At 41.2% G+C, this 110,819-nt stretch overlaps 3 protein-coding genes across 8 annotated transcripts; 1 reads left to right on the forward strand and 2 right to left on the reverse strand.

Moving 5' to 3' along the window:
- Positions 1-5,466: 5,466 nt before the first annotated feature.
- Positions 5,467-43,048, reverse strand: GTF2H1 (general transcription factor IIH subunit 1). The gene is made up of 15 exons (XM_028117685.2): positions 42,613-43,048; positions 34,779-34,947; positions 31,465-31,657; positions 30,556-30,718; positions 29,111-29,204; positions 27,511-27,660; positions 27,305-27,384; positions 21,937-22,064; positions 21,741-21,828; positions 17,868-17,956; positions 17,385-17,502; positions 13,025-13,115; positions 12,433-12,548; positions 10,763-10,855; positions 5,467-6,566 (listed from the first exon to the last, which is right to left on the reverse strand). Exons 2-15 carry the CDS (start codon positions 34,930-34,932, stop codon positions 6,480-6,482), a joined length of 1,644 nt encoding a protein of 547 aa, XP_027973486.1. The 5' UTR covers positions 34,933-34,947; positions 42,613-43,048; the 3' UTR covers positions 5,467-6,479.
- Positions 43,049-43,134: 86 nt separating this feature from the next.
- On the forward strand, positions 43,135-89,853 carry HPS5 (HPS5 biogenesis of lysosomal organelles complex 2 subunit 2). 4 transcript variants are annotated; one of them, XM_028117683.2, is made up of 23 exons: positions 43,135-43,159; positions 49,046-49,209; positions 56,419-56,529; positions 56,697-56,761; positions 57,452-57,644; positions 59,226-59,359; positions 63,148-63,360; positions 63,652-63,723; positions 68,371-68,459; positions 71,274-71,452; positions 71,907-72,065; positions 72,645-72,831; positions 73,513-73,636; positions 74,805-74,954; positions 76,305-76,382; positions 76,890-77,467; positions 79,836-79,956; positions 80,132-80,287; positions 81,029-81,148; positions 82,643-82,756; positions 84,046-84,152; positions 86,660-86,930; positions 88,958-89,853. In XM_028117683.2, the coding sequence occupies exons 2-23, from the start codon at positions 49,102-49,104 to the stop codon at positions 89,016-89,018; spliced, it is 3,390 nt and encodes a 1,129-aa protein (XP_027973484.1). In that variant the 5' UTR covers positions 43,135-43,159; positions 49,046-49,101; the 3' UTR covers positions 89,019-89,853. The 4 variants fall into 4 exon arrangements, with proteins under 4 accessions (XP_027973484.1, XP_027973481.1, XP_027973482.1 ...); XM_028117680.2 differs by lacking the exon at positions 43,135-43,159 and adding an exon at positions 43,178-43,440; XM_028117681.1 differs by lacking the exon at positions 43,135-43,159 and adding an exon at positions 43,457-43,936.
- Positions 89,854-99,764: 9,911 nt separating this feature from the next.
- LOC148162625 (serum amyloid A protein-like) lies at positions 99,765-103,125 on the reverse strand. 3 transcript variants are annotated; one of them, XM_088017531.1, is made up of 3 exons: positions 103,035-103,125; positions 100,311-100,449; positions 99,765-99,828 (listed from the first exon to the last, which is right to left on the reverse strand). In XM_088017531.1, exons 1-3 carry the CDS (start codon positions 103,123-103,125, stop codon positions 99,765-99,767), a joined length of 294 nt encoding a protein of 97 aa, XP_087873657.1. The 3 variants fall into 3 exon arrangements, with proteins under 3 accessions (XP_087873657.1, XP_087873658.1, XP_087873656.1); XM_088017532.1 differs by lacking the exon at positions 99,765-99,828 and adding an exon at positions 99,882-99,933; XM_088017530.1 differs by lacking the exon at positions 99,765-99,828 and adding an exon at positions 99,882-100,044.
- Positions 103,126-110,819: the final 7,694 nt, after the last annotated feature.

Genomic DNA, 110,819 nt, shown 5'->3' on the forward strand with positions numbered 1-110,819 from the left:
ATCTGTCGATGTAAATGTTCTTGGTGATAAGGATCTGATTGTACACGTAAGGTCCAAGCAATTTTTATATTCAGGCCAGCCTGTTCTTATGGATAACCAGGTGCCAGAAACAGTACACTAATGGACAGGACCAAAATTTACAAAAATCTGGCTTACAGAAATAGGACCATAAATGGATTCTCTAAGGAGATGAGACCCATTATCAAGGTTTATCTTAAAGGTCATGAATGTATGCACAGACATCTCTTGCCACAAAAGCTCAGGTTGTAGATTAGAAAATAATTTTTTTTTTTAGATTTATTTATTCTAGAGAGAGAGAGTACACACGTACACACGGGAGGGGAAGGGGCAGAGGGAGGAGAGAGAGACTCTCAAGCAGACTGCACTGAGCGTAGAGCTCAAATAGGGCTCGATCTCACAACCCCGAGATCATGACCTGAGCCTAAATCAGGAGTCGGACGCTTAAGCAACTGAGTCACCCAGGTGCCCCTTGGTGCATTTTCTTATGGGCATTTCTCTATGTACTCAAAATTAATTTTTTGGGGGGGGGCACCTGGGTGTGACTTTGGTTCAGGTGACTTTGGCTCAGGTCATGATTTTAGGGTCCTGAGATCAAGCCCTGTGTTGGGCTCCCTGCTCAGTGTGGAGTCTTTCTTGTTTCTCTGCCCCCTCTACCCTGCCCGTGCTGTCAAATAAATGAAATCTTAAAAAAAAAAAGAAAGAGGGATGCCTGGGTGGTCCAGTCGGTTAAGCGTCTACCTTTGGCTCAGGTCATGATCCCAGGGTCTTGGGATCGAGCCCTACACTGGGGTCCCTGCTCAGCAGAGAGTCTGCTTCTCCCTCACCCTCTCCTCCTGTTCATGCTGTCAAATAAATAAATAAAATATTGAAAAAAAAAAAAAAGAACATGCACCAAGCATTACCTCAGCAGAGTGAGATTTGGTGGTAAGGGTGCAGAACCCCCTTCTATTTTATATACTTCAATACTATTCAACCCTAAATAATTATACTTTCATAATAATTTTTAAAATGGACACCAATGGTAATGATCTTATAGGTCATTCACTTTTCACAGCTCTGTTCACCACAGTTAGCTACTAGAATCAGAGAAATAAATCTGAGTAATAAAGGACTTTGAACTCTAACACCTAGTGAACCTGAATTTGACACTTGATAAGAGGGTAAGTCCAGTGAGGTTAAATGCAGACATTTTGGTAATTATAACTAGTGTATAGCTGAATCTTGTTTTTTAATCCAATCTGACAAAATCTTTGTCTTTTTTAAAAATTTTTATTATTATTATTTTTCCCTAGGCAAAGAACTTTATTAACCTTGTTTCAAACTTTATTCCCAGGTTTCTTCAGCTTAATTAGCTGCAAAGAATGAATTGTGTATAAGCAAAAACTGAAAAGAGCTGCAGTGTCCAAGGGGCTTGGGCTTAAAAATAATAGAGATCTAGATTTTATTGGATCCATGAACAAAATTTTATTTTATTTATTTATTTATTTATTTATTTATTTATTTATTTATTTATTTATTTATTAAAGATTTTATTTATTTAATTGACACAGAGAGAGAGACAGCGAGAGAGGGAACACAAGCAGGGGGAGGGTCAGAGGGAGAAGCAGGCTTCCCGCGGAGCAGGGAGCCCGATGCGGGGCTCGATCCCAGGACCCTGAGATCATGACCTGAGCTGAAGGCAGTCGCTTAACCAACTGAGCCACCCAGGCGCCCCATGAACAAAATTTTAAAAAGCAGTCATAATACAAAATAGCAGCTTCCAGTAACTTCTTCAAGTTTTATCTTCTTCAGAAGTTGACTCAATTCAGTTTGCTTCATTCTTGGAAGCTTCATCAAAATTCTCCACAAGATCTAGAACTTCATCATCACCCTCTCTGGTAGCAAGTGGCGCTTTTCCATCCACAGATTGTTTGGGCAGAGCTTCAGCCAGTCTCCTTAAACTAGTCAGACCGCCTGCACCGAGTTGGTTTAGGATACTGGGTAACATTTCTGTCAGCTGCTTTGTCTCAGCGTGGCCTGAATGGTGAAAGCGTTCACGGCCAGCGATGCCTGAACTTCCGTGTTGTTAAAGTGGATCACTGGTCCTTGGTTTGTGAACATATTCACTTCTTCAATACCACAGATTTTGCTTACCCCTAACTTCTTTAAAGAGAACTGAAGTTTTTTATCATCTGCTGTAGCCGTTCTATGAACCTTCTTTCGGTGAGCAGTTCCTTTACCACTGGTGCACACTTGTCCTTGCAGTTCGGCAAGTTTCTCCTGGCTCATGATAGTTTCTTTCATCTTGTTGGAGCGGAAATGGGACCGTGCAGGGGAATAGGGTTGGCGCTCAGGGGTTCTCGGGCAGACCAGCTGAGATTAGGTGCACGCACGTGGGGACCCAAGACAGCAGCCAAAATCTTTGTCTTTTAAAGTGCTGTTTACATTTAATGTAATTGCTTATAGGTTGGGTTTAAGTACTATTGTGCTATTTGTTTACTTCTGTGACTACAGAAAAGTGAAATTTAAATTTAAGCCAGGATTTATCTTCGACTTCAGTCTATTCCTAGTATCAGTCATCCCAATAAACAGAGCAAGTTGCTAGGTGGCCAGAGAGAGTGTTTCTCACGTTGTACTCTTAATGTATTATTGGGGGGGGGGCAGTGAGGAGCTGGATCTGAGGCTCCACCTCAACATGTGCAATTCCACGTTTGTCGCGTGTATTAGGAACTCTATGAAAGTCGATGGAAACAGGATCCTTTGGTTTCAAAGCTGGAATTCTAAAGTCTTTTCAGTGACTTAATATCCCCAAGCAAGAACACAGACTGCAAACTGAGGCTGACTACCCCAGAGCCAGGTTCTAGGCAATGCCCCAACTCTGGACAGTTTAAGAGCTAAAAATAACTAAGATTCCCTTGGCCTCAGGAACTGGGAGAACAGCTGAGTCTTCAAGAAGCTAAACTGGGAAAGGGCAGAGGTAACACACTGAGGAATCCCGTGCAAGTCTTGACACTGGAAACAGCATATCTAAGTTTAAAACAGGCAGCTTTCCATCCCAGGGCCATTGCTGGCTCCAGATGGTATATATACTGACTGGAAATCACTTTCTGGATTAAACTCCCACCCCCAACCCCAGAGGAGTAGGCTATACCTTTCTATCACGAGTACAGATGTAAAAGCATTCTTTAGTTCTCCAGACTGAAGTGGGCATCACAACGTAGCTGTTCATTTTGTAGTGTTTAAGTCCAAAGCAGACTAGCACTACTTTCTGCTTCTTTCCAGGAGAAACTCATTCTCCTAAGGCAGGATGCGTGTTTTTCTTTTTCTTTTCAGATTTTACTTGGCAGAGAGAGACACAGCGAGGGAGGGAACACAAGCAGGGGGAGTGGGAGAGGGAGAAGCAGGCTTCCCACCTGAGCAGGGAGCCCGCTTCAGGGTTTGATCCCAGGACCCGGGGCTCATGACCCGAGCCAAAGGCAGAGGCTTAATGACTGAACCACCCAGGTGCCCCGAGGATGTGCTTTTGTTATTACGTTCTGCAGTCCTCTGGGCTAATGGGACCCATTAGGCAGACTAACTCTATACTGTGATTTGATATAAAAGCAAAACAGAATAGAATCAGATAGGAATAAAAGGGCAGTCAAAAGAAAAACTAGCTGGGGCACCTGGGTAGCTGTCAGGTAAGCATCTGCCTTCCACTCAGGTCATGATTCTGGGATCAATCACATCAGGCTCCCTGCTCAGCAGGGAGTCTGCTTCTCCCTCTCCCTCTGCCTACTTGTGTTTGTTCTCTCTATCTCAATCTCTCATATAAACAAATAAAATCTTAAAAAAAAAGAGAGAAAAACTAGCCAATGGAGGTGTGAGTTGGGGAATAAAAGCTTCCAACTTCACAAGGATCTTACCCTAAGGGACTGCAAAGCTTAGCAGTTTGGGGTAAATCCCAGCTCTGCCACTTACTGGCTATGTGAATCTGGGTAAATCACTTAACATCTAAACCATTTCTAATTTAAAGACAGTAAAACAATCTGTTGAACCTACCCACTTCACTGGTTATTGTGAGAATGAATGAAGTTAGATAGAGCCGGAAAGGGGCTATCGTTTTCCACAATGGGAAGGTAGGAAAGTAACAGGCCTAAACGGCAGCCAAAGTTCACTTTAAAAAGACTCCAAGGATCAAATACTTTAAATACAAGCTAGACATGAAATTGAGAGCTATTTCAGGTGAATTCACCTTCTTAAATCCTTCATTTCCCGTGAGGCTTGGTCACATACCTTAAGAATGTCTTTACTCATCCCCTCCTATTTACCAGAACTCCACTTTAATTTGGACCTAGTTTATTATTAACCTACCTGGATTATTCCAAAAGCCTTTTATGGGTTTGGCCTTCCTAATTGCCAGACTTTTTATCAAAAACAACCAACCAACCAACCCTCATAAAACAACTTCCTCAAAATTTTCTCTGACATAACCCATGCCTAAAGGGTAAGGTCTGAATTTCTTACCTTGGCATACAAAGCCATTCTCAACCTGAATTACACTGATTTTCTCACTTACTTGTCATTCCCAACTCTCCAATCTAACACACTGGGGTCTTTTTCCAAGCCCTCACACCTTCATCAGGCTTCTCCCTCTTCAACCTTCAAGGCTTAGCTAAAATATTACCTCTTTAGTAAAGCCTACCCAGTTCCCCAAAATGGTTTCTTTCTTCAGTATCCATGACATTGATCACTTAATTTTTAACAGAGCACTTATTTACACCTGCCTTTCCCAACAGATATACTCTTCTACCTACTCCATTGCTACTGCTTGGAGTAGCTGTGGTGGTAAGACACTTGAAAGGCACTTTGTACAACAGTAAGGTGTAAGAGGTTACACTATTACTCTACTGATCTGAAGGAGAAATGGGAAGCCCCTTTTCTTTTTACCAGTTCAAAGTCCTGTTGAACTTTGAACTGGTAAAAGTTCAAAGTTTTGGCTTGTTGTAGCCGTTATATGAAAGATGATCAGCGTTTTCAGTTATGCAATCAATCAGTCACAAGGATGGAAGGTACAGCATATGCAATATAGTCAATGGTACAGATGGTGACAGGTGGCAGCTACACTTGTGATGAGCATGGCATAACATGCAGAGCTGTCGAATCACTATGTTGTACACCTGAAACGCAGATAACATTGTACGTCAACTGTACTTCAATAAAAAAATTTTAAGATAAAAAGGAAAGACAACCAGCTTGTACAATGGCTTTAAAAAAGAATGAGTGGCCCACCCAAGTAAATATAACACATGAGAAACCACAAGATGTCTTAACAGTTAAGAGTATATATAAAAAGTTTTACTTTTTTCTGTAATTTGTAACGTAAGACATCTATAAAGTTTTAGATAAACAGTGAATTTGATCCTGTTAGGACCAAAATATGGCATAATTCCAGAAACAAGAAGGTATCTTTTTTTTGTTTTTCTATTTAGTCTTTTCAGTCACTATGCAATGATTATTGACTCGCCAAGGACAGTAATAGTCAGATACTGGAGAAAAGGAGATATGAGAAACATCTTTTATTTTTTTCTAAAGAGGTGAAAATAAGTAAGATTTCTTGTATTTTTCACTCGTAAGATTTTTTAAACTCTTAAAAATGCAATTTCCTCTTGTCAAAGCACATGCCATCTTAAAAAAAAACTTAGCAATGTACATTTGCACTCAAAGAAAAACATGCAGCGCCATTGTCTTCTGACAAAATTCTGCATAAAAAAACCCCACGCAACTTTCTGCAAATATGTTCCCTCTTAATCATTTAGGGACTCCAAACCACAAACATTCAGTGCAACATTTATTGTTTCTTATTTCCGTAGGAAACACAGGACCAATGATGTCTTCTGACTATAACTGTTTCCTGATGGTTGAGCAACAGTCTCCTTCTGCTTTACTTTAAAGTACTCTCTTAACTTGCTGATGTAAGGTACAACTAGAATTCAGTACAGCTTGAGGATCCAAGTGGAGGATGGAGGAGAAATACTTAAGGTGTACCCTGTGCCATACACTTAGGAAAAAAATTTATAAAGAAAAAAAAACAGCTCAGATTTTATCAATGCACCCTTTTAAAAAGTTTTTTTTTTAATTTCTGAAAGCAGCTTAATGTGAATCAAAAGCAGTTCCTGAGTAACTGCAGTAAACAGTGTCTCTTTAAAATATATATGTGTATATGTATATATGTGTATATATACGTATACATATATATATCTGCAACTTAGCTCATTTTGGTTCTGCCTTAATTTACCTCCCCAGCTTTGAGTTTAGTCACAGTTCCTTTCCTTTCAGTTCACAATGTGCAAGTACAACAGCATCAGCTCCGAGAGTTGGCATGGGGCAGATGTTTGTCACTTCTGGGTGATCATTGGCATGTCTCAGGCCAGGTTTCCAGAGTCACTGCAGGTCACAGTTCTCCTAATTTCACAAAGCCTGCGAGAGCCATAGATACTTCACGTTTTCTTCATCAGTCGCCGCGACTGCCACTTGTGGAGCTTGTTGTAGGCCGTCTGCAGCATCTCTTCTATGTGACTTACCAACTGAAAAACAGAGCCAGACACTTATGCAGTAACTGGGCAAAGGCTGGGGAAGCTAATGCTTCTGATCCAGATCTGGCACATACTTCAGAGTGCAGTTTCCAAGCTCAGTTGTATTACCCCAGTGAGGCAACCTGTAAGCCCTCTGTGCAAGTATTTTCAGACACAATTTGTGTAAAAGGTAAGAGATGGGGGGATAGAGGCTGGAAATTTGCCTGCTCTGTCTGGGCTGTAGTGTCTTCCCTGTCATTAACCAGTAATAGGACAACACGGAAGTTGAAACTGGGCTCTAGGCCTCAGTTTCTTCTGTCAAACGAAGGAGGTGTACTAAACTGATGATTTCTAGATTTAAACATTAGTCTGTCAACTAAGGCCAGGATGGTGGCATCAACATTTTATAGAACTTGTGAAAAAATGCCTTACTCTCCTGAAAATTCTGATGTAGCAGGTCTGGGATGAGATCTGGAATCTCTGATGTTCAAAAGCTCCTGTAGCTAATTCTGCTGCATAGCCAATCTTGTGAAGCACTTTCCTAAGTTTTTATTTTATTACTTTTTAAATTTATTTATTTGACAGAGAGACACAGCAAGAGATGGAACACAAGCAGGGGGAGTGGGAAAGGGAGAAGCAGGCTTCCCGCGGAGCAGGGAGCCCGATGTGGGGCTCGATCCCAGGACCCTGGGACCATGACCTGAGCTGAAGGCAGATGCTTAACAACTGAGCCATCCAGGCGCCCCCTCCCGCCCTTTTTTTTTAAAAGATTTTATTTAGCAGTTTCCTAAGTTTTTAATGGTGTTTTCCAGCTCCAATGTTACGGAATTTCAAATTTAACTCAGTAGATTAAAGAAAATCTAAATGGTGTTAATGCTTCACATAAGTACTGTCATACCTTAGGTAAGGACTACATATCTTGAGTAGCAAAGGATTTACCCTTGTCATGGATATAACTAGCAGTCAACAGGAACACACTGATCTAAGTTGCTAATGACTCCTAAAGGAGAATGTCTTCAAAATATGTTTCTTTGGAGCTGGACAGTGTTTATGTGGTTGAAGTACAGTCTTGTAAAGTCTGCAAGTCAGTTCTGGCAGGAAGTCCTAAATCCTTTTAGCATGTCAATGAATTAGATCCAACCTGAGATAGAATTAAAAAAACAAAATAAAACACTCTCATTTACCCCATCTGTAATCATTATCGGGGGATGGGGTATTATGTTATTTAGTTCTGTCTGCAAAGTATATAAAATTCATTTATTTTGCTTGATGGGCACAGTGGTTCCATAGTGCCAATTAGAAGAAATGAATGCCATATCCTCGTGTGAGGTTGTACAGGCATATCTTGTTTTATTATGCAACATTTTATAGTGCTTTTCAGTGTATTTTTTTTTTTTTTTTTTACAAACTGAAGGTTTGTGACAACACTGCACTGATCAAGTCTATCAGTGCCATTTTCTCAGCAGCATTTGCTCATTCTGTGTCACATTTTGGTAATTCCTGCAACATTTTAAACTTTTTCATTATTGTATTGTTATGGTCACCTGTAACCAGTGTGACTTTGATGTTTCTGCAATTGTTCTGGGGCACCACAAACCATGCCTGTAAGATGGTGAATTTAATCAATAACTGTGTGTTCTGACTGCTCCACTGACTGGCTGTTCCCCCATCTCTCCCTCTCCTGAGGACTCCCCATTCGCTGACACACAATACTGAAACTAGGCCAATTAATAACCCTACAATGGTCTTTAAGTGTTCAAGTGAAAGGAAGAGTCACACAACTCGCACTTTAAATCAAAAGCTAGACATGATTAAGCTTAGTGAGGAAGGTGTGTTGAAAGCTGAGACAGGCTGAAAGCTAAGCTTCCCTGTGCCAGTTAGCCAAGTTGTGAATGCAAAGGAAAAGTTCTTGAAAAAAACTGTTATTCCAGTGAACATATAATGAATGGTAAGAAAGCAAAACAGCCTTATTACTGACAGGAAGTTTTAGTGGTCTGGATAGAAGCTCACATCAGCCACAACATTCCCTTTAGCCAAAGACTAATGTAGAGGAAGGCCCTAACTCTCTTCAGTTCTATGAAGGTTGAGAGAAGTGAAGAAGCTGCAGAAGAAAAGTCCGAAGCCAGCAGAAGTTGAATCATGAGGTTTAAGAAAAGAAGCAGTCTCCATAATAGAAAAGTACAAGGTGAAGCAGCAAGTGCTGATGTATAAGGTGGCGAGTTATCCAGAAGATCTAGCTAAGTTAATTAATGAAGGCAGTAGCTACACTAACCAACAGCTTTTCAATATAGACAAAACAGCCTTCTATTGGAAGATGCCATCTAGGACTTTCATAGCTAGAGAGAAGTCAATGCTAGGCTTCAAAACTTCAAAGGACAGGCTGATTCCCTTATTATGAGTTAATGCAGTTGGTGACTAAGTTTTAGCCAATGCTCACTTACCATTCAATTATCCTAAGGCTGTTAAGAATTATGCTAAGTCTCTTTGGCCTGTGCTCTATAAATGGAACAAAGCCTGGATGAGATAGCACATCTGTTTATAACATGGTTTAGTGAATATTAAGCCCACTATTGAGACCTACTCAGAAAGATTCCTTTCAAAATATTACTGCTCACTGACAATGCACCTGTTCACCGAAGAGCTCTGATGGGGACGTACAAGATGAATGTTGTTTTCATGCCTGCTAACCCAACATTCATTCTGTAGCCCATGAGTTAAGGAGTAATTTTGACTTCTAAGTCTTATTATTTAAGAAATACAATTCTCCTAAGGCTACAGATGCCATAGATAAGGATTCCTCTGAGGAATCTAGGCAAAGTAAAATGAAAACCTTCTGGAAAGGATTCACCATTCTAGGTGCCATTAAGAATATTCGTGATTCATGGGAAGAGGTCAAAATATCAACATTAATAGGAATTTGGAAGAAGCTGATTCCAACCATCATGGTTAATTTTGAATGGTTCAAGACTTCAGTGGAGGAAGCACGTGGCCCCAGAATCCTTTTTACCACAGTGCTCCAGGCAGTTGCAATCAAGAAGGCACATGAACTGAAACCCATGTGTTGTCCTTGCTCTCATGTAGGAAGGTACTTCAAGCTTCTTTCCTGATTGTTAAGTACTACTGTTATATTTTGAGAAAAACCACTTAGCACATTTAGGGAATAAACACCAAAAACCTTACTGATGAAGAACTTTCAGCTTTCAATTGGAGAACTCCCCCTTTTGAGTAACCTACTTATTGAAGTACTAAATCCTAAATTTGTGTATACTCTTCCTTCCCTGTCATCTCAGAGAGGGCTGCATAACAGATATGAAAAATGATCTCAAATCTCAAGTTGTTGCTCTAACCTTGCATTAAAAACAATGTTAAAAGTCCTGGGCACAAAGTGACACTTTCCACTCACTACCTCACCCACAGCCCTGCCCTGCTGTAAGCCATCAGGGAAGCTGAAGGCAGACCATTAGGAAGCAACTATAAGGTTTACTGTTACAGAGTAGCAATTCTGCCTTTCTTTGCAGGGTTAGGTTTGTGCTTGCTCCTCAGGTTTTCCAAAATAGTAATTCTTTAGGAACATACACATAGGTTCTAAATCTATAAAATAAAGTGTGGAGATGATTGGGGCACCTGGCTGGCTCAGCTGGTAGAGCATGCAACTCGATGTGGGGCTGAGTTCAAGCCCCACCATGGAGACAGTGTTTTAAGTAAACAAATAAATTATTATAAATGCTGGGGTTAGTTGTGGCCTTGAAGAGTGTGAAGGAGGGGTAGACAACTTGACAGGGAATACTTATGGGTCCTGGTTTTGTTCCACTTTTTATGATGGTTTGTGGGTAAGTACTTGTTTTATTGTTTTAAAAAGTGTTAGGTATTTTATACACTCTTCTGAATGTATGATACATTTTGCATTTAAAAAATAGTACTCTTGAGGGGCACCTGGCTGGCTTAGTTGGAAGAGCATGCCACTCTTGATCTCGGGTCATGTGTAGGAACTCCACACTCGGTGCACAGATTATCAAAAAAAAAAAAACAAAACAAAAAAAAACAAAACCCAAACAAAAGACCTAAAAAAAAAAAAATCATACTCTGAGCAACAGAAAAAAAAATAAAACCCCCAAATGTCATCTACTCATTCATATGGAAACAAAGTTAATTTCATCCTTTTCAACACAGAGAAAGAAAATCAGGCCAAAATCACATTGTTGCCTTACATTTGTGCTTAAATACTGTCTCCGGATTTTTTCTTGGAATGGGCAGAGCTTCGTAACTTGAAATCGTTCCAAATTACTTTTCATTTTTACTACCTACAAAAAATGACAGAAATAATAAATTACAGAGACATTCCAAAGAACCTACAGGGAGCAAGAGAAAAACACACATAGGAAGGTTATTTTTTTTTTTTTTACTAGATTAATTGGTTTCAGGCAGAGAAGCAAGATCTACCACCACTCAGTGATTCATGAGCACTTTGGTTCATAATTCATATCCTTCTCAATATTTTTTGTGTATGTATATAAATGCATTTATTATATGGTTTTAAAATTTCACTTACCGTGAACATCTTTCAGTCATTAAATACTCGCCTAAATCATCATTTAAAAGTGGATGCACTGTATTTCAATGTATGCACTGTATTTCAATGTATGCACAGCAAATTTTTTTTTTTTAAAGATTTTTATTTATTTATTTGACAGAGAGATAGCGAGAGCAGGAACACAAGCAGGGGGAGTGGGAGAGGGAGAAGCAGGCTTCCCTCTGAGCAGGGGACCCTGTGACCATGACCTGAGCCGAAGGCAGACGCTTAATGACTGAGCCACCCAGGTGCTCCGCAAATGCTTCTTAATTAAACCTCTTCTGGTAGGCCACTTCCACATTTTCTTTCAGAGACAGTGGTAGAGGAACATCTAGGTTAAATTCCTAAACATTGAATTTCTGGGTCAAAGCATTTTTTAAAAAGGAAGTATGAGTAATGGAAGAGAGGACTCTTAGCAACCCGGTCATCACCGATAATTTTAAATTTTCTGTTCTTTTAAAAACCATAGATTTAAAAAATGCTCTTTCACTGTAGCTTTAAAAATAATTTATTTGAATACTAGTGAGTATGAAAATTTCCTTAGCTTTACTGAGCCAGCTTCATTCTTTAGTGAGGTGCCTGCTAAAAGTCTATTATTTTTAATGGGGTATTTAACCTTTTCTCTTGTGGTTTAAAAGAGCAATCTATATAGTTAAACTATTACTATCAATACTATATTTTCCCATTTATCAACACTCCTTTAATTGGTTAAAAAGGTTTTAGTGTTAAACAGCTAGTGCTAGATTTGTTATCAATCTCAGTTTGAATTTCATTACCTCTAAAAAATATACCAAGTAAATAATTTTACTGATGTAATTTTTCTGGGTCTCTGTTTTTAATTGCTCCAAGTGGCTTACACCTAGACAAAAGTTTTAAGATGTACAATCATTAAGTTATAGAACTGGTCTGGATATCAAGTTTCTTCATCTATAAAATGAGTTTCAATATCTACTCCATTAAGATGCTGTAGGCTTGGGCGCCTGGGTGGCTCAGTCAGTTAAGCGACTGCATTTGGCTCAGGTCATGATCCTGGAGTCCCGGGATCAAGTCCCATATCGGGCGCCCTGCTCGGCAAGGAGTCTGCTTCTCCCTCTGACCCTCCCCGCTCTCATGCTCTCGCTCTCTCAAATAAATAAAAAATAAAAAATCTTAGAAAAAAAAAGATGCTGGAGGCTTAAATTAACGTATGCAAGTAGCTATCCGAGTGTTTAGCACATGGTAAACACTCAATACAATTTTTTAATTTCAAAATAACAGTTCAAAGTCACACTACCACAGAGCTGGCTGTGTTTGGAAATCAATTCTGACCTTTTCTTCTAGGAATGGCGTATTAACGGGAAAGCAGGACCAGAAGTGCCGTAGAAGTTCCCCAACAGCCACATAAAGATGTTTCAATTCAGACTGAATATCATTTGGCACCATCTCTGCAGAAGAAAGAATTGGATAAAAGTTATTTTCACGTATGTACAATCTCTGAAAGAACAACCACTCACAGAATAAACCTGAACATGTGCACTTTGCCAATGCCAAACCAGGATGTGCTATCCTGAGATAAGTTAATGATTTTGTGACTAACAGATCTTAATTTAAATTTAAATTCCCTGGGATTCTGGAACAATTTTCAAGTTTCCCTTTATTCTAAGAGATCGGAAAGTAAAAAAGAAAGTAAAAAACGACAAAGTATTTTAGTATGGTATAGGGAGACTAATGACGTACCACTGTTTGTAATATTAAGATCATTATGAAACCTAAGCTCTTGTCTAAATAGATCTCAGGATCTATGTGCATAAAAACAGAAGTTCCAGAAATGCTCCAAAAAAACCCCAACCTAATTACTTTAGCATTCCTCCCAACTAGCTCTTTAGAGCTTATGTAAGTGAGAAAGTGGCCTCGCACATACGGTTTATGGCTTGCTGAGCGGCCCCCTGCATAAGTGCTCCTCCGGGTGACAGTGTTGTGATCGTACTACTGGCAGCACTACTTGAGAGAACCTGGAAAATGAAGACACACAAAGTGGTTTTCCTCTTCCTGCCATCTTTCTTACTTCATATTTCAGTTTTACAGCGTACAGCTTTATTCCTGTATCACAATACATAATTTGTAGCAGCCAGAGTGAATGATTTCAGTGCGCACAGAAACAGAATACCTACCAGTCTTTCAGCAATACTAGGCAAGTCTCTAGATCTCAAAACTCACACTTTTGCCTAGTAAAGCCCTTTCTTAAGCACCAACTCAATTTGTGAACTCCTACCACTGAAGGTAAAACTGAGTTTAAGAAAACAAGTAAAACAACATGTTAACAACATGTACACTTCCTGGCAGTTAGCAAAAAAAAAAAAAAAAAACCCACCCCAACAGAGCAGAAATAGATCATTTGTCATTTTTCCAAGGAAGTGAATATACTTAGCCAAAAGGGGAAAAAAATACTCCCCACTAGATCAGTATCAACAGTTAGGAAAATAATTGACCTATCTATTCAGTGACTGCCTAACAAGTGCCAGGCACTGTGGTTATAGAGGAACAAATCATTTGGTGAATAGCTCAAGTGCAGGGTTAGTATGTCTATGGCTTTTCAATGATGTTTTTATAAGCAGAAATCCATGCGTATATGAACTGGATGAAAACAAATTTTTTTTTTTTTTTAAAGATTTTATTTATTTGAAAGAGAGAGAGAGAGCATGAGAAGGGGTTGGGTCAGAGGGAGAAGCAGACTCTCCGCTAAGCAGGGAGCCCGATGCAGGACTCGATCCTGGGACTCCAGGATCATGACCTGAGCCGAAGGCAGTCACTTAACCAATTGAGCCACCCAGGCACCCGAAAACAAATTTTCAACTTGGTGTAAGAGTACAGGACATGACAACCATGAGTCAAGGGAACATGAGAACTCATGCTATTCCTATTTCCCTTTGTCAGAAATGTTATGATGTGTCAGAACCAGAAGCTTCAATGATTGCTGAGTTTGCTGACTAGCCACGGGTTGCACTCAGGTATACACACCCAAGGACAGATAACTTCTTGAGCCTTCCTGTCTTAATTCATGCGTCTCAGATATGAAATCATTTTTGGGATGCAGAGTAGGAGTGGGGAAGAATTTAAATATCTAAGATTGAACACAGCTTAAAAAAGTAAGGATGGTCTACTTGGGCCCAAGGGGCAGATGTTGGACAATTATATTCCAGAAGGAAATAGTAGTCAAATAATCCCAAATTTATTCTGTGCGCATATATATACATATGTGTATTTCTCAGCTCTGCCTGTGGAAGGGACAATAACACCAGCAGCAAATGATACCCCAAAAGAAATGAGTACACTGCACCCAGGTCTTGGTTTCTTTCTTTTTTTTTTTTTAAGGATTTATTCATTCTACACAGAGAGAGAGAATCTGAGGCAGACTCTGTGCTGAGTGTAGAGCCTGATGCGGGGCTCGATCTCACAACTCTGACACCATGACACCAACCAAAATCAAGAGGGGGATGCTTAACCAACTGAGCCACCCAGGCACCCCCAGATCTTGGTTTCTAAATCTACCCAGCACTAAAGAAGATTCTGTGGCTGGGGCAGGGAAAGCATAAGATGAACCCAGAACATCTATCTCACTGTTCCATAAAGTAAGGTACTCAAAAATTGATGAAGCCATTGTCAGAAAGATACAGAAGCCAGCCTGTGGGGCCTGGGAAGGGTCTAATTGCAAAGACGCATGGGTACATTTCTGGGGGTGACAAAACTGCTTTTTTACTTGATTATGTTAGTGGTTACACAACTGTGTATGTTTATTAAAATTTGCAGACTAAAAAAAGGTACATTTTACGGTATGTAAATCATACCTTGGTTTAACAAAAAAACAGCAACAGTTCATAACCCACAGAATAATGTAAGAACCCATGAATCCATTCTGATATAAATAAATACGTAAGAAGGAAAGGGAAGCTCTTCGTCTTAGCAAAGTGTCAAATGACAAATGTAGGAGGGATGATGGAATTAGAAAATCACCACTTGGGGCACCTGGGTGGCTCAGTCGGTTGGGCATCCGACTCTTGACTTCAGCTCAGGTCATGCTCTCTGGGTCATGAGATCAAGCCCTGTGTCAGGCTCTGTGCTCCGTGTGGAGCCTGCTTAAGATTCTCTCCCTCTGCCCCTCCCACTGCTTGTGCACTCGCTCGCCCTCCTGAAAAAAATAAATAGATAACCATTTAACCACCACTACAGTAGTAACTGTTTTTGGTAAGAATCACCACTGGATTCTAGAAAAACTAATGGAAAAAAGTTTGATAAGAAATATTAACATAGTCTTTTTTTTTTTAAGATTTTATTTGTTTGACAGAGAGAAACACAGCAAGAGAGGGAACACAAGCAGGGGGAGTGGGAGAGGGAGAAGCAGGCTTCCCCCTGAGCGGGGAACCCAATGTGGGGCTCGATCCCAGGACCTTGGAATCATGACCCGAGCCAAAGGCAGACGCCCCATGACCGAGCCACCCAGGTGCCCGAATATTTACAGAGTCTTAAAGTATCTCTCAAGATAACTCATTACAAAGGGAAAAACAGTAACTTTTTGGTGGAGAAACTAGGTAGATACTACCTTACCCAAGTGATCAGAAGTTAGGAAAAATAAATATGTGCCTCCTGATATGATACACTGAGGGACACCTCACTGTGGTATTCCTGCCAAAAACGCATAACGTGAATCTAATCATGAGGAAACATTAGAGAAACTCAAATTGAGGGCATTTTACAAAAAACTGGCTTTTACTCAAATACCAAGATCATGAAAAACAAAGAAAGGTTGAAAAATGATCCCATCTGAAAGGAAACTAAACAGACATGAGAACTAAATGCAACTTATGAACCTGACTTGGATGCTGGACCAAAAAGAGTTTAATTTGCTGTTAAGGGACACCGGTGGTACAACTGGTAAAATTTTTTAAGATCTAAAGGTTGAATAATAATGCTATCAATGTTAACTTATCATTTCTGTAATTATATTGTGTTATTTATGAGAGTATCTGTTTTAGGAAATACAAACTGAAATACCTCAGAATTTCTACTCTCAAAATGGGCCAGAAAACTTTTTTTTCCAACTTTCTATAAATCTGAGATTACTTCAAAACAAAAAGTAAAAAATAAGTTACAAATATGTGACAAGCACTACAAGACATGTATGAACTCTGCCTCAGGGTTTACAAAAACAGACACGCCTCCCGCCCCAAACTTGTTACTGGGCATGCTGAGGATTGCTTTACAGAGACAATGAAATTTGACTGAGTTTTGGATAATTATTAGGTCCTCAGGGGCAGAAACAGGCTAAGAGCATTCTAAGAAGAGAGAAAGCATGAGCTTTCTCTGTTTTCTAGGTAGTTTAGTGTTTTAGGCTGGAGAGAAGACTCCTGATTATGCGTGGAAGGGAATGGTGAAGATATGGCTGGGATTGAAACTGGAGATGTGGATTAGGGCCAGACTGTAAAGGCGCTGGCTCACCAGACAAAGGCATTCAATTACTATTGCAATGAAAGGGGGCAGTAAAAATTTTGTTTTAAAACAGTTTTAAGCTGCAGGGTGATAAGATTAAATTTATGTTTTTAGAAAGCTAACTTGTAGTGGTATTGTGGAAAACTGATCACGTTTGCCTAAACCAAGGAGTCAAGAAATACTGAAGAACAGACAGAACTTCTTGATCAATTTAAGTATGAATAAGAGAGATGCCTGGGTGGCTCAGTCAGCCAAACGTCTGCCTTTGGCTCAGGTCATGATCCCAGGGTCCTGGGATCGAGCCCCGCATCAGGCTCCCTGCTCAGTGGGGAGCCTGCTTCTCCCTCTGCCTGCTGCTCTCCCTGCTTGTGCTCTCTCTCTGACAAATAAATAAATAAAATCTTAAAAAAAAAATAAGTATGAATAAGAACAAGGAAAAATAAAAACTAGACAATAAGCTCAATTTTATATATTCTAGTCTGAGGTCATGCAGAATATCTAGACAGTGATGTCCAAGTTTTTTGGAAATCTGGGAAATTTTCCCAGTAACACCGTGTAGGAAAAAAACTAGCAATCACAAAATTCATCTATTTTTCATTATCATCTTAACTTTAGATACTTCTGTAATATGCCAAGTATCTTTTTTTCCCTACCTCTTGATTTCTTTTTTCAATTTACTTGCAGAAATGTGTCTTTAAACCCAATTAAAACAGCTTATATAGTTCAATTTGGTTGTGCTCATAAACTGAGGAAAGAACTACGGGAATTCTGGGTTTCGAACAGTACGAGTCACCTACCTGAGTTAATTTAGGTGTATAAGCTTCCATTTCCTGCCTAATACTTTGAAAAGAATTAATAATGTCCTGACTTGTTGCATACTGTAGTGACTGGATTGGAGTTGGACCGTGATAATACCTGAAGATTAGCAAAGAAGGAAGAAATTACTAACCACACAGAATAAACATTTGTCCTTCAAATATTTTAGCAGTCTCCATGTCCCCAGAGCAAAAAATAATAATATATTTAAACAGATTTGAGTAAAATAACTTAATTCCTATATGGGCAATAAGAAAATAGCACAGAGAACCACATTTTTATCTTGTCTTTGATCATTTAAGCATCCTTTTCTGAAATGCAAAGTAAATTTTCAAGGAAAAAAGATACTGTATCTTATGGTAACAAAGGGATTTAAAACTCGAGTGCTATCCTTGCAGAACATACTCTGCAGTGATTTGTGTTATGTAACTGTTGGGCCTCAAGTTAATACTGACCAAACTTACCTATCTGACTTCTTGAGGTTTAGTGCAATTGTTTTTATGGAATTATTTTTTCCCAAGTCTTCATATTCAATGGACTCTTGTAACTTTGCCTGTAATCATCAACACAACACTTTTTATGGTAAGTTTTTCTTACAAAAGGAATGAACATTATTGAAAAAGTACAAGTCTGCAGAGGGTAAATAAAATATGAAGCCTTCCCACCATGAACTTCCATTCCTAGAAAGGACTACTCTACAACTGGCTGAGCTCATTTTCTCACCAACCACTTACAGAGTACCTGTTTTCCTACACTCTGACCATCTTAAGTATTACTGAACTTCTAGTTTTTAATAGTCTGGCGGGTGAAAATGGTGTATTTTACTTTCTTCCACCAAATAAGTAGGACTAATTTATTATATGTCTTGCAAATACTTTTTCTTCTCATTTGGTGGTGTTTGGTTTTAATTATTCTCTTACTGCTTATTCTTCTGTGGACTAATCATTTGCTTAAGTCTTTGATCCACTTAGTATTTATTTTGGAATAAGGAACCTGATTTTCTTTTTACTAATCAGTCCACCCAACACCATTTGTAGAATAATCTGTTGTTTCCCATGGATTCTGAAATACCATGTTTATCATGTTTATTTAATTCATGTATTTGGGTTTATTTCTGTACTCTTTATTTTGGTTTTACTAACCTGTTTTCTCCTGTGCTAGTAAAAGACTACTAAATTTCTACAGCCTATGTTAATTATAAAAGACATAAGAAAGCACTCTATTTGCTTTGGCCATTTGTGAAAATAATTCTACAATATTTCGTCCCTTATGTAGCTATGAAATTCATCTGGTCAATCCTCATCTGTAGCTACCAAGAAGAGTAGGATCAAAACATTTTGGTTATTAAGTATCTCTCAAAAAAGATCAACTTGAAAACTTAGTATTCAAATTGCCCCTATTTGGACAGTTTGACTAATCCCCTTGTAGTATAGGAAAAGATCTGACCACAGCACAATATTCAGAGTAACACATTAATCAGTCTCCCACTTTAGACTCAGACGAATTTTTTTTTTTACTTTTTCTCCACCTTTCTACCAACTTCAAGGCATACCGAATCATCTTCATTACTTTTCACGTAAGATCAAGTTCATTTCTATCCCTGCTGTTCCTTACCTAAGTCATGTCCCTAACCTAACCTCCCCCGATAACCCAAATCCTATACTTCTGCCAAGGCCTCATTCGGTGACCTGACTCTCATACCTAACTGGAAACTCCATAAAAGAACTCAATATTATTACCTCTGAATCTCTTATTCTATAAAACCCTTCTGCAGAACATACATCCAACTATTTCAAACTACTGATTTGAAAGAATGTCTAGTCAGCATTTATTACTCAACACTGTGAAAATTCACACAAACCATGATTTTTGACAACTCCTTAATGACCAAGAATCAAATGTACTTAGTGCCACAGTATTGCAAAGAAAAGCATCATTTCCTAGATTTCATCTTAAACTCCTCTGTAATTTTCATTTTAGTTTCACTTTTCTTAGAAAAAAAATATTTATTCAACCCATAAATATTTTTTATTTTTTATTTTTTTTTAAAGATTTTATTTTTTGACAGAGAGAGACACAGTGAGAGAGGGAACACAAGCAGGGGGAGTGGGAGAGGGACAGAGAGAAGCAGGCTTCCCGCTGAGCAGGGAGCCCAATGCGAGGCTCCATCCCAGGACCCTGGGATCATGACCTGAGCCGAAGGCAGGCGCTTAACGACTGAGCCACCCAGGCGCCCCAACCCATAAATATTTCTTAAAGGAGTGCACTTGTGATATGTAAGTACTGCATCACTAAGTTGTAGGGGCTCCTGGGTGGCTCAGTCAGTTAAGTGGCCGCCTCTGGCTCAGGTAGTGATCTTGGCCTTTCTCTCTTAAATAAATTAATAAAATCTTTAAAAAAAAAAAAAACTGTACACTTGAAAACTAATATTGCACCACACGCTAACTACCTGGAATTTAAATAAAAACTTAAAAAGAAAACAAACCTTATTGGCTTTGTTAAAAAATTTTTACTCATTTGAGAGAGAGTGAGAAAGAGAAAGCGAGAACATGAGAAAGGGGAAGGTTCAGAGGGACAGGGAGAAGCAGACACCCCGCTGAGTGAGGAGCCCAATGTGGGGCTCAAACCCAGGACCCCAGGATCATAACTTGAGCTGAAGGCAGACGCTTAACTGACTGAGCCACCCAGGTTCCCCTGGCTTTGTTAATTTTAAAAGTATGTATGTGGGGCGCCTGTGACACAGCGAGAGAGGGAACACAAGCAGAGGGAGTGGGAGGAGAGGGAGAAGCAGGCTTCCCGCGGAACAGGAAGCCCGATGCAGGGCTTGATCCCAGGACCCTGGGATCATGACGTGAGCCGAAGGAAGATGCCCAACAACTGAGCCACCCAGGTGCCCTAAATAAATAAAATCTTAAAAAAATAAAAAATAAAAAGGAGTATATGCGCCTGTAGAAACATTAAGTTACTGGAAAATGAACTGAAGTGTAAGACTTATCTTAAAGATAACCATTTAGCATATTCTTTTGAAGCTGTTTTTAAAAAAGTTCATAAGCATTTTTTTACATGTGAAATTGTGTCACGTAGTTTGTCCTGTGAACTTTTCATTTATTTAATTCACGAATTTTTATTTTCTTTGATTCCTACTATAAATAACACAATTACTATACTTCAAGCTTTATTCTGAAAAACTTTTGATTGTGTCTTCCCTATAGACACTAAACTGAGGATAAGAACTCTTATTAATCATTTTTGTTTCCCACCTCATATTTTCAACAACTCAAGAATGGTTTCTTGGATTTATTTATTTTAAAGAAGACTTTATTTGAGAGAGAGAGAGAGCACAAGGGTGGGGTGAAGAAGCAGACTCCCCACTGAGCAGGGAAGCCTGATGTGGGGCTCATGATCCCGGGAGATCATGACCTGAGCCTAAGGCAGACATGCAACCGACTGAGCCACCTGGGTGCCCGATTTCTTGAATTTAATTTTTTATGAACTAAACTACTGTTATGGTATATATGAACTCTTTTTAATTATGTCATTAATCCTTTTCCAGTTATTCACAGCTGCATCAATCTCCATTGTATGGACATACCACAGATATTATTACTAGAATGTTTGCTATTTTATTATAATACCGTAATGAGTATTTGTACCTAAATACCTGCACATCTTTTCCTTTTTAAATAACTGTCCAAAATGAAATGCCGTCCCAAAAATGGAATTAAGGGCATAGACCTTTAAAATTTTAATACATATTGCTTGATTGCCCTCTAAGAAAACTTTATTGTATTTATTTTTATAACTGGGGAGGAACTTGAAAAAACAAGAGGTAGAGTAGCTTAGTAAAGTTGTAAGGAAAGAAATATGGAAGTAGATAATTCTGTCCATATTCCCCCACAGCCCCAAATGATTTCTTCGAAATTTAATAAGAACACATTTCTAACTCTCAAATGCTAGGTTTAATATGAGGCCCCAATCCTATCTTTTAAAATCATATACACAAACCTTTAGTTTTTCTTCCTGTCATCCTGCCTTTGTTGAATACTCTTGCCCAGAACACAAACTGTATGTCAATATGTGTGTATGTGTACATGTGAAGGAAAAAAAGAGAACAAAACCAATAAGAACAGTTAATAGACAGGAGTGCATGGAAAGCTGGCTGGCAAGTTAAAACCAAGATTCTTTAAAACGTTCTACAATTTACGCCAAATGCTTACTGTCTTGGTCAGACAAACAGAGTCATTTGAAGTAATCAAGGATTAACATAAAATTCTAGCAGTTATACAAGGTATCTGGAGAAACCTGAGCTCTAAACCTTCTGAACTTTTTACCCATACCCTTTTGACTGCTGGCTGGAAGCAATCTGCATCTCCAGAATTTCCATCGATGCTGCTGGGCTCACCATTTTGTTCATTTTGTGCTTCTCTTAAAACAAAGGGGGAAAATGTTAAAAACCACAAGCAGAACAACCACACAATTCCATCTGGCTACCTTGAAAAGCCTAGTTATTACACCTTTGCATGTATACTTAACTGTTTCCTGAGACCTGCTGCCAGGACCATGGCACTGTGATGGTTAAACCTCTTGATGATGGCAGCATTACTATTCTCCTTTATGGATTTAGAATTAGAAGTAGATGGCATGGAAGAAATGCCATAGCCCTGTGAGAAACAATTGGAAGATTAAAAATCAAAATAAATTTCTGGTTTTCTTATCCATTATGAGAGACATGCTTAGCTGAAAAAATTCTCTGCATGATGGGCCTATATTAATTCTGAGCATTACTCAATTTTTACAGATAAATATTTAAAAAGTTACATACACATAAAAAATACAATATGCCCCTTCTGCCATCACAAAAATAATCTTAAACTGTGCATTTTGGGGTGCCTCAGTGGCTCAAGTCATGATCCCAGGACCATTGGGATTGAGCCCCACATCGGCTTCCCTGCTTAGCAAGGAGTCTGCTTTTCTCTCTCCTTCTGCCCCACCCCACCACTTGTGCTCTTTCTTCCTCTCTCAAATAAATAAAATCTTAAAAAAAAAAAACCTTAAACCATGCATTTTTAAAAAAAATATTTTAAGTCATCTCTACACCCAATGTGGGGCTCAAACTTAACAACCCTGAGATCAAGAGTTGCATGCTCTAGACTGAATCAGCCAGGTGCCCCGAACCGTGAATTTTTTTAAAGAGCAGTTTTGGATATAGTTAGCAAAATATTAAATGAAGAAACAGAATACAGTGGGGAAAAAAGCATGAACTTTGGAGGCACATAAATATGGATTCAAATTCTGGCTTTGTAACTTTTTAAATATTAGTCTAAGCAAGGGTAGTCAACTTTTCCAAGCTCTGTAAAAAGAGGTATTGGAGAAACAGATATTTTCAAACACGTACTGAGTTTGTACTAGGCCTTATAGACAGAAAGTTGTTAAGACTTTGTGCTAAAGGGGACGCCTGGGTGGCTTAGTCGGTTAAGCGTCTGCCTTCGGCTCAGGTCAGGATCCTGTGGTCCTGGGATCGAGTCCCGCATCAGGCTCCCTGCTCGGTGGGGAGCCTGCTTCTCCCTCTGCCTGCTGCTCCCCCTGCTTGTGTATTCTCTCTCTCTCTCCCCCCTTTCTGATGAATAAATAAATAAAATCTTTAAAAAAAAAAAAAGACTTTGTGCTAAAGGAACCAGAATATTAGTTAGTAGGATGTTGGGCTGTAAGCCAGTACACACGGTTAAGACTTCTATGTGCTGCATGAGAGGAAGGAGCCAATCCCACTGGAGGAGAGCAGAGGTAGGTTCAAAAAAGCTTCATGGAGCACCATAAATTGATCAAGTGTTTGCAAGCCAGACATGAAGACAGTAACATTTCAGGGAAAGGAAACTGCTTAAATATAGGTGTACAAACAACATAATGCATATTGTGTCATGGCATTTTTCTGTACTGCAGTTACACCTTGAACGAAGCGTGGGTCAGGAATTGGTGAGACATAAGGCTATAAAGGTAAATGAAAGATTACAAAAAGACTCCAACACCATTCATCCCTTTATCAAATAATTACTGATGCCTTTTATATGCCGCATGCAGGGAAGAGGCCAGTAAACAAGAGGCACCCTCACAAAACTTATACTCTACTGAGAGAAGATCACTTTTGAAAATGACAAATGGTATGAAGAAAATAAAGAGGGTGGCATGATACAGTGACTGGATGGAGAGGAGGCACTACTTCAGATAGAGCGGCTAGGGACTGTCTCTCTTGAAGAAGTCTTTGAACAGATGTCTAAAAGATGGGTAGAAGCTAGTTAGGCAGAAGAGCAGGAAGGAGGAATAGCAAGTGCAAAGACCCTGAGGTAGAGAAAGCTTGGAATGGACCTGAAAGAAGGTATCTAGAACATGAATGAGCGTAAGTGGCCCAAACTGAGGTAGAAGCAGGCAGAGGCCAAATCAAGAAGAGCCTTGTAGGAGTTTTGACTTTAAGTTCAACGAGAATCCATCAGTTTTACACAGAAAACTATTATGATCTGGTTTATAACTCTTACTGACAGGGAAAAGTAACTATAGGGAACAAAAGTGGAAACAGGATTATCAGTTAGGAAGCTAATGAAAGCAATCACAACAAAAATGCCAGTAGTCTAATAATAGTGAGAGGGTGTTAGGTGTGGAGATGGACAGATGTAGACAAGTCAGAGATGTATTATACAGGACTTGCTGATAAATGAATGCTAGAGGTAAAGGAAGGGGAGGAATCAAGGAGACACCCAGGTTTTGGCTTGAGCAACTGAGTACATGGTAAATTTTTTTTTTTTTTTAAAGATTTTTCAGAGAGAGAGAAAATGTGAGCGTGGGTGCATGCGCATAGGCGGCGGGGGGGGGGGTGGCGGTCAGGCAGAGGGAGGAGAAGCAGATTCCCCACGGAGCAGGGAGTCTGACGTGGGGCTTGATCCCAGGACCCTGAAATCATGACCTGAGCCGGAGGCAGACGCTTAAGCGACTGAGCCACTGTAGGCGTTCCGGCGTTCCAATGGCCATGTTTTTTTTTGTTCGTTTTTTTTTTTTTTTTTATTGAGAGAGGGAAGACCCAGGAAGAAATAGGTTTAAGAGAGGAACAAAAGGCTACATTTTGTACATTTATGCTGCGGTGACTGTGAAGTACCTAAGTGAGGATAGCAAGTAAGCAGGTGGATGCCTAATTTTGGAGTTCTGGGGTCAGAGAGACCATGGATACCTGGGATTCATCATTACATGTTAGTATTTAAAGCAATGGAATGAATATGATGTATTCAGAAGGTGGCCAAAGGCCGTAACATGGGAGAGTTACAACAACTAGAGGATGACAGAGGAAAAAGAGGCACCAAAGGAAAAACTCAATCACCTAACATTTCTATTAAGGGGATTGGTTATATAAATGTTTACATTTCCATACAATAGAATACTGGGCAGGCACTAAAAACATAAATAATAACAACACCTATTATTTGTTGAACACTCACTGTGTACCACACTCTTCACTCTTGTAGCAATCCTATAAAGTCAACATCTTTTTTGTATTGCATTTTTTCAACTGAGATATAATTGACACATTAATATTTTATGTTAAAGGTATAAAATGTGTTAAAACTCGGTATTTATATATTACAATGATTACCCTAAAGCTGACATCTCTGTCATGTCATGTGACTATCGTTTCCTGTTTTGTGGAAAGGACAACTAAGATGCAGCAACTCTGAAGTTTGTAATACAGCGTTGTTGACTATATGCTGTGCATCAGATCTCTGAACTTATTTATCTGCTAGTGGCAAGTTGGTACCCTTAACCAACATCTCCTCAATTTTCCTACTCGCTGCTAAGGTCAGTACTATCAACCTCATTTTATAAAAAAACTGGCCTTAGAAATGTTAAAAAAAAATGAGAGAGTCTAAGCCAGGTAGTTTGGTTTTATAGTCTATGTACTTAACAACTGGTTTACCTTGAACTGATAATGATAATAGGCAAAGTGAAGAACAAAGTCACACATGGATATGTGTAATATGTCATCATTTTTTTAAAGTTAAAAAATTTGAGCAATCTACACCCAAAAGTGGGGCTCGAACTCACAATCCCAAGTTCAAGAGTCACATACTCTTCCAACTGAGCCAACTAGACACCCCAATATAGCAACATTTTTATTTTTATTTATTACATTTTTAAAAAATATTTTTTATTTATTTATTTGAAAGAAAGAGACAGCGAGAGCAGGAACACAAGCAGGAGGAGTGGGAGAGGGAGAAGCAGGCTTCCCGCTGAGCAGGGAGCCTAATGCGGGGCTCGATCCCAGGACCCTGGGATCATGACCTGAGCTGAAGGCAGATGCTCAATGACTGAGCCACCCAGGCACCCCATTTTTATTTTTTTTTAAAAGCACTAATGGGGTGCCTGGGTGCCTCAGTTGGTTAAGCGTCTGACTTTGGCTCAGGTCATGATCCCAGGGTCCCGGGATCGAGCCCCACATCAGGCTCCCTGCTCAGCAGTGAGTCTGTTTATTCCTCTCCCTCTGCCTGCTTGTAATCTCTGCTCTCTCTCTCTCAAATAAATAAAACCTTAAAATTAAAAAAAAAAGGCACTAAAATCTTCTGCCCATATTAAGCTATATCTTTAAGCTTCACAAAGCTTTATTTTTTCAGGATGATTAAGGAGGACCATGTTTTAATATGCTGAAATTCACAAAGAAAGTGCCTGAATGTGGACAATTACCAAGAAAACTCAATTTCATTAAGGAAACGACTCATCTGGGCACCAAGGATTACTTTCTGCTAAAGACTGTAGGTCAAAAGTTTAAACACTGGTTTCCTCACCTCTTGAGTACCATACACTAAAATAAAGGAAAAAGTTTAGAAAAAGAAAAGACAGGAAGGTTTAAGCATGTGTATATGGCCAGCAGAAGAGGAGCCAAAAGTAAGGTAAGAAAATGAATATCTGAGTGTGAAGAGAATAACTGAGGAAGGCCAGCTCCTAGCTTACAAATAGGGGCAGGGAGGGAACTGAGAGGTAGGGAATCCCTCAATCAAAAGGGATCCCATCTTTCACCATGACTGGATACATCTGTAAGTCTGTAGTCACGATGTGGAGGTAGGTGGTGCATACTTGGTGGTCTAGCTGTTGAAACTTACTGGAATTAGTGCGGGCGCAAGGGTCATGGGTGTGCTCAAAGTCTGACAAACACTGGGCTATGGAAAAATGTTTGTTATCTTTTCTCGGCCTACTGATATTTAGCCACATTTCTTTAGATTAATGTCAGAGAATAAAGCTTGACTCACAAATACATCAAGTCTTCACATTACCTAGAGAAGTACCAATGGGAGGAAAATTCTTTTAAAAAAGGTTTAGCAAGTCATATAGGAATTTCAATTTTTCAAGGCAATTATAATAGCAAACAGTGCTACTGACAAGCACTTCTGATAAATCACTCCAAACAACAAAACTTTATTTTATATTTTCAAAACTGGAATATCTACACTGAAAGCAATTTTTAAACTATTTGAAGACTAGGAAGGCTGTTTTCTCTCATAAATTCTTTTTAATTAAAATTTGTTCTTTTTGTGCGGTGCCTGGGTGGCTTAGAGTTGGTTAAGTGTTTGATTTTGGTTCAGGTCGTGATCTCGGGGTCCTTGGATTGAGCCCTGCGTCAGGCTCTGTGCTCACTGGGGAGTCTACTTGTCCTTCTTCCTCTCCCTCTGCCCCTCCCCCCACTTGTGCTCTCTCCGTCTCTCAATCAAATAAATAAATAAAACCTTAAAAAATATGTATGTTTTTTGTTTCTAGTAGGTTCTATGCATAGCATGGGGCTCGAACTCACAACCCCTAGATCAAGAATCACATGCTCTACCAACTGAGCCAGCCAGGCACCCCACTCATAAATTCTTTTAATACCACGTACCTCATCTAATGGTTTATCTTCCAAAGCTGTCAAATCAAGTAGTGGGTTTTTCACTCCTAATGAAACCATTGTTTTTAACCCTGGAAAATCAATGAAATAAAAAGTTGGTCAAGTCTGACCTTCCTTAGAAATAAAAAATTCACTAACAGCACTATGACTAGAGAGCAGAAAATTAAATTTAATGTGTGTCAGGGATAAACAGTTACCTTTTTCATCTATTTTGGCACATTCTGCAAAGAGGTCCTTTGACCCTGTATTCAGCCGGTCCCTGTGAAAGTAATGGGACTGAAAGAAACGTGTCCAAAATTCCTTTTCTGTCATGTTGTGGGGAACATTTTCTGCATATTTCATTTTTACTGTAGAAAAAACCCATAAAAGTTACATACAGAATTTCCATTTCTTAAAATCTCTCAAATTAATTGAAATATATACTAATAGTAAAAACCAGATTGAACTGCTCAACTTTATATACTATATATAATAATCTAACTGTAACAAATATAATTTGAGCACTTAGGTAATACACTACCTTTATGAATCTTCACAAATTACAAACAAAACCTTGTCTTGCTCCAAGAGAATTAACAAGTTTCACAGTTTTAGTAGAAATACCAAGAATCAATACCCAACAGACTATTAGTTCAGCACATTCCAGGAGCTCATAGTCCAATCAGCAAAGAAGTTAAGAGTATGGTCTCTTGCGCCAGAGAGGCTGAGTTTAAAATTCTAGGTCCGGGGGCGCCTGGGTGGCTCAGTCGTTAAGCGTCTGCCTTCGGCTCAGGTCATGATCCCAGGGTCCTGGGATCGAGCCCTGCATTGGGCTCCCTGCTCAGCAGGAAGCCTGTTTCTCCCGCTCCCACTCCCCCTGCTTGTGTTCCCTCTCTTGCTGTGTCTCTCTCTGTCAAATAAATAAAAACAAAATCTTTAAAAAAAAAAAAACCTAGGTCTGCCACTTACAATCTATATGATCTTGTGCAAATTACATAATCTCGCTGCATCTTGGTTTCCTCATCTGTCATACAAAGGTAGTTAGAGCGCCCACCTCATAGAATTATTTGTAATGACTAAAATGAGTTAATATACATAAAGGCCTCAGAATGGTGTCTGGTATATAACAAACACTATATATAATTATTACTCTCAGAAAAATATGAAAATAATTACATTACAATTTGATAGCTCTCTGAAGCAGACACAAGCTCCTACAGAAGCAAAGGGGAGGCTTTTACCTGCCCAAAGAAGTCAGGATTTTATAGCGGTGGCAGTGGGGCAATACTTGAGTTCTATGGGGTCTCGATATCTGTTTCCAAAGACTAAAGGAACAGGAGTGAGGGAGTGAGAGAGAACGGTTTAGTCGGTAGAATAACTGAAGTGATGGCTCTCAACCTTGGTTGCACAGCATAAATTACTAAGGCTGGGGTCAAGTCATTGATACTTTTAGAATGGTTTCTGCAAGGGTAAGGATTTGTGGGTTAGAAAGGTCACTCTGGAGGCAGCATGAAGGATGATCTGAATTACTGCTGTAGAGATTCATTTACGGATGCCTCTTGAACAGGTCATTTTGTGCAGGTATGCTAAAGGGTAAATAAAGTTTAAGAACGACTGATGGAAGAATGGGAAAGTCAGCATACCAATGAACTGATGACAGCACATTATATACTGACTCGTTAATAACTACCACATGTCTTCACATATTTTATTGCACTTCATCAGGAGTAAAGGTAAAGCTTTTTGTTTTTCACTAATGTATTACTGAACTCATCCAAAGAAATATTTCAACTATGTGGAAAAACTGATTCTTCTTACCTGCTGGATAGGTCCTAAATATGGACTCAATGATATCAGAGGTTAAATTGTATCTCAGACCATTACATCCATCTGTTTGGGGCCGGACATCAGCCTAAAATAAAAACCACACATATATATTCATTAGAGTATCGGGGGAAGATGTGTAAGCATATAATAGACACTGGACAAAGCTGGCAAAACAGACTTTCTGAATAAACTACAGAGACAGAAATTAAGTTCCTCACCCTTACTTTTGGCATTGAGAGAGGGCTCAAAGAAGCCTGGCTTGGTTTCACATAATCTTACTGATGTGTAAAATCTGCATCCTTGAAAATTCAACATGGTCAAATAGGTAGACAGCTAGTGGAGCTTTAACATAATACTTGTACGGGGCGCCTGGGTGGCTCAGTTGTTAAGCGTCTGCCTTCGGCTCAGGTCATGATCCCAGGGTCCTGGGATCGAGCCCTGCATTGGGCTCCCTGCTCAGCAGGAAGCCTGCTTCTCCCTCTACCACTCCCCCTGCTTGTGGTTCCCTCTCTTGCTGTCTCTCTCTCTCTGTCAAAATACATAAAACCAAAACCACCCCCCCAAAAAAACCCATAAGACTTGTAGAGTTACCAAAACAACTTAAACCTTAGTTACTAAACAAATAGTATCTGACTGGTTTCTTTAGGGAAGGCCTTATTAATTCAATTCACTACTAAGCACCCAGGAAGATGCTAAACATGTAATTGGTACTCAAATTTTTGTTAAATGCATAAATACCGCTTTGGTTCCACCAGGGTATAGACTAAATGAATCCCACTTTCTAATTCTACAGGTAAGGTATTCCCAATTTTTCACTAAAATACATTTTATAAATCTTACTTCTTCTATAACACCATGGTCATTACAAATTTAACTCTGTATTATAAATAAAGCAATCATAAAGAAAGGTATCAGAAAGTTCTAAATTTAAAAGAATTAGGGGAAACAAGTATTACTTCAATTGCTAAAAGATTCTCTTTATTAAAGTCCATTTACTTTCTAGCATGTAAAGGTCAAGTCCCCAAACCAAAACGTATAGCTAGCAAAAAGTATCTATTTAAAAAATACTGCATATATATATTTTTTTAATTTTATTTATTGAGAGAGAGAGAATGAGACAGAGAGAGAGAGAGCACAAGCAGGGGGAAGAGCAGAGGGAGAGGGAGAAGCAGACTCCCCACCCAGCAGGGAGCCTGATGTGGGACTCGATCCCAGGATCCTGAGATTATGACCTGAGCCAAAAGCAGCCACTTAACTGACTGTGCCACCCAGGCGCCCCAGTACTGCATATATTTATATTTTAGAAGAATACCATAGAAAGCAAAGTATCCACTAATTTACTTTAAGGAAATGCTAAGTTTTACCAAAAAAACGGCATTGTTAACACATATATCAAGGTTTTCTTTTCCCTTCAGAAATCCAGAAGGGTCACATACCAGAAATGCTGCAGAAATGCCAACATCTTGCTTATGATTGGATGTAGAACTCTCTGTTGCATTCACATTTAAACGATTGGCCCAGAATTCCTCAGCACTGATCACTTGACTAACAACAAGGTCTTTATAAAGCTGAAACAAAACAGGATCTTCTTGCAGCATTCTGGTGATAGAATATATTGAATATATTGAACTTCTAGAATAAAACACTACTTATGTAACACTTTAAAAAGACTTTAACTACTTTAACAACATGAAACCCTGAGACACTCGACTTCCATTTTATGATGCTGGAGCAGCAGAGGTCATTTAGTTCATTTGTTAGTAATTACAACAAACAAAAAACATTTTTGGAGGAACAAATGAAGATAAATGGAAGGCTGAAAAAGTAAAGACTAAACTCTTTGAGGGTATGGATTTGGTGTTATTCATCTCTATATCCAGTGATACAAAGGTCACCATGCCTGTATTTGAACTGTACTGCATTCTCTTTCACATATGAACGTGAAAAGGGGGAGGTATGGTTGAGATTTTCCGGCCACCAGTTTCTCACTGATAGGCACTTAGAGACTTAAGCATAGATGGCATGGAAGATACTGGCGATGGAATTAATTTGTCTTATCAGAAACTCATTATTTCATGTTTTCTCAACTTTCTTACAATGTGATTTCTTTCAGGTTTCTCATTTACAAACATACTTCTAATGCTCTCCTGTCATCTCTGTGAAGAGAACTGGGAGAAGGAATGAAAGGACCTTATCACCTCTGAGTCTCAGTTGTGTTCCTCACCAGATGTTAGGCTTGAGGCAGTTAATTTAGTTTAATGCAGCACAAGGGATAAGAAATAAGCTGTTACTCTACTAAGAGACTGGAGAGAACCTAGTGTCTCTTTATTCTTTTCCCCCTTCACCTGTTTTTCTCTTCCAGCTCCTTATTCGCTTTCCTCTTGAATTTGGGCAGCAGCTGCTGGAGAAGGTCTTTCACTGCATCTCGCTCTTTCACAGCTGTGCTTTCATTGGAAAAATGGAAGTTAGTTGTGTCCCCAGCATGCAACACCAGCTGAAGCTGAATTTTAGCTTTTCCTTCTGGACTGATTTTCTGGCCTAAAAAGAAGCATGAGACAAATTAGATGAGGACACCCACACTGGAAACTGTCCAACAATAGGCTACTCTCCTCCCAAGAAAATTCAGAATTCCTTTGGGCTTTAGCTGCCCTGCTCCAATCTTAATGCTTTTGCAGAAATGCCCTCTTCTCAAATAATCAAATATAATCAGAGCACAGTTTAACAAATTCACTGCTAACACTCTGCTTCCTTCTTTAGTATCCTCTTTGTGTGGCACTTCTCACTTACTGCCTCCACCTCAAGATACTAAAGGGCTTTTGTTTCCATTCAACTGGGGCAGATCTCTAAATAGCCAACTAGGAGTCCTGAACCCACCCTGAACATCAGACTCCAAAAAACACTATCATTAATAAAAATGATCTGTCATAATTCAAAAAACTCCAAAACACAGCCCATGTCTTACTAATTGCAAAGAAGAATACATAATTTTACATTTGAGAGATCTGGTGTCACCACTTCAACCCAGTGATGAAACTTCGTCTCATCCAAAGTGGGTGGCACAACCTCACACTATGGGCTTTCTGTGGGGATAGGATAATAAGTAAATACCATCACCTAGGAGGTGTCCTTGCTGCGAGGGTTTAATCTGAGTATAATCAAGCGTGTAGACCTTACTTTCAGTTTTTGAGAAATACAGGTCTACACAAATAAAGAAAACCTTGAAGAGGCAAGCAAACATAATCAGAATGTGATATGTGACAAGCCTATAAAGACTAAAGAGACTACAACTCCATCTGTGAAGCTAGACTGGATATAGTTTAAAAAAAAAAATCACTGCTACAGAAAACATTATTGGGACAAATGAGGAAACATTGTTACCAAAAATTTCTTGGTGTGAAAATATTACAGAGCAAAGTGTTTGCACACATAATAGTAAGTGGGACATATTGTATAGGTATGCATTGTACCATTCTTAAAATTTTTCTCTTTGAAACTTTTCATAATAAATTGAGGTTGGGAACCTCAAAATACACCAACATAATGGAGAACTTGTACTCTTAAAGTAGTGGGCCTCATGGCAATAGTAGTGCTTGTCTTTGTCAGGGGAAGAAAGATGGAGGGGCTTTGCCCCATGAAATGGGAGACTCTTGGTAGTGTGAAACAAGCTGCCTAGAGCTCACAACCCAAATCGCCTAGGTCCTAAACAAACTTTTCCAATAAAGATGCGACTTCCAGATCAACAGTTTAGATAAAATATCTTACTACCAAAAACAGCAATATAGAGGAATTACACTGTCAGCCAGCCTACTCTGGTATTCTATTTCTCAAAAACAAAACTATCACCCCTTTCTAGGTATCTTTTCTCAGTCATTGGTTTATCCTTGTTCCATCTTAGACTTTGCCTCTGAGAGGCCTACTTCTGAAGTGTTTTTTATTTATTTACTTGAAAGAGAGAGAGAAAGAGCACAAGCAGGGGGGAGTGGCAGGCAGAGGGAGAGAGAGAAGCAGACTCCCTGCTGAGCAGGGAGTCCAATGTGGGGCTCGATCCCAGAACCCCAGGATCAAGACCTGAGCTGAAGGCAGAAGCTTAACTGACTGAGTCACCCAGGTACCCCCTGAAGTTTTTTAATTAGCTTACTTAACTGCTGATTTTCACCTTAGTAATTTACTATTGATAACTTTCAGTGGTTCCTTTCAGAAATGGGTATTTTTTTCAAATATTCAACTTAAAACAAAAACTGATCTGGTGCAGATCTAGATTTGGGTATGCGCTCTCCTCAGTAACAGAAGAATTGTCAAGAAATAGAAGGGTATATTCTTCATTGTGTGTGTGGGTATCACAATGAGTACGTGTTTTGCACAGCTACAAGACCAGCTTCCTGTTTAAGAGAAATGCTAATAGAGGCAGTTCCTAATTTATGAGTTTCTTTTGGTACAAATGTTAGTTTGTAAGAATACTAGGAGGAACTTGGTGAGGCACTTTTCCACAGAATTTTATTATTATTTTTTTTAAAGATTTTTATCTATTCACTTGTCAGAGCGAGAGGGGGAACACAAGCAGGGGGAGTGGGAGAGGGAGAAGCAGGCTCTCCACTGAGCAGGGAGCCCCATGCGGGGCTCAATCCCAGGACTCTGGAATCATGATCTGAGCCGAAGGCAGACGCTTAACGACTGAGCCACCCAGGCGCCCCTTCCACAGACTTTTGAAAAGGAGATAGTATTACCCGAATAGTGGACAAAAGACCAGATAGCTTAGGACCTAATTATGATGAATTTTAAACAGTATTTCCTTTTGAAAGTTAAAATTCAAATTGTTTCTGTGGAGACAGATGAAAATCTTGGTCATTTCCAGCAGCAAAATAGAGGTAAGTTCTTAGGGCCACTGTTGACACACAAAGGGCATTTATAAATTGAGCACTTGAATGTGTAAGGTTGACTATTTTTTGAGGTGTCATGTTCCTTGAAATCTACACAGGATTTTATCTAGGAGAAGAATTTTCTATCCAGGAAAAAAAATGAATTCACATTAACGGTTGCAGTTCAGATACCACAATTTGTTAAGGATACCCCTTTATCTCCTATCTCCGTCCAATAAAAAAGTGAGTCTATCTTCTCTCAACAGATGATGGCCACATAACCGAAGATTAATTAGACTACTTGCTTAAATGATAATTTTATGAAAGGGCAATCTGCCATCATCTATCATTTTAACGCGTTTAAACATATGAAACATCTGAACCAGTAAATCTACTGCAGGGATCTATCTCACACATACAACCTCACAAAGATATTACCCCACAGAACTATGCTGAAGTATTGTTTGCATTAAAAAAATTCTGGAAACTTCCTAACCGTCCTTCAACAGAAAACTAATTAAATACATGACTGTATATCCATTTAGCAGACTATTATGCAACTCCTTAAAGAAGATACATGTGGAGAGCTTTACATGATGTAGATTTACTATATAAAACTATACAAAGTATATTACTAATCACAGGTTACAGAATAACACATATTCAGTGGTCCCACTTTATAATTATTTCAATATGGTTGATTTTTTTTGGACACTATAATAAAAAACCCACAGACTATATGAGCAATCTTTTTATAAAATAACTAACAAATATTCCATCAGACCTTAGTATAGATGACTTACATTTAATATCTGCATACATATGGCTGATTGTAAATCTGTCTTTGCCTTCAGGTGCCCAAGCGATTCTTTCTGCCATGAGGTATAAAGCTCCATCCTGCTTCTTCTGACGCACCTTCTTCACAATCAGCAAAACTTCTTCAGATGAAGTTGCCATGATGCCTAGAAAGTGCTAACAGAGACAAAAAATTTCACATCTCAATTAGGATCAGATTTGTTGACTTCTGGAGTCCTTTCCAAATCTAAACCTAAACTAATAATGAGGAGGAAAAAAGTCCCTGATTGACAGTTGAAGATAAAGTTGTATGGCATTATCCTTTAAAATTAAATTTCATCTGCTCATACCACAGGTATGAATTTATACAACACAGTTTATGACACTTGGCAGTTTTTAAACCATTTCTACCTATTCTAATCAGAGTATTTTCAATTTTACTTTTAGTTCCTCAGTAATATTCCTAAGTCTTAAATGTATGACTTGACTACAGATATACTGTCTTTTATCTAATCTAGATCTAGAATTGTAGAACTTTAGAATTAGAACCCTATTGAATGTTTAGTTCAGTTGTTTTAGCTGCAACAACTAAGTGCCATGGGGTTTGTGTGATCTTCCCAGAACCTCTCTCAGAGCTGAAACCACACCCACGTTTCCGGATTCCTGGTCTAAATATCTTCCTGTGTGCTTTAAAATAAAACTTTTAACCCTTAACACTTCAGATGCTATTTCCCCCATCCTTTAACAATCAAATGTCTTCAACTGTTCTCCAGGTCTTGGCCGAAGATTCACCTGTATATGGCTAATTCATTATCTAGGCAACAGCTTTTAGTCTCCCTACCTCTACTCCTTCCTTCCCAGTCCTGGGATAAATGCTCAACCCAAATCCTAGAGGCTTGGGTGTGGCTGTCTGTAATATGAGGCTGAAAGGGAATGTGAGGCTATATGGGCTTAACAGGAAAAAAGCCATGATTGATGGCAATGTTTGCCATGGGCTGAGATGGGAAATGTGATAGCACAAATGCCCCATATATGTCATTTCTGGTGAAGTGATGACTAAGTTTTCATTCTCAAAAAAGATGACTTAAAACATAATTTTAAAATATTTACTTTTTCAGGGATATCTTAAAATACAATTGTAGAGAAATTAACATATCACAGGTAATAGAATTAACACAGGCATAAGAATTAAATTTGCCATGAGCAAACAAGTGAAGCTTGATTGAAACATTTTTCCTGGAGGTTAAAACAACTGGGAACAATGAAATACTGGATCTGCCACTGATTATTGCAAAATAATTGAGGAACATCTCTGTTCGGACATAGTGGGAAAAGTAAGCACCAGGAAGAGTGGCAGGCATTAAAAATAATGGAAATCAGCAATTCTACCATCACCTCTTATGATTAATGAAAAATATGACTGGATTAAAAAACATTTTAAGGGGTGTCTGGGTGGCTCAGTTGTTAGGCGTCTGCTTTCGGCTCAGGTCATGATCCCAGAGTCCTGGGATCGAGCCCCGCATCGAGCTCCCTGCTCAGTGGAGAGCCTGCTTCTCCCTCTCCCACTCCCCCTGCTTGTGTTCCCTCTCTAGCTGTCTCTCTCTGTCAAATGAATAAATAAAATCTTTAAAAAAACACATTTTAATTGTAGTTGACACATATTACATTAGTTTCATATGTATAATATATAATCTGACAAGTTATGCTCACTCACAAGTGTAGCTACAATCAAAAAATTTACTCAAGCAGTAATTTAGAAATAAAAATTACAAGTAAAAAGTGAAATCTTAAGTTCTCTTGAGTTGATTTCCTGAATTTTGAGTAGCTAAATATTCCCTTTCATAGGTACTCTACAGGTTACTCCACCCGAGGAACAGAAAGAAAAAGGGTCAATGAGAATACATTTATTCAATAAATTTGTGCTTAGCCAACAAATCTAGGGATTATCCAAAGATAAATGTCTGACAATAATGATTTTTGCTTTTAAAGAGATAAAGATATGTATCTGTGTATATAAATTAGAATGTGTGAGGTTCCTAAAGGGAGATAAAAAACGTCTGAATTAGGACTCAGAGGCCATTTCTTTGCAGAAGAGGTTTTGTCAAAGGTTTGTCATAGGTTTTTTAGTGCAATTAAAAAAATTCAGGTATAATTAACAAACCACCAAAATGCGTACATCTTAGGTGGTCTGTTTGATGTATTTCGACAGTTGTATATACCTATGTACCATTACTCAAAACAAGACAGAGAACATTTCTACCACCTCCCCAAAATTCTCTCATGTTCCTTTCCATTCAATTCTCTTCCTCTCACCCTCCAGCAACTATTTTCTGATTTCCATCACTACAGGTTAGTTTCCTTCTTTTCTAGGTTTTCGTATAAATAGAACCATGCACCATATACTGTCTCTGACTTTTCACCTAACCTGTTTTTTGAAATTCACATTATTACATGTATCAGTAGTTTGTTCTTTTTTATACATAATTATGGATTGGGTCTTATATAAGGATTCTGACAGAGAAAAGGAGATAGGCAGTACAGGCAAAGGGAACAGTTTGGGGCAAAGGCTTGAGACACAAGGAATGGTAAGTAGTCTGCTCTGGATGTAGTATAAAGTTCATGATAAAGATCAAAGGGATATGGAATCAGATGGTTAAGATGGAAACAGTGGAGAATGCCACCATACATGGTAGACAACAGAAAACCTCTAAGGACTTTTGAACAAGGCAGTAATTTATATCTTAGGAAATTAATCTTTCACAATATGAAACAGACTTAAGAGAAGGACTAGCAAGGGTCTGAACCAGGCTGGTGGCAGCAAAAATGGAGAGGAAGGGACAAGGAGGAATACTGAGGAAGCAGGATGAATAGACACGGCAAGCACTGAGGCTGTCATGGCTGCTTGCTCATACCCCATTCCTAAGCCCTACTGACATGAGTGCAGTGGTGCCATCTACAGAAAGAATTTAGAAGAAAGAATAGGACTGAAAGCGAAGACAAGGAATTCAGTTCTGGACATGAAGAGTGTGAGGTGCTACTGAGTCATGCAGGTGGAGATAAATTAACTTGTTTTTCACTTGCCAATGAAAATACTTCATGTTGTTTTACAATCTCCAGTTTGGATATCTATAAAACATACACGACAAAGACTAACGTTCTTAATATATAATACCATCTTTTAACTGATTTACTTATTTAACACCCTCCTAGATTTTGATTAGAGTTATTACTGTTTAAAGTTTGAAAAACCACTGTCTGAAAAGACTATTTAATGACATGGAAAGATACACTGTTAGATAATCGAAGAAAGCAGAAAAAAAGACATGTAATTTGATTTCATATTATTAATTTATCTAAAATGTACTCAATGTAGGGAGCCTGGCTGGCTCAGTTGGTAGAGCATGCAACTCTTGATCTCAGGGTCATGAGTTCAAGCCCCATGTTGGGTGTAGAGCTTACGTTAAAAAAACAAAAAAGGTACTCAATGCTTACTAATACGTGCCAGGCACCGGGCTAAGTCCTTTATAGGCATTATCTCATTCAGTCCCCAGTTAACAATCCTGAGGTAGGTTCTATTATTAGTTCTATTCTGCAGATAAAGGAAACTGGGTCTAAAAAAATCAAGATGCTTTCCCAACACATCAAGGAAGTAGACAGCTTTGAATCTGGGTCAGCCTGACCTTGGAGTTCCACCATGCTATTTTGCAAGGACTGGAGGGATATATACACCAACTTCATAGTGGTTACCTATGGGTGATGAATTACAACTTTAATGTTCTTTTTGTTTTCTGGATTATACTAAATACGTATTTTATAATGAGAAAAGTAGTTATTAAAAAAGTCTTTCTAAGAGTTTGTTCCCTAACAAACCAGAGATTTATAAGGTAATATGGGAAAAGTGTTAGGGGTGTTAGTATAAGAAAACAATTGTTATTTTCAAAATTTCTGTAATATGTATCAATTGTTCTTTATTTACTTTAAAAATTTAATGTATAAAGAAAATTTTATAACATTTATGGAACTATTTAATACTTAAATGTTAATTATAATACACATTATAACAACTTAGAATAAAAAAAGTTTGTACTATCTGAAGTTACACTGTATACTATACAAACCACATTTTAGGAAACGTGAATCGAAATCTGAAAGATAGGAGGGGAGGCTTTATGGACAGGGGGAAAGCAGACAATTTTAAGTATGTCCATATATGGAGGAAAAGCAGTGAGCAAGGACAGCTGATAGAGCAAGTCTACCATTAACTGGGCTTATAGGCACAAATTAAAAAGTGCTAGGTTTGGAGAACAGAAAAACTTTTTTGACACAAGGAGGTAAGAAAGAAAAGATGAGTTGAAGACACTGAAACTGTAAAATGGAGAATTAGATGGAGAGAACCATCAGAGTCAGTCACTAGCATGTAAAACCATTTATATTAAAATCCATTTGGGAGAACACTAAAAATAAATCAAAGATAAGTAACTGAACATTGGGATGACTAGTCAATTGTCTCAGCTAACTTGCTTGGCAAATTTCCTTGTTCATTTGTAGCACCTCTATTGATTGTACAAGAACAGTTTTAGAAAGTTTATTTATTTTTTTTAAAGATTTTATTTATTTATTTGAGAGAGAGAGAGAGAGCCAAGAGTGGGTGGGGTCAGAGGGAGAAGCGGACTCCCCACTGAGCAGGGAGCCCAATGCGGGACTTGATCCCAGGACTCTGGGATCATGATCCGAGCCGAAGGCAGTTTGCCCAACCAACTGAGCCACCCAGGCGCCCAAGTTTTAGAAAGTTTAATAGAATCAGTGGGGATATCCTACAATGCCTTATGTGATTTCCAGATTTTTCTGAAAGATGGCTCGCTCCTTGGGTAGCAAAAACTTCTTCCCAGTAGGCCTCTATAACAGCCACAGAATATTTTGTTTATGAAAAATATTGGTTAGTTCCATTTAAACAAATCAGTTCGATGAAGATCTAGCTTTACTTAAAAAACTATCTTTTACAGATTTTTTTATTTATTAGAGAGAGAGCTCACATGTGCGCATGCGGGGGACGAGTAGAGGGGGAAGGAGAGGGACAAGCAGACTCCTCGCTGAGCACAGAACAGGGCTCAACCCCAGGATTCCAAGATCATGACCTGAGCCGAAACCAAGACTCCGACACTCAACTGACTGAGCCACCCAGATGACCCTACTTAAAAGATTATTTACTTCATGAAATTATCTGCCACAAGACTTCTTTAAATAGCAAGATCCTCCAGTAAAGGGATTAATTCATTTGCAGTTAAATATTTGCTTGAAGTTAAACGTACATGCCTTGCTGAGCCTTTGCACATTCTCCTCCTTTCCTATCAACTGGCTTTTACTCATTTTTTTGGTACTTAAAGTACTAAGTTTCAAAATTACTAGGCAAGACTTTCTGTTCTCTTGATAGCACTTATCACAAAGACAATTAATTTCTAAAGTAATTCTTTTAATGTCTCTCTCCCCTGACAGACTACAAGCTTCATAAAGGGAAGACGGTGCATGTATTGTATTCACTGCAATACAGCACCCAGCCACATATTTGGCCTATATGAAGAGTCCAATAAATACCTGTGACACCTATTTAAGATCCTTGTTGTTAAAAGAACACCAGCTTGGTAAGATACATAAGACACCTTTGCACATATATCCTTGGCTAAACTCCAGGAAGCATTACAGCTCTCAGAGATCACAGTATCATTCCTCAGAGATTCCAGTAATTGGCTTATAAGGAAACAGGGATAGAAAGAATTTGAAACTGATCAACAGAAACCTTTAAATTACATCTCTTTCTAATGTGCAGAGATAAATGGGGCAGGAACAAGGACAACAGGTGAAGTCTAAACTCCATATCAGCCTCTAAAAGAAGGATTATTAGAGAGAGCTGCTGTATCTGCCAGCATACAAAATGGAGATCTGGAATGCTGCTTGCTATGAGGCAATCCAAAAAAATTTTAACAATTCAGCATTACAGGGAATAGGGCCTTGAAAGTATGTAAAAAGAGAACAAAATTTACCATTTTAATGAAAGCTACACACACAATGAAGCTATTAAGGGGAATAACTGATGTAGCAATTTTGAGACCAAGCACTTTTTCATTTTACAGCAGTGCAGGGAGAGGCAGAAGGAGGAAAATGCGACAGAGACCAAGACAGAACGAAACGTATGCTCAAATTCACCAATAAGTACTGCATGCCGACAAGAGTACAATATCAAAATTGAGAGAGCCATCAGTTAGTAATCAAAGTGGGGAAGGGAGAGACTTATTAGTTGAATGCCTGATACTAGCCACATTGAAGGCAGGCTAAGAGAGAAAAGAGGAAGGGCACAAGACACCCCTAGCAGCAGTATCCATGAGGTAGAAATAGTGGTCAAAATGCTAGGAAAGCTCAGTCTGATGATTGGGGAAAAAACCCAGCAGCACAGAAAAGCAGGGCTAAAAGGTGGAAAGATAAACCAGCAGGGAGAAGATAAATGCCTCCGGGGCAGTACATGCAGGAAGCTGATCATTTGGTTTATTGAACAGATTCCTCTCTGCACCAATCTTCCTAGTATTTTTAAAGAGCCCACCAAAAAAAAAAAAAAAAAAGAGCCCGCCCTGCATTTGCATGGTTAATTTACATCTACACTACTGTGAATGTATATAATATCATCTAAGAGAAACTCAAACTTTCAATCTGCTGCACTGCTAAATGTCAGCTGAGTAAGGGCAGAAGAACAGGCTTAATGGCCTCAAATGATCTCTCCCTTCTTCCCAAATGAGGGATTTAGGTCTGTCTGCTAAAAGGTACAAAGTTCTCTCCTGAGCCCAGTCCTTCCGTAAGCCATAGGCCTGATACTGGAGATTATCTTCCCTTCTGTTGTGACTCCTCCATCTCATTTGTTAGTTTTGACTTTAAAAATCTATTTTAGGGCTGGCAATTTTGGATTATTTACCAAAGCCCAGTTAAGCGGTTTTCAAACTGTTCCAAGAGGGGAAGCCGACTGGGTGGGGCTTGGCCCTCCCAAATTCAATTCCATCAGAGCATGCTGTTTTGTATACTGGAGTTCACAGTAAGAATTCGTGGGGAGAAACTGTTCCACTGCCTCATGGAGTTAATACTGCAAGGTGCATTTCAAATCACTTAGTTTTTATATGTTTTTCAAATTCGGTCTTCCAATAGGCAAAAGGGTAAGTTTTTATATTTCTTCCCCCTCCCCCACTATACAGACGCCAAAACGAGCGTTTAAGAGTCAACTGAATATACTCCTTTAGTCAATTTTGTCTCTGAGAACATTGGGGAATTTATAAAATAATTATACATTTCCATGGGTTGCTGGTCTATTTTGCATCATTACAAGACAATAAAATTGGGCATCGAACAAAACTGGGCGTGCGGATTGGCACACGCGTTAGGGTTTTAAGAAGCGGTAGGATTGACAGGTCAAGAAAAAGGTGTGCAGACGCTACGGTGAAAGCTGTTCTCTTACAGAAGCCGAAAGACTTAACAGCACATTTCCTAACGGGAAGGGATCCTCTGTCAGGCAGAGGCCTCCACGTCCTTCATTCTCCGGAGCCACGTCTGATCCTGGCTTTGGGTAAATCTTCGAGTCCCTACTTTTATTAATGGGGCAGACTTCCCACAGGCCAGCAGATTAGGGGTCGCCTATCCCCCGCTTCAGGACAATAAAGGGCTACCGAGACGGCTGACTTAGGAGTTGTGGCGACGGCAACAGGGACACAGGGAAAAGGGGTAGAATCCGCGCCGTCCTGCGGCCCCCGGGCCTGTCAACTCCTCACTCAACCACCCACCCACCCCCATTCTTCGGTCTAAACTTACCAGGTGGAAGCTACGGCCCTGGGCAGGGAGTACGTAACTGGGCTGGGTCGGGTCGAGTTCCGCTGCGCTTCTTAGAGACGCTGCCGGGAGAACGCTGAAACCCAGTAGCCACCGCCGTCGCCACCGCCTCTGTTACTGGGGGGTCTCGCCTCCATCGCTGGCTGCGAGGACTCTGAGGGCACGTGACCGGAAGTACCAAGGCGGGCCTGCCGGGCACGTGACCCAGAGCGCGGCCGCCATGACACCTTCCGCTAGTTCCCTCCCTCCCCCGCCGGTTCCCGGCTGTTTCATTTCCTTTCGCCGGTCTCAAGCTGTGAAAGGTTCCGGGATCCTGGCTGGCTCACCCCTTTAGCCTAAAGGTCCTCCGGTCCCTGTTGGCGCTGCGTCGTCAGCCGGCAGCAACCCGTGGACTGCAGGCCGCAGAGAGCGTAATTGCGACCGCGGCCGGAGGGGGAGGGACCACGCGCAAGCAGGGGCGTAACCCGTCACGTGACAAGGAAGTACCGTTAATAGCGTTGTCCCCGCGTCCTCGGCGCTTCTGGATGACGTAAGTCAGGGAGGGGAGGTGCGGAAGGGGAGAAAGACTCTCAGGTGTCGCTCTTAGTTGCTCGTTTTAGTGTGTGTACCGCTTTTAGTTGCTCGATGCGTGTTCTGGCGGTCGGCAGTGAGAGGGTCTGATCCGCTGAGAATTGGGGGCTGCCGGCCTGGAGTTGATGAAGCGGGGCTGAGCAGTGCTGCTGGTCTGTGAACCTGCTTTGAAAACTTGGTTACTGAGGCTTCTCTCCTGGAGAGATCTGAATACAGTATTAAAGATACCGCTGAAAAAAGGTATTGGTTCCGCTATAAAGCTTCTTGGGCGCAGGGACCGTGTGCAGCGGTGGGTACAAAGCATGCTGAATGCATGATGCATTTATGAGTGAGTTGCCATTTCTCTAAGGTGAAGAGTTTTGATTATTACTTCTTGGGTAGAAAGATCCTGTTACGGAATCTCCTACTTACCCTTCGCATAGTATCTCTAATTTTTGCTTGCTTCCTTCTGTCTTCCTCTTCCACGTAGCTAGTGGGGGAAAGAGAACGCTCTTGTTTGCTTTTGATGTGTGAGCAAGCAAACATTGTGGTCCATTGGTAGAATGAGTACTAGGGTGATGAGAAAAACCTTTTCTTAATCCTACTCGTTTATGTTACCATCAACTTAATGCATGGAAATGGAAAGATGATTAGATTTGGACTCAGGAGAAGTGGATTCTAGTCTCAGCTCTGCCTCAGCAGAGTTCTGTAACCTTGGGCAAACCAGCCCTTAAGAAGAACTGTTGCACTGACTTGGGTAAGCATTTATAGCCACCTTTTATTTGCTTAGTTTTTTTTGCTAGGCTAGAGTGTGCAGGCTTAACAGAAGTAATATTTAAACTCAGCTTTGCAGAAAGGTAGGGTTTTGTTAGATGGATGAAGATTCAAAAAACAGTATTAAATCATGGAGGCACAGAAAGTTTATACAATGAAAGGGACAAAAGATAAGTTGGTATAGTTGGAAAGTAGGGGTATAAAGTGGAAGATGAGGCTGGAAAAAGAAGTAAGGATGAGATCATAGATTATGTAAGAAGGGGAGCGTTTGAAGGTTTGTACAGAGCTTTCTTTTTAAAAGTATGTACTTGGGGGCGCCTGGGTGGCTCAGATGGTTAAGCGTCTGCCTTCTGCTCTGGTCATGATCCCAGGGTCCTGGGATCGAGTCCCGCATCGGGCTCCCTGCTCCTTGGGAGCCTGCTTCTCCCTCTGCTTCTCTCTCTCTCTGTCTCTCATGAATAAATAAATAAAATCTTTAAAAAAAATAAAAATAAATAAAAGTATGTATTTGGGGCGCCTGGGTGGCTCCGATGGTTAAGCCTCTTCCTTCGGCTCGAGTCATGATCTTAGGGACTTGGGATCGATCCCGCCATCGGGCTCTGCACTCAGTGGCAAGTCTGCTGCTCCCTCTCCCTCTGTGATCTCTCTCGCTTTCACTCTCTCTCAAATAAATAAATAAAATCTTAAGAAAAAAAAAGTATGTACTTAAAGGGGCTCCTGGGTGGCTCAGTCAGGTTGAGCAACTCTTGATTGGGGTTCAGGTCATGATCTCAGGGTGGTGGGATCGAGCCTCCTGTTGGGCTGGGCGCAGATTCAGCTTGAGATTCTCTCCTCCTCCTACCCACCCTTGCCCCTGCGCTCTCGCTCGCTCGCTGTCTCTGAAATAAATAAAATCTGTTAAAAAATACTTAAAAAAATCTTGTTATGGAAAATTTCAAACATAGACAAAAGTAGATAGGATAATAAAATGAACCCCCATGTACTCAGAGCCCATCTTGAACAGTTGTCAACATTCTACTATTGTTTTTACAGGGAATTTAAATTTGTAAGTTTTATATTCATTGTCACATTTGATTAATAGCAAATTTCAGGTTGAGCTCAATTCTATTGTATATAAATATTAGGTAGGAAGATTATATTCATTTTATGTGAAAATTTCTTTGGGTTTTAGTTGAATCAGAAGTGTGACATGGCCACTTTAAAAACACATCAGATGCTATTTTAGGTTGTAATATAGAAATTTATATTTCTATATAATCCAAATCCAGGAAGTTAAGTGTTTCTATTCTATTCTGTGTTATCCAACTACTTAAGGAGTATTACGTTCAGTTCTAGGCACCATATTTTCAGGCAAACTAAATCACCTGTGTAGAAGGTTGACAAGAATAGAGAGGAATTTGGAAATTGACATGCCAGCAATGAAGATTTGGGAATGTTAAATTTTTAGAAGACCTGATAACACTTTTCAAATACTGAAGGGTTGTTTTGGAAGAAGTAAACTTGCTCCCTTAAACTGCAGAAGACACAGAAATAATTAGTAAAAGCTCTAAGTGATTTAAATATTAAAGGGAGAGAATAAGCACAAAGAAGTATAAATTTGGAGTTGGCTTAACACAATCACCCTGCAACTTCTCTTGAGAACTGACATTGCTTATGCTGTTTCTTTTTCATTCTCATTTCCCATTAAATCTTTTTTTAGAAAAACAGGAACTTACTAGGTTCTTTTTTACCTCATTAAATTACAACTTGTAGGACACTGAGATCAAGGCCAAATGGCCTATCCACCTCAGAGCTTAGGATAACAAACAGAAGAGATAGACACTGTGGTCTTGATGTCATTCCTTTCTTTCTTCAGGATTTTATACTACGGTTTTGTCTTTTTCTTGTATTTTCAGTCCTTTTCATTCCAAAGACTCTCAGCTACTACTTATAAATCTGTTTGAGTCTCTCCTGGTCAGAAAGTGAAGAGAGGTTGGGGTGCCTGGGTGGCTCGGTTGTGTCGTATTCTTGATTTCAGCTCAGGTCACGACCTCATGGGTTGCAGGATAGTGCCCCACCTCTGGCTCCTCACTCAGCAGTGTGTCTGCTTGAAGATTGTCTCCCTCTGTCCCCCACCTTCAAATAAGTCTTTAAAAAAAAAAAAGAGGTTTTCTTCTCCGCCAGATTTCTTCGGTAATTGGAAGGCCTTACCTTTACTTCCTTACCACTCAACGCTTTTCTCAAGTCTGTTTTCTAGTGTGTGCCCACAGCACTTCACAGAAATTATGTGATTGCCTAATACCAAATCCTTCAGTGCCTTTCAGTTGCCCTTCAAATTAAAATTTATTCAGGTTCCTTGGTTTGAAAGTCAAAGTATTTCATACCTTGTGCTGAATTACTCTTCCACTTTTATCTTTCATTACTCCATTCCTTGTATTCCTGTGTTTCAACCAAAGACTAAATGTATCTCCAAATGTATCCTCTATATTTTTGCTTTTTGCTGCCCTTTGTCTTTTCCTTCTAATAAAGCCTGCTCAGTTCCAGTGCCACTTCCCTTAGGAAGTTTTTTATGGTTCCCTTTTAACCCATTGTGATCCTTCTGTCCTCTAGGTTCCAACTCAGCGCTTTGCCTGTGTCTCCCTCAGGAGGGAGGTGTGTGTTCTTTTTCTCCCTATTTATAAAGTGACTGATTTCTGGGATTGTTTTATTTGTCTTGTTCCCACCATTGTGCCTCATGTTTTACTAGGAACTCAAAAAAATGAATGAGTGAAAAGAATGAGAGGTTTTTCATAGGTCAGGAATTCTCAATCTTTTTTTGGTAAAGATTTTATTTATTTATTTTTAAAACGATTTTATTGATTTATTTGAGAGAGAGAGCATGAAAGGAGGGAGGGGTAGAGGGAGGAGAAGCAGACTCCCCGTTGAGCAAGGAGCCTCACATGGGGCTCAATCCTAGGACCCCAGGATCGTGACCTGAGCGGAAAGCATACCCTTAACCAACTGACCCACCCTGGCGCTCTGAAAGATTTATTTTTAGTTAATCTCTACACCCAGAGTAGGGCTTGAACTCACAACCTTGAGATCAAGAGTCACACACTCCACTGACTGAGCCAGATAGGCGCCCTGTAAGTCTCAGATATTTTGAGTATGGGACTACTAAAGATTTGTTGTGTGTCTTGAAATGCTATTCTCCTTGCAGAGGTCAAGCTGTATTAAGAACAGTATAACGAATAGGAATTAAGACTCTATTACGTCTATGCAATTAAAAAACATCATAAGTTTATGTGTGTTTTGCCACTGGTAAGTATGCACCATGAATGTTAGGACTTTGTTTTGTCCTGTTTTATCTCCTGGACCTAGAACAGTGCACAAGTCGGTGCTATTGTAACCTAACAAACATTGAGGTAGGTAGAAACTACACCAGGTGAGTTGTTGCACAAAGGAAACTTGATTTGCAGCAAATAAGGAGATCATGGGGAATAATTTCCAAAGCTGTGACTCACTGAGCAAGGGCGAGTGGGTTTCTTTTACTGAGGGCTAGGATGAATATTTAGATAGGGGAGCCTTGTCGTCCTGTGTTGAGGGCGGACGTAAGGTCCTTACGGAAACATGCTCATACGTACATTGTATGTCATGTAAAGCAGGCTCGTGCTCCGTCTTGGGTGGAGATTTTAGTGTTCTATTGAGGTAAAGGTAACCGTCGGTCACTCCGCGGTCCATCTGCGCAGGCGTGAGTCGGGGTTGGGCCCAGAGGGTCTGGGCTGCCTGAGCTGACGGAGCCCCCGTCCGGGCAAGGGTTACTGCTTGAGGGGTAGTTTCAGTTTCCATCACGCGATGTTAGGCCCCTCGGGCCTTTTGCCTGAGTGAAGAGATAAGCTGGAAAGAACTTAAGGAAAAATGTGGGACAAAGGTCAGTGGCAACAGGCGGGTGAGAAGTAAAGGTTATGTCTTAGGGTCTAGCTGGTGACACTATGTACATATTTCATGAGTATATGAATGAGTAAATACATGTAGGTCCAAAAATAAAGTATAAATAATTTAAAAACAAGTAGAAATGGTGGTTTCCAAATTTTTCTGTAGTGTTTGCTTTTCTTAATTTGGCATGTTACAAATGACAGAGAAAAGTTAAAATTAATGGGTAAGAATTTTCTTGAACTTTATTTCTTTTTGGAAGTTGGTGCAATTTGACAAAAATGTACACTTGAGAGTTGCTGAACAGATAAACTCTGGTGTTAGTTTACAAAGTCTTCATTGGGTATTTAGCATTTGCTGTCTTGTATTCTTATTCCTATTCACTCGTATCAGTTCTCTTACTGAAGCTCTTTTCTTTGAGCTTTAATTCCCTGCACTTTACATCCCACTTAGTAGGTGCATTCATTCAACAGATACTGAGCCCCTGATGGTTTGGAGAATGAGATCCAGAAGTGTCTTTCTGTTAATATTAAGCACAGTTAAATTGTTGGCTGATAACTGTTGAATTTGCTGATACGGGTTTATAGTTTGAAGCCTTTAGAGAACATTGCCTTTTTTTAAATGTATACTTTTAAAGGATTTTATTTATTTATTTATTTGAGAGAGAGAGCGGCAAAGGGAGAGGGAGAAGCAGGCTCTCTGCTGAGCAGGGAGCCCGATGCAGGGCTCGATCCCAGGACCTTGGGATCATGACCCCAGCCGAAGGCAGACACTTAACCAGCTGCGCCACCCTGGTGCCCCAAGAACGTCGCCTTTTAATGACTCTTAAAGGCAGAAGAAGATTTACAACTTGAAGTACAGCTGAGGTTGCTATTTTACCAAAGAAGAGCTTGACCAGTTTTCCTCTTAAATGCCACATTACCTATCCTGCTTATCCAAACTGTGAGATCAATAGAATGGGATAGGATTTTGGACCTTGAGAATGTCGACTTGATTCCCTGGGATTTCAGAGTCCGGCAATGATCTAGTACAAGCTGATGGTTGCGTATACTACTACTTCTGTGTGCTTTCTTTCCTTTTATATGCTAAGTACCTCCAGAGTAGGGATCCTTGTCCCTTCCTCATGTTTCTCTTTGTTCTCCAAATATCCATTAAATGCATGCTAACTGAGCGAAGAGCTTCTTAAATTATATTTTTGCAGGTTTTATTCAGGAACACTGTGCCTGTCACTCAACGTAATTTCAGCTTTCCGGCTAAATGACTTTTGTGCCAGTGATACCGGAGACCTACAGCCATGTTCTTGCAGAGTTTGAGTCTCTGGATCCATTACTTTCAGCCCTGAGGCTGGACTCCAGTCGTCTTAAGGTGAATTCCTTGATCCTTGTAGCTGTTTCATGTTTATATTTGTATGTCTTGTGTGCTCTTTTATATATGCTCCCTGCCCTCTAATTCTTTATGTTTAATGGAATCTTGGGTGTTCTTCCCTGTGCTGGTAATACCTTACATACATACCTTACATACAAGTAGCATGTTTGTAGCTCTTTTTCTAAAGATTTATTTGAGAGAGAGGGAGAGCGTGTGTGCACGTGAGCACAGGCTAGGGGTGAGGCAGAAGGAGAGGGAGAAGCAGACCTCCCCACTGAGCAGGGAGCCTGATGTGGGGCTCGATCCTAGGACCCCAGGACCATGACCTCAGCCGAGGACAGATGCTTAACCAACTGAGCCACCCAGGCACCCCTGTAGCTCTTTCTTGATTTACTTTTTGAGCTGTCATTTGAATTCTTTCCCATCCTTGAAAACCATGATTCTGATTGCTGAATTTTTTTCCCTTCACAATAATCTTACTGTTTTTTTCTCAGAAAATAATGTTATTTGATTGAAAATAAAATAGTATAAACGAGTATACCCTGTTGCATTTTAAGCACCATGAACCACTGCTGTTGCACTAAGCTCATTCAAAACAAGGAGTTTGATGTACCCTCCATTTTAGGAAACACAGCAAAAGCTATTAGTTCTGTGGGAAGAAGTATGTGCTCCCCTCAAACCCTGAGTTCTGATAAACTCAGGAATGACATGCTGAAGAACAAAATCTCATAACCAATTCCAAAATAATTTCATTTTTATACTTCTCCCCCAAGTACTTTTGTAGCCTCTGAGCAAAAGAATAAGACATAATAGGCAAAGTAAAACGACAGCAATCATGAGGGTTGATTTCAGTTCTTAACCGCGCATATTGGGATGTCCTACCTGTGTAGTATGGCTTAACCAGTAACGGTGTTTATAACCGTGCTGGAAGCTGTTGTTTCTGCATTTAGTGTGGTGGCCCAATGATACCCCTGAGGTACCAAGCTCTCCATCTTTCCTGTTCTACCATCATCCATATATTGGTTTTTAGTCACAGTTGCAAGATAGGTGTCCTGGCTCCAGTCTTGATGTTTCCATTAGCATCTCAAGCAGGGAAGATGGGGCCACAAGCAAAGGCTCTCTTTTTCCCCTCCTGGGTTTATTATTTATTTTTTTATTCTTAAAAAATTTTATTTATTTTATTTTTTAAATTATTTTTATTTATTTTTTAAGTTTTTATTTATTTGACAGAGAGAGACAGAGTGAGAGAGGGGATACAAGCAGGGGGAGTGGGAGAGGGAGAAGCAGGCTTCCTGCCGAGCAGGGAGCCCGATGTGGGACTCGATCCCAGGACCCTGAAGGCAGATGCTTAACGAGTGAGCCAGCAGGCGCCCTACTTTATTTTTTTAAATCATGGTAAGTGTACTTTTTTAAGCAGTTTTTTTTCTTTAAGATTTTATTTATTTGAGAGAGAGAGAGAGAGATAGTGAGAGATAGAGCACTAGCAGGGGAGAGAGAGGGAGAAGCATGCTCCCCGCTGGGGCTCAATCCCAGGACCCTGAGATCATGACCTGAGTGGAATGCAGACTCTTAACCTACTGAGCCACCCAGGTGCCCCATGATAAGTGTACTTTTAATCCCCATCCCCTATTTCCCCCGTTCCCCCACCTACCTCCCCTCTGGTAACCATCAGTTTGTTCTCTAGAGTTAAGATTGTCTGTTTCTCGGGGCACCTGAATAGCTCAGTTGGTTAAGCATCCAATTGTCAATTTTGGCTCAGGTCATGATCTCAGGGTTGTGGGATCCAGCTCTGCACTGGGCTCCGTGCTGTGGAGCCTGCTTGGGATGCTTTCTCTCCTTTTCCCCCTGACTCTCCCTCCCCCTCTTAAAAAAAAAAAAAAAGTCTGTTTCTTGGTTTGTTTCTCTAGCTCTTTTTTTTTCCTTTGCTTGTTTTGTTTCTTAAATTCCACAGTGAGATCATACGGTATTTTATCTTTCTCTGACTTCACTTAGCATTATACACTCTAGCTCCATCCATGTGGGTGCAAATGGCAAGATTTCATTCTTTTTCTATGGCTGAGTAATATTCTGTTGTAGATATATACCACATTTTCTTTATCCATTCATTTGTCGATGGACACTTGAGCTACTTCCATAGTTTGGCTGTTGAAATAATGCGGCAGTAAATGTAGAGGTGTGTGTATCCCTCTGAATTAGTGTTTTTTTAATTTTAAAAAAAATATTTATTTATTTGAGAGAGAGAGAGAGAGAGAAAGAGAGAATGTGCACAGAGGGAGAAGAAGAAGCAGACTCACCGCTGAGCAGAGAGCCTGATGCGGAGCTCAATCCCAGAACCCCGAGATCATGACCCAAGCCTAAGGTGGATGCTTAACTGACTGAGCCACCCAGGCGCCCCATGTTCTTTGTATTTTTTGTGTAAATACCCAATAGAACAATTACTGGGTCCTAGAGTAGTTCTGCTTTTAATTTTTTGAGGAATCTCCATACTGTTTTCCACAGCGGCTACACCAGTTTTCATTCCCACAAGCAGTGCAAAAGGGTTCCTTTTCTCCACATCCTTGCCAACACTTGTTTCTTGTGTTTTTGATTTTAGCCATTCTGATAGGTAGGAGGTGATACCTTATTTTAGTTTTGATTTGCATTTCCCTGATGATGAGTGATATTGAACATCTTTTCATGTATCTGTTGGCCATCTGTATGTCCTCTTTGGAAGAATGTTTGTTCATGTCATCTGCCCATTTTTTAATTGGATTATTTTTTGGATGTTTTGGCTTTTTGAGTATTGAGTTGTATAAGTTGTTTATGTATTTTGGATACTAACCCGTTATCGGATATGTTGTTTGTAAATATCTTCTATTCAGTAGGTTGTCTTTTAGTTTTGTTGATTGTTTAGAAACTTTTTATTTTGATATAGTCCCACTAGTTTATTTTGGCTTTTATTTCCCTTTTCTCAGGAGACATATCTAGAAAAATGTTGCTGTGGCCAATGTCCGAGATAACTGCCTATGCTCCCTTCTTGGATTTTTATGGTTTCAGGTCTCACATTTAGGTCTTCAATCCATTTTTAGTTTATTTTTGTGTATGGGGTTAGAAAGTGGTCCAGTTTCATTCTTTTGCATGTGGCTGTCCAGTTTTCCCAGCACCATTTGCTGAAGAGACTGTTTTTTCCCATTGTATATTTATTCCTCCTTTGTTGAAGATAATTGACCTTATACTCGTGGGTTTATTTCTGGGTTTTCTGTTCTGTTCCATTGATCTATGTGTCTATTTTCATGCCAGTACCATACTGTTTTAATTACTACCACTTTGTAACATAACATGAAATCACTACTTTGTGATACCTCCACTGTTTCAAGATTGCTTTGGCTCTTCAAGGCCTTTTGTAGTTTTTTCTTTCTTTCTTTTTTTTTTTTTAAGATTTTATTTATTTATTTGACACAGAGAGAGAGAAAGTGAGAGAGGGAACACAAGCAGGGGGACTGGGAGAGGGAGAAGCAGGCTTCCCGCTAAGCAGGGAGCCTGATGTGGGGCTTGATCCCAGGACTCTGGGATCATGACCTGAGCCGAAGGCAGACGCTTAACGACTGAGCCACCCAGGTGCCCCCTTTTGTAGTTTCATACAAATTTTGGGATTGTTTGTTCTAGTTCTGTGAAAAATGCTGTTGGTATTTTGATACAGATTGTATTAAATCTGTAGATTGTGTTGGGTAGTATAGACATTTCAACAGTATTTGTTCTTCCAACCTGTGAGCATGGAACATCTTTCCTTTTTTTTTTTTTTTTTGGCATCATCTTGAATTTCTTTCACCAGTGTTTTATAGTTTTCAGAGTACAGGATTTTCATCTCTTTTGGTTACATTTATTCTTCGATACTGTTTTTGGTGCAGTTGTAAATGGGATTTTTTTTTTAATTTCACTTTCTGCTGCTTTATTAATAGTGTATAGGAATGCAACAGATTTCTGTACATTGATTTTGTATCCTGTGACTTTACTGTATTCACTTTATCAGATCTGGTAGTTTTTTGGTGGAGTCCTTAGGGTTTTCTATATATAGTATCATGTTATGTGCAAGTATTGGGGGTGTTACTTCTTCCTTACCGATTTCAGTGCCTTTTATTTCTTTATGTTGTCTACTATCTGTGGCTAGGACTTCCAGTAGTATGTTGAGTAAAAGTGGTGAGATTGGACATCCTTGTCTTGTTCCTGACCTTAGGGGAACAGGTCCGTTTTACCCCATTGAGTATGATGTTTGTGGATTTTTCATAGAAGGTCTTTATTATGTTGAAGTATGTTCCCTCTGGACCTACTTTGCAGAGGATTTTTATCATGAATGGATTTTGTACCTTGTCAAGTTTTTTCTGCATCTATTGATGGTTTTTATCCTTATTTATGTGATATATCATGTTGATTGTTTGTGAATACTGAACCATCCTTGTATCCTGAGAATAAATCCCACTTTATTGGGTATATGATTTTTTTAATGTATTGTTGGATTCAGCTTGCTAATATTTTGTTGAGGATATATGCTTTGATATTCATGAGAGAGATTGGCCTGTACTTTTTTTTTTTGTGGTGTTTTTATCTGATTTTGATATCAGGGTGGTACTGGCCTCATTCATTGAATGAATTTGGAAGTTTTCCTTCCTCTTGTATGTTTTGGAATAGTTTGAGAACATTAGGTAGTAAGTCTTATTGATTCATTTATTTTAAGGATTTATGTCTTTGTTTTAGAGAGCAAGTGAGCAGTGTGCACATGCAGGTGGGAGGGGCAGAGGAAGAGGGAGAGAGCGAGAACCACAGGAAGACTCCCCACTGAGTGTGGATCCCGACTGGAGGGCAGTACTTGATCCCACGACCCCAAGATCATGACCTGAGCCAAAACCAAGAGTCAGGAATACCTGGCTGGCTCAGTTGGTTAAGTGTCTGCCTTCAACTCAGGTCATGATCCTGGGGTCCTGGGATCAAGTCCCTCATCAGGCTCCCTGCTCAGTGGGGAGCCTGCTTCTCCCTCTGCCTGCCACTCCCCCTGCTCATGCATGCGCACTCTCTCGTGTTCTCTCTCTCTCTCTCTCACAAATAAATAAATAAAAATCTTTAATTGAAACAAAACAACGAAAACAAACCAAGAGTCAGATGCTCAACCAACTACTGAACCATCCAGGCGCCCCAGTAGTAACTCTTCTTTAAATGTTTCATAGAATTCTCCTGTGAAGCCATCTGGCCTTGGACTTTTGTTTGTTGGGAGTTTTTTGATTACTTCAATTCAATTTCATTGCTGGTACTTGGTCTGTTCAAATTTTCTATTTCCTCCTGCTTTAGTTTTGTGAGATTAAATTTCTAGGAACAGTTTTGGGAGATTATATTTCTAGGAACTTACCCATTTCTTTTAAGTTGTCCAGTTTGTTGGCATATAGGTTTTCATAATATACTGTTAATTTTATTTCTGTGGTGTTGGTTATTTCTTCTCTTTCATTAGTGGTTTTGTTTATTTGGGTCTTCTCTCTGTTTTTTTTTTTTTTTTAATGAGTCTGGCTACAGGTTTATCAATTTTGTTGATCTTTTCAGAGAACCAGCTCCTGGTTTCACTGATCTGTTGTATTTTTTTTAGTTTCTATATCATTTTTTTTCTGCTCTAATCTTTATTATTTCCTTCCTTTTGCTTGGTTTAGGTTTTATCCTCCTTTTTCTATCTCTTTTAGGGGTGAGGTTAGGTTGTTTGAGATTTTTTGGGGTCTTGATTACAATCAAGATTGCTGTCAACTTCGCCCTTAGAACTACTTTTGCTGCATCAAAGATTTTGGACCATTGTTTTCATTTTCATTTGTTTCCATGTAATTTTTTATTTCTTCTTTGATATCTTGGTTGGTCCATTCATTGTTTAGTAGCATATTATTTAATATCCATGTATTTGTGCTCTTTCCAAATTTTTTATTGTGGTTGATTTCTAGTTTCATAGTGTTGTGGTCAGAAAAGGTGCATGGTAGGACTTTGATTTTGTTTTAATTTGTGGAGACTGTTCCATGTGCGCTTGAAAGAGTGTATATTCTGCTGTTTTAGGGTGGAATGTTCTGAATATGCCTGTTAAACTCATCTGGTGCAGCATTTCATTCAAAGCCACTGTTTTCTTGTTGATTTTCTGTTTGGATGATTTATTCATCGATGTGAATAAGGTGTTCAAGTCCCCTACTATTATTGTATCATTATCCATTGTTTCTCAAAGGCTTTCTTTTCTTTAGACTCTGCCTTTTACCAAGTAAGGCAAACCTTTCTAAGAAACCCTAGCAGGCTTATTATTAGCTGGATGTTAGTCACATAGCTCCCCCTAGCTTCAAGAGAAAATGGGTAATGGGGCACCTGGGTGGCTCAGTTGGTTAAGCATCTGCCTTTGGCTCAGGTCCTGATCTCAGGGTCCTGGGATCAGAGCCCCATGTCAAGCTCCCTGCTCAGTGGGGAGCCTGCTTCTCCCTCTCCCTCTGCCTGTTGCTTCCCCTGCTTGTGCTCTCTCTGTCAAATAAAGAAATAAAATCTTTAAAAAGGAGAGAGAAACTGGATAAGTGAATATTTAGATTTTCCAGCTTCTGTGGTGGAAAGCAAGGTTGAGAGGGTTGGGAGCGTCTGTTCATCAGCCAAGCAACAAATTTTGCCACAGAGTATTATTGGGCCCAGCATGGCCACTGTTTTTTTTCTGGTGGATAAGGAAAGGAATCATAAAGCTGAGGGTGGTGGGGGGAGACAGAATTGACCTGCATCTGTGTCCCCCACAGTCCTACTTGTTCTAAAAGCTATGGGTAGTTTGTGTGCCAGTTATGTAGACTAGAAATGATTCAAGTGAGTAAATGGTTAAGGCATTGCTTTATCCTCTGGAGACTTACTTGATCTTTCATCCTTATGGTCAACATTGGAATGACCTAGCCAAATGATGCAAAAGATGAATGGTCTTGATAACTGGATTTTGCTAAGAGAAAATTACTCATTTGTACAGTTGAGCCTATTCAGTCATTTTGAGATTCAATTAAACATTTAAAACCAAAATGTTCTGTATGTTTCACTATACTAGAATGAAAGGGTGAGTGCCATTATGTGGTGGCCAGCTGGGCGGGGAGTAGGGTTGGGGGAGGAGCCTGCTACACAGACCCTTCATATTTGTTTGCAGTAGTTAATTTGGTTATGTGACTATGATCTCTCGCTTGTCTGTTTGAATGTTTTTAGTGCACGAGCATAGCCGTGTCTCGGAAATGGTTGGCTTTGGGCAGTTCCGGAGGGGGACTCAGTCTCATTCAGAAGGAAGGCTGGAAGCACAGGCTTTTTCTTTCACACAGGGTAAGATTAAGGGTAGTCCTGTCATACCATTTGGACTATTTTTTGTAAATTCGAATTTCTCTATTATGAATAATCATTTGGAGTAAAAGGGGAATGTAAATCTTGAGATTTAAAAGTAAAAAATTAACATTTTTGAGACGCCTAATATTTTTCCTTTTGTGTTACAGGAAGGTGCAATTTCTCAGGTTGCCTGTTGTTTACATGATGATGATTATGTTGCTGTAGCTACCAGGTGAGAAACTCCTTTAAAATGATCTGATCTTTCCTAAATACATTTTATTTTATTTTTTTGAGATTGAGCCCTCACGCCAGCAGGGGGAGGGGCAGAGGAAGAGGGAGAGAAAGAATCCCAAGCAGGCTCTCTGCTGAGTATGGAGCCCAATGCCATGCAGGGGCTCCATCTATGACCCTGAGATCATGACCTGAGCCGAAATCAAGAGTCCAAAGACATTTAACTGATTGAGCCACCCAGGTGACCCTCTAAATACAGTTTAAATGGACAAATGTAGTTGTATGTTTGTTAGGGTGGCCAGCCATCCTGGTTTGCCTACGACTGTCCCCAATTTTATCACTGAAAGTCTCGTGTCCTAAGGAAATCTCTCAGTTTCCTGCAAACCAGGACAGATAGTTAGTCACTATGGTTTATGGAAAATGTCAGTATGTCAGTATGAGGCAGCAATATTTCAGTGGCCTTAAAAGAGAAAGGTAACAGAGATAATTTAGAAAGTCTAAGTTCTCTTGTACTAGATTGGTGGACTAAAGCAAGGAAATTAGTACCTTGACTTTCTACTTCCTCTTTTTTTTTTTTTTTGAAGAACAGGAGTTTGCATGTATATTTAATGTAATTGATACTGTGATACAAAGAAATTGCACCTTTTTCGCCATTGCCAAAAATCTGCTTCTGTGACTCATTTTCTTTCAGTCAAGGTCTCGTAGTTGTTTGGGAATTAAATCAGGAGCGTCGTGGGAAGCCAGAACGAATTTATGTGTCTGCAGAGCACAAAGGCCGAAAAGTTACAGCTCTCTGCTGGGACACAGCTATTCTTAGAGTTTTTGTAGGTGACCATATGGGGAAAGTTTCTGTCATCAAACTTAACACTTCTAAACAAACAAAGGTAGGAATCAGTCCAGTTCTTTGTGTATGTGGGTGAGATATAAGATACTGTCGTATATAATTTCAATTGAAGGACACAATTATATCTATTATATTTCTTGGGAGACTGATCTAGAGCCCAGACTATTAATTTTGAGGAGACTTGTTTGTGTGTAGTACATGTAGTAGCCCGGTTTAGCTTGATATTGTTGCAGGGTATCTTTTGTGAGTTAACTTCAATAATTTGCACGTTGTCTATTACAGTACTCTGTAATTCACCTGTATGGCGCACTCAAGTTAAGCATTAATATTAGAGTATTAGTAAAGTTAAGATGCAGGAGGTGGCTCAGTCGGTTAAGCATCTGCCTTCAGCTCGGGTCATGATCCCAGGGTCCTGGGATTGAGTCCCACATCGGGCTCCATGCTCAGCGGGGAGCATGCTTCTCCCTGTGTCTCCCCCTCCCCCTGCTTGTCTGAGTGCTCTTGCTCTCTCTCTCTCGGTCTCGCTGTCTCTGACAAATAAATAAAATCTTTAAAAAAAAAAGATAAGATGCCTCTTTTTTTTTTTTTTTGAGAGAGAGAGAGAGAATAAATGGGGGTAGGGACAGAGGGAGAGAATCTTTCAGACTCCTCGCTGAGCTCAGAGCCCGATGCAGGGCTTGATCCCAGGACCATGAGATCACGACCTGAGCTGAAACCAAGAGTGGGAGGCTTAACTGACTGAGCCACCCAGGTGCCCCGATAAGATGCCTCTTTATTAGTTGTGTGAACAAAATGGGAAACATAGAAATGGTATCAGTTGTCCAGGCTCCTATTCTCCTGGTCCCTGTTTAGAAGAAACTCATGAGTCTAGATGTATTTTTTCTCAGAATGGATGTAACTTACCAAAAATGAATCTTAAAAGGTACCTCCTGGATTGTGTTCAACTGCCAGGGTCCCAGGCTTCCTGCTACAGTTCTTGGAGTTTAGAAGGGTTAAGTTTCAGGTTATCCTAACAGAATGCTCCTGTCTCTCATTGAGGCAGAGCAGACCAAATTCTTACTGTCCCTCTTCTCCAAAATTGTAGTGGGGAGCTTGGCTTATTTCCACATAGGATCTTTGCAGGAAAGAAGAAATCTAACTACCATTGGCTTAATTGTTTTATTTTAATTAACACATCAGAATATTCTTCTGATTTGGCCATGGTAACCCATCAAATTTACCTCTAGATTCCTAACATATTTTTGATCCCAAAAAACATTCGGAACCTTACAGGTAGTATAGCCCTAATTTGTCTTTTTTTTTCCAAAGGGAGCAGTACTGTTTTCTGTGTGACAAAGTTCTGTCACATGTTCCAAAACTTGCTTTATCTTTGTCATTCCAGCTTCTAAGATTAGATAACCAGAAACAGAGCCTTTAGAGTTGTGTTCTACAGTTATGTAATGAAGTATTTCACAGCTTTTTAAATGAGTGAAACTTTGATATCCTAACAGGCAAATTAAATTTTGGCTCATTTAAAATTTTTATTTTGCTATCCAAAATTATTTTCACCTAGAAGGTAAAGAGAAGGAAATTGTACGGGTATGTAAAGATGAGTCTTCTTTCCTTGTCCTGTCTCTTTTAGGCAGCTGCTGCCTTTGTGATGTTTCCTGTTCAGACAGTAACAACAGTTGACTCCTGTGTTGTGCAGTTAGATTATTTGGACGGAAGACTACTTATATCTTCACTTACTCGATCCTTCTTGTGTGACACTGAGAGGTATATTGACCAACCACGAGTCATAGGTTATGCAGAATTCTAGAACTCTCAGAGACTTAGAAGTCATCTAGACCAAACCCCTCCGTTCAGTAATACAGATGCTAATGAGGAACCAGCTGTGTGCAAGCTGATGTTAGAGAATAGGAAAGACGGGAGACTGAGACAGTCCAGTGGGCAACTAAGACAGATGTTCAGTTAACTCCATGAAGTATGGTCAAAGGACCTTGAGGGAAGGCCCGACAAAGGCCTCTTTCAATATGGGGAATCAGGAAGTCTTCCGTGATTGAATTTGTTGTTTAGATTCGTTGTATTTTTTTTTTAAATGATTTTATTTATTTATTTGACAGAGAGAGACACAGCAAGAGAGGGAACACAAGCAGGGGAGTGAGAGAGGGAGAAGCAGGCTTCCCGCGGAGCAGGGAGCCCGATGCGGGGCTCGATCCCAGGACCCTGGGATCATGACCTGAGCTGAACGCAGATGCTTAACGACAGAGCCACCCAGGCGCCCTAGATTTGTTGTATGTTTAATAGAATGTTACTAATGGGTAAAATTGGGTGAAGAATAATTAAGAGCTTTGTGAAGCTGACAGATATTTTACCAAAATCTCAAGGGTGGAACCAAAGGTTCAGTGAATGGCAAAGGAGTGTTTCTCTGAACAGAGTGGTCTCTGAAACACCAGAACAAAATAGGAAGCAACTTGGAATAAGTATTATGTATCACTGTGCTAAAGTTCCTCAGCCATTCTCACTGCAGGGAAATTTTCACTCCTCGTTCTTTCTTCCCACTACCATATTCTTCAGGACCAGCCATCCTTTTGAATATTTATTAAGGAAAATTTTGAGTATACATAAAAGAATTGTATATTGAATCCCCATGAAACCACTCGGCAGCTTCAATAATTTTGATGATTTTTGATAGGCTAAATTTGGAGTAAGAGGGGAAGGAAGGGACATTCTAGCAGGAAGGAACAGCCTCTTGGGGAAAAGTGAGAAAGAATTAGGCATATTTTAAAACCTGCCAACCTGGCATAAGTAGGGGAGTTGGGGAAGATCAAGTTGGTAAATTGGCACTATAGAGTGGCAGCCTTAAATGTCACATTAATTAAGTGGGTTCTCAGGTCATTTTAAGAAAGTGTGCATATAGAATATCAGGATTTGAAAATTGATATCCTTAGAATTCTCCAGGCTCGGAAAGTCTGTATGTATTTCCAGAAGTTTATATACATCTTAATTAGAAGGCTGCTATTCTAGAAAGCAGGAGATTATTACAGAAGGTTTGAAGGAATGTATTCAGAGTCAGGGATGGTAGAGGGAAGGTTGAGGAGAAGGTATACTATGTATGTATTTTCTTGGATGGGAAAGGCATGTGGAAAGGAGGCCAGTTATAGCAGGTGGCAGGTGTCTGATACCAGAGAACCTAGCTGGACAGCAGAGAGGCAAGGCTTTGAGATGCACCTGGTCGGTTTACATGGAATTAGTGGAAAGGAGGGTGTCCTTGGTTCTGACTTGTCTCAGACAAGTTAGACTTGTCTGAAGTTAGAATTAGAGAATTGGAGATCATCTCGTGTCACCCTTCCATTCTTGCAGATCAGAAAGCCTAGGCATCCCAAGTGATAGAGCATGCCTGCAAGACTAGAATTTTTCTGTCTCAATTCTGTGCCTCTGCTCTTATCTCACAGTTTCCTCAAAACATCCTTTGACGTTGGACCTTTGGCCATAAACTCCACACTTGAGATTTTTAAAGTATTAACTCTACCAAGTTCCTAACTATTTTTGTCTGTAGATTTTCAGGTTTTCCAAGGGACCCAATTTAGAAAGATATATGATAGACTTTTTAAAATAAAGAGCTAAATAAGTAGAGGTTTATTTTTCCTTCTGTGCAGTGGAGTTGCTAATCATCATTTTCCCATTCACAGGGATGTGGCTAGAGTTGGTTATGAGAATAACATAGATTCTGCTGCTAGAATAACATGTTAAAGAAATGCCCACTTCCTGTTAACTGGAATTCAGTATGGGGGGGAAATGGATAGTACAATAATTTAAAAAATACATTTATGTTTAAAATTCTTTGTTTCAACCTATATTCCCTCCCAACAAACAGCATTTTTTTTTTTTTTTAAGTAGGCTATACACCCAGCATGGAGCCCAATGTGGGGCTTAAACTCATGACCCTGAGATCAAGACCTGAACTCTGAGATCAAGAGTCGGATGCTTAACTGACTGAGCCATCCAGGCGCCCCAGCATTTTTATTTTTGGAAAGGGGGCTCTTAGTAACTAACTGAAGGGATAGATATGAATTTTCTTCTCCTGGCAGCCACTGGCTACTTTCTGTTAGTATTGTTGATGAGCAAGGTGGATCCCAGGAAGGAATAGAAAAAATAGAAACAAAGAACTATGGTATAGGAGAGAGAACATTGACTGACAGAGCCTGACCATATGATTGCAAATTCTATCTCTACCGCTTTTTAAGCCGTGCTAAATGTTGGTTTCCCCATCCAAAAGGTAGAGATAGTTTTAAGGATTAACTAAGATAACGTATATGAAATACTTAGCCTTGTGCCTGTTACATATTTGAAAATGTAGAAAGCAAGGTTAATGAGCATACGAGTAAGAATGAGTTGCCTATATTTGTTCACTCAGCAAACATTTATTGTACTCTTCTGGACCCTTAGCACTGTGTTAAGCATCATAGAGGATATAAGGTAGTCAAGAAATAATTTCCCAAATAAGGAACATAAGTAATAAATCCATGACTTCTTAGATTGCTCTGTATGCATTTTGTGGCACTTCACATCCATGTTCTCAGGGTATGTACTGTTCTTACAGTTCTTCATATACTAAAGCTGAGGTTACATTTTACTCATGAAACAAGTAAGTACAGGGATATTTATTAAATTATATCTAAGGTCACCTTGTAAATTCATACCAGAGAGCATATGAGATCATTCTCTACTAGAAGAGTTTGAGTATATGGAGCACTGCAATGTCTGGTTAGTGCTTTCTGTAGGCCAGATGCTGTGCCTGGGCATTAAAGTAAAGAAGAGCAAGAAATGGCCTTTGTATTAAAGAAGGTGGTAATCTATTGTTCTAATAGACACAGTTGCCCTGTATAATGTGGTGAGTGCCCTGGGAAGCATGTAATTCAGCTTATGGGCATCAAAGAAGTCTCTTAGTGGAAGAATGATGAAGTCCTAAGAATAAGGAAAGCAGGTTTTAGGATGAGACACCTTCACGTTGTCACCTTCCATGTTCCCAGGCAGTGTACTAAGTAAGCTCTTCTGCCAGGGAACAGAATGTTCAAAGTTGCAGAGTTTCAGAAGGACTCAGCATTTGGAGGAAAGAGTGAGGAATTTACTGGGTGTTTGTAGTATGGGAATGGCTGGAAGACAGGGTTGGAGAGGTAGCTTAGTAGCTTCCATGGAGTGTTCACCTTTTACAAGGCAATTTGGGATGGATTTTTTAAATAATTTGTCAGTAGGATTTAAGGATGTATGAAGTGGTTTGCTAGCACTCATTTTGTAGATTTGAAAGGGGCCTTTTATTAATTATGAGCCCCTATTCTGTGGATAATAAACTGAGTACTAATGTGAAGTGGTTTGCTTCCTGTTACAGAAATAGTTAATGGCAAATCACAGCTAGAGCCCTGTTTTGACCTTTCCAAGCTGCTGTTCTTTCCGGAGAGGACATTATGGGAGTGGTTATTATGGCTATGCTGCTTTGTAGTGCCATTGTTTTTGACTTTTTTTTTTATAAGTAAACATGCTTTCTCTTCTTTTTTGGGGATTAGAGAAAAATTTTGGAGAATCGGAAGCAAGGAAAGAGATGGAGAATACGGAGCTTGTTTCTTCCCTGGAAGATGTTCCTCGGGCCAGCAACCCCTAATATATTGTGCTCGCCCTGGCTCCAGGATGTGGGAAGTGAACTTTGATGGGGAAGTTATAAGTACCCATCAGTTTAAGAAACTCCTCTCGTCACCACCTCTCCCTGTGATTAGTCTAAGGTAATGATTTATATGGCTGGTAGGGACAATTTGAGGAATTTAATGCAGGAGTTGGGTTGAAATCTCTAATATTCTAGATGAGTTAAAGATTTTACTATGCCTTCTAAGAGTGAAGTAGAATTTTTATTGAAGATTTAGAGAAACCAAAAAGTCTTTAACCAGTTATCTTTGGTATGATTAAAGTAGATTGAACAAAGGCAGATGAGTTAAATGCAGCAAAACTTTTCCTATGTCGGGAACAGCATACTTTGATGTTGTGATTCAATTATTAACAGACTGTTTTCTTCCTAGATCAGACCCTCACTATGATTATACAGTTGGATCCTCCCAATCTTTGTCTTTCCCCAGACTCTTGCATGTTAGGTAAGTTTCTCCTTTTGATCTTTCAGGAAAAAACAAAACAAAACAAAACCACTTTTTCTCTTTGCTTCTTGTTCACAGACAGTTAGCTTTTTTATTTTTTTAAGATTTTATTTATTTGAGAGAGTGAGAGAGAGAGAGCACAAGTCAGGGGTGAGGCAGGGGAGAAGCAGAGTCCCCGCTGAGCAGGGACTCTGATGCGGGGCTCAATCCCCAGGACCCGGGGATCATGACCTGAGCCAAAACCAGTCGCTTAACTGACTGAGCCACCTGGGTGCCCTGGCAGTTACCTTTGTTTTTGTTTTTTAAAGATTTTATTTATTTATTTGACAGAGAGACACAGCCAGAGAGGGAACGCGAGCAAGGGGAGTGGGAGAGGGAGAAGCAGGCTTCCCATGGAGCAGGGAGCCTGATGTGGGGCTCGATCCCAGGTCCCTGGGATCATGACCTGAGCTGAAGGTAGACGCGTAATGACTGAGCTACCCAGGTGCACCCCCGGCAGTTAGCTTTTAAAAGGTTTTTGTACTAAACTGTTTTTGGAAAGATAGGAGATGCCTATGTTACATGAAGTGTTCTAAGAGGAATAAAAAGATCATAGAAATATGCTGCTTTTTTTGGTTTCAAATTGACCTCAACCAATTAGACAGTCTGTAATTGTCAGGGACATTCTGATAATTAGAGCTAAGAACTGTCGGTACTGTTTCTTTCATAATCTCCCCTACCTGGTGGGAGGTTACAGTGAAAGCAAGTCTCAGACTGAAGTCAGCCACACACATATGTATGTCAGAAACCTAATTGTAGAACTTTTCCTTGTAAGTTTGGTAAGCTTTCAACTCTGTGTCCTTTAGGTGCTCTGACAAGTACCTTGCATGATAGATCTGCTTGAGGCACATATTCTAACCATATTCTAACATTTTTTTAGACGGGGAGAGCACAGAGGGCGAGTGAGAGGGAGAGGCAGACTTCCTGCTGAGCAGAGAGCCGGATGTGGGGCTCGATCCCAGGACCTTGAGATCATGACTTGAGCTGAAGGCAGATGCTTAACTGACTGAGCCACCCAGGCGCCCCATATTCAGCCATATTCTAACATCAGGGTTTGGCTAGCCTTCCAGGTGGATTAGGTGCAAAAGTCCACTATTAAGTGGCAGCACAGAGTGCCACTAAAGGCTGGGTTTGCCGATTCTTACATCTTGTTCTACATGTGTGGTAGTGCCAGTGTATGATTTCCAGCCAATCTGCATATCTTGAACTCATTTCATCAATGGATATTATTTCTAATATCCCTTAGACTAATGTATAAGATCTCTAAAGCAGATTCAGAGAATGTTATTTTAGAGGTTGTTTTAGGATAGTCTGATTGGGTTCTTTCATCAAAGGCTAACTGCTCTTAGAATGTGATTAAAAAAAAACAACTATTGAAATGTTAACTAATTGCCCCTAATGTATGTATATGTCACACTGCCTACACTGACGTATTTAAAATTAAATTGTAGACAATTTAACATATTCTTTTTTTTTTTAAGATCTTATTTATTTATCTGACAGACAGCGAGAGAGGGAACACAAGCAGGGGGAGTGGGAGAGGGAGAAGCAGGCTTCCCGCTGAGCAGGGAGCCTGATGTGGGGCTCGATCCCAGGACCCTGGGATCATGACCTGAGCCGAAGGCAGACGCTTAACGACTGAACCACCCAGGCGTCCCCAATTTAACATATTCCTAATTCACTCTGAAAATGAGAAAAAATGAGTATTCATAATTAGATAAAGCATATTAAAAACTCTTGCTTTATGGCACTTAGTATGATTTATAATTACATATTCATACAACATTTATGTCTGTCTTACTCTTAGACAGTTGCATAAGGGCTTTGTGTCTGTTTTGTTCCTTACATTATTCTCAGCACTTAGCATAGTGTTTGGCACGTGATAGACACTTGCTGACTGTGGTTTGATTTGCGAGGAAGCCCTTTACCCAAGAGTACGTTTTCTAATGGCAAGGCCACAGTTGGCTTGGTTCTCCTGGTAGAATTATATCTTTGAGTTAAGCTATTTAAAGCTCCTGTTACAGTTTCTGCCATAGCATACAAAGCTCTTAATGATCTGGCTCTGCCTACTCCGCAGCTTAGGTAATAATTAACGCCAGTTTGAAGCCTGTGCTGATTCCTCCAGCAGGATTAGATTAGACACTTACTCCCAGGCACTATTGTCACATCTTGTTCATTCCTCTGTCACCACCCCTCTTTCACTGTACCATGAATATCCAAGCCAGCACCATATTGTCAACTCCTTTGCTATGGGCTCTGTCTTAGGCACACAGAAAGCTCTCAAGTAACAGATCAGTTAAACAATTCAATAAAGATTTTTTTTTTAAACATGAGTAGGAAGGTTTTTTGTTTACTTTTTTTCCCCACCTATATGCTTGTGTCCAATGGTAACCTTTACTCTTACACCCACAAGTCCCAAAGGAAGCAAATATACTTTGTTTTCTTTTGGGCAGACAGTATCGCTTTCCCTTCCTTGACTTTTATTTATTTGACAGAGAGAGAGAGAGCGAGAGCAGGAACACAAGCAGGGGGAGTGGGAGAGAGAGAAGCAGGCTTTCCGCTGAGCAGGGAGCCCGACTCGGGACTCAATCCCAGGACCCTGGGATCATGACCTGAGCCGAAGGCAGACACTTAACGACTGAGCCACCCAGGTGCCCCTCCTTTCCTTGACTTTTAAAGCGGTGCTCTTAGGCTGTGTCTTAGTCTGTTTATTATCAATGAAAGTACAAGGGGATGAGAGATGTATAAATTACAAAGTATGAGCTCTTACAGAAGCCCCCCTCCTAAGATTTCCTAAGGAATCTTTCCAAGTTGAGTATTAAGTTTAGTGTCAAAATCTTTTATCTCTACTCAGGGATCCTCTGGCTTATTTTTTTCTTCTTTGGCTCCTGAACGTAGCCTTCCAGTTTTTCTTCCTTTGGATTAGCATTCTGACCGTTTCTTCTATCTTTGTGTCAAAGATTATTTTCTCATAGGGACAGTGACTTTGTCTTACATTGGCAAAATGTTTAATATTTATGTGAGGACCTAGTTCCTTTTAAATATCACTCCCAGTGTTTCATACCCACATAGTACTATTTTTAGTACTCTTGGGGGTATAAATAAAAAAATGGTCCCTGTTCTTTTTTTTTTTTTTAATTTTTTTTGTTTATTAGAGAGTGTGTGCATGCGTGCAGATGTTGGGAGGTGGGGCAGAGGGAGAGGGAGAGAGAAGCTCAAGTAGAGCCCCAGCTGGGCATGGAGACTGACACAGGAGTCGATCTCATGACCCTGAGATCACTACCTGAGCCAAAATGCAAGAGTCAAATGCTTAACCAGCTAAGCCACACAGGTGCTCCAGTGTTGTTCTTGAGATTATAATTTGTTGGAGAGATGTGGTGTTTCTACAAAAAGTTTAACAATAATAAAAAGTAAGGGTTGCAACAGTGCAGTACGTGACTAAGTACCATATGAATGGGGAACAGGGTTGACAGGAAATAGGGTGAGTGCAGGAGGAAGAGCAGTTGCTGTGGGCTCTTGGAGGATTTCAGAGGGGAGTAACACTTCTGTGATCCTTGGGAGGTGGCTAGAGTGAGAGCATTATAAGCTGGGATGCTGACTGAGGGAAAGAAGCAGAGATGACCCATTGGTATATGAGAAATAGTAGCAGCCTTGAGAGAGTATGTGAGTATATATAAGCAAAGGAGTATGGAAAGAGAGGAGCAGAGATGGAGAGTACCAGAGGACTGGAAAAGGTGGCCCAGGAACGTGCAGTGTCCTGGAGTCCGGGGAGGTGAGATTCAGGAAGGAAGGAACAATCAGGAGGGTTGGCCCCTGCTTGAGCATCAAGAAGAAAGTAAATAAGGAAGGGTTATTTGGTTTGGCACTTAAGAAATCTATGACTTTATGAAAATGCAGTATGTGGAATAGTCAGGGTTCTGGGTAATAGTTGGTGGGTGGGTCAGTGGGGGTAAATGAGGGAAGAAGTAGATTCTGTGAGGTGTAGAGTAAACTTTAGTCCACATTTTGGAGCCAGACTTTCCTTGGGTTTATTATTTTATCTGAGTTTCAGGGGTTTTTGTTTTTGTTTTTATAAAATAGGGAAAAGCACATCTATCTTGATGAGTTGCCACAAAGTTAGGTAATATAGAAAGAACCTTTGATAAAGCTCCTGGCAGATAGTTGACCAGGAGTTTTCAGCCTTTTATTGCCTGCACACAACTAAGGGCATCAAAATACTACCATCCCTAAGTGCGGCTCACTAGAGCAGTGATTTGTGGTGAGGTGCGTAGTCATTTTAAATGTGCCCTTTTCATACTAGTGATGGGAAGTTTAGGTGCTTTAACAAACATTAGATAAAGTACCAGCCTTTTCTTTTTTTAGAAGGCTTTTAGTGTATGTATCTAAAGTTTTCCCAATTTAGTACCATATTATGCTATTTTTTAAGGGGCTCTTGTTACAGACATGAAAGAGGTGTTAGGACTTGATTAACTGGATCACTGTTGTATTTTCTTTGTACAGTCTCAATTTAATAGCTGACGTGAGGGTCTGAATTCAGGGAATTAGATCATAAACTTCTGTATCCATGCAAACTAGAATTTTCTTAACTTCTTCCCTTTTCTTTGGTAGTGAGCACTGTGTACTGACTTGGACAGAAAGAGGAATTTATATTTTTATTCCTCACAATGTTCAAGTTCTTCTCTGGAGTGAAGTCAAAGGTAATTATATTTTTCTTTATGTAATTTTATTTTATTTTTAAGGATTTTATTTACTTATTTGAGAGAGAGAAAGCATGAGCAGGGGGAGAAGGCTGGGATCATGACCTGAGCCAAAGGCAGATGCTTAACCGACTGAGCCACCCAGGTGTCCCCTTCCTTGTAATTTTTAATCTCATGCTTGTGAAAGATTCAATTATCATAGGAGAATTCTTTTGCAGTGTGAAAAGTAGAAAAATAGACTGAGGTGGCGTTTCTTTTAAAGATTAATGTCGGGGCGCCTGGGTGGCTCAGTTAAGCATCTACCTCCAGCTCAGGTCATGATACCAGAGTCCTGGGAGTGAGCCCCACATCGGGCTCCCTGCATAGCGAGGGTCTGCTTCTCCCTCTACCCCTCACCCTGCTCGTGCACTCTCTCTCTCTCACTTGCTGTCTCTCTCAAATAAATAAAAATCTTAAAAAAAAAAAGATTAACGTCCTAGATGTTTCCCATTGTAATGTATTTCCCAAGCATACGCTTGTGAATTTGTGTTCAGTTATTCAGTTTTTCATGGATAATTTTATTTTTTTATTTTTTAAGTAGGCTCCATGCACAGAACCCAAGATGGGGCCTGAACTCAGAACCCTGAGATCAAGACCTGGGCTGAAGAGTCAGTTGCTTAAGCGACTGTGCCTCCCCATGGTGCCCCTTCATGGATAATTTTAAATAAAATTTTCACTTATTCTTAAATATTAGTAACTACTGCTAAAGATTGAATGGGTTAATTTTTTCCTTCTATTTACCCTGAATCTTTATCCCCATTAGAAGTCTTGCTTTAGCTTCCGTTTTGTGACTTAATAGTTTGAGGTTCAAGAAGACCTTGGGGGGGGTGCACCTGGGTGGCTCAGACAGTTCAACGTCTGCCTTCTGCTCAGGTCCTGATCCCAGGGTCCTGGGATCGAGCCCTGCATCGGGCTCCCCGCTCAGCGGGGAGTCTGCTTCTCCCTCTCCCTCTGCCTGCGGCTCCCCCTGCTTGTGCTCTCTCTCTGTCAAATAAAAAAATGAATAAAATCTTAAAAAAAAAAAGTCCATGTGGGAATAGCATTTTACATGACTGAGGCAGAGAAAATCTGTTTTTTTTTAGTTTAAACCAAAAATGAAAGAAATCTTGCATCATTAGCATTGCTAACTCAGAGAATATATCTTATCCTTTTGGGTCATTTTCTACATTGTAGAAATGTAAGAAAGAGGAACCGTTACTTATTGATCTGATTAATACTGATTTCTTGTGGATTAAGTTGCTAAAGTTGTCCCTCGAAAACAAGTTTGTTTTTTAAAAATTGACATATACAGTGTATGAGTTTAAAGTATACAAAGTATTGATTTGATAGTTATATAGTTAACCCTTGAACAACGTGGGGACTTAAGGCCATAGACCCCTGTGCAGTCAAAAACCTGCATGTAACTTTTGACTCCCCCAAAACTTTACTACTAATAGCCTGCTGTTGACCTTGCTATTAACATCCTTTGTATGTTATATGTATTATTTGCTGTATTCTTACAATAAAGTAAGCTAGAGAACATTATTAAGAAAATCACAGGAAAGAGAAAATATATTTAGTACACCGTATTAATTGAAAAAAATTTGCATATCCATGGACCCATGCCATTCAAACCCAGGTTGTTCAAGGGTCAGCTATATATTGCAATATGATTACTGTCTTTTGTGATGAGAACTTTTAAGATCTAGTCTCTTAGCAGCTTTGCATTATATGATACAGTATTAACTGTAATCACGATGCTGTGCATTAGACCTCTAGCTTATTTGTCTTCTAATTGCAAGTGTGTACCCCTTGACCAATATCCCCCATCCCTCTAGTCCCTGGTTTCCACCATTCTACTCTGCTTCTGCTTGTTTGGCTTTTTTAGATTGCACCTATAAGTGAGATCAAAAACTAGGCTTTTAGGTTCTTTCATGATGTTCTGCCAAGATAGGTATTTTCTCATGAACTCTCAATTTACATACTGTGTTAAAATCCATTCATTGACATCAGATTGTAACTCTCAGAAATGTTGTCATCTCATCTCTAATGTAGAGTGCTCTTTTAAAGCCCCAATTTATTTTCACAGAAAGTGGCATTTTATTTTACTATTACTATTTTTAATTCCAGTATAGTTATCATACAGTGTAATATTAGTTTCAGATGTACAGTATAGTGATTCAACAATTTTATACATCACCATGTGCTCACCACGACAAGTGCACTCAATCCCCATCACCTATTTCACCCATTCCCCCACCAGCCTCCCCTCTGGTGATCATCAGTTTGTTCTCTGTAATTAAGAGTCTCTTTCTTGGTTTGTCTCTTTCTCTCTTTTTCCTTTGCTCATTTGTTTTGTTTAGAAAGCATTTTTTAAAAAAATTTATTTGAGAACGAGAGAGAGAGCACAAGCAGGGTGAAGGGCAGAGGGAGAAGTAGGCTCCCTGCTGAGCAGGGAGCCTGACGTCGGGCTTGATCTCGGGACTCTGGGATCATGACCTGAGCTGAAGGCAGACACTTAACCAACTGAGCCACCCAGGTGCCCCAGAAAGTAGCATTTTAAACATAGAATTTTAGATAAGAGAGATGTGGTTTTGTCTCTCTTTTATTTTTGATCTTTTTAGAATTGTCTAAAATATGATTTCTTCATTGAATTGCAGGTATAATAGAGATGAAATTCAGGCAAGCCAAACTCAATATAAAAAGTGAATTTATTAGAATAATTTCAGTCCTTACCAACATGGAAAAGGAGTATTTGGTTAACCTTCTCTGTGTTCACCCCTGTGGGTTTTGTAGATATTCAGGATGTGGCTGTCTGCAAGAATGAGCTGTTCTGTTTGCACCTAAACGGGAAAGTCTCACATCTTTCTCTGTTGTCTGTGGAACGCTGTGTGGAACGCCTGCTGAGGAGAGGCCTGTGGAACCTGGCTGCTCGCACTTGCTGTCTTTTCCAAAACTCTATTATTGCCAGCAGAGTGAGTCAGAGAGCTTACATGTTCACCTGGGTTGTTAGAATTACCCTAGCTGGTGGAAGTGTGCTATAAAGTTTATTGTCTTTATTAGCCCTGTCTGTATGACCTACAGGTAAAGCAGCAATAAATCCCTAAAGGAGGCATGACAGACAAATCTAGGAGTGGGTGGAGGGTAAGAAAAAGGGTATACTTCCCATTTAAAAAATTTTTTTACATTTTCTGAGAAACTTACTTGAATTTCAGGCCTTGTTTTAAGGGGGATGATTGTGTATACGGTAACTCTTAATTCCTAAAATCATTCTCATTAAGTCCTTCACTAGCTTATTAAACCTCTTTAAAGCACCTTTGAGGTTTTATCTTCTCTGTTAAACCTCTTTCAGTATATTGGCCACTGAATTTAGATTTAGTTATAAATAGTAAGCTATTCTATTTGGTTTCCACTTAATCCTTTCATTAGGGAAGAAAATCTTTGACTGTGGATAAATTGGAGCATTTGAAGTCTCAGCTGGACGTCACAACCTATAATAATCTAATTTCTCAACTGGAAGAATTGATCTTAAAATTTGAACCTTTGGATTCAGCTTGCAGCAGTAGAAGAAGCTCCATTTCGTCACATGTAGGTATTTTTACTTTTTAAAAGGTTTATCTGCACGGTACGGTTTTTCTTCCTTAGGTTGTACTCAAATATCTCTTAAGATCCCAAAGCTTACCTTTCTCTCCATGTAGTAGATTTGGGGTGGGGGGAGAGTTGCCAAGAGGAGGCTTTCTTTCAGCTGTTGGGCAGCCCTTATGAAGCCTCCATTTATGTGTATCTTGGAGCCACATTTTGTCTCATTGTTTATTATATTCTGTTTCCACATGTACCTCATATAGCCAGCAGCTCAAGTTAAGTTGCTCCTAATACGTGATTTCGGATGCTTCATGCTAATTAGAGTCATAGTGCAGCTCAGGATTGTCTCCTTGCAGCCCCATTCTCACTGCCAGGATTCATGGAGGCAAGCTAGGGAAAGACGGTAGCGGGCTGTCATCAATCCGTGAGTGTGAGCCAGCTGCCAGGGACCTAAACCTTGTTAAACCGTAATTGTTGTTATTGACTTGCTACTTACTCGTGTTGGTTGTTCTTTTAAAAAAATTTTTTTTTGTGTTATAAAGGGAAGTTTCACTTCGATTTTTGGGGGATCTTTTTTATTTTTAGGAAAGTTTCAGCATCTTGGACTCTGGTATTTATCGGATCATTAGCAGTAGAAGAAGCAGTCAGTCAGATGAAGACTCTTGTTCCCTTCATAGTCAGACCCTCTCCGAAGATGAGAGACTCAAAGAATTCACCTCACCTCAAGAAGAGGACCAACCAGATCAGTGTTGGAGCTCACACGGAAATGAAGGTGATGGTGGTGTGCTTTGTTGGTTGCTGATAGGAAGCAGTTATTTTCTGTGACTTCTATTTGCCAGGATTAACTTATGCATTAAGTTTTTTGTGTGGTGGTGATAATCTTTATTATGTTGATAGACTTTCCACTCAGACCTGTAGATCTGCTTGCCACTGAAAGAATGGGTTTATGTTTAGTTGTGTTTTTCACCCTCCTGTTCAGGCTAACATTGATACAGTCCCTAATTATGATCATGCATCAAAGTGCTGGAAAAGTTAAGAAAGGAGGTCATTAACCAGTGAAGTAGAATAATTTTATCTTGACTAACCAAATTATTTTCCATCAGGATTGAAAAATTACTACAGTTTTGGGGGTCATTGCCTTCACTTTTCGATGTTCGAGTATTCCTGTGATGAACTGTTGAGAAGAGATTAATAGAGACTCTAAACCTTCTTTTTGACTTATGGGGATTCAGGGTTAGTAGGAAAATGAAGGTACCTGCCTAAGTGTTTTATATGTGGACCATCCCATGCATCTTGTAAACCTGTGTTCTGCTCATTTGTATCTGGGTCAGTTGTGATTTTGGTATGGAACTCTTCATTTCCTCTGGTTTATTCATTTCAGAATTTTTTTAAAGGTTAAAAAAACCTTGTGCGATTAAATTTTGTTTCTTTTTCCCTCGATTCCATTCATTAGACAGTGTTTCTCATGCTCCTGTGACATTTGAGACAGATAAGAACGAAACTTTTCTCCCCTTCGGCATCCCGCTATCATTTCGTTCTCCATCTCCTCTTGTGTCTCTTCAGGCTGTCAAGGAAAGGTAAGTTAGTCTTGTCACTGAATCCCATTTCTTGTTTCACTTCAGTTGTCACATTAGGTACTTTTGTGCTGAGAATGGAAAGACATTTATTTAGTTAATTTATTTTTAAAAAGATATTTATCTGAGACAGAATGCACGCGAGTGGGGGGGGAGGGGCAGAGGGAGAGGGAGAAGCTGACTCCCCGCTGAGCAGGGAGCCTGATGCCAATGCGACATGGAGCTTGATCCCAGGACCCCAGTATCATGACCCAAGCCAAAGGCTGATGCTTAACTGACTGAGCCACCAGGTGCCCTTGGAAAGATATTTTAAATGAGAAAAAATGAAAGCCTCTAGGTTATTTCTCATATAACCTGTTACCTGAGGCTATTAACTTCTCATTTCCATCTTGGGCAATTTAGCTTCCCTCTTTGAGCAGTTGGATATTTGAATTGTTTTAAAATGTGCCCTCCACCCCAGACAGAGCAAAAGTTTGAAAAATCTGTTTTTCCCTCATCCCTGATAGGAACAGTTTCTATATATCATTAGTCTTTTCTTGATCCTTTCTCAGTTTGGGCTCAGAATTGGAGACTCTTCAGAAGTCTTTCTAACTACTCCATGGGCCTAGAATTGGCGTTCGAGTTTGAGAGAAAAGATTTTGTAAAGCTACTTAACTGCTTATCTGAGTCTTTTATGGGTTTTTGTTTTGTTTGTTTGTTTTTTAATTTTAATTCCAGTATAGTTAACATACAGTGTTACATTAGTTTCAGATGTACAATACAGTGATTCGATTACCAGATGCAGTTTTGCTTGTAAAGGAAGGTATATTGTTACTAGTTAGCCACTGAGTTTCATGGAGAAATTCTGCTATTTCTCTGGCCAGGATGGGTCAGGTGATCACATGGCCTCCTTTGCCTAAATTGACAGAAACATTGTAGACATATCTGGAGTTAAAGACTTTCTTTAGTACCGAATCAAAGCAGTTTAGTAAATGAAGTGAATCTTTATTATACTCTAAATTTTACATGGGCCTTATATGAAATACATAGTTGATTAGGGAAGTTGCTATAAGCATAGTCTTTCTATTCAGTCCGAGTTGCCTTTCTAGGACTAACAGGAACATAGAGAACTCAGGTACTGAATTTTTCATTCTTGGGAGTAATGAAGGTTTTTTTGGTATTTGACTTCCAGTGTTTCTAGCTTTGTGCGTAAAACTACTGAGAAGATTGGCACCCTTCATACAAGCCCTGATCTGAAAATAAGACCAGAACCCAGAGGTGATGAGCAGTTCTGTGAAGACGAGATGAGTCCAGGCACCTGCCCAAAGGAACAAGACACTGAGTAAGCTCTTGCATATAAATCTGGGTAAATGCTAGAGGACTCAGCTGGCATTTTGAAGAAAGCCTTAGACTCTGTGCTATTGGAGAAGGCACATGTATGACCCTGTTCATTGTAGATTGTGTAGCTCATAAAAAATGTGAATACCATAAAGTAAGTTTTGGAAAATGACATCTATCCATAGCAAATCTTTTGAGAGAGAGTTTTAGTTGAGCACCTTTTTCATCCTTGCATAGCTTCCCTCTCCTCCAAATCTCTTCAAACTTCTGGGCTGTTAGAGAAGAGTATTAGATAAGAGTAGGATGACCAGTGGTCGAGGCCCTGTCCTTGCTGTGCTTCTGACTAGCATGTGGCCTTGGGTAAGTCACTAATGCTCTCTGGCCTGTGAAATGAGAGCATTGGCACTGAGGTCTTGCCAGGTATCTTCTTAACAATATGCTGGTGCCATCGTCCTCGCGTAGTGGAGTGGTGGCAGAGCCCTTGGTCTGGCATAGTGTGAAGTGTCTGCCCACCTGGTCTCTGCCCTAACTCACAGTTAGGGGATCTGAGCATTAGAAGCATGCAAGCTCAGCACTAGGGACTGAGTGCCCCACAGGCCCAGTGTATGTGGACAGTCAGATGAAATAGAATAGTTTCGTGAATCCATGTATTTATAGGACCAAAAAAAAAAAAAAAGTACAGGTATTGCTGTGGCATTGAAGGCAGCCCTCAGTCTGACCTTAGCCCCCCTTTCCAGCCTCATTTCCAGCCACATCCTTCCAAGCGCTCTAAGTGGGTACACTTCACTACCTTTCTTTATGTTGTTTCTTTCACCTGCACACTGTTCCCCCCACCCATCCCCCCTTTTTTCCTAACACATGTACCGCCTCCAGGGGAAGGCATCCCTTGATTGCCTCATCAGAATAATTACTCTTTTTTTTTTTTTTTTAAGATTTTATTTATTTTTTGACAGAGGGAGACAGTGAAAGAGGGAACACAAGCAGGGGGAGTGGGAGAGGGGGAAGCAGGCTTTCCACGGAGCAGGGAGCTCCCAGGACCCTGAGATCATGACCTGAGCCGAGGGCAGACACTTAATGACTGAGCCACCCAGGTGCCCCAGAATAATTACTCCTTGTCCTGTGCTTACATAGCACAATGCTTGTGTTGCTCTTTAGCATTTGTTTTATTCTCATTTATGTTATAGTTAGTTGTTTGCATACCTTTCTTTCTCACTTGAGTTTACTCAATTTGAGGCTGTGGACCATTTTTTGTACTCCTCTGTTTGTGTCATGTAATATTAAGTACAATACTTGCCACTTAGAAACAGCGTCTAAGGACGCTGTAATCCCCTTTAACTCTTTTCACACTTTCTAGGGGCAAAAAAGAAGTAATTAGTCAACCTCCAGAAGAAGACAAGCTCCAAGAGCTCAAAGTAGCAACAGCAGAAGCAATGTGAGTATTTATGAATGAGAGAGTTTTATAGTGAATGGGAATGACTTTGAGGTCATCAGTAGTGGTCCTGAGACTGTGGGGGCAGAGGTAGTCTCATTTGTAATTGAAATTCAGCAGTTAGTATTAAAGTTAACACTCTCTGTATTTTCATCTTGCTGAGATAATTGTTGAAGAGTTTAAAAGTAACATTTATTTCCAAGAAGTATGTTTTTTTTTTTTTTTAAAGATTTTATTTATTTATTTGAGAGAGAGAGAATGAGAGATAGAGAGCATGAGAGGGAAGAGGGTCAGAGGGAGAAGCAGACTCCCCGCTGAGCAGGGAGCCCGATGCGGGACTCGATCCCGGGACTCCAGGATCATGACCTGAGCCGAAGGCAGTCGCTTAACCAACTGAGCCACCCAGGCGCCCCCCAAGAAGTATGTTTTATCCAGTAGGTTTGTTTAGCATGAAATAATTTGTTTTAAAAAAACACATGGAGCATAAATTGCATTGTCTGTTTTGTGTAGGACCAAGCTACAGGACCCGCTGGTTTTGTTTGAACCCACATCTCTGAGGATGGTCTTACAGAAGTGGCTTTCACAGTTAGAAAAAACGTTTGCTGTGAAGGACTTTTCAGGTATTTCAGATACTGGCAACTCATCCACGACATCAAACCAGGATGTGCTATTGTTTGACCAGTCAAAAAAAGAAATACTAGATGAAGATAATGAAAAAGAAAAAAGAGAGTCTTTAGGCAATGAAGGACCTGTTGATCCAACAGCATGTGAATCTACAAATAGTCTGAGGGAGCCCCTGGATGACCTTTTCCAAGTCTGTTCTCCGTGCAGCATAGCTAATGGTCTTCAGAAGGACCTGGCTGAATTGACAACGTTGTGTTTGGAATTGAATGTATTGAATTCTGAGACCAAAAGCACAAGTGGATGTGTGGACCACACTCTGCAGCAGTACTCTCCTGAAATTCTGGCTTGCCAGTTCATAAAGAAGTACTTTTTTCTCCTGGACTTGAAAAGAGCAAAAGAGAGTATCAAGCTTGGTTATGCTAGCAGTCCTTGTGTTTGGGATACTTTTATTGAAGGATTGACAGGTAATAATCAGATTGCCTTATCAAATAGAAATTAATGTAGAGAACACTAGCATCTTAGCATTTTCACATTTAAAGAAAAAAACTTAAGTACAAAATCACTTCTATTCTGGGCAACCTCCATTCCGTTTCCCCCTCAGTTTATTAATTTTTAATAGTTTTTCAAACATTGGTTTCATTTGCAATGGTATTATAAGTAATTCATTTTATTTCTCTCACAGTCATACTCAGAAAATGTATATAGCAATGTTGGAGAAGTTGGGGTTAAAGTAAAACATTTTATAAATGCAGATATATAAAAACAAGAAAATCCTTTATGTAATTTACTAATGCAGAGATAGTCTATGCCATTTATTGAGTACTTACTGTGCATCAGATATTATGCTAAACACTTCATAGGCATCATCTCATTTCTTCCTTACAAGTGTCTTCAGAGTAGGTGGTGTTATTCCATTTAATGGGTGAAGAAACTGAGGCACAGAGAGATTGTAATAGTTGAGCAGGCTAAACTGCTGTAGTAAATACCTCCCAATAACTCGGATACAATAGAAGTTCGTTTCCATGAAGAAGCTCTCTTCCATGTGGTAATCCAGGGTTCCAAGTTTCTTCCATTTCTTTGAACTCCTTCTTCCTTTGGGCCTGTGATTGAGAATGGATTGCTATGTCCAGGGGAATGCATGTGGAAGGGGCAAACATGCTATGCCCTCTTAGAGGCCTGACCTTGTAGTGCCTGACATCTCTCCTTTTAATGTCACATTGGTGAGAATTTTATCACATGGTCCCCTTACCTGTGAAAGAGACTGGGAAATGTAAGCTCTCCAGGTGTCTAGAAGGAAGGGAATGGTACGGGTGAAGAGCTTGCATGTCTATCTCAGGGATTTTGGTGGATTAACAGCAGTCTCCATTTCACACTTGACTGAAAGTATGTGTCATCCTCCTGTGGAAACCGGCTCTCATACTTCAGACCATGCATGCTCTTTCCAATGTATAGTCCCATGTTTTTGACTAATTGATATACCAAAAGTTAACAATCACAAATAAAGATACATTTTTATATTGTCTGACTTAAAGATCTTCACGTTTTCTAGAAACATGACCTGTAGTTATTATTCTGCTTCAGTTCACATTTAGCAGTTAAAAGCATAAGAAATGATTTCAGTTTCTTTCTCTAAGTTGAGGTAGACTGTCTTTTACATGAAATAAAATTTAATTCTCTTCCAGTAGGTTCACATTATAATGTTTCACATTATTACTTATTGGAACTTTGCAATATCTGTCTCATATGGGATCACACCCAACCCTGAAAAGAGTCTGATCAGCCTGAGTGGTTGTTAACTTATTACCAGAGCTGGCTAGAGCCCCAGTGGGTTGGGTACTTTGAGATGATGCAGCTGCTTGCTTGAATTTAGGGGGAGACGTTTGGCTTACCCCACCCAGTTATAAAGCTTGCCCTCACATCTCCAGCTGTAAATGCTGGTTGCCTTCTCTGAATTTGTTCAAGTACTTACTGCCTTACACAATCAAATAGGCAATAATGAAATTGGGGAAAAATGATTTTAAAAAACCTTGTATCAGAAATGGAAGGTTGGGTTTTTAGAAATGATCTGAACAGGTTCCACCTTTTTGCTAATGATGTCATTAAGGAAAACAGCTTTTGGAACTGTTCTTGGGGAACGGTCTTCAGAGCCAGTTGAAAACTCCAAAAAACTCATTTTAGGGGCTCCTGGCTGGCTTAGTCAGTGGACCATGCAACTTTTGATCTCTGAATTATAAATTCGAGCCCCACGTTGGGTGTAGAGATAACTTAAAATCTTAAAAAAAACCTCACTGTAGATTCATGTGAGTGTGTATTATATATATAATATATATATATTTTAAACTACAAGTTTCAACTAGATCATCACTCACACTTGGCTGTAACTGATGTTTATTAAAAATAGGTGAAATTTTAACTTTATTTTGTTCAAAAAGATGGGGTTCTAGGAAAAATGATAAATTTGGCCTTGATATATACTATATATATACGTATGTACATATTATATACACACATATATATGTTCTATTGATTTAGTGTATAACACATATATTCTAATATATGTTACCTTTTTTGAGGGTGATAGTGGCTTATATATTGGTTATGTGTTCTTTTCTCTTGTTAAAAAAATTACACTGTGCTTTGCCTCCCAATTTGATTTTAAGGTCTTTAAAAGTAGGGATTGTGTGTCTTGTTCTTTTTTTTTGTCCTTCAATGCTTAAACATTGTGCCATGCACCCAGGAGGTCCATGACTAATGATAGTTGAATGAATATATTCATGAATTGAATATTTATAGCTATGAGATGAAAGGAAAAGGGTGTGCTTTATCTTTCAGAAATGGCAAGTTCCAGTCCTACATATATGGAGATGGAAGAAGGAGACTTACCAACAAGATTAAAGTTATTGAATGACTCTGTCCCCTTTGGCAATCCTTTGTTGATTGCTTATGCTGCCCGGTAGGTTGTCATATATGTTGTTTATATGAATAAGGCATGTGTTTTTTTGTTTGCGTCTTAATCTCTAAAGTTTTACTCAGTTGCCTTGTTATTTTTATTTCTAATAAGTGCTTAGACATGTAACCAAGTTACATCATCTCACTGAAGTTGGGGACTAACTTGTTTTTAAATGCAGATTGTATGAGAAGTTTGGAGAATCTGCCCTTCGGTCCTTAATCAGGTTTTACCCATCTATTTTGCCTTCGGATGTCATGCAACTTTGTCATCATCATCCTGCTCAGTTTTTGGCCTATTTAGACAGTTTGGTGAAATCGAGGCCTGAAGACCAACGGTGAGAAGGCGAGAACATTTGCAGACTCCCCTTTGCTTTGATAGGGCATTATTTCCCTTGTAGAAGCCGTTGTAACGTTTTTACTGCCAACTACCACAGAGCCGAGGCCCCTCCTATGGAAGAGGATGATTACAGTCCTTGCCCTTCTGTCACAGTCCATAGCATACACTGAATGTGCACAGACCATGTTCTCTTCCCTCCCCCCGCTCAGGGATTCTCAAATGATCAGAGTAAAATTAAAGCCCTGCTTCAGGTCCTCCGCTAAGACGGATAAGCTTCCTTGTTGTCTGGGCTGAGTGGATTTATTGCCACCTCTTTGTTGATAACATCCCAGCTTTTTGCGGGGTCTCATCTTTTTGTGGATCTGAGTTCTAGCTTCGCTGCTTTTTTTGATTGAGGCCTCATTTCCTATTTCCGCATGACCCTTGGTTGTTGAAACCAGCAACATCCCCCCCTCCCACCGCCACCACCTTTTTTCCTCTGATTGATTTACATGTGCCATACTGGCCTTCTTTCTCTCTCTGTCTCTTTTTTTTTTTGCCCTTTGACATTTTCCTTATTATCTTGAGTTCATCTTTTCATTTAAAAGGCTGTCAGATTTTCACCTGCATTTCTAGACATTTTGTAGCAGAGCATTTTCATCTATTATTTTGATCCCCTAATATTTTCTTCACATTCCCATGTTTTATGTCTCCTTTCTCAGCATGAAGATTGGTGATTTTGTCCCCAACTTTCTTTTAGGCCATCCTTCCTTGAGTCCCTTCTACAACCAGAGTCTTTGAGATTGGATTGGCTGCTTTTGGCCATGTCCCACGATGCTCCCCCAAGCACAAGCACGATGGACAATGAAGGAAACCCCAGGTACAGAAATTCTCTTTCTAAGCTGTGATGTTCTTCTGGAATGAAATGGCTTTATTCACATGTAGCATTCTGGGCTTTCTTCAGGAACAGCTGTGGAAGAGACTGACTCAAGTCACAATAGTAATGAGACTGAGTGTACTTCTTAGTGGTTCTGAACACTTTTTAAGTTACAGATCTTACAAGAATCTGGTGATTCCTCTCAGAAAAATGCATATCCCTGCACAATTTTGCACATGATTTCAGGTTAAACTGACCCCCTGAAGCTCTTTCATGGATCCACATTAAGAGTCCTTGATGATTCAATCTGTATTAGAGGAAGAAAATTGTATTTTTTTTCCTAGAAAATTTCTAGACATAGCTTGATTTGGGACTAAGAAAAAAAAAAACTATAAAAAAATACACACTGATACATGTAATGTATTAGAAATGTTCCTTGTATTTTCCTCTAGGAGAAGCTTTTTAAAAGCCCCCCAAGTGCCTATCTTATATGCTTAGACAAAAGCTCTAGAAGGACATACAATGGCTGTCTACGAGTGATGAATTATAGGCTTCTTTTTTTGCTTTTGATTACTTAAAATGTCTATTTTTTAAAAATAAACAGGTAATCGATTTTACTGGAAAAGCAGAATTGACATAAATTAAAATTACATATTTGCATATTGTGATTAATAACCTCAATCAACCAGCAAACTTTAAGGACATATAAGCAAGCAAGCAAGCAAGCACCAAATATTTACAGAACCACAGAGAAATTTGAAGTACCACTGTAGACTAGTGATAAAGAAGGCCTTTATCCCTTTAAAGGTGTTTAATGCCTTCCACATATAAATATAGTTAGCTGCCTATAGCTTTTCATATAGCTGATCCTGTCCAGGGTTTATGGCAAGAAACTAAAGAGGAATTGTTGCCCAAAATTTGGATGAGTGGAATACAGTGAGAGAAAAAGTATAACCAGATTTATATTTAACTAGATGAATGTAGTTACAAAACAATTAGGAAATAAAACCTGTCAGTGACAGATATACATATAAAAATTAAAATAAAAGTAAAAGTTACTAAAAAATAAACAGGTATTGGGATGCCTGGGTGGTTCAGTTAGTTGGGCGTCTGCCTTCGGCTCAGGTCATGATCCCAGGGTCCTGGGATCGAGTCCCGCATCGGTCTCCCTGCTCAGCGAGGAGCCTGCTTCTCCCTCTGCCTGCTCTGTCTGCCCCTTCCCATTTGTATGCGCGGTCTCTCTCCCTGACAAATAAATAAATAAATTTTTTTTTTTAAAAAAGAGCTTTTTAAAAAATAAATAAAAAAAATAAACAGGTAATTTGTATAGGAAAAATAGCTATTTTTAATTTTTCAAAAGCCAAGTAGAAATGTTTGAAAAATACAATAGTAATGGAACAAATAAAATTAAACTCTGTTCTTACCTATTAGATGATGAATAAACATTTTGTAGAATGTATTTCCTATTCCATTTACTGAGAGCTTTTCATTTCACAGGGCTCATTCACACTTGTGTTTGTGGGGTTATAGCCAGCTGATGCTTCATCTCATTAAACTACCTGCAGATTTTACAACCAAAGAGAAAATGACTGACATCTGTAAGTCTCATGGGTAAGTGAGAATATTTTTAGAAGCTGAAGTTAGGATTAGAATCATCTTATTTAATAGCTTTGTAGCAAAGGACTTGAATTGGTATGCTTTATCATTTGGGAATTCTCTTTACTACAGAAAAGTACCTTTTGTTTTAAGTAATAGTAGAGTAAACGTCTTTTTAAATTTCGTGCGTATTTTTTCTTTGCGTAGAAGAGACTGGCCCTTGCTAATTCCTCTCTCCCCCTGGTACTTAGTAGCTAGCCCCAGTTCTCAGGCACTTAGGTGGTATTTAATTAAGCATCAGACTGTGTGATAATTGATGCAGGGTTCTCAAGAAGGGAGAGATCAGAATGTGCTCAGTAGAAGTGCTGGTGAAGGACTTAAGGAGGAGGTGAGACTTTGGAGGTAAAAGCCCTGAAGGCTGGACAGGATTTATATTGTTAAAGGAGCCCAAGAGGAGGGCAGGGCAGGTGAGAGAAATAGCAGGAGCAGGAGAAACTGACATTGCTTTTTGTCTGGACCACATATCAGTTCTTTATTGCTTGGTGGTGTTACCTTATGGCTCCACCTGGATTATCATCTTCTGGAGCTAGGGACCTGTGTCTTCCTTTTTCCTCATAATGCGTCAATTCATACAGTGGTAGGTACTGGATACATATTTGTTCATTGATAATAAGAGATGAGACTAGTCGGGTGTGGTGGGTGATGAGATCATATAGGACCTTGAAAGCTCATCAGAAGAATTTAGTTGCCAGTAGAGACCTTTTAGACCTTGGGGTACAGAAATGACATGATAAAAATGGAGCTTTCTGGAGATCATTTCTGGTGTCATACATGAGAAAGAAATGGGACATTCTGAAGGAAAATGTGAGACTTAAAGACAATGGGTATAGCAAATGAAGGAGGGCAAAAAGTCAAGGAAAACTTCCATAGTTTGCATATTTGGGGAAGAAATCTGAAAGTTTATAAAGTATTTAAGGTTATATATTTCATAATTGGTGCTTTGCCTCAAATGTCAGTATTTATCTCTAGCTTTTATTCTTTTTTTTCTTAAACACTCCAGATTGGGCTATCTAATAGAACTGTCTATGATAATGGAAATATTGTACTACATTGTCCAATATGGTAGCCACTAGCCACTTTGGCTATTGAAAACTTGAAATATGGATTGGTCAGCTGAAGAACTGACTTTTTACTTAATTTAAATTTAAGTAGCCACATGTAGCTAGCATCTACTATATTGAATAGCAGAGCTCCAGATAAATTCACTGTTTTGATTCCTTTTTTCAACTTTGTTCTCTTTAAAGTTTCTGGCCTGGATATCTTTCTCTTTGTTTGGAGCTAGAGAGAAGAAGAGAGGCCTTCACCAACATTGTGTACCTAAATGATATGAGCCTGATGGAAGGGGACAATGGTATGTAAATCCCAACTGGTTACTCTTGGTTGTAGTGTTTTAGAAGTCACTGTGGACTTTTCAGTAAAGAAATTTGGTGAACATTTTGATGATCCTGTATGTAATTCTCTAATTCTAGCTAGCTGTCAGATTTGTGGAGGTTTGTTTTTTGTTGTTGTTTTTGTGTTTTGGGTTTTTTTTTAAGATTTTATTAGAGAGTGAGTGAGAGAGAGCAGAAGCGAGGGGAGGGGCGGAGGGAGAGGGAGAAGCATGCTCCCTGCTGAGCAGGGAGCCCGACACAGGACTCAATCCCAGGACCCTGGGACTATGACCCAAGCTGAAGGCAGACATTTAACCAACTGAGACACCCAGGCGTCCTGGAGGTTTGTTTTTTTGTTGTTGTTTGTTTTGTTCGTTTATCTATACCACTTAGTATATTATGAAATCATAATTAGGAATAAACTACAGGCAGCTTTTCTATTAATGAATGCCTACTGTGTGTTAGGCACTATACTAGGTCCTTTTTCATTTGCCGTTTAAATGAGATAACAAGCCTTTGGAATAGTTACTGTTATTTCTGATTTACAGAAGTTATAACTGAGGCCTAGAGGAAGGAGAGTTAGTTTCCCCAAAGCCATACCACTGGTGGAGCAGGTGTTCAGACCCAGGTCTGACTCTGTCTAAAGTTTTTGTTCAGATTCTTTTCTCAGCACTAACCTTTTACACAGCCAAAAGTTAGATATCATCAAAATGAACTTAAAGTGGCGTGGCAGTCAGCTTTTCCTAAGCTTTCACAGGTATTTAGATAATTAAAAAAAATTTTTTTTAATTTTCATCAATCCAACACAGATAAAATGACAATCAGAAGGCGAGGCTTTGACACACTGATATCTGATGCTTGAGACTCTGTCTTGGGTGTTTTGTAGTGTGGCTTTATTCGTCTCAGTGCAAAGATGCCAACTGTGTGACATCAGGGTCCTTCTTTCAGCAGTGTGACCTACAGCCTGGTTCAGCCCTGTTGGTGTAGAAGAGGGAAAGTTTGAACAGGGCAGAGAAGCCAATTGACTGGCAAGTGTTAGCTTCCGATGTCCCAACTATCGCAAAGATTACTGAGATCATCTGTTTCAGAAATGAAGAAGAGGGCCAGGAGGTTCTACAGGACTAGAGCTGTAGACATGGATACACTCCTGAAAAATAACCAGAATAGTTAAGATAGACATGGCTTATATTTTTCAAGTTACAACACGATGTTTATTATAGATAAAAACAAAATTTAGGAAGCATAAAGAAAGTATCCCTTAAAATCTTTTCTGCCCAGATAGTCTGAATATTTTGTTAAAGTAATAATAGCAGCTGTTCTTACCCTTGGTATATTAAATGGGGGTCTTTTCTTGACACTTCTGTTTCCCCATAACTCATATTAATCACTCTTCAAGGCATGTTGGTTTTATTGCCAGATGTAGATCTCCTGTCTGTGTACCTACTTTTGCTCCACCACCAGCTCCGGTCCTAGCTACTTGCCTAGATGGCTGCAGGAACCTCAGAATTAAGTCATCTGGTTTCCATTCTCTCCCACCTTTAATCCATTTGCCCTGTAGCAGCTAGAAGCGATCTTTTACAAAAATTGGATGATGTGGCTCTCCTCCTTGAAGCCCCTTACATGGAACTCAAAATCCAGGCCTTTGTGCACTGTAGGCCTTTCTTTGAGTTCCTTGAATTCAAGTTCTGTCCTGTCTCAAGTCACCTTCCATGTTTCCTTTGTCGGAAATGCAGGCTCCTTCACCTTCCGTTCCTGACGCCCTGCGACCTCAAGCTGCCCATAGTTGAGCCACAGGCACGTGCTCTCTAAGCTTGCCTGGTCTTTCAACTCTCTGCTTACCTGTCCCTCCTCATGGAGCCTTTCTCAGATCCTCCCCCAAACCTGCCATTCTCTCTAATGGTTCCCTGATCTTTTTTTTTTTTTTAATATTTAATTTATTGAGAGAGAGAACACAAGAGCACAAGCAGGGGGAAGTGGCAGGCAGAGGGAGAAGCAGGCTCCCCCCGAGCAAGGAGCCCAGTGTGGGACTTGAGACCTGAGCTGAAGGCAGATGCTTAACCGACTGAGCCACTCAGGCACCCTGGTTCCCTGATGTTTATCGCACTTAGCCCAGTTTGTAAGTACAGATTTATTTCTGTGTTTATCTAAGGTTCTGCCCCCTTTACTAGACTGTGAGCTCCACAAGAACGCAGGGCTCATCATGTCTGGTTGGTCCCTCACTGCACCTTGGGTGCCTAGCCTGGACTATACCTGGGAAATACCTGAGTGAGCCAAGTGAAGAAGAATTTTGGAGCTAATATTGTGACTTCTCCTTATCATTATTTATTCAACAAATGTTCGGAAAGCAACTTTGTGTTAGGATGATGAGATTATGTTCTTAGGTTTTGGTATTAAACGTGTTCAGAAATGGTTTTGACCACCTCCTGCACACAGGCAGAGTGCTAAGGGCCATTAGAGCTAACAGGTGTGTGTTTCTCTGTGTGCGTAGGCTGGATCCCAGAGACTGTGGAGGAATGGAAGCTTCTCCTACATCTCGTACAGAACAAGAGCACACAGCCGGCCCCCCAGAAGTCACCAAATGGAAACTTCAGTGATGGGCCTTCCCCCATCAACATGGAGAATGTGGCACTCCTGTTAGCTAAGGCCATGGGCCCAGATCGGGCCTGGTCACTGCTACAGGAATGTGGTTTGACCCTGGAGCTGTCAGAAAGGTTTACCAGAACCTGTGATATCCTAAGGATTGCTGAGAAAAGGCAGAGGTAATACTTGTCACACCCTTTCCACAGGTGCTTGGGGAACGTAGATGCTCACAGATTTTCAGAAGTGGGTAGGGCTCTAGAGATCATTCAGCCCCAGCCGGTCACTAACAGCTGAGGGGGCTGAGACTCATCTGCTGATGAAGTCGATTGAGGGATGAGCCTAAAGTAATGTTGTGTTTCACAGTCATGACCGATACACTGCAGATCAGTGTGAATACCCAAAGTTGACATGTATTAGTTCTCGAAGATGGTTACTAGTACCAAATGTCAAATTGTCTCAGGACTTTTTTGGTTTTTGTTTTCATCGTGGTAAAATACAGATAACGTAAAATTTACCATCTTAACCATTTTTAAGTGTTTGGTTCAGTAGTGTTAAGGTATATCCATATCATCTTGCAAAACTTCAACTTTATGCGTTAAGCAACGACTCCTCATCACTCCCTCCGTGCAGCTTCTGGCAGCCACTAGTCTGCCTTCTGTCGCTGTAATTTTGACTGCAGTGGTCTCCCCTTATCCAAGGGGGTATGTTTCCCAAGACTCCCAGTGGATACCTGAAACCATGGATTTACTGAACCCTATATGTACTATGTTGTTTCCTATATGTGCATACCTATGATAGTTTAATTTGTAAATTAGACACAGTAAGAGATTAATAATAACTGATAAAATAGAACAGTTATGACAGCATACCATAGTAAAGGTTATGTGAATGTGGTCTTTCTCTCTGTCTCCATTTCTCTCTCTCTCTGTCTTTCAAAATATCTTACTGTACTGTACTCACCCCTCTTGTGATGGTGTGAGATGCTAAAATGCCCATGTGATGAGGTGAACTGAGGTGAACGACATAGGCATTGTGACATAGTGTTAGGCTGTTCTTTTTTTTTTAAAGATTTTATTTATTTATTTGAGAGAGAATGAGATAGAGCATGAGAGGGGGGAGGGTCAGAGGGAGAAGCAGACTCCCCGCTGAGCAGGGAGCCTGATGCGGGACTCGATCCCGGGACTCCAGGATCATGACCTGAGCCGAAGGCAGTCGCTCAACCAACTGAGCCACCCAGGCGCCCCAGTCTTAGGCTATTCTTGACCTTCTGATGATATATCAGAAGGAGGATCATTTGCTTCTGGACCGTGGTTGACCATGGGTATCTGAAACCATAGAAAACAAAACTGTGGATAAAGGAGGACTACTGTATTAATAAGTATCTTACATAAGTGGATTCATATGGTGCTTGTCTTTTTGTGACTGGCTTTTATTTCACTTAGCATAATGTTTTTAAGGTTCATTCATATTACAGCATGTGCCAGAATTTCCTTCCCTTTTAGGGTTGAATAATACTCCGTTGTGTGGACATACCATGTTTTGTTTATCTATTCATCTATCTTATGGACACTTGGGATGCTTCTACCTCGTGGCTATTATGAGTAATGCTGCTATGAACATGGATATACAGATGTCTCTTGGAGACTCTGCTTCTAATTCTTTTGGGTGTGTACCTAGAAGTGGAATTGCTAGAACACATGGAATTCTATTTTTAATTTTTTGAGGAACTGTCATACTGTTTTCCATAAGGGTTACACTGTGTTACATTCCCACCAGTAGTGCACAAGGGTTCCATTTTCTCCATGTTCTCACCAACACTAGTTATTTTCTTTTTGATAGTAGCAATCCCTCATGGGCTTGAGGTGAGAAGTCATTGCGGTTTTTATTTGCATTTCCCTAATGATTAATGATGTTGAGCATCTTTTCATACACTTGTTGGCTGTTTGTATATCATCTTTGGAGACCTGTCTATTCATGTCCATTTGCCTATTTTTTAATTGCATTGTTTTTTTGATGTATGAATTTTTTGTATATTCTGGATATTTACCCTTTATCAGATTCATGATTCACTCTGTTGACTATGTCTTTTGATGCACAGAATCAGTCAGTTTTTTGAATCCTTTAATTCTTTGTGGGTTTTAAAAAGTTTTGTAAAGAAAAAACAACGAAAACTAAATGCACTTGTTTCTTTTCTTTCGGATTTCAGAGCCTTGATACAAAGCATGCTTGAAAAATGTGATCGGTTTCTCTGGTCTCAGCAGGCCTAGTAGAAGAAGATTCAGCAGATGTCACAATGTTTTGAGAAAAACTGAATCATGCTCCTGAACCTCCTGAGTGCATTTGCTGTTGAAGGAAAGGTACCACCTGAAAACCCTGCCACCTTACCGGGGGTACTTTTGTCAGTGTCTGTAACTTCTGCATTTGTGGCTCTACCTGTGACCTCAGTGTTTCTCAACCAGGGTTGAATTTTGAAAGGATTCAGTCCTTGTTTGCTGAAATGAAGTGCTCTGGAATCAGAATTTGAAAGTTCACAGCCATGCAGGCCTTATTCTGAACTATAGTATTATTTTCTCCTTGCTAGTGGATTGGGGGAATTATTTTCCTATTGTGACTCATGTAGAGAGCAGAATTTTCTCATCCTGGTTGCATGAAGACAGATAAAGTAACTGACAGGAGTTGAATTCTTTTTATATCTTACCTGGAATAGTTGAGAAATTACTGAAGTAAGACCTGGCGGAATGGAATTAGCACATCAAATAAGTGAAACACTGAAAATTCAAATTACATGAAATTAGATATTTACATGAAATGACCCCATATTTAAATTGAGCTAATTTAAAATATATTTTTCTCAGTATTTGACTTTTTCTAATCTGAACCTATATACAAATGACTAATTTATTACTAGAAATGTTTTATCTCTAATCTTTCCTAAACAGTGGTCCAAAGGAATCATGCACTTTTTAAAAGCCATAATAAAGGAAAGCTAAGTACTAACAAACACTGTAGTAGGCACTTGTACTAGAATGCTTTCCTCAGGCTCCTGTACATTTACATAGCATGTTACATTAATAATAAATGTAAAATCTGTTTTTATTTGAACAGATCTGTATCTATTAACATAATAATAACAAATAATAATAACATAAATAAACTCAATAAACATGAGTTTACTGTGAACAGTTTGCGGGAAGGTGTGGGGTAAACTCAATGTGGAGTAAGAAAAGTGTTGGATACGTTGAATGATTCACTTCTTTTTTTCATTCGTAACACAGCCAGAAGAGCTACAGACAGAAATGGCTGTCATACTTCCACATGGTATTGGAGATGATGTGACTGGATGGGTTGAAGGAGATTGTCAGAGAAAGGAGGCTTCACAAAATTTCTTAAGAGTTTTGGGGAGCATAGAAAGCAGTGGGTGTGGGATGTGTGTGTGCGTGCGTGCGTGCGTGCGTGTGTGTGTGTGTGGTATTTCACCTTACCAAGCAGTTCTCTGACACCAGTTGGGTGACCTGCAATTCAACCAATTCTGACACTGTTGACCAGGGGGTAGCATCAGATCCCACAGGTGAAGGGCTTAGTCCCAAAAGACTGCCCTCCATTTTATTATTTTTTTAATTTAAATTCAATTAACATACAATGTGTTACTGGTTTCAGAGGTAGAGGTCAGTGATTCACCAGTCTTCTATAACACCCAGTGCTCATCACATCACATGCCCCCCTTAATGTTCATCACCCAGTTACTCCATCCTCCCACCCCGTGCCCTCCACTTTAGACACTAATTGCAAGTCCCAGTTAACTATACTTCTGACCAACTGACTGTAAATCAGAGGTTCTCACGACCCCTTCCTTGGATTTGATGGCTTGATTAATTTGCTAGAACAGCTCCCAGAACTCAGAGAAACAGTTTGTTTACTAGATTGCCAGTTTATTATATAAGGATATAACTCAGGAACAACCAGATAGAAGAGATGCATAAGGCGAGATTTGGGGAAAAGCGTTAGGAGCGTCCTTGCCTGCTCCAAGCTCCACCTTCTCCAAATTGCCACATGTTCACCAGTCCGGAAGCTCTCTGAATCAAGTTCTTTGGGGTTTTTTATGCCTTCGTTACAAGAGCATGGTTGATTAAATCACTGGTCACTGGTGATCGAACTCAGTCCCTTTCTCCTTCCTGAGGTCAGGGGTGGGGTTTGGGGGGCTGGGACTGAAAGTTCCGGTCCTCTAAATCACATGGTTGGCTCTACTGGCAACCAGCCCCCATCCTTAGGTGCAGTCCAAATGTTACCTCCTTAATACTACAAGACACCTCTGTGGTGCTCATCACTTAGGAAATTCCAGGGGTTTTAGGAGCTCTGTGCCGGAAATGGGAGGAAGACCAAATACATACATACTTCTTACCGTCAATCACAGCATCATACCTTCCCACTAGCATCAGCTGGGTTTTAGCTATATTGGGTTATGATGAATGTGAGTCTGTACTAAGGTAAGGAGCAAGACCCCTCCCTTCACTGTCCATCAGCTTCTGTCATTACATAATGACTCTCCAGAAGAGGGCCCAGAAGAAATCTCGGGAGAAGGACACAGCCTGAACTGGCCCAGTTGTGCAATCATTTCTTGACAGATTGTTCTAAGGCATCTTACAGCAATCCTCATTTGCCAAAGGGGTACAGAGAAATTTCTAGCATTAAAAAAATAATAAAAATCACATCATCTGAATTTATTTTCCAAAGTAAACCAAGCAACAGCAAAAATCCCTTCGGTTAAACATTTAAGTTTGAACAGTCAAGTTGGATATTAGGCAGTGTTTTCAAATACAACTTGTATCTTTTACTGGCCTAAAAATTCTAGACAGTGATTCATGGTGGCCTTACTTTCAACAGGGCTGCAGGGTAGCGTAGTGGCTAAGAGCTTGGTGCTGAGGAGGGCTGTCTAGCTTTGAATGCTGCTCTGTCTCCTTATAAATGACTGTGGGGAAGTTACTTTGTTTCTCTGTGTCAGTTTTCTCATCTAAACAATGGGGACAGTAGTAGTACTTGGGTCATGAATGTGATGAATGTGAAGCACGGAGCAGGTGCCTGGCACAGAGTACAGGGAGAGCCATCTCTTGGTGACAACTGAGACTAAAGTGCAGGACAGTAGGGCTTGTGACAGTGCCCAGGGAACACGTGTTAGCTGTTGTGTGAGAGGATTGGAATATCCTTGCACCCAGAAGTGATCAGACCCGGGTAAGCTGGTTCATATGAATCCGAGAGAGTGGGAGCACCAAAATTGAAGGTAAGAATGTCCTTGCATGTGTTAAATATGGCCCTGTCCTGCCCAAGGCTCAGAACCTTGTGATCGTCCTTGCCTCTCCCCTCCTCAACCCTCACGTGCCACCACTGGGGAAATCCTCTCGGTTCTGTGTCGGTGGTGTTTTCCACTGGTCATGCCCGCCCGCCTGCCCGCCCGCCCCCACCCCCGTCTCTGTTGCCACCAGTCCACGTTCTCATTTCTTCTTGCCTGCCTAGACGGAGCAGTCTTAGTGACCTTTCTTTCTTCACTTCTAAACTCTGCCTTCCCCCCACCGCCACCACTCAGTCTCAGCTCCCTAAAATATAAGCACCGAGGTATCACCCAAGTCAGGTGATTCACAACCCTGCTACACATTAGAGTTAGCACAGGAGCTTGTGAAGATTACTGTGTCGGGGATCCTGCCCCAGGCCTGGCATCTGTAGATCAAGGGTCTAATATAATCCTCAGCCGGCCTCCTACCCCCACATTGTTCCTAGATTTAGACAGAGGGTGATCCTGGTTTACAGATAAACCCCTGTCTTGGTCTCATGGGAAGTTAGTGAGAGATCCACTGCCAGATTTCTTGTCCTTTTGAGGCACAGCCTTAATCACACCTCTTGCCAGTCAGAAACTTTTGGTGGCTCCCCTCTGCTTTCAGAATAAAGCCCAAATCCTTGAGCTTGTCATTGAAGGCCCTCTATGACTTGTTTTCAAATTCAGTTTCTCAGTTTGAGAGTTTGTCTCTCATCCTGGATTCTCTGTTTCTTGGATACACTCTGCATGTGGGCCTCTGATTGGGCCCCCGCTTAAACCCTGAAGTGTCCTTTGCCCCAGTCCCCCACCTGCTAAAACCCACTGGGGTTCTGTGCCTTCAGATTCTACATGTCAAGTTGGGTTATTTTACAGATAACATAAACAAGGGGCTGAAATCTCTCTTTGCGCCAGGAAACAGTAACTTTAGAGTGGGGTCAGAGCTTTTCCTAACCCTTCATTTAGAAGAAATCTGCATACCCCTAAACTTCCTGAATAACACTACACGGTTGGAACACAGTGCTGCTGTGTGGAGTCTGGAGTTTCCAGTCAGCCCTGGTCAAATGGATCAAAGCAGCCCGGAAAAAATTCTACTTGGTAATTTTTTCCAGAGGGCATAGAAAAATACAAACTGGCACCACTGTGTTCTCAGTACAGAGAATGTTTTCCCAGATTGTGTTTTTCCCATCTTGCCCAAGTAATACATTTTTCCAGATGGGCAACTCTGAATCAATGTGAATATCCAAATTGATGTTTCCCTCTAGTGATGTGGGCGATATTTATACCTCTTATCCATAGGTAAAGCCTGGGTTTAGTGACTTAGTGTCAGGTTTTTTTTTTTTAAGTATTTCCTTTTTTTTTTTTTTTTTAAGATTCTATTTATGTATGTATTTGAGTGAGAGAGAGCGCAAGCAGAGGGAGAGGGAGAAGCAGGCTCCTTGCTGAGCAGGGAGGCCGATGTGGGGCTTGATCCCAGGACCCTGGGATCATGACCTCAGCCGAAGGCAGATGCTTAACCGACTGAGCCACCCAGGCGTCCCACCACCATCTTGGAATTCTTAATAATTTCTGAACAAGGATCTCCACATTTTTATTTTGCATTGGGACCCACAGGTTAAGTGGCTCTGGCTGCCACAGGAGGTCTGAGGTGGAGCCAAAGATTTTACGTTTCCAACAGGTTCCCAGTTGATGCTTCCTTGGATCACCCTTTGGGTAGCAAGGCTCAGTCTAAAGTCCGGTAAAGCAGCAACTTGGAAGGAGCAAAGGCCCCTGGCAGGTGGATTACTTGCCACATTAAGCAAAACATAAATTTTTGTATTCCTTAAACTTCTGAATTTTTTTTTTAAAGATTTTATTTATTTGACAGACACAGCGAGAGAGGGAACACAAGCAGGGGGAGTGGGAGAGGGAGAAGCAGGCCTCCCGCTGAGCAGGGAGCCTGAAGGCAGGAGACCTGAGACCTGTGCCGAAGGCCGACTCCCAATGACTGATCCACCCAGGCGCCTAAGCCTCTGAATTTTTGTTACGACAAGTTAGCTTTACTCTAAAGGAAGTGAAGTAGAGCCAGTCTCACAGCTGGTTCTGTTCTCAGTTTATTTAGGCTTAAATAATTTTGGAGAAAGCCTTCTGTGAAGTGTGCCTCTGACTGTGTCAAACACCAGCTCAGGCTCTCTGGTTGCCCTCCTCCAGTGCTAGTGCGTGCCGACTGGAACAGCCTTTATGACCTCGGGGACTGGAGAGGAGAAGCCAAGGCAGTGCAGCCCAGGCTGGCCCGAGTTCAGCTTCGATGTTTGGAGGCAAGCCCTAGCCAACAAAAACTTGTTTCTTCTTGAAACTTATCCCCACTGGGGACCTTGTGGCTCATATATTCCTTGGATCCCCTAACCATGTAGACTTAATTGTTATTCAAGTCAGGGTCCTTGTATAAAAAGTACTGAAGGATCCTCAATCTCTATCCTCCAGGCAGCCCTCCAATTATAACCTGGGGTACAGGGGAGAATGGCACGTCCACACTTAAGAGTAGTGAGAGATCCAGAGGGCCGAGGGCCCATACAGATGGTGGCCCAAATGCTAAGCAGAGTCCAAGCTGTGAACAGGCTGGGGCTTTCTATGCACCCTTGCTGCTAACCTGCCCACAAACCGGGCTAGGTCTTGCCTAGACCAGAAACATTTCCATTTCTCCCCGAAACAATTCTGTCAGCAGGGGAGGCTTTTCTCTGGCTTATTAACTGTAAGTCTCCATCAGAGAACTGGGGAGTCTTATTATTATTTATTAATACTGCCCAAGGAAGTAGTGGTGTAGGTTAAGGGAGGAGCCTCAAGTTGGACTGCCTGTGTTCAAATCCTGGCTTTACCACTCATATCTGTGACCTTGAGCAAGTTACTCAGTCTCTTTGTCCCCCAGTATCCTCATCTGAAAAAAAATCTGCACCATAGAGTTGTGGCCGACTGGGACTAGAATTAGAGTTCAATAAATATTAGCCATTATGACTGGTATTATTGAGATAATTCTTCTGGCCAATCCCAGTAATCCTGGTTTTTGTTTTTTAACCAAAACATAGTTTTATTTCACACTAAACATAGCAAGAGTTTTGCTTTTGTTTTTTCATATGGAGATGGTAATATCTTATAGAAAATTCCCTATGCATAAGATAAACAACAGATTCTTTTGTTGTCTTACCAAGATAATACTAAAGAATTTTTTAAAACTCCCCTGTGTAACATGGATATTATCTGAAATGACTGCATAGTATTCCATTTTATGTGTGTGACACACATTGTTTGATGAGTCTTCTCTCCTTTTCCCCCACTGGACCCTAGTTTGTTACTTACACTTTTTTTCCTCATACAGTTTTTTAGTTGAGATAATAATTCACATACCATAAAATTCATCCTAAGTGTTAAGTTCAAGGGTTTCACCCATGTAGCATGTATTAGTACTTTATTCCTATTACGGCTGAATACCATTCCACTGTATGAATATACCACATTTTGTTTAAACACTCATTAATTGATAAATACTTGAGTTGCTTCCACTTCTTGGGTATTTTGAATAATGCTGCTACTTCCATCATGGAAGGGGCAATGCTTTTCCGTAATGGAATAGACACAATGAAAATAGGTTTGTCTCCCCTGCATGCAATGCTTCTGCCGAAGTCTGTGGACTTACAGAATGCCTTATCCACCATCATGGTATTTATTTTACACAGTATTACTTGTGATTAAGGAACTAATTTTGCAACAAATAAAACGTGGCTATGGGGCTGTCCTCATGGAATTCACTGGTTTAACCATGTTCCCTATTATCTTGAAGTAGCCAGGTGGGTAGAATGCTAGAGTAACCTGTGAAGACTTAGCTACAGTACTAGCTAGAGAGCAACACCTTGCAGGGATAAGGCAGTTCCCCCCTCCCCATATGATACATGCTTTAAATCAGTGTCCAATATATGGTACTGTTTCTCCCATAGCCACAATTCATGAGTCCAGGCATGAAGGCAAGGAAGTGTTAGTGCCTTCTCTCACTATTAGCCCTACTGATCCACTAATGTGAGAGCCAGGCGCATCCAACTGGCCTCTCAGAGGGAACTGTGAGGGCTGTAGTTCAGCCTAGCCAAGTTGACACAGGTAAAAGTCATCACTGGGAGTCATAATTTTCATTTCTAATGAGAAAGCTTGCAAAGTATTGCTAGAGAAAATTAGTTTTTTCTATGATAAAGTGAGATTCTGTCAGTTTAGATGGTACTTTATATTAAGAGATTTTGCTATAGATTTGGATATTCATCTTTAAGAGAACCATTACCATGTTCTGCAGACCAAAACCCGTGTCAAATAGCAAATATCCTCCACAAGTCCCAAACGCTGCTCCCAGGCCTGTCATCCTCTGCATAATACTTTTCTTCCTGCTTTGTTCATTCACGCAGCAAGTGTTTACTGAGCATCTACTATGTGCCAGGAGCTGTGGTAGGTACTCTGGATAATGAGGATGACATACAACAAGATAGACCTGCTTTTTGCCCTTTGTGATGGGTCCTGGGGATGATCATGTACAGTAGCAGGTACAAGTGAACTCCCTCAGGTTCCTCGTCCTCCCTCTCAAATGTGCTGCATCTCTTGACTGCATTCTCTTTACCTTCCTTCCTTTCTCCTTTTCAGGTTAACCCATCATCTGTGACCTTGACCTCATCCCCTCCTTTTGACTAATTAGTTAAAAATTAGATTATTTCAACTATTCGTTCATTTAAGTGTTGAGGTCCTATTATGTAGCAGATACTTTGCTTAGTGCCAGATATTTAAAGCTAAACAAAGCAGAAATTGTTACAACCTAGGATGGAAGATTGGGACCAAGAAAACAAAACAAAAACAGAACAGTAACAGAAAAGAAGTGAAAAAAGCCATCCCACGTATTAATAATAGGAAGGAAAGAATAGGCACGGTAGACGACTACGAGTAGCCAGAGAAGGCCTCTCAGAAGAGAGATTTCACGTGAGAGAGGTTGAGAAGGGAGCAGCCACGTGAAGAGCAGATGGATCCAGTGTTCTAGGCGAACACGCTCTGGCAAATTAGAGCTTGACTTTTTGGCGGGACGGGGGGAAGACTGTGGCTGGAGAGCCACGGAGGTGTGGGATAATGAAGGAGCTGTGATACCATGAAGGTAATTGAGAGCATCTTTCAAGAAAGCGGGAGAAGGCAGGTGTGCTGAACGTCGCTCAGAGGCCTAGTGGGACGAGGGATATGTCACTTGTTTGGGGCAACACGGAGGTCCTTGGTGGCAAGAGTTGCTTTGCTGGAGTGCTAGGGACGGGCCAGGCTGGAGCAGATTCAGGAGTGAGTCAGAAGGGAGGAATCGTGTAGATGGGTGGTTCTTTCAACAAGTCAGACTGGTAGGAGGAAGAGGGAAAGGTGCGAGAGTTGAATGAGGTGGGCTGAGTCTGGGTGTTGGATGTGGTCATTTCCTGGGGAAGCCGTTGGTGAGTGCCTGGACCGTGCGAGGCGGAGTGCCTATGATGATGTGTAGGACGTGGTGCCTGTCCTTAAACACGTCAGGCATCTCCCGATTGATTGTAAGTGCTCTCCTGGCTGTTTGCCCCTAGCGCCAGAGGTTTGGGAAGGAGAGAGAGGTCCCCTGCTGAAGCTCTTGGCCTTGTAGAGCACACTGCAGGTCCTGGAGGCAGACCACCAACCTGCGGTCCTGGCTCTGCTCCCATTCCGTGTGCCACCCCGGACATGGTCCTAATTGTGTCCCTCTCCAGCTGAGAACAGCAAAGACTGTGGCTTACATCAAATAAGGCCCATACAGTATAGAGCACAGTTTGGCATCTGCAGACAAAGAAAATGGCAGCTACTCTAAATTCATATACGCCAGCCTTCCACACCCCAGCAGAGCTGGGATTGCCTCCAGTGTGTGCCTCAGTGGAGGTTCTTATTAAATTGCGTTGTGTCTACGTACATATCTGGCTTCCTCTCTAGAACATTAGACCTTTTCAAAAGAAAAGTCATGTAGAAAATAGAATGAAAGTATTTTATGAACCGTAAACTATTGTTTGAATGTGAGTTATAGGAGTTATGTTAGGCTTGAAATCTATCAGGGGAGCTGACACGTTAAAGGAACAGAGGGGATGAGGTAAAGATGAGCCAGCAGGTGCGAATGAAGCTCTGTGAGAGCCCTAAACTCTGTCCCAGAATGTAGTGCTGGGGCTACTAGGAAGGTTCTTTGAGGAAATAGAACTTTTATCAGGATCTGAGTTCAAGGACAGTAGGAATAAAGATGAGAGAAACTAATGTGAGAGCCATTCCTCAGGTAGAACCAAAAGGAACTGATTAAAAATGTCATCAGGCACCTGGGTGGCTCAGTCAGTTAAGCGTCTGCCTTCGGCTCAGGCCATGATCCCAGGGTCCTGGGATCGAGCCCCGCATCGGGCTCCCTGCTCAGCGGGGAGCCTGCTTCTCGCTCTCCCACTCCCCTGCTTGTGTTCCCTCTCTCTGTGTCTCTCTCTGTCAAATAAATAAAATCTTTTAAAAAAAGATATAAAAATGTCATCAGGGACAGGGGCTAGTGTTGGGGAGGCTAAGACATCAGATGCCATAACCCCTGGGATTAGGCTTCCCAAAGACTAATGGAGAGGGGCCACTGAGGGACAAGGCGCAGAGGCAGAGAAGGGGACAGGACACAGGTGACTGGGCAGTGAAGAGATGGGGACGCAGAGAAGCCTAGAAATAGCAGCAGAACACTTGGAGAGGCCTCAGCAGGCTGAGAGTAAGAGGCGGACACAGGGTGAGAGGTCTTGTGTGCCGTGCTGTGGATGTCAAAGGGGAGAGCCCATGCAGAGCCCTAGACGCCCTGGCAGATTGGAGACCCCGTTATTGGTCAGGGGCCAGTCGGGAAAGAAACCAGGCAGTAATTTGGAGAGAGGAGGTTTAACATAAAGAATTACTGTATAGTTGCAGAAGATTGGCTATTACGGGATAAAAACGAAGGATAAATTCAGGATGGGCCCTCACAAGGCTGACATTAAGGTCTTGTTAGAAAGTGTGTGGCCATGGTCCTTTGCTTGGCAGAAAAAGTTAGCTGGGTGCCGCAAGTCAAAGTTGATGAGCAAGACTGTCCCCACTGAGGTGACAACAACTCGCCAGATGTTGATGATGCCACTAAGCCACGAATTCCTGACATGTTTTGTTCCTGAGAGCTTTTATGTAGAGCAGTGCAAATAAGGTGGAGAAAAACTGCCTTGGACGCATTTCTCAGATGGCAGGGACAGAAATTGATTTTCATTGGATTTGGAGGTGCTGAGAAAACAACAGAAGGTGGCAGAGGATGAAGCTGGATGCCACACCCTGTCCTCCCACGCTGGGTCCCCTGCCGCCAGGGACAGGGACCACTGAGGAGCAAAATAAGGGGAACCAGACGCTGAGGACAGAGAATGTAACAGGACCCCATGGACGGCAGTGAGGGGCCTGGACATGGAAGGACTTGGAAATAGCACCAGAGCAACCAGAGGGGCCTGGACAGGGGAGTGGGTCTGATCGGGGAGGGGGGCGGGTGTAGGGCAACTGTCCTGTGTCATACTGAGATGGTCCCCCTACACAAAACCCAGGGGCCCGGGCTCCACCCACACGGGGGTGTCCATCCCTCTCCCCTGGGGAACAAACGAGCAGTCCTCACACCCAAGAGTGAGTAACACATTTTTCAACAGTCAATCTCTTCAAGCATTTATTAGACATCTATTAGATGCCCTCCACCAGCCTCCGGGGACAGAGAACTCAGTGACTGGGTGTCCCTACCCTCAGGGGACTCACAGCCCATCTCCCGAGGGCAGAACAAAGAGGAAGCTCAGTACTTGTCAGGCAGGCCAGGGGGTCGGAAGTGGTTGGGGTCTTTACCACTCCGGCCCCATAAGTTGGCAGCCTGGTCAGCCTTCGAGTCCTCCACTCCGTGGCCGCTGTCTCCAAACCTCAAAAGATCTGTGACTCTCTGAGAATTCTCTCTGGCGTCACTGGAATGGAGGAAAGCAGGTAAGAGATTAATCAGGGGCTGATGAACTACACCTCCACCCTTCCCATCTCTCCTCTTTCCAAGAAATTAATGAAACTCTAAGAGGCCAAGTTTAGAGATGCTAAACCCCTGATCATTTCTGGGTACAGCCCAACTCAGCCTGGCGTATCTCCTTGTGCTGGGTAACCAGCATCCCCGGGGGAGAGTGGAAATCACAGCTAGGCATGCTCAGCTCACCCATACCTCCATCCCCAGGGGCTATGTTACCTGATCACTTTAGCAGCCCAGGCACCCCCAGGGCCCCTTTTTGCAGCGTCATAGTTCCCCCGGGCATGGAAGTATTTGTCGGAATTTTTGTAATTGGCTTCTCTCATGTCAGAGTAAGCTCTCATCATGTCTCTAGTCCCTAGAAAGGAAAGAAAATGAAAGTGATCATCTCTTGGCAAAATAGAGAACACTTTTCCTCCCAGTGATTCTAAGATTTCAGCCTTTTGACACAAACCTTTGAGATTATACTGGCTGAGATAAATATTCCTTTACTTTTCACTCCCCTGGGTTAATGATAGGAGAATCACACCGGGTGCAAGTTTTATTCTCTTTGATTCCATTCTAAGTACTGTTGCTACTTGGTTTTCGGCTGTGTGTGATGTGTATGAACAAGAGGTGGGATGGTCTTTAAGGGATGCTTCGTTGTGCGGCGAACCTCTACCTGGAAAGGGCAGGGAACCCTCTGACTGGGGCGTGAGGACAAAGGCAAGTCTGAGGGAGGCTGCTGACCCAGAGGGCTCCCAACCTAGACAAGGGGAGAAAGTCAGCGCTGTGGGCAGCGTGAAGACAACTCAGTTCTGTGTACATCCGAATGGGGCATACGTGCACCAGGAGACTCAGAACTCAATCATCAGGTGATAAAGGTGAATTCCCCCAGGAGACCTTCACAGAAACGGGGTCATCAAATGCAGAAAAAGGGCAACTACCCCCAGCTCTAAAGTTCAGTGTTCTCCCCAGTGAACTGAAGAGTATTGCCTTCCACACAGTGGTTATGCAGACACACTGATAAAATACACATATAACTTCTAGAAGGTTCTAGGTACTATGCTATGACTTCTCTGGGCCTTAGGAAGGCTGCGACAAAAACAGTAAAGGGACTAAGCTAAGAGGAAAATCAGAGTTACGGATTGAAGGAATCTGATCAGGCTACAATAAAATGAAGACTCAAAAAGTAGCTTAATAAGGAAAAGAGAAAAATCTGTCGAGTTGTAATCATAATTTGTAATACCCATGCGATGCCTTCTCTTCATTTTATGTATTTATTCTTTCCAGTGTTCAGAAAGATCACTTTGTTGAGCAGTACGACATTCTTACTAAGTTACAGATTTAAATAGAGGCCTGGAGGCTGCTTGCTTAGGAAGTCCTTCCAAAATGCCTAACATACTGGTCACTTGTGGGGGCAAAGCTGGAGGCAGTGGTTCCCAAGCTTGAGTGGGCACAAAAAGCCACTGGGGTGCTTGGTAGAAGCCAGATTTCAGGCTCAGCCCTGAAATGCTGATTCAGCAGAGGGGGAGTGTGCGCCTGGCATCTGCGTTTCACAAAGCACCCGAAACCCCAGGTGATTCTCATGCACGCGGTCCTAGAACAACCCTTTGAAAAACCTTGACCTAAAGATGGAAACACATTTGTAGCGGTGCCTGTGAGAATTTAGAAAGGATTGACAGCAAACTCTTAAAAACAGTAATCAGTGACTCTCACAGACAAAGAAAAAGGAAAAGACAAGAAAAAGGAAAAGACAAGAAAAAGAAAAATGATTTTGTGAAATATGCAAATCTTGCCGCTGAGTCTGACTACCGAGGCGCGTGTCTCTTGCTCTCGTGCCCAGCCAGGTCTCAGGCCCGCAGAACCACCATCATGGAATCCTTGTGCCATTTACTGTGGGGAGAGGAGCTCTGCAGAGTGGCCTTCCGCCTCTCCCACAGCCTGACTATCTGCCATTTGCTCAGATAAACAAGAGGGTTGTGTGTTCCCAAACCCGCAGTCGGCCATGCGCTCTCTGCTCTGGGAGGCAGGACAGTCCCGTCCTAGCAAGGTCTGGGGAGCTCCACCACGGGGGTAAACCCTGCTCTGCTTAGGACCTTGTCAGACTCTTCATCTCTTTGGGCCTCAGGTTCTGTGTTAAGGGATGATGGTGCCTACATTGCAGGATTACAGATTAAAACCTGAGGATGAAAACCACTTCATTCATCCACGTAAAGCTCTTAGAACAGTGCCTAGCACGGGCCAAGCTCCGTTAATCTTGGAGGGGATGACTAAGTGCGCAAGTTTGAGGCACCCCTTCGTGGCTGCCTGAGACGCAGCCATGAGCTGGCCCTGACTTCCCACTAGGCGGCACTCGAGTCCCACTTATAAGTATGGAGCAGGCACCTTGGACCCCACATGTATCTCTTCCTGCTCCTACTGCAAGTTGAGGCTCAAACCTTATGTGACCTCCAGCCTGGGGACCCCAAGGAAGAGTGCGCTGCCACCCAGAAAAGCCAGGGGTGGAGGGATAAGACACCTGTGGTTTTGGGGGAAAAGCCACACGTAGTAAGTAAGCCCTAGAGACCTAAGGCACAGTATGATGAGCACCAAACCATATTGTATTATAGTAATCAAATGTGCTATAGCCTAGATCTTAAGTATTTCAATGACTAAAAGGAAATGGAAATTATGTAACATGACAGAGGTGCTAATTATAACTACAATGGCAATCGGGTTGAACATATAAATGCATCAAATTAACATGACCTACACCTTAAATATATATGATGTTATATGTCAGATATAGTTCAGTTAAAAAACAAAGAAAATAGAAACCCTGGGAGACTGCTATCTTGAACACCATGCTTCTATGCGTCCCACTTGCGGCCTTTGCGCTGTGTGGATGTGGCCTCTGCTCTGGGGAATCCTGGAGGGAGGCCAGGGGCAGCCTCCCCCTGACCCCCATGCTTTGGGCCTTACCTTGACCAGCTTCCCTGAGGAAGTTTAACCACCTTTGGCTGCTGACGCCCAGGACCAGGGAGCCCAAGAGGATGCCCAGGAAAAGCTTCATCCTGGTGCAGAGTCAAAGAGACACACAAAGATGATAGGTGTTTAGTTTTGGTTTGGATTGGTTTTTTTCGCGGCGTAACGTTGACTCGTTCTTGTATTCCCAAACTAAGCCCCACTCATTGTATCTCTATCTATTGATCTACACACACACACACACACACACACACATCTGTGTACATATACACCCCTGTATGTACATATATGGGTATGTGTGTGTATGTAGAAAGAAGTAGACAGTGCGTATACATATATTAGTCAGGTGATACGTAGATACATAGACAGAATTCCAGAGGGTCCACGTCTCCATTTCCACCTGCGTCATTGGAATCCCAGTACGAGAGACTGCACTGCGCTTCTAATATAAACCACTTTCCCTTTCAGTCATCACCTGTGAGCCCTGACGCCCACTGTACAGAAAGCTTCCAAAGAGGCATCTGGGCATTTTGTGACCATATACCAGTCTGTCGAATGAGATGAGTGAAACAGTGCACAACCCTTGGCAGAATGCCTGCTCTCCCCATCCCTGAACTCTCCCTGAGGAAGTGCACAACTAAATCCCAGTCCCAGAAAGTATTCACATCTGCTGAATCCTAATTGTCAGGCTAGGAGATGCAGGAAGGAAGCAGAGAGCTGGGACACAGCACAGGAATGCCGTGGGCAACGGGAGTCCGCAAAGAGAAATAGTGTTGGAAAGTTCTAGTACCTCACCTTTGGCTGTTGCTTCCCAAGGAGGCTCCTGGTGAAGCTGAGCTGCCCGCCCCTCCTGCCTGCGAGGGGTGCCCACGGTATATATACTGACGCTTTGCTAGGGGAATGACGGGGAAGCCAGGTTTGAAGCAAAACACTGAGATTTGGGAAATTCCCCCTTGGCCAGAACACAGCATCCAGAACATCAGGCTGTTTATTCGCGTCCATCTAATTTCCCAGGTTGTGCAATCTGGCAGCTTCTGGGAATGTAGCAAACGTGGGCTTTTCTGCCTGTTTTCAGTCTCGCTCTTGGTGAGGAAAGGTTTCTTTCCACACACAATAATGTACTGACAATGGGTGTGAAGAGGAATCAATATTAGAAAAGAGATTTGATTGTCTAAAGAATGAGAGCATAGAAGGCCAGTGGAAGAGCGAACGGTCTCCACTGAAGGAAGAGAGAAGGATAAAACTGAGACCCCAGGGAGCAGAAAATGTACAGGAAGGACCAGTAAGCAAGAAAATAAAGCTTCCAGCACCCAGTGGGGTGGCCAGGATGCCGGAAAAGGGAGTCCTTCAGACTGGAGTGTACTCATGATCGGTTGCTGCGGGAGCTCCTAATGGCAGCTTTCATGGAGGACACCCTGGTCCAGGAACGTTGAATTGCTTTGTCGACATTTGCTACAATGTCACGGATAAATGATACATCCTAAAAATGATCAAGAAACCGCCCACTGGCCGCAAAATTATGAGAACAGAAGATTCAGGGAGGATGCAGAGAACATTGGGGGCAGCGCAAGAAGGCTGGGAGGTTGCGAACATACAGAACGGCTGTTTCAGCTGGCAAAGCAGGACTGGGCTGCACTCTGTGAGTTTAGGAGGATTACGGTGGGAAGAAATTGCATGCAGGCGGTATCGGCGGGATGGAGACCCTGGCCCACTCACCTACCCCTTCCCTGCCCCTGTTTGGGAAAGGGGAAGTTTAGAGGTCATCGGATTTCCCTGCAGAAGAGAGGATGGTGCATATGTGAGGTGGTAGCAATGATGGGGCGTCCAAAGGACGGACCTGGTCCTTGTCACTGGGGGCCCGGGGCTGGAAGCCTAAGGAAGGAGGGCCAGGAAGGCCCAGCCCAGGGAGTGCTGGCTCAGGGGTGTTGCCTGGGGGGCATCCTGGAGACAAGAAAAATGAGCAGTCATTTCAGATACCAGACAAGTACCACTAGGGCTGATGCAAGCAAATCATGGAGACTGGACGGCCCAGGGGTCGGAAGAAGCTAAGTAGTAGCCAGGAAGGAGGTGGGACTCGTGCTCCACCAGGAACCCAGAGCAGAAGCAGGAGGCCGACTTCTGATTTGTTACAAGACTACAGGATTTATGGGTAGGACATTGCAAAGGGGAGGCGGACCCAGGATGAAGCCAATCAGGCAAGGATTGCACTCGTAGGAGGGAATCATTGTCTTCGGTTGGAGCCTGCCAGCACTAGGAGTAATGCCTCTTTCTGGGTCTGGGTCTTATTTGAATTCCTGTAGGTACAATGAGATGAGAGGTGTAGGGCAGACAACTGTCAAAGGATCCCTCTGTCCCTGTGGTTCTTCTCCAGGCCAATGCTGAGCACCGTTTGGACATTCCCCACACAGATCATTCCCTGGGAAAGGTGGGGTCACTGAGGTCTGCCCAGTCTGGGACCCTGAGCTGCTTTGGCTCCCTTGGTCCTAGGAGTAGACACGTGGGGAGAAGGGCAGGTGTCAACCCTCCAGAGCCAGTGGTGACAGGGAGCTTGGGGGGCTGCTTCCCAGCGGAGGCCATGTGATGCCCATACCCCTCCTCCCAGGCTCCCCAGGGCAGAAATCCTGGGCCAGTGACCCCAGCCTGTGACAATTCTTTTACTCCCTCGGGGCCATTCCGTGCTGGAAAGCCCTCCCCACTTTCAGACAGCATTCCAGTCATTCCCTTCTTTGACAGACACATTGCAGAGAGAGCGCGAGGATACTTTCCAGACCCACGAGGAACTCCTCCCAGGGACTTGGGCAAGGAAGGCATGGTCTCTTCCTTTGTTCTGTCACATAGTCTCTCTTTCTGGAAGGGACACTCAGCTCCCTGAAGGCCAAGCTTAGAACAATAAACAGTAGGGACAGGCAGCTATTTCCCTTGTGTCTCCTGCCAAAGAAAGATGTTGCCATGGTGGTATCACATCTGCAGGCCTTGAAGAGGTCTCCCGAAGTCTCCCGTGAGTCGCTGTGTCCCGGATTCCAGAGACTGTGTCCGTTGGGGCCTATTGTGCCACCTTTGTTAGTAGTGAGAAGCCCTTTCCCTCTCAGAAGTGACCTGGTTTACAGAAGACATGACACGGTCCCCCTCCTCTAATAGCCCCGTGTGACCAGGCTGTGGAGAGGCCTGGGAGACCTCCCTTTTCTCTGTTACAATGAATTTAAGTAGATGAAAAGAACACCAAGCCTACGAAGGCCAGAAACCAAAGTTAGAAAAGATGCCTCACAGGGTACCGTGATCAAGCGAGGATGGGAGGCCTAGGCCCCAGACTCAGAGGGCCAGCAGAAAAATGATCAACAGTTTCATGACTTTCAAATGAGAAGAATAACGTTACCTACCTGCGAGATTCGCATGTATAAGAAAGAAAAATTTGGTCATCCAAATGATGAAAATAGGTCTCATCTATATTTGGTCTTTCATAGTGACTGTCTCCCACACCCTGGGAATTTCCTAAGTGTTGACAGGGACAAAGGTGTCTTTACCTTTGTTACGTTCAGAGGTGACATTTGGACCTCACCTAAGGATGGGGGCTGTTTGCCAGGAGGCCCAACCATGTGATTAGAGGGACCTTTCACTCCCTCCTCCTGACTCCAAGGACAGGTCAGGGACTGGAGGGTTGACTCAATCTCCAGTGGCCAACGATTTAAGTAATCCCTGATGCAATGAAGCCTCCATAAAAACCCTAAAGAACTGGGTTCAGAGCCCTTGCAGGCTGGCAAACATATGGAGACTTGGGAGAGTGGCGAGCTTGAGAGGGCTGGGGTCCTTAACCTTTCACCGTTCCCCTACCTTGCCCTCTATATCTCTTCATCTGGCTCTGGATTTGTATCCGCTTTTATATCCTTTCTTAAACCGGTAACTATAAAGACGTGCTTCCGCAAGTTCTGTGAGTGGTTCTGGCACATTAATCGAACCCAAGCAAGAGGCGGTCGGATCCCCCAATCTGCCTGGGATCTGTCAGAAGCACATAGAACAGCAGGGGCTTAGGACTGACATCTGACTGCCGGAGGGGAAGGGGAAGGATAGTCTCGTGGGTCTGAATCCTTAACAAGTGGGACCTGTGCTACCTTTGCGTAGAGATGTCAGAGCTGAGTGGAATTCTTGCACACCCTGCTTGGTGATGCATGTGGCTCAACCCCGCAGACCCTGGAACTGGGTGTGGGACCCTAAATCACCGCCTCATAGGGTGGTCGTCGGGATGGGCTAATTAAGCCTGAAAGGGGCTTCGGTCCGTTCTGAGCACTTGTACTTAATATATACTGAACTCTTCTGCTTAGCCAAGACAACTCATAGTACTTTATACGTAGCCGGAGACAGGAAGATTATTTAAAAATTGTTACGGAGGCCACACATCAGGAACACTTTAATAAGTAAGATTACCATGCAGAGTTCCATTTTTAAAGATCCTGGTTGAGGGGCGCCCGGGTGGCTCAGTCGGTTGAGCATCTGCCTTCGGCTCAGGTCACGGTCCCGGGGTCCCGGATGGAGCCCCTTATTGGGCTCTCTGCTCGGCGGGGAGCCTGCTTCTCCCTCTCCCTCTGCCTACAGTTCTGCCTACTGTGCTCTCTCTATGTCAAGTAAATAAATAAAAAGTTTTAAGAATTAAAAAATAAATAAATAAAGATCCCGGTTGAAATTTTCAGGACACAGCAACATTCTTTCAAGTGTTTGAAAGTTTTCCTTCTGGGTATCTCTGCAGATCCCTTTGTTAGGAAGAACTGTGGGCAGGATAGTGTTTGTGATGCAGAAAACAAGCTGGAGAGCTTGCAGCTGTGCAAGGGAAGAGGGAACATTCTCTCCTCACCTGGGCAGGACTCCGTCCCCAGCAGGTAGGAGGTCCTGCAGTTATCCTCAGCCTAAGCCCTGGAATTCTACTGGATAGCACTGGGAGAAAGAAGGCCTTGAGGAGCTCAACACGGTACCACGGGGAACAGAGCGGGCCAACGTGGGTTCCTGAGCAGATGGAATATTGACCGTGCCATCTTCTGCATCTAAAGGCCCCCATTGAGTTAAACAAGACTTGATCTGGATTTCAATCTGCATGAGTTCCTTTTATTCTTACGCTTCACATTGTTCTTTTCAGTAGGAACTACTTGTTTAGTATCCGGGTGAGAACATTTGTGGGCATCCTTCGAGGCTCCAATTCCTGTACTATGTACAGTAGTGCTGGTTTTAAAATAAATACTTACTATATCCAGCATCGTAAGAATACATTTTGTAAAACTTAAGTCAAGAAAATCTTAACAGAGTATATCAGTGGAATAGACAAAATAATGTCCTCCACCAAAGATGTTCACGTCTTGCCTTTTTTCTAGTTTTATATGATATCCTTTGATAAACACTAATTTTTTAAAATTTATTTGTTTATTTAAGTCATCTGTACAGCCACATCCTCGGTAGAGCATCCAAGAAGCAGCCAGATCGCATGAGCCCCAGGGCTGACGACGAGGGAGCAGCGCAGGCCTGTGCGATCAGCACCGCCTGGTCACATCCCTCCTCTGGACCCTATAGAAGAGGCCTGGGCAGGAAGAGAAGGGGCCCTCGGGCACTCAGGGGGTCTTCTAGAGAGACCACTGAGGTTGGGGGAGAGGCAGTGGCTGTGCCAGGTGGGGCGACACCTTATCCAGGGACGGGCCTGGAACGTGGGCCGCTGTCAGGGGCAGCCGTGGGCACACCTGCTCCTCTCTGGGGAGGCCCTGCACATCTGGGGGTGCAGGTGTGAAGCTCAATTTCACCTCAGGAGCACTGCCGGCACACTTGGTGATGAACACTAGCTCAAAGCCCGTTATTTCTTCCTGGTAAATATAATGAGAGGGGACCTGTTTAGGTTTACATTGTAATACCATATTGCATTTTTTCTAAGATACACATTTTTTTAAAAAGATTTTATTTATTTTTTGGACAGAGAGAGACACAGCCAGAGTGGGGAACACAAGCAGGGGGAGTGGGAGAGGGAGAAGCAGGTTGCCCGCCGAGCAGGGATCCCGATGCGGGGATCGGTCCCAGGACACCAGGACCATGACCTGAGCTGAAGGCAGTCGCCTAGCGACTGCGCCACCCAGGCGTCCCTAAGATATACATGTTTTAGTATGATTTTCTGAAATTAGGACGTGTCTTACATCACTGATGACCAGGCAGCATTCCTAAAATAATTGTCATTGTTTTAGGAATCCTTAAATACCTTTATTTTGGGTATGGTTTTTCTGTTTTTTTTATACACAAGAGTGATATAAGATAAAAATGTATACCTAAGAAAGTCGTAACATCTCTTTCATTACGTGTAAAATAAAAATGCTGAGTGATAAGAAAATATTATATCCTAACTTAATTTGTAGCTCTCTTGTTGGTGGTAGAGACATAATAATGCATCTTTCAGTCCATGGATGCTTGGACTCAGAGAAATGCAGTGCAGGCTTTTCCCCTCCTCTGCTCTCACAGAGCACTCTCTGCTAACTTGACCCTCCGATAGTCGGCACGGTTCTCTGGAAGTTCAGATATTTATTGCTCTCTGCCAAGTTTTCTCCACAGAAACCGTAAAGACTAATAGTTTATTTCCACGTGAGGTTTCTAATTTCCATTTCTATGAGCGAGAGTACAAGGCACTCCTAGAGAAAATTAAATATATATTCTATGATAAGGTAAAATATTGTCAGTTTTCCCAGTACCTTTGGGGAGATTTTGATGTAGACTACATAGTCACCCAAAGTGCCTCCTTACCACGTTCTCTAGATCAAGCCCTGTACAGACATCTACCTGCTACAATCCCAAGCCCACTCCCGGGTCTGTCCACTTTTGAACAATTCTTCCTCTGCATCATTCATTCATTCAACAAATATTCATTAAGCAACTACTATCTGTGAACTGCTATGACAGGTACTGAGGATACAAGGCTGACACATACAGTCAGAGAGACCTGCTTTCTGCCCTTGGGTCTCCGACCTGTTCGCCCTGAAGACAGACCGGTAAAGGGGCAAACACAGTGTGGTGTGGGGAGGGCCAGGGTTGGGGGCACAACAGTAGGTACACCTGGCTTCCTGCAGGGCCCTGTCCTCCATCTCAAGTGCCGTCCCCACTCTCTTCAGCTTTCTTCCTCAGAGCAGATGCTTCTGCTCCCTTTGGCGTTCACCCCTCTGCCCCGTTGGCTCGATCCCAGCCCTCTTGCTTCCCCTTGAATTTGGGCAGCTGCTCCTCCCCCCTACTTTCCCCTCAGTGTGTGCAAGCAGAAGATGGTGGCATGAGATAGTTAAAGGGTTTGGAGAGTACATCCTCCATCATAAACTCCGTACCCTGTGTAATTGTCCTACAAATTGAATGCGAAATACTTTCTCAGAGGAAAAGTGGAGGGATTCTGTGACATACACCTGCCTGGCACAAATTGTTAGAGGTTCTTGAGAGAGAAGGAGAATGCTAGGGGTGGAAAGTCAGATCTACGTGAAGAAAGGGAGAACGTTGAGGAAGGCGTGAGACAAGGTAAAACAGTATTAATAGCCCATACGTTCCCCTTAGGTCACTTCAGACGGCACCACACTGCAGCCTGATCCCCCCCCACCCAGTGCCCGGAGCCTGCTCTCACCAGCCCGTGGCCATCCTGGGCCCTGCACCTGTTCCTCCTGCCCCTGCCTTCTTTGGCATAGCCTCACTCCTCTCAGACCAAGCCTCAAGCACGGCAAACCCCTCCCCTGCTCTGCCATCAGTGCTTTCTGATAGGAACTCTACGTGCTCTTGTGGCTAACCATTTTATAT

Source organism: Eumetopias jubatus, unplaced genomic scaffold (assembly GCF_037043125.1).
Source record: "Eumetopias jubatus isolate StellerSeaLion01/CBP00866 unplaced genomic scaffold, mEumJub1_p1.0 scaffold_13, whole genome shotgun sequence".
NCBI classification, from domain to species: Eukaryota; Metazoa; Chordata; class Mammalia; order Carnivora; family Otariidae; genus Eumetopias; species Eumetopias jubatus.

Coding starts and splice junctions, on each gene's coding strand:
- LOC148162625 (XM_088017530.1), bottom strand. CDS start 103,125: ATGAAGCTTTTCCTGGGCATCCTCTTGGGCTCCCTGGTCCTGGGCGTC. Junction 100,450..103,034: donor CCTCAGGGAAGCTGGTCAAG/GTAAGGCCCAAA, acceptor TTTCCTTTCTAG/GGACTAGAGACATGATGAGA. Junction 100,045..100,310: donor TGGGCTGCTAAAGTGATCAG/GTAACATAGCCC, acceptor CCTCCATTCCAG/TGACGCCAGAGAGAATTCTC.
- HPS5 (XM_028117683.2), top strand. CDS start 49,102: ATGACTTTTGTGCCAGTGATACCGGAGACCTACAGCCATGTTCTTGCA. Junction 63,361..63,651: donor CTCCCTGTGATTAGTCTAAG/GTAATGATTTAT, acceptor TTTTCTTCCTAG/ATCAGACCCTCACTATGATT. Junction 81,149..82,642: donor GACAATGAAGGAAACCCCAG/GTACAGAAATTC, acceptor TTCATTTCACAG/GGCTCATTCACACTTGTGTT.
- GTF2H1 (XM_028117685.2), bottom strand. CDS start 34,932: ATGGCAACTTCATCTGAAGAAGTTTTGCTGATTGTGAAGAAGGTGCGT. Junction 17,957..21,740: donor TCCAGCCAGCAGTCAAAAGG/GTATGGGTAAAA, acceptor TGATGATTACAG/GCAAAGTTACAAGAGTCCAT. Junction 13,116..17,384: donor ATACACCTAAATTAACTCAG/GTAGGTGACTCG, acceptor TTCATTTTCCAG/GTTCTCTCAAGTAGTGCTGC.